At 34.9% G+C, this 121,896-nt stretch overlaps 11 protein-coding genes across 16 annotated transcripts; 6 read left to right on the forward strand and 5 right to left on the reverse strand.

The window, feature by feature from the left end:
• The first annotated feature begins 16,287 nt into the window (after positions 1-16,287).
• On the forward strand, positions 16,288-19,204 carry LOC132173377 (putative pentatricopeptide repeat-containing protein At1g64310). Its single transcript, XM_059584866.2, has one exon. It carries the CDS (start codon positions 16,507-16,509, stop codon positions 18,166-18,168), a length of 1,662 nt encoding a protein of 553 aa, XP_059440849.2. The 5' UTR covers positions 16,288-16,506; the 3' UTR covers positions 18,169-19,204.
• Positions 19,205-31,413: 12,209 nt separating this feature from the next.
• Positions 31,414-33,423, forward strand: LOB (Lateral organ boundaries (LOB) domain family protein). 2 transcript variants are annotated; one of them, XM_059587418.2, is made up of 2 exons: positions 31,414-31,668; positions 32,561-33,423. In XM_059587418.2, the coding sequence occupies exon 2, from the start codon at positions 32,567-32,569 to the stop codon at positions 33,089-33,091; it is 525 nt and encodes a 174-aa protein (XP_059443401.2). In that variant the 5' UTR covers positions 31,414-31,668; positions 32,561-32,566; the 3' UTR covers positions 33,092-33,423. The 2 variants fall into 2 exon arrangements, with proteins under 2 accessions (XP_059443401.2, XP_059443400.2); XM_059587417.2 differs by having other exon boundaries at positions 31,414-31,620.
• Positions 33,424-43,594: 10,171 nt separating this feature from the next.
• Positions 43,595-44,530, forward strand: LOC132175908 (oleosin Cor a 15-like). Its single transcript, XM_059587998.2, has one exon. It carries the CDS (start codon positions 43,704-43,706, stop codon positions 44,211-44,213), a length of 510 nt encoding a protein of 169 aa, XP_059443981.2. The 5' UTR covers positions 43,595-43,703; the 3' UTR covers positions 44,214-44,530.
• A 1,803-nt stretch (positions 44,531-46,333) lies between these two features.
• LOC132176229 (AP-1 complex subunit mu-2-like) lies at positions 46,334-53,081 on the forward strand. Its single transcript, NM_001427881.1, is given in 11 exon segments — positions 46,334-46,677; positions 46,974-47,120; positions 47,247-47,309; positions 47,439-47,615; positions 47,701-47,804; positions 48,539-48,646; positions 48,774-48,870; positions 49,078-49,175; positions 50,408-50,549; positions 50,674-50,796; positions 52,729-53,081. Coding segments are annotated over 11 exon segments (1,287 nt in total). The 5' UTR covers positions 46,334-46,548; the 3' UTR covers positions 52,828-53,081.
• Positions 53,082-54,647: 1,566 nt separating this feature from the next.
• Positions 54,648-60,408, reverse strand: TAR2 (tryptophan aminotransferase related 2). 5 transcript variants are annotated; one of them, XM_059587578.2, is made up of 5 exons: positions 59,318-60,408; positions 57,298-57,601; positions 55,816-56,096; positions 55,008-55,312; positions 54,648-54,920 (listed from the first exon to the last, which is right to left on the reverse strand). In XM_059587578.2, the coding sequence occupies exons 1-5, from the start codon at positions 59,563-59,565 to the stop codon at positions 54,736-54,738; spliced, it is 1,323 nt and encodes a 440-aa protein (XP_059443561.1). In that variant the 5' UTR covers positions 59,566-60,408; the 3' UTR covers positions 54,648-54,735. The 5 variants fall into 5 exon arrangements, with proteins under 5 accessions (XP_059443561.1, XP_059443563.1, XP_059443564.1 ...); XM_059587580.2 differs by lacking the exon at positions 59,318-60,408 and adding an exon at positions 58,909-59,214; XM_059587581.2 differs by lacking the exon at positions 59,318-60,408 and adding an exon at positions 58,744-58,845.
• A 13,909-nt stretch (positions 60,409-74,317) lies between these two features.
• On the reverse strand, positions 74,318-76,614 carry LOC132176457 (uncharacterized). The gene is made up of 2 exons (XM_059588670.2): positions 76,098-76,614; positions 74,318-75,563 (listed from the first exon to the last, which is right to left on the reverse strand). Exons 1-2 carry the CDS (start codon positions 76,497-76,499, stop codon positions 74,532-74,534), a joined length of 1,434 nt encoding a protein of 477 aa, XP_059444653.1. The 5' UTR covers positions 76,500-76,614; the 3' UTR covers positions 74,318-74,531.
• A 1,186-nt stretch (positions 76,615-77,800) lies between these two features.
• Positions 77,801-82,995, reverse strand: LOC132176550 (galactinol--sucrose galactosyltransferase). The gene is made up of 4 exons (XM_059588790.2): positions 81,656-82,995; positions 79,965-80,142; positions 79,486-79,853; positions 77,801-78,541 (listed from the first exon to the last, which is right to left on the reverse strand). Exons 1-4 carry the CDS (start codon positions 82,874-82,876, stop codon positions 77,978-77,980), a joined length of 2,331 nt encoding a protein of 776 aa, XP_059444773.2. The 5' UTR covers positions 82,877-82,995; the 3' UTR covers positions 77,801-77,977.
• Positions 82,996-85,361: 2,366 nt separating this feature from the next.
• On the forward strand, positions 85,362-90,205 carry LOC132175221 (D111/G-patch domain-containing protein). The gene is made up of 10 exons (XM_059587091.2): positions 85,362-85,538; positions 85,784-85,889; positions 85,983-86,097; positions 87,165-87,219; positions 87,311-87,435; positions 87,519-87,608; positions 88,023-88,295; positions 88,485-88,711; positions 89,234-89,455; positions 90,007-90,205. The coding sequence occupies exons 1-10, from the start codon at positions 85,387-85,389 to the stop codon at positions 90,124-90,126; spliced, it is 1,485 nt and encodes a 494-aa protein (XP_059443074.2). The 5' UTR covers positions 85,362-85,386; the 3' UTR covers positions 90,127-90,205.
• Positions 90,206-91,055: 850 nt separating this feature from the next.
• On the reverse strand, positions 91,056-100,189 carry FIP37 (FKBP12 interacting protein 37). The gene is made up of 14 exons (XM_059586463.2): positions 100,062-100,189; positions 99,913-99,964; positions 99,753-99,814; positions 98,594-98,661; positions 98,447-98,483; positions 96,549-96,636; positions 96,319-96,383; positions 96,146-96,223; positions 94,938-94,985; positions 93,576-93,629; positions 92,789-92,950; positions 92,399-92,468; positions 91,767-91,822; positions 91,056-91,358 (listed from the first exon to the last, which is right to left on the reverse strand). The coding sequence occupies exons 1-14, from the start codon at positions 100,086-100,088 to the stop codon at positions 91,197-91,199; spliced, it is 1,029 nt and encodes a 342-aa protein (XP_059442446.1). The 5' UTR covers positions 100,089-100,189; the 3' UTR covers positions 91,056-91,196.
• Positions 100,190-108,174: 7,985 nt separating this feature from the next.
• LOC132175166 (NAD(P)-binding Rossmann-fold superfamily protein) lies at positions 108,175-111,520 on the forward strand. Its single transcript, XM_059587014.2, has 8 exons — positions 108,175-108,368; positions 108,781-109,012; positions 109,104-109,183; positions 109,949-110,099; positions 110,243-110,321; positions 110,533-110,620; positions 110,936-110,982; positions 111,115-111,520. Exons 1-8 carry the CDS (start codon positions 108,239-108,241, stop codon positions 111,325-111,327), a joined length of 1,020 nt encoding a protein of 339 aa, XP_059442997.1. The 5' UTR covers positions 108,175-108,238; the 3' UTR covers positions 111,328-111,520.
• Positions 111,521-111,702: 182 nt separating this feature from the next.
• On the reverse strand, positions 111,703-116,738 carry LOC132175590 (kinetochore protein). Its single transcript, XM_059587572.2, has 8 exons — positions 116,461-116,738; positions 116,198-116,263; positions 115,823-115,969; positions 114,553-114,666; positions 114,382-114,471; positions 114,167-114,289; positions 113,656-113,888; positions 111,703-112,246 (listed from the first exon to the last, which is right to left on the reverse strand). The coding sequence occupies exons 1-8, from the start codon at positions 116,627-116,629 to the stop codon at positions 112,235-112,237; spliced, it is 954 nt and encodes a 317-aa protein (XP_059443555.2). The 5' UTR covers positions 116,630-116,738; the 3' UTR covers positions 111,703-112,234.
• Positions 116,739-121,896: the final 5,158 nt, after the last annotated feature.

Raw genomic sequence — 121,896 nt, forward strand, 5'->3', positions numbered from 1 at the left:
TGCTTTAATAACTGGATATTCGCAATCTGGAGATTATGAGAGAGAGGGCTCTGTCTTTCTTCAAGAAACTGAACATGGAAAGTAAGAAGGCAGATCCCATTTTGATTGTGAGATACATGTTTATGCCGCCTTTTAATATTTTTTTTAAAAGTAATATTATTTTTTTGAGTGATACAAGAAATACTTTTAGCATTACTAATTAATTATCATACAAACTAGAATAAGGACCAATATTTCTCTCGTCTATCCATATTTTTTAATGAAAAAAATGTTTTAATTTAAATATCAGTCTCATCTATATCTTATTTAACATAAATGAGGGGTGTTTTATCCGACTCTTGAAAAAAAAAAACCTGTCCATTCAGTTCTCAAGAACCGTTCAATATAAGGAATCCATATTGACGGGGGCTAGGTGGCTAAGAGTCTTTTCACTTGAATTGCATATCCTGTACCACCCGTTTTGTTGGAGGATAAATCTAGCTATAGCTGGTCGGTATAGTCAAGACTACCTTTCCAATGCGGTATAGTCAAGACTACCTTTCCAATGTTTTGGACCTGTCAAGCCGTTTGATGGAAAATGATTTTTAAAAAATATTTTCATAAGTTTTAGTATTTGATGTAACCGAAAATAATAATCAACAAGAAATATTTTTTATTTAATTGAAAATTTTCATTAATTTTTGGAAAATGGTCTCAAATTTTTAAAATCGTAAACTATTTTTCGAGTTTGAGTATCTCATTCTCAAATCCATAGACATAGCCGAGATGTTGTCAAGACCTCGCCGGGACTTCATCAGGTCACCGTCGGGACCTGGTTGGGATCATGCCAGGACCCGAGACACTGCTGAAACCCAGACAGAACCTAGTCGGAACCCCTCCGGGACCGGCCAGTCAGGACACTGCTAGGACCTAGATGGAGCCCAAGCAGAACATCGTCGAAACCCGGTTGAGACATCGCCAGGACCCGGAAGGGACTCACCAAAACCCCGTCGGGCCATCACCAGGACCCGACCGAGACACCGCTAGGATGCGAACGGGACCCAATCAAGACTCGTTAGGACCCAATTAAAACATTATTGTAATTTAAAATTTCATATAATTGAATGAAATATATATATATATATATATAATGATAATGTGATTTTCGGTACGCACCAAACGTTGAAAAATGGTTTCAAGAAAATCATTTTTCTGAAAAATATTTTCTGTTAAAAATATTTTTTGACGAAAAACATTTTATGTTAAAACAAACAGAACCTAATTAAGTGAAATATCAGCCTATACAACATCATTTGATTATCTACTGCCATGGATAATTCTTTCATCTCAGGGATCCTCTCCAAGTTTGTGAAATAAATTGCTGCAAAAATTCGTATTTTTTTTTTAAAAAAATCTTTGTTTTAATTATCTGTAATTTTCTTCTTGTTGTTATAATTTAATTTTCATTATATATATATATATATATATATATATCTCCTCTAGTAGTTGGCCAGTTGCAGGCTAGGCCAGCACCACTTTCAACAAAAGCCAAAAGGAGTTTACCTTCAATTATCAAAGTCAAGCTTGTAGAATTTTAAACCATGACCATTGTTCCTCTACCTTAACCATCAAGACTGGAGTCAAGAGTGCTTAAGGATTACGTCTCTCCCTGAATTCCTCCGTCCTGCTATTCATAACAACGGTGATCTGACAGGCCGGCTTCTACAAGTTTGTGTTTTCAGCTTTACAAGTACGATGAGTTGTTTTCCGGCAAAGGTGATCATAACAACAATATTAATAGTAGTGTTCCTGGAATACATCTTCTTCCAACTTCTGCATCACTTTCTTATGGTAATTAACATGACCCCTTTTCATTCTATATATATATATATATATATATATATATATATAAAGCTCATTTCTCACCTACTATGATCTTTCTTTGGCCTCAAAGGTGGTCAGAAGAATTTGTCGCTTGATGGCTCGACAGCCTCGACGATGATAGTACAAAAATTACAAGACAGCTCTTAAGGTCTCAACATTACTAGTAAGAAGATAATTTATTTCCGGAGCCTATGAGAAGGTGTACCGGCTCCACCTTCACCCGTCCGGAACCCAACACCACACAACAGTCATGGCTAGACGGGGTGTGGGGGACGAAATTAAAATATAAGAAGAAAAAAAAAAATGGAGGTAAAAAAATTTGATTATAAAAATATTTTAACATAATTTTGAAAAGTATTTTGAAGTTTTGGGGCTGCGCCCAAACGAAAGCATGTTTTTATATAAATATTTAAAAGCTTAGTCATAAATTGATCGTGAAAAAGTACTCTTTTTTTTTTTTTTTTTTTTTTTTATATATATTTTATTTTAGAATTATACATTCCCCTTCCAGTCCTGACCAAGAACATGGAATAATTAAGCCCGAACCTCCGTCTTTCGATTCTATGATTATCTATATATATATGTTTCTGGCTTTGTTCTTTAGAGACGTGATTCCCAAAAGGCAAGTCATGTTCAAACTTGTAAGAGTTATGTTTTTTTTTTGGTTGTGTTGTTGTTGTTGTTGATGAGGTGCTTGTTAATAAGATGAAATTTGAGGTATTTCATGATCATTCTATGTACGTACTTGATTGATTTAGATATGTGCATGATTCTTTTTTATTGGGATCCACGTTATTTACTTGTTATTGGTTTATTGATAGCTAAAAGCATTTTAAATAGAGGAGCCAAATTTTTATGTAAAATGGTTTTTCAAAACGTACTATATCTAATTTAGTTAATGAATTTTTAAAGGTTTCCTGCATCCAATTAGCTATATTTTTATCTATATCATTTAAATATTATTAAAAGTGAGAAAATTTTTGGAAAAAAGAAAACATGTGAGAGGAAAAATGAAAAAAAAGTTTTGGGAAAAAGAGAACATGCGAAAGAAAAAGTAGGAAAAGATTTGGGAAAAAGAGAAAACAGGTGAGAAACAATAAAAAATAAAATGGCTCTCTTGAAAAGTACTACTACATTTAGCTTCTTCTTTTTTTTTAGCTCTTTCAGTCAAATATCCATTTTACTTTTTTTTTTTTTTTTGCCAATCCAATGTAGGCAGTTTTTAAACATTTGAAGAGTTATTTTGGATAAAAGTAACATTTTGGCTCTTCTATTGAGAATGCTCTAAATAAAAATAAAAAAAAAATTTACATTTTCATTTAGCTACAACGAAAGGCACCGAGTAGATTAATGACACAAACACAAAAGTAAAAAAAAAAAAAAAAAAAAAAAAAAAAACTATAATCTTCGTTTAACCCACTAAAAATTCAAAATAATTATTATCTTAGTTTTGAAGTAATAATTTTTATCAAAGAAAAAACATACACACATGGTACAAAATATATATATATATATATATATATATAACTGCAAAAACCGTCATTACCTAATCATAATATTTTGCATAGGGTTGTACCTGTACGTGTACTATTCTTATCAAAATAGCAACAGAACATTAGTTTCGTATTAATTTATATTGGTAGCTAAATACAATATATATATATATATATATATATATATATATATATATGGGAATATCTTCCGTTCGGTCGGGGCGTAAATGACCCAATTTACGCCCACCAACCAGAAGGTGACAAGTCAGCTTATTTCAACTTACAAAATGTACTTATTCACACCAGAATATAACACCCCACCTGCTCTTAAAATGAAACCCAAAAGTTCTCTTACAAAAAACCCTTGCCCACCGGCTCTCTTACAAAAAAATGTCTACATCATCAATTACAGACCAATCGAAGGATGGTTTTACAGCCCTACAAAACAAATTTTTTACATTTCACTAACATTAAAACACAGTTACAGCCCCAACTCAAAACACATGTAGTAATCACAAAATTTCTCAGAACTCACCGGTGGATGAATGGTTTTTTCTAATTCCCTCGGCTGGAGCAGCGGTGGTGAATCGTCGGAGTAGCCTGGCAGCGTGGGCTTGGCGGAGCTGGGCTGCATGGGCTTCGCGGGAGGTGGCAGCGTCTCTACCGGGGAGGGGGCGGCATGGTCTGGGCAGTGGAGTTTGAGAAATTTTTCTGGTTTAGACTATTTGGTAAGCTTTTGTTAGGGAATTATCGGGTGAAGTTTGCTGTTTGAGTTATTATCCTGTGAAACCAAGCTATTTTGTATGTTGAAATAATATGAGGTAGCAGCATTTGAGTAGAAGGCAAAAAATATGATGTTTTCTGCCTTGACAGTATAGCAGCAGTACTCTATATATATATCGTTTTCGTTAAGCTACAACAAAAGGCATGGAGTATCAAGAGTATTTCTAATCCAGCTTAAAAATATAAACAAAAAAGTCAAACAAAAACACTATAATATTCTATTAACCCTCTAAAAATCCAAAAAAATAAATTATTATCTTAATTCTAAAGTTGCCATTTTTATTATAAAATATATATATACAGTGTACAAATTGAGAAAAAGAAAAATATATTAACTTGCAAGTACAGTTGGTACAATTGTTTGCAGATGGTTATGATATTTTTATAAAGTAGCAGAAAAACATTAGTTTCATATCCATATATTAATAGCTAAATACAAAAAATGTTATTATTTTGGTTAAACTACAACAAACGGCACAAAATAAGAGTATTGAACAAAAGTCAAACAAAAACATACTATAATTTTCATATCTATGATTTTTTATTTTTTTTTAAAATATGGAATTTCCATTGATGAAATTTTTACAAGCATAAAGTTCTTACATCACATAGCATAAAGCTCTGAAAAATTATAGTCAAAAGCTATGACAGTTACAAAGTTATAAAATGACTCAAATTTTTCACTAACCCATGTACAATTATACTTACATTACAGATATGCATCATGCAGACTAAATATAGAACATGAGTAGCAAATACAAAAATAAAAATAAAAACAAACTAAACCGATTTACTTCTTTCTCGACCCGAAGGCCAGGAGAACATTTTCCTCCTCAACCCGAAGGCCAAGAGAATAGGAAAAAAAAAACTCCACAAGCAACAACGGAGGAGCACGGCATCATAGACATCCCTGGAAGACGCACCTTAGCTGATAAAGACCATCACATCTAAGGTTGAGAAAACTAGATTTAGATCTAAATCTATAACTTAGATCTAAAAAATACACCTACCATAAACGGAGCTCGGATGAGACCAGAGATGACACTAACCATTGCTGGCAGTGAAGGAGAGGATGGAAGATCTAGATCCCTTAAGATTTTTTTTTTTTTTTTTTTTTAATTTTTATTTTGGTTGTTGAAGGGGGAGAAGAAGAAAGTTTTCCAGAGAGAAGGTAGAGCCGCTCCTAATCCTTGCTTAAAGTCGTTTTCATGTCTATGATTCTATATATTGGAAAAACATTTGGTGAGTTAAATAATGCTCATCAAACTCACCTGATGTAAAAACAAAACTTTTTTTTTTCTTTTTTATCTCTAACATTATCTCCTCTCTCAATATGAAGAATAAAAAAAAATTAAATTAAATAGAATAGTATATATATATAAAGTAGAGTCGAATTAATATAAGTCTTTTGGAAAAGTTGGTAACTAAAGGCTGAAATGCCAAAAATTCATTGTCCACGTGGTAGGCTGAAAAAAAAAGGAGGGTCTCATATTCCACAGAGAGAGAAAGAAAGAAAAGAAAGTTCCTAGAGGAGAAAGAAACTGTAATGGAGAAAAAGAGGAAAAGTCGTTGTTGACCCTGTCAACAACAAAGGTACCCTGTGACGTCCCACTTAGATAAGGAGTGTTACATACTCGGAGAAGAATCTCTCCATTTCATAAATGACAAATGTACCCCCTTAAAAATAACTAAATGAATCCCTCCATTTCAAATGTTTGGAGAGGATCCAGGTCCCCAATGTTTAGCACTATCAAGCTGTAATTGTCTTAATTAAGTAAAATATCAGCCTATACGACATCATCACTTGACTTGATTATCTGCACCCAACCATAATCCTTCCGATTAAATCTTTGTTTTAGAGGAAATTTCACTTATCCTTTTAAGTTGTAACTATTTTACAATATCTTTTTTTAAAGTTTAAAACCTTTTAATTTAGTGTATTAAATTTTTAATTATTTTCGAATTTTCGGTTAAATTCAAACAAAATTTCCAAAATACCTTTCTATTTTTTTGAAAAAATATTTAAATTTTTTTTACAAAGATTGAGATATGGACATTTTTGCAAATACTGTTAAATTCGGACTAACGCCTTAATTTTTGCAATTTTTTTTTTTCCAAAAACAAATGGGGGTATTTCACTATATTGGAAAATAGTTAACGAAGTGGTCATGAGATTATAAACAATTGAAAGATTGATACACTAAATTAAGAAAAATTAAACTTTAAAGATGATATTGCAAAAGTGAGGACAATTCGAAGGAGTTAAAGTAAAATTTTCCTTTGTTTTAATTATATATAATTTTCTTCTTCTTGTTATATGTTGGTGCACAGTTTTTTGAGGAGTAACATGGCAGACTTTCGGGGTGATATCGCGGTGTTTGAGGATGTGTCGGGCCTTCACACAAGAGCAAACAATAGGATTAGAGTCCCCGGTGGTGTTCCGGCGGAGATACTCCAATGCCCAAGTCAGTAATATGGGAGAGAGTGTATAAGCAACAGGAAAGCTAGAAAGCAAGAGTTGCCCTTACCTTTGGTTTAAGTTATGACTTGTATTTATAGCATGGAGAAGAGTTTGTTCCCCTTTACGTCTCGGATCCCTTATCCCTCAATATTTGTTGTGCAGTTATTTGAGAAGGATATGGTTTGTTAGCCACTCTGTGATCTTAGTAGCCTAAGATCGTGGGATAAGCGATATGGCTTTTGTTTGACGTTAGATGAGGATGCCTGAGTAGTCCTCGGTCAGACGTGTACAGCTTAGGCGCTGACAGCTAATATGCATCCTGAAAATGTAGATAACCTTTTGAATTTGAATGATTTCAACTATCTCGTTTGTATAGGGATAGTTGATATGTTGATAGCTTGTCTACGTTGTAGATAGCCTTTTCAAATGTGGGATAAAATCACTTTTTTAAATAGAATATGAATATATCCTTGTTGTAGAATGACTGACCTACTCTCGGCTTTTGACTATTTCACCCCTGATGAGTTGAGTCTCGGACTAGGCGTCTGAGACCTCATCAGGCAAAGCTATCCGAGGCCTTGTCGGGTCTATCGACTTGCTAAAATCGGGTTCGGGATCCGTTGGGCCTTATGAAGTTGATCCATGACCCAACCCCCCAATTTCCTTGTCTGAATGACTATGGAAATTTTGTGTTCTTCATAAATGGATCAGTCTTCCGAGGTGTGACTCTTTTGAAGTGACATGTCAGAGGCTTCCGAGGCGGGAAATTTGAAATTTGGACTTCAAGTTTCGGAGGGAATTTTCCCTCCGGTTTTTTGCCGAGACGGTTGATATGACTGAGGACCAGTCGGTTCGTTTACTTGTCAATTTGCATGGTTAAGTATGCATCCACGTGTCGGCATTGATATGGTCGTACTTTCGGTTACCACGCGTCATCATTTGGAAGGTGATAAGACACATCTGCTGCGGCATTTATTGCGTGTGTTTCCGAGGCGTCGTCTAGGGTTTCAAGTGTCGATGCCCCTTCGTCTTCCCAGACACACTATAAAAGGGGTTTCTTCCTCTTTATTTTATTTTCTACTTCCAACTTTTTCTCGAGACGCCATGGTTGCTTGCTAAAGCTCTGCAAGTTTTCCTGCTCTCCACTGGCTTGCTTCCCTTCCAATGTCTTTCCTCAATACTACTTTTTGAGAGTAGTATTCTTCAGGGTTTCAGTCAATCGAGCTCTTCGTCTTCCTTTCTGTGAGCAATTCATCCATCTCGACAATCCCGAAATCTACCATAATAGTTGACTGCCTGGGGGTTATTCCTGCTGTAACAGGGAGAGAGATAAGCCCGATGGGTTAGACTTGCTCTCCCACAAATCTGACCAAGGGAGAACCAAACAATTTGATTTTGTCACGATTAATGCCCATTTGTTTAAAAACCGGCTAGTAGAGGATATCAGCCGAGCTTTCGTTGTCCACCAAAATCCGATTGAGCGCATGGTTAGCCACCATCACTGTTACCACCAGTGCATCATCATGGGGCATCATCATGGGACTCGACCGAGACCCAGCAAGGACACTGTTGAGACTCGGTCGGGACACCGTTGGAACCCGGTCAGGACACCTGTAACATCCCGATATTTTTCTTCTTTTATCTTGTAAATAAATTCGAATGTTACGCTGAAATAATTTCATATAGCGGAAAAACTGAAATTTTGAATACAAAACAATATCGTTAAAATACTTTTCTTTATACAAAAATACTCAAAGCTATGTTGTACAAGGTATTTATACAAATCTATCCGACAGTCTAAATTCTAAACAAAACTTAACAAACTTGGAATCCCTGTACATCTCAATACGAATCTCTAATCACAACTGCATAATTACCTTGATTTTCTATTCTTGCAAGCACTACAAAAACTGTGAAGTAGTGAGTCAATTGATTTCTGACAATATAAATCATTGTTGAATCATATATATCAAAATGACAAACAAGTTATAAAACCACAAGAATCCGTATTATTGGATATCAATATCATGCTCAGTAAATAAGAATACTTATTGTGATTGTAGGAATGGATCATCAAAGATAATTATTTGTTGAAACCCATTCTGTTGCAATTGATTTTTATCCAGAAATTTCCCATTCACTAACTCTTTTTCTCTCTCTCTCTCTCGCCCAAACTCTCATTCTCTCAAGCCTGCCTCTCTCGTTTGCTTTGGTTAAAAGGGATGAGAATAAATAAGTAAAGAAACAAAAAAGGGAGAAGCATTGTCGGTATAGTGGGAAAGCAAGAGAAATAATAAAATTGAAAGAATACTTAGGGGTGCTAGGGAAAGTTGGCGTGAAAGTGGTTTAGGCCAATCACTCAAATTCATTAAAATAAACCAAAAAGATCTCCAATACCTAATTTCCATTAATAATCCCACGATTTCCTCAACTGATAAAATCTCATTAAATCAATCACCAATTATTACAATCATACTCCAAATTATATTAATCAATCATCAATTATCAAATCTCTTAAATCTCCCAATAAAATAATCAAGATATAATCTCTCATATAAAATCAACATCATGATATAATAACCTCAAATCAATATTCATTCCTATAATATTCATATGATTTAATCAATTCCTCAAGAATAAATATCATTACCTAATATGAATAATATATCATCAAATAAATATCTCTAAAATAAGACTTTAAAAATCTGGGACGCTACAACACCGCTGAGACCTGGACGGAACCCGGCCAAAGTTCGCTGGAACTAAGTTGGAACATGGACGGAGCCCGGCTAGGACACCACCGAGACTCGGCCGAGACATCGTCAGGACCTGGAAGGGACCCACTAGGACCCCATCGGGCCATCATTAGGACCTAGCCGAGACACCGCCAGGATGCGAACGGGACCCAATCAAGACTTGTTGGGACCCGATTAAGACATTATCGTAATTAAAAATTTAATATAATTGAATGAAAAAAAAAATATATATATATATATATATATATATATATATATATATATATATATATATATATATATATATTTTTTTTAAAAAAAAAAAAAAAAAAGTGATTTTCGGTACCCACCAAAAGCCCAAAAAATGGTTTAAGAAAAGTATTTTCCGTTAAAAACAATTTCTGACGAAAAATATTTTACAATAAAAAAAAAAAATAAAAAAAAAAACAAAAAACAAAACAAAACAAAACTTAATTAAGTGAAATATCAGCCTATACGACATTCATTTAATTATCTACTACCATGGATAATCCTTTCATCTTGAGGATCCTCTCCAAGTTTGTGAAATAAATTGCTGCAAATTTTTTTTTTTTTAAAAAAAATCCTTTGTTTTAATTATCTGTAATTTTCTTCTTGTTGTTATAATTTAATTTTCATTAAAAATAAAAAAAAAAAATAAAAAAAAAAAAAAAAACCCTCCTCTAGTAGTTTCAGGTCTTGTACTCAAAGTGGGGGTACCAGCACCACTTTCTACAAAAGCCCAAAAGGACTTTACCTCAAAGTCAAGCTTGTAGAATTTTAAACCATGGCCAGTTGTGCCTTTCTACCTAACCATAGATACAATAATATGCATAAAAGCAGGAGTCAGGAAGGCTTAAGGCTTACGTCTCTCCGTCTGAGACTCCTCCGTCCTATTATTGATCATAACAAAGGTGATCTCACCGGCCGGCTTCTACAAGCTTGTGTTTTCAGCTTTACAAGTAGGATGAGTTGTTTTCCGGCAAAGGCGATCATGGCAACATTAGTAGCAGTGTTCCTGCTTGTGGGTGGAATACATATTCCACCAACTTCTGCATCACTTTCTCATGGTAATTAACATGACCCCTTTTATTTCTCTCTCTCTATATATATAAAGCTCATTTCTCACCTGCTATGATCTTTCTTTGGCCTCAAAGGTGGTCGGAAGAGTTTGTCGCTTGATGGCTCAATGATAACAGTACAAAAATTACAAGGCAGCTCTGAAGGTCTCAACATTACTAGTAAGAAGATAGTTTACTTCCGGAGCCTACGAGGAGGAGGTATATTGGAGCCACGTTCACCCGTCCGAAACCCAGGCCATGTACCACACCATGGCTAGAGGTGTGGGCTGAAGCCTCCCCACCTCTTAATTAGTAGTTTCAGCGAATAAACCTGAGTCCGAGCCTGCATCTCCGCCTCAGATTCTATGATTATCTATGATTGTATTAAATTTATATAAAGCTTCTTTTTATATAAATATTTAAAAGTTTAGCCATAAATTGATTGTAAAAACTATTTTATTTCAGAATTATAAATGCCCCTTCTATTAAGTATAAATTAAACCGTTCCTGACCAAGAGCATGGAATAAGCCCGAACCTCTTCTATTCTATTATGCTTGATGTCTTCCTTTTTTTTTTTTGGTGGGATCCACATCATTTTCTTGTTAGAATCGCTAGCAATTAATAGTTAAATATCTTCTTCTATTTATCGATAAAGTAGCACAAAATATTAATTTCATATTTATATATTTAAATACAAAAAAAACAATTTATATTTTCATTAAGCTACAACAAAAGGCATGGAGTATGAGTATTGCTGACTATATATATATATATATATATATATATATATATATATATATATATATATTTGAAATGAATTGGAAAAAAGTACTAGTCACATTTGGGCTATCACCCCAATAAGATTAATTAATTTGGAGCTTTCCTATAATCACTTATAAAGTCAGTTTCACCTAATAAGTAAACAATGTGGGACTTAAGACACATCTGACCTCCTCGTTAGGCAACGTCATGCGATGCTGACAGTATCACATAACATTAAATATGAGCTATCACTCCAAAATGGCATGTGTGATGACTTAGAAAAAAAAAAAACGCTAGCTACATCTACGCTATCGCCTCAAAATGACTAATCAATTTAAAGTTTCTTTAGAATTACTTATAAAACATAATTTCACATATTAAGTAAGGTATGTGGGACTTAGCACTCATTCTCTTTATAATGAAAACAAGGGTTAAACTCTTAGTTATGAAGTTGCAATTTTTATCAAAAGAAAAAACACACACCAACTACAAATTGAAAAACAAAAAATATATACCAACCTGCAAATATAGTTAGTACCCAATTACAATTTTTTTTTTCTAGAGAGCTATAGTATTCCTAGCAAAGTAGCACAAAACTTTAGTTTCATATCTATATATTGATAACAAAATACAAATTTTTTATCTTTCTAGTTAAACCACAACAAACAGCACAAATCATGAGTATTGCACAAAAGTAAAACAAAAACACACTATATAATTTTCATAGCTATATATTGGACAAACATTTGGTAAGTTGAACAGTGCTCACCGAACTCACCAAATGTAAAAATAAATTATTTTTTTAATCTCTAACATTCTCAACAACATGTTACTATAGCAAAATGTTGCTTTATTTTATAAAATCTCAACAACACTTTTTGGTTATTTTAATGTTTCTCTTTTCAACACCCACAATTAATTGAAAAATATGACTTTTTGGAAAAATGACAATTGAGAAAATATAACTGTTAGAAAATGTAACCGTTAGAAATATAAGATGGCCGGTTAGAAGATATGAATGTTTACGAATACGAGTGTCGACAAGAATATAATAATAATAAGGACAAATTTAACTAAATCTTTCTAAATTTTCATCACTTTTGCAATTATCTCCCTAAACTTAAAAAAATTCTCAATTAATGTATCCAACAATAAAAAGTTTCCAATGTCACCAATTCGTTAAAATTTTCTGTTAAATTCTAATGGAGGACATCAAAAAACCCAAAATATCCTATTTTTTAAAATTAAAAAAAAAAAAAAAAAAAAAAAAAATTGTTGTCGGGACCCATGGTCAAGCAGTGGCCGGGTACGTAATTTCTTTTTTTTTATAAAAAAAATAATAATAATAATAATTTTTAAATATAGAGGTATAGAGGACATTTCACTTAATACTCAATCTAATTTATCCCCAAATCCTAATGGTAGGAGTGACATTGCAAAATTTTTAAAAGTAGATATACTAAATTGATAGTTTTTAAAGTTTAGAAAAATGCTTACGAAGCGCTATAAAGTTCATAAATGTTAAAGTGAAGTTTTTCCTAATAATAATAAAAAGAAAAAGAAAAAACGAAACTTTACAAAACCCTAATAAACTTTCTTGTGTTTTGAAATTACTCTCCAATATTTTAACTCAATTTTTTTTGCAATATTACACCTGTTTGGATTTCTCAACACCCAACAACCCATTTAATAGACATAAATTTCTTCCAAATCAGTATGAATGAAATATCTCTCAACCCATTTAAAATAGTATCGTGTCTATAAACATTTGAAAGCTAGACACATTAAATTTAGTCTAAATTAGTAAATTGTTATTAATGACGTTAAGAATTTAATGTATTTTTAAATATTTATAAACAATTGACATTATTTTAAATAAATTTGAGAATATTTCTTACAGAAAGATTTAGAGAAAAATTATGTCCCTGTTTAATTGAGCAATGGATTAAGAAAAAAAGTATGACAACATGTGGAATACCCAAAATGCCAACTACCCTGTACTCATGAAGCAAGTACTCATGTACCAGTCGCAGGTCTTCTAGTCAAAGCGCGTCCCTGAGTGGTAGCAGCACCACCTTCAACAAAAGTCAAAAGGAGTACTGTACCCTCAAAGAGTCAAAGTAAAGCTTGTAGAATTTTAAACCATGGCCACTGTTCCTCCGCCAACCACGGATAAAATCATGTGCATAAAAACAGGAGTCCGGATGGCTTAATTAAGGCTCAAGGTCTCTCCGTCGACTGAGACTCTACATCTTGCTCCAAACACGATGAGTTGTTTTCCAGCAAAGGTGATGGCAACACTAGTAGCACTACTCCTTGTTGGTGGAATACATCTTCCACCAACTTTGCATCACTTCCTTATGGTAATTAACATTATTTTTTAAAAAAATACAAACTTCTACGTTTGTTTAAATTATCATATAAAATATATATCTCAAATTTTGAACTATAAAAATCTCATATTTTAAGAAATTTGAGAAGATCCAAATCCATATATATAACCGTTTTTTCTATTCATTTCTCACGTGCTATGATTTTTCTTTTGCCTCAAAAGGCGGTTGGAAGAGTTTGTCGCTGGATGGCTCCATGATGACAGTACAAAGATTACAAGGCAGCTCTAAAGGTCTCAACATTACTATTAAGAAGATAGTTTCCTTTCGGAGCCTACGAGAAGGAGGTGTACCGGCGCCACCTTCACCCTTCCCAAACCGAAAACCATCACCAGGCAATGATCACTAGCTAGCTATACGGGATGCGGGGGACAAAATTAAAATATAAGAAAAAGTAATTATACATGCCACTTCTATAAGACTATTAACTATAAACAATATTCTAGTTTCGTTTCAGACCATGAGCATGGAATAAGCCCGAACTTCCGTCTTAGATTCTATGATTATCTGTGTTTCTGACTTTGTTCTCTAGAGATGTGATTCCCAAAAGAAAAATCATGTTCAAACTCGTGAAAGTTATTTTATTTATTTTTTATTTTTTAAAGGTGCTTGTTAAAATAATAAGAGGAAATTCGAGGTCTTTCGGTCTATGTACGTGCTCGATTGATTTAGATATGTGCATGCTTCTTGTTTTATTGGGATCCATGTTATTTAGTTGTTATTAGTTTTAAATATGAGTGTTGGCAATAATAATAATAATAATAATAATATTGAAGAGAGTCGAAAAAGACAATAGAAAATGTGTTAGAGCATGTAAAAAAAAGGACAAGCCGGCTTGATAAATTTTGAAGCCTAAGGCAACAAATTTAGGTGAAGCCTTTTTATATATTTAAATATTTAATTAATTAATTAATTTTAATTTTAAATATTCCTCTCAATTTTTCCCCTTAATGTTTTCCAAACAACATTACTAAATTAAAAAGTTATGAGTTTACTGCTTCAAAGGTGCCATTAATAATCTAAGTAATAAATGTAAAATTGGTCCATGTGGTTTGCCTAATTTATAAATCACTTTCTGTGGTTTAAAAAATAATTTATAGGTCTTAGGGTAGGACAAAATAACATTTTATTCCCTGAACTCATTTTTCGTTAAATGACTTAACGGAAACCGTTACATTGCCACTCACACCCAATAAAAATAAGACACGTGTTCTTTTTTATTTATGCTTTTAAAAAATGACAAATAAACTCAACGTCATTTTGAGGCTCCAACACACACTACACGTCAAATTAAATAAACATAATCCCTTTATATCCCTTGTGCCGCCGTCGTCTTCATCTTCCCAAACGATTCTTGCCGTCGTCTTCATATGCGTTTTTCGTTAAGACTTACATACACATGAATATTCCTATAAGCACAAGCATCATCTTACACATGCACACTAAGGGACAAAACAAGCCCCACAAAAGAGAAAAAACAATTGCATATCTCAAAAAAGAGATAACTTTTTAAAAGATGAACCTACGAATTGGTTTTTTAAAGCTACTATCTTCCAACATCTATTTAACACAAACTAGAAAGCACTTGCCATAGAACAAAAACAAAAAAACCAGACACACAAAGAGGGATAGATTGTTTCCATAGAAAGCACTGCCAAAAAATGTAGATGCCCAAATCTCAGACGCAGATGAAGACGACGGCAAAAATCGTTGGAGAAGATGAAGACGACGGCAAGAATCGTTGGGAAAGATGAAGACGACGGCAGCACAAGGGATATAAAAGGATTATGTTTATTTAATTTGATGTGTAGTGGGTGTTGGAGCCTCAAAATGACGTGGAAATGCTTATTTGTCATTTTTTAAAAGCATAAAGAAAAAAGAACACATGTCTTATTTTTATTGGGTGTGATGTGGCAATATAACGGTTTCCGTTAAGTCATTTAACGGAAAATGAGTTCAATTAAGGAGTAAAATGTTATTTTGGCCTACCCTAGAAACTTATAAATTATTTTTTAAATCACAGGGAGTGATTTGTAAATCAGGCCAACCACATAGACCAATTTTGCATTTATCCCATAATTTAATGACTTAATTGAGGCCTTAATTTTTTTAAAAGGAAATTTAATTATATTTTTATTATTTGGAGCCTTATTTTATTGGCTGCCATAGCCAATTGCATAATCGCCTAAATATTTACTTATTTAGAGCATTCCTAATGGAAGAGCCAAATGTTACTTTTATCTAAAATGACTCTTCAAATGTTTAAAAAACCTCTACATTGGATTAGCTAAAAGAAAATGTAAAATAAACATTTGATTGGAAGAGCTAAAAAAGAAGCTAAATGTAGCAGCACTTTTCAAGAGAGTTATTTTATTTTTCATTGTTTCTCTCACCTGTTTTCTCTTTTTTCCAAATCTTTTCCTACTTTTTCTCTGCATGTTCTTTTTTTCCCAAAACTTTTCTTACTTTTAAAAATATTTTAATAGAATAGATAGAAATATATCTAATTGAATGTAGAGATATTTAAAAATAGCTTAGCTAAACTAGATAAAAGTAAATTTTGAGAAGTCATTTTACGTAAAAATATGGCTCCTCCATTTAAAATGCTCTTAATCGGTTAAAAAAATAATAACTAAAATAGAGAATACTTTTTTATTAGATATTTTACCGAGCGAGCTTGCTAAAATCTTGTCATGGCATCTCATAGACTCGGTCAAACACCTACTCGGCTACCATCTTCTACGGCTTCCCCTCCAAATAACTGCGAGTCTGCTATCAACGGCCTTACACCATTAATCATGGGAGTGAATCCATGGGGATCGATCGTAATTACATTCCTCTCCTTTTCATATTTGTCCAAACTAATTCTTCTTCTCCCCCAATTCCACTTCCTGGTAGAATTATCACAGCCTATATAGCAAAATATTGACCCATTTCCAATGTTCTTTCACCACCATTTTCTTCGCTTAGAACTCTCCAAGATTTACCAATCACTGTCAAGAACCAAACAACTGCATGCTTTTATCATAAAGACACACCTCCTTGACCCATTTTATGCAACCAGAATAGTAAGATTTTATGCCGTCAATAACGACATTTGCGCTGCGCGCAACCTGTTCGACAAAACGCCCCACCGGAGTGTGTTTCTTTGGAATTCAATAATTCGAGCATATGCGCAAGTCCACAACTTTGGTGAAGCATTATCTCTCTTTAACACGATGCTTAAAACTGAAACTAAACCTGATAGTTTTTCTTATGCTTGTATTATACGAGCGTGCTCTGAGGATTTAAATTTAGATGCACTGAGAATTGTTCATGGAGGAGTAATACTCTCTGGGTTGGGATTGGATCCCATTTGTAGTAGTGCATTGGTGACGGCTTATTCCAAACTGGGTCTGGTTGATGAAGCCAGTAGGGTATTTCATGGGATAGTTGAACCGGATTTGGTGATGTGGAATTCAATGATTTCTGGTTATGGATGTTGTGGATTTTGGGATAAAGGGCTAGAGCTGTTCAGTAGAATGAGAAGTGAGGGGAGGCGGCCAGATGGATATACAGTAGTCGGGTTGCTCTCAGGTTTAGCATATTCCAGCTTGCTGAGTGTTGGCCAAGGAATACATGGATTTAGTCTGAAAACTGCCTTTGATTCTAATGCTCATGTAGGCAGTGTACTTGTGAGCATGTACTCGAGATGTAAGTGCATGAATTCTGCATTTAGAGTTTTCTGTAATTTGTTCCAACCTGATTTAGTTACATGGTCTGCTTTAATAACTGGATATTCGCAATCTGGAGATTATGAGAGGGCTCTGTCTTTCTTCAAGAAACTGAACATGGAAAGTAAGAAGGCAGATCCCATTTTAATTGCCAGTGTACTGGCAGCTGCTACTCAATTAGCAAATGTAGGGCCTGGTTGTGAGATACACGGTTATGTACTTAGACATGGATTTGAATCGGATCTAATGGTATCCTCTTCCCTCATAGACATGTATTCCAAGTGTGGTTTTGTTGGCTTGGGAATTCGTGTCTTTGAGATTACGCCAAAAAGGAATATAGTTTCTTACAATTCAGTAATTTCAGGCCTTGGTTTGCATGGACTTGCCTCTCAGGCATTCAAAGTGTTTGAAGAGATACTGGAGAAAGGGCTAGTACCTGATGAATCGACTTTCTCTGCACTCCTTTGTGCTTGCTGCCACGCTGGCCTTGTGCAAGATGGCCAGGAAATTTTCAGAAAAATGAAAGATGAATTTCAAATTCAAGCTAGAACTGAGCATTATGTTTACATGGTAAAACTCTTCGGGATGGCTGGTAAGTTGGAAGAGGCTTACAATCTTATCCAGTCTTTGCGAGAACCAGTGGATTGTGGCATCTGGGGAGCCCTTTTATCATGCTGTGATGCATGTGGAAATTCCAACCTAGCAGAAATTGTAGCTCAGCGACTTTTTGAAGATAATCCTGAGAAAAATGCTTACAGAATCATGCTTTCTAACATATATGCAGCTGATGGGAGGTGGGATGGCGTGCAGAAGCTGAGGAATGATATGACAGGAGGAGAACTGAGGAAAATTCCTGGGGTTAGCTGGATTGCAGGCAGTAGTATTTAACTGTTGAATAAATATCTACATGCTTGATCATATCTTCTTCATATCATCTTGTGCCGACATTTTTGGATAAACAAGATGAGAAGCTCTGGGAGCACAGGGAACAAGTCTCGTTAAGTCCCAAGAAAACAGAAACGAGAACCATTCAGAGAAAAAAGAAACATAGAGAGCCAAAGACATGAAAATGGTGGGAACATGGCTCTCTTCATCTTGGGCGGCTTTGCTGGGTCTTATCACTGGTCACGAAGCTCAATGTGTGTTTCTCGTTGCCTCTTTTCAAGAAAACGGGTCTGTTTCGTTTTATCTTTTTGATGGAGTTTCCCTAGTTTTTGGTGTGTGACGTCCCACATTGCCTGGGTATGGAAAAGATGATGTGTTTATATGGAATATACTCTCTCTAAATGGTATGAGGCCTTTTGGGGGTAAACCCAATAATAAAACGTGCGGGCTTGGTCCAAAGCGGACAATATCATACCACTTGGAGCAGGGATGTTACATATGGTATCAGAGCTATTGCCCAGCTTGAGATGGGGGGAGCGTGCACAAACCCATGAAGGTCGCTAGCGGGCGCTCGCTGGGGCGGCCGCTAAGAATGGGCTAATCCCATGAGGGTCGCCAGCAAGGACACTGGGTCCTCTTAAGAGGGGGTGATTGTGACGTTCCACATTGCCTGGGTATGGAAAATATGATGTGTTTATATGGAATATACTCTCTCTAAATGGTATGAGGCCTTTTGGGGGTAAACCCAATAATAAAATCATCCGGCCTTGGCCCAAAGCGGACAATATCATACCACTTGGAACAGGGATGTTACATATATTCTGTATACTACATTTCACTATATGATTTCATGTGCATGGGGTTTTCAGCTTGTTAACTCGTGGTTCAATGTGTGAAAAGGCTTTTTGGCTATAGATTCCAGAGCTTTGTGGAATTTGTGAGGCATGAGCGTGTGGATTTGTTAAAAAATTGAGGCCTGCCCTGCTTTTGAGTGCAATAGTAACATTTATTTGCAAATAAATACATAAATAAAAATATGGTGCATTTTGAAAGGTTCCCTGGGAAATGCCTGTATGATATTATTTCTTGATTTTGCTATGGTTCTTACTTGAATGAATTTGGCATATCCCAACTGGGTTTCATTTTAGGCTTTTTTCCTTTTCCTTTGGAAGGAAATGGATATTTTCGGTCCATTCTAGCTTCCCATGTCCCGAAGTGTGAATGCATGAAAACTACTAAAATTCTTTAGTGGGGTTTCTGGACATCCATTTTGCTAAAATTTTGTTGTTGTCGAAGAAAGCATTAACCTTGACAGGTCCCACTCACATATTTTCGTAAATGTACAGTTTTATGTGCTTAACTGTTATCCTTATGGCAAGATAAGGATAACAGTTAAGCACATAAAACTGCTTAACTGTTATCCTTATGGCAAGATGGTTTTAAAATCCGGTCCCGCCATACTTTTGGCAGTGAAAGCATTCCATCTTTGATATGATGGGTGGGGTTTGGCTTGAGGTTATATCTGTAATATTCTAGCGTTGTAAAATTTCCTTTTAAGGTTCTGATAATTGCTTTATTACTTACTGGATTTCTTCTGTCTTGTTATTTTAGGGAATTTTCTTTTGAAAAACAGCACTATACCTTTGGTTTGTTTTAATTTTGAGGTCAACTATGTTCCTTGGTAAAGTACTTTTTATATAATGGACCACATGCTTAAATCTACGAGTACAGATGACAAAATCATTATTTTCTTGCCACAATACCATTGATCATACTGAAATTTGCGAGTACAGAAGGCAAAGACCATTATTTTCTGAGTTTCTAGTAGTTTTATATGCATGACTATTTGAATTTCTGGGGAAAGGCATGGTGATCTGCTTGATATTCCCAAAATTTGTCGAGGACATCAATTAAGATTTACTGGAATGCAGATTCTTTACATTGGCATCCCTCTAAGAGCTTTCTTTCCATTTAAGTTTTTGCAAATTTACATTCTTATTTATAGATCTTTTGTAAATTATATCCATGGGAGAATATTTTCTTATTATATTCAGCTTTTGTTGACATATACTTCTCCTATAGTACTCAGGTGCTTCCCTCAGTCTCTGAATCTTTCAGATTGTCTAGTGCTTGATATAGCTTTTATGCAATGCTTTTCTTCATTGTGTGCACCCACAAGGTCTAGATGAATGGTCATCCTGTGTCTATGTTGCAAACCTACGAGATGGAACATATATATGCACGTGTTTGATTGTGTCTTCATTTGTTTATGCAGAAGTAATAGGAGACTTGAATTCTGATCAAGTGAAATACACTTGTATTTTAAACTGTATACCATGCATCCTTGAGCATCCACCCATTTTAAACAAAGAAAGTAAGGGCTCTACAATTCGTTCTGTATGAAAAGAAAGATTGCATAAGATTTGCATTCTTCTAATCTTCTCGAGTAAGTAAATCTTGGCTAGCTTTTGAGTGCCCAAAATGTTGTTGTACATATAGAAAAAGTTGGGTTTGAAAGTATCCCGCATGAATTGCCAACAGGGAGATTTGTCCATTATCTTAAAATCTTTTTAAATTTCAATAATTTTGAGGTGGTGCAGTCATATAATAGCTCAAATGCTGAATTTCTTTCTTTTACTTAGTTTTATGGTTTTGCAGGAAAAACACTATTTCCAAGTTTCATTTCTCCTGGCCCCAGGTATCACGTCTGGCTGAGTGCCCTATTACAGGTAGCAGAGTTGTATTTGCAAGTTACAGAGATTCTGTAGGCCAGGCAAGCTTCTTAACGGTAACTAGGATTCAAAGTTTATTTATCTTAATTAATTTGAATTTTAAACAAAAATTTGTACTGTGCACCAAAGTTTCCAAGTGACTGAATGCACTGGTTTTATTTTTTATTGATTCATTTTTTTAATGATTTATTTTGAATCATTATGCTATATCCTGCATCCACATTATTGTCAAGGTGTAATAGATAATCCTCTATTCTTCCTCTTTTTTTTTTCCTTTTTTTTTTTTTTTTTTTTCTTTTTCTTTAGGTGATTGGTGATACAACTGACCTTTGCACTTGTCCATATAGTTTCCAATTGAAGTGGAGTGGAAAGAATGTATTATTTTGGATTTAATCATGCATTTTTTGCCGTCATTATGCATAATTCATTTGTGCCCTGTTAGATTTTCTAAAATGGTTTTTGTGTTCTATAGCTTTTGTTACTCATTGTCTCACTGGGTTCCTGACTGTGATCTGTTTTCTCATTTCTCATAATCAAGATTAACTGCGTGTATTTGAAGCCAAAATATTATCATATGGAAATACTTATACTGCTGTTTTAATGGGACAGCAAAGGTATTATAAATTATACTCTGTGGTTGGAGTCTGAAAATAAAAATGAGAGTCCTCTCTCTCTCTCTCTCTAGACTTCTCCTGTCAACAAACAAGCAAATGGATACTTTCTCTCATAATAACAATGGATTCATATCCTGAACCTCGATTAGCCAGTTGTAAGCATGCTGTTTTGTACCTTATGGATGTTTTACACATATATTACAGTAAGTTATCCTCGCGAACACAAACCAAGCACTGACTTAGGAAAACATGGAATCATATTTAATCAATGTCATGGTTGTAGTTGTTCAATCTGGTCTAATAAGCTTAATTATCTGACTATAGCTGTTCTCTGGCATCAACTTCCATTTTGTATAATTACATCTTAAAGTTTATCCAACATGACTGCAGTTGTATTGGATATTTATTGTGTGAGTCTGCAGGTTCAAAAGTTTTCCCTGCTGCACAACCATTCATATATTCTCTAAAGGTGGACTAGCTTTACTGAAAAATTACCCCATGTCACGGAAACAATATCAATATAAGTGATGTAACCATGCTGGACATGAATCAACATTGGTTCAGGTGATGCCTGTTCTTAGACATGTAGAAGAGTCCAACAGAGGAAGAGAAAATGGATTCCAACTTCACCAAAAGCGTACACGGGCACCTCTTTTGATGTGATCCTTTATTTTGTCATTTGTTTAAGATGACTGAAGTAAAACTAGATAAATTACATACATAAGACCTTTAAGGGAGACATGAAAATCGGGAGCTATGATATATCACACCATCCTATGATATGGGGATTTGACAAATTTGACATCAAAATACTTAGTTGCACTCTACAAGCACCAAGTCCTTGAAACATAAATTTTAACATATGATATCATAATTTTTAACAGCATTTTTAAATCATGGGCTTATGGCAATTAGTTTGAGGAAATGTCCGTGATTTATGTCTTATGCCTTGTTAGATCCTTGTTGTTGGGTTGGGGATATGGAAGAATATTAGGAGGGGTTGGGAGCAGTTTTTAAGTCATACTAGATTTAAGGTGGGAGAAGGCGACAAGGTTAGATTTTAGTATGATCTGTGGTGTGGGGATAAAGCCCTAAAGGAAGCCTTTCCAGATTTATATAGTATTACTTGTGCGAAGGATGCTTGCATAGCAATTCACTGGAGCCCTCTGGTAGCTCCAATCAGTGAAACACAAGCTTTGTTAGAGCAGCTTAGATTGGGAGGTGGATGTCTTTACCTCGTTATCTAGTGTGTGTATTAAGATAAAGTGAGACGGAAAGATGAAGACAAGTTTTGGTTGGCCCATTCCAAAAGATGGTTGCTCGATGTTAGATCCTTTTACAATGTCCTAGTTCGTAATGATGGCTTTCTTTCCTTTGAAAAGGTGTTTGGTGGATTAAGGTTCCTCTGATGACGGTCTTTTTTGCTTGGTCGGTGACCCTAGAAAAGATCCTTACTATGGACAATCTTAGGAAGCAACATGTCATTGTGATCGATAAGTGTTAAATGTGTAAGAGGAATGGGAAGTCCGTGGACCATCTTCTTCTCCATTGTGAGGTTTCTTGTGCCTTATAGAATTTGTTTAAAAAAAAAATTTGGGATGTCTTGGGTTTTGCCTAGACGAGTGGTTGACTTGTTTGCTTGTTGATGGATTGCTGGAAGCACTCGGAGTGCTGTTGTGTTGAAGATGATGCCTTCTTATCTTTTGTGGTGTCTATGGAGGAAAATGAATGATAAAAGTTTTGAGGACCGTAAGAGGACATTAGAGGAGCATAAGTCTTTTTTTTTTAATATTCTTTATTTTTGGACAGCTGCATTTGTTTCTCTTTTGGTGCTTAGTTATCATGATTTTCTAGTTCTTTTTTCTCCTTCTAGCTAGATATTTTCTCTTTTATACTTCCTATATACTTTCATGTGCTTTTCGCTTTTAAAGATATTTCGTTTACTTTTATATATATCCTTGTCATGTTTCTACCTTGAAAGATGTATAAAATAGTGGGCTTCCATATAGTGATCTCAGTTCAGAAATTTCATCTCCGAGTTAGAGAGCTTGAAAGACATGAGAAATTCTGGGGTTCCATGGTGTGATTTAGGATCAGAAATTTCATCTCCATTTAAGTTCATCTCTTCTGATGGAGCCATAATAGGTGAAAAAATGAAATGTTTCTTTCTATACAGTGGCTGACATATATTTGGAGAATTCCAAGTTGCAACAAACCACAAGTTAGAAGAGAGTAACTGATGCTTAAGTATGATCAGTACAGGAATGGTGAAGAATTGAGCTCTGAGAATCCTGTTGGAATTTATGGTCTTCAGTTGCCTCTCCCTTGAACTATGAAGGCATGCAATACACATATCCTGAGGTAAAAATACATGCTAGTGACTCAGAAGCCAGTTCTTCAACTTTGCCTCCCAGCTTGACTGCATTCCTTTCCGGCTGTTGCAACAAAGCTGCAGAAGGTACCCTGTTTGTTAAGTATGAAAATATAGAACATGCATGGTTCACCATTTAAAACCCTATTTTGTCTCATGGAGAGTATGTAGGAATGCTGCAGAAGCACCAAAGTTAACTGAGCAAGTTGATCTCAAGTTCCAAAAGGTGATACTTTCTGAACACCAATGGATTTGCTCAGCATCACACTGTCATTTACTAACTTTTCTGGAAACTCTTTTTAACTGTACATTTCGTATCAAGTGCAATTGAAGCACAGTAGTCACATTTCATTATCTGACTTTTACACTTAGAATACCATAGTGTTTTTTTTTTTTTTTAGTAAAAAAAATGCTTTTTTTCAATTTAACTTCTGCGTTTCTGTTTGAAGTTCCAACTTTTACTATAAATACCTACAAACAGTTTCACTTTGGAGCCATTTCCTTGTTTTGGTTCTTTTAATCTTTGTACTCGAGTTGCTCTCATATAAATCGCATATGCCGAAGGCATTGGGCATTGCTATTTGATGGTACTTTCAAGTGCTTACTCCCAAAAATTATCATTAAATTTTGGATTGGTTAATCCTTATAATAATGTTGTGCTTGGATGTTCTAGTTGCCTTCCATTTCATTACATTGCAGTTCTTGGGCCTAACTAACAAGCTAGGCTTTGGTTTGAGCCCATTTAAGATGTCTTTCCAACAAAATAAATATTAACCATAGTGAATTACTCCTTTAAAAAATTGACATATACTCTTTAGTTGTTTTAAAATGAAAACGAAAGGAGAGGATTTTATAATCTCACCCGTGCTACTGGTCTGAGTCGAATTGCAGGTTGCTTTTTCCTTCTTAAATGGTATCCTGAAAAGGCCTAGGGCTGTGGCGAATATAGGCATGATTTATGAGGTTCCTCTTTGAAAAAGAATCAGAATCTTGTACGAGTAAGGGGGTGAAGATTGCACCTCGTCAGCCTAGAAAGCAACCTTTGACAGATTTTCTGATTTTGTAGACGTGTAGGGGGTTGTGTCATCTAGCCAAATTAAGTAAACCGTGTTGACTCACTCGTCTTTGTATGTGCAAGCAATGTTATCTTAGCTGCCTAAATTTTGCAATAACTTACCCCCTTCCCCTATCCAACCCTTCCTTGATGTTGTCCTCAAAGAGAGTAGGAATAATAATAAGAAAATAACGAGAGAGGCTTCTCTGCCCGAGCGGGGGAGAGTTCTTACCCGAGCAGAGGAGCCTCTACTTGTGCAAGAGGCTCTCTACTCAAGCAGCGCTCTCCATATAAGAGAGCCTCTCTCACATACTTCTGTCTAAAAAGAAGGCAATATAAATAAGAGAATGAATTTCTCTATTTGTACAGTTGTTATACAAAGGGCCCTCGCTATTTCCCAATTACGGAAGAGGCAGGGATGGAATAGAACGGGAATCTCTGTCTTTCCTTAATTTGGACAAAGTTATGTACGAACATTAAACTCTTTTGCTTTGGAAGATTTAGGATGCAGATTGATCCTCAGCATGAAAAAACATATACCCTCAACCCCAACTCACTTTATCATATCTCAGATGAATTAATCAGCAAAAAGTCAGCACATTGTTAGATCCAAGTTCATGTCAACCAAATCTATCAGCCCTCAAAACCCAAATCCAAAAAAAAATATAAAATAAAATAAAAACAAAATAAAAGAGAGAAGAGAGAAGAGAAAAAAACAAAACCAAAAAAGAAACAGGAAACGTCAAAATGATATGATCATGTGGGTTGTTGGACGTTGATGTGTGTGTGTCTCGCCATGTCCTTGTCTCTCTTTCATTTTTTTTTCTTTTTTTAAATGCTTAAATCTCTTCTGGCGTGTAATGTACAGCATGTACAACATATATATATATGTATATAAACGTCTAAACCTAATATATTAATATATCCAACTAATGATAACAAATCAAGTATGAGCCACCTTCCAATCATTAGGCCATTTGATTTTAATTTAATTAATCATATACTGGTCTTAGCTATTTGCCCATTTCCCCCGTCAGTGACCCCATGAACAACATGGGATGTGTTTGGAAACTCCATCAGGCGTGAGAAAAAATGGCAGTCTCTCTTGGGTTTATCGTAAGCCAAAAAGAGGCTCAAAAAAAAAAAAAAAAAAAAAAAAAAAGGAAAAAGTAGGCATTAAAAAACTCCCCGGCTGAATCATATTTTGTTGACTGAGATCGATCGACCAGAGCCCGTCGAGCCGGAAAGGGTGGTGTCTTGCCTTCCTTGTACTTGACCCTAATATAGAACTAAATAGTAATCCCATGATTAGCGGGCGGAGATAGTGCTTATATGATAGCATTCTTTGCCTTTAATTTTGAATACAATTTTTGCATGCTATATTCATAATTCACTCCCACAGAAAATGCTCAAGTAGTATTACAAGTTTCTTTCAAAACTTACTTGACAATCCATATTTTAGTGATTGAAGTCGTAATCAAGCATCATGTGAACTGTGCCAGAAGTGGGGGTGGCATGACATGGCACCCACCAAGGCATGCCGTGGCATGGGTGTGCGGGTGCATAGGCAGGTCCAAGCATGTCGTGGACGCACAAAGCACCAGGTCCAAGCATGTCGTGGACGCACAAAGCAGTGCCACTGACCTCGGTTTGCAGTGCCACTAACTTCAGTTTTTCTAGTTGAACAAGATGTAATTTTATTTTCGGTCAATTTGACCCTACTCATTACAATTTTTTTGGCCCCTATCCAATTTTTTTTTTTTTTAATGATTTGGCCCCTATATGAACTATTTTTGTCTTATTCACCTATTTAAGAAAAAAAAAATGATTTAAAAAAAAAACTAAAAAAACTAAGAATAATGTTTAATGCCTCACATTCTTGGTATTAATAAGCATCTTCAGAGCAAAAAAAAAAAAAAAGTCTTCTCATATAATGTATTTGGATTCCAAAAAATTACAATTTAGATATGAATGAGTTAAATTAATTATACATTATAATGAACAGGGAAAAAACTGAATTCAAAAAAAAAAAAAAAAATCTTGTGCTTCTGTGGGTCGCTTCAATTTTTCAAAAAACTGGCCGGAGATCGAAGGGGATTTTCCTACAAAAGATGAAAAGTGCTTGGCTTTAAATGGGATAAATTTGTACTTCCTTTGGCTTTAAATGGGAAAATTTGTACAAAGTATGATGAACTATCTTCGTAGGGATTGTGAAAAATACATATTCAGCTTTTGAAAAAGGAAAAATTTAGGAAATATTCCTATTGATGATGGCAACTTTTCTGACTACTAAATAAGAGCATGAAAAAGACAACCTACCTCGAATGATATATATATATATATATGATCGTCATCCCAACATGAAAGGGACAATTTATCAATTTAATTAGTTAATTATATATCAACTATCGGACCAATTTGCAAAAGAATTATAATAAAAATGGTAGTATAGTACTCCAATTATTTGTCTTAGAAACGTGAAGATAAAAGCCTATTAATTACATGAATCCTATATATCTCTCTCTAGTAGGGTACGTTCTATGTCCCTCTTCCACAGTACTAACCCTTATCCTTGGGGTGTAAGGGCATAGAGTAGAGGACAGGGAGCAACAAAGATTGGTCGGAGTGATAGGGACTAACAACAACGATGGTGGGACAACATATAGTCCTTTGTCAAGGTTCCACTGACGAGGTCTATTATCCCACCCAAAATGCCTTGTTATTAATTGTATCTCTAGGATACCCCTAATTATTTTCGTTAAATTGCATTATACATTGGAAGAAATTTTCAACAATTTTGTTATTGTTTGAATTACTAGCAATTTGAATCGTAAATATATAAAAAATAAAAAAATAAAATAATTTATGACTCACCTGTACAAGCAAATTTTAGACCATCCGTCCACCTGCCCATAAAAACTTCACTTGTTTTAGTCCTCATGCCGAAGTGTGAGCCCTTATGGGTCTCTAGACTTTATTTTAAGGACATAAATTTCCTCCAAACCGGTTTGAGAAATATATCATCCAACCTATTTAAAATAGTGACAAGTATCTATAAACATTTAAAACGCACATTAAATTTAGTTTAAGTTAATAAACTGTTATTAATGATGTTAAGAATTTAATGTGAGTTTTAAATGTTTATAAACACTTGTCACTATTTTAAATGGGTTAGAGGATATTTCCTTCAAACTAATTTGGAGGAAATTTATGTTCTTATTTTAATGATATTTTGCATTAGAAGACAATTACATCATATCAATTAATTAAAAGCTATATATCTATGTAGTGTTGTGGGGCACAATTATGTGTTGCTATTAAGCCACCACATAACCTATATAGCTATTGCCTTTTTCCCTTTCTTGAACTTCTTGTTTGGTTTAAATGAAACCAAAAAGCGCTGCTTTCTTGTTTTACAAATTATCAATTCCTTGCCAAACCTAGCTTGTAAATTAACCTTTTCTGTAGAGTTTTAGTAACAACATAAAACCACTTTTTAACATGATAATTCATTGTTTGCCTACATTAATAGACTCCATATTAGCAAGCAATGAAACTTTTTTCCTTTTAATTATAACATACAATAAGATTCACCAAGAAAAATGTTTATAAGAAATTTACAATGTGACCAAAATTAAGCAGTTAGCATATAGTAAGTGTTGCGTGAACTGAGACGTACCTCAATTAACGTACCTCAATTAATTTAGAATCTATTTATAATAAAAAAACTGTAATACCTGACGCTCGGTTCACTGACTGCCAAGACTAGGACATAGAGATGCAACTTTACCAAATCAATTACAGCAGCTAACTACCATTATAACCTGCCAAAACTGGCACTGCAGTAATTAATTGGTCTAGGTTAACCTTTCTTAGCCTACCAATTGCATTGCCAATATTGTACATGTCACAATCACGTTGTCATCTCCATCATCATCATAAAGCTGGATCACCCGTGATAAGGAAGCCTGCAAACTATGGATCCGTGTCGAAATAGAGTTGTAAACCATCGGTGCAGAATTGAAGCCTACTGGCCGGGAGAAAAAAAATCTTAAAGGAAATCACCCTTGTTTGAAAAAGGTTGTAACAATTTCGAAGTGGGTCTGGTGGAATCATCCATGGCAGAACCTTGTGTCCTTTTATATGATCAGCACCGACTCTTATGATATTTTATCAATTTCTAAACATGCCACATCTATGATAAATCCAAGTGGATCTTCAAATCAACGGCTCAATGGCCAATAAGTACACTTGATTTTGATAGGAATATATTGGTGCCTGTTGATGATCACTTGAAATGAAAAATAGACTACACTACCCCAGCTTAAATATCGAGAATGAGAACAAAGTTAGATCTCTATGAATTCATATTTCTGCTTTAATTGGTGATTCCTAAGTTATTTTAAATATTGTGTTATGATTTTGAGTATCTCACATGACTTAATTAGTACAATTTTAATCATATGTATATAAGTTTTCGGTCACCCTCTTCTTGGAAACGGATTTTTAAATGTGAGTTCTACTAAAAATTTATATCATTAATTTGGTATTAATTAATTAAAGCCACCACCACGTCGAATATGGGATCGGATGCAAATCTTTGAGCGTGGGATTGAATAGGTTGCGACTTGTAGACCTTTTTTTGTAAAGTTTTAGTAACAACATAAAATCACTTTTTAATAGGATTCATTGTTTGCCTACAAAAAATGTTTGGAACTTCTTTACAAAGTTACCTAATAGTCTATATGAGTGTCACGTGGCAAAACATGAATGAAAGCAACTAAAGTATATGTAGTAAGTCCTGTCGCGTAACCTAACACGTCAATTTATAAGAAATTTGTAATAAGTCATTGAATACTACCATCGATATTGATAGAGTGGGCACTTCATTAAATATGGAATTGAATGAGTTGCGGCTATATTGTCGAGTTACGGATGAGATGACTTATAGGCTGAATTAAATTTTTTGTTACTATGCATGAGCATAGTCATGGAATACGACTATTAAGCTAATGTCGATAGAGTGGGCTATCGTAGATGCATTGGCTATAGAGAGTTGCAAGCCGGTTTTTAAATGCTGGGTTTACGTATCATACTATGTCTAAAAGGAGAAGGTGTGGCTTTGCTCAACCAATGCTTGATAGCTATACTTGCATTATACTTTCATTATAAGTATAATTTTTTAATTCAGTCATTAAAAAAGAAAGTACATAAAAAAGTCCCTGTTTTCATTATAAGTTCATGTCCCTGAAGCAACAATATTTTAGAAAAAGCGACATGTCCATATTTTATGAGATTTTTTGTGTTCATATCTTCTTCACTCCAGGTCTTGGTCTTCTTTATGGTGCTACCATTGTTTCTTTATATGCTTTGTGGTTTGTTGATTATCAAGGCTTGCTTTATATATATATAGTTTTTCCCCATGAGGAAAACGATACGGTTGCATGATGTAATTAGCTATAGGGTTCTAGCTTATCTAAAAACCATTTTAGTGGTTGAGAAAATGTACTGATCACTAGATTCATGCTCTGAATGATGCAATTTCTTCATTGCTTCTCAAAAAATTGAACCCAATATCTATTATCCTAACCTCATCCCACCTAATTCAACTAACTTTTATTAATAATTAATTAATTCATATATTAATCCACACCTCTTTAATTTCCATCAAAAAGTTGTTTATATGAAAACGAGATGGTTTTTTCTAATAAAAGCTGCGTATGTGAAAATGAGTTTGGTTTTAAATATAACATATTTGAAATTCTTTCTCCATGCATGCACCAGTAAGTACTATGATAGACTGCCCCCACCTCTGGAATTATGAGGGATCTGATTCATATGAACATGATCTCTTATGGGGAATTGCTTGATTGATCCTATTAAGTACTTGTTCTCCCTTTTGAAACAATAAATGGAAAAACTTGGTGTCGTGGAATATTGCCTATGATCCAGCTATGTTTAATTTGAGCAACTATACATAAATATGAAATAATTGACAGGAAACTTCTACTCCTTTCTTTATCTTTCTATTAGTCCTACTATATTATCAGTACATGCGAAGAAAGTAATTAAAACAGTTGTAAAAGATTAAAAGAAATAAGTAAAGTTTTCTTAAAATGGTAACTAAAATCTGAAATTATATATATATATATATATATATATATATATATATATATACCTTTTCTTTTTAATTTCTAGTGGGGTTATATAATACAAAAGTGCATATTGCAACAAAAAGTCCCATTAGCTTGATGCTGATGTTAATTTTTATCTTTAATCAGTTTTATATTTCTTAATATGTTGTCTCAATGCATGAGAAATGCAAAGGAATGAGAATGGGAGACATCCCCACATCCCTGAAATTATTATTAGATGCAGGGTCATAGTCATTCTTTTTTAGTGTACCTCCCATTTATTACCTTTGTCTTTTGCCTCCATTCCTTCTCCATCCCACTAAATGCTCTTTGCCTAGCTTGCTCCTCCATCCCCCATTAGCTTTTTGTCACTGAATTTGCAGCTCTTTCTCTCTCTTTCTATATACCACCCTCATATAATTAGGGTTTCCCCATGGATGGAGGATCAACAAACAAGTCTTCAATGCTCAAACCTTTGATTTGCTAAGGCTACTTTATGTGTTGGAAGGACACAGAACAGCTTTTGAAGTAGATCTTGCAAGGGAAAAAGGTACTTCCCTTTTTATTCGTTTGATCAAGAAACCTAGATCGCAAACAGGTAAACATATGTAGCTTCTCTGTTCCCTTTGTATGCTACTAATTCTTTTCCTGTTTTGGTTTTTTTGTGTAAGCTAGAGGCTAAAGAGAGACTAGATCCCTCTTGTTGAGGGCTTTGCTATGTTTGCATACACTAATAGAGCTGTGTGAGCATAATTATACTGGGTTGCACCAGTCAGATCCTATGTTCGATTGATTTAAAAGGAGCTCAGAAATAAAAAATAAAAAAAGAAGAAAGATTTTGAAAGAATATATATAACTCTCTAAAATAACTGCTCATGCTAGCTAGCTAGTGACCAGTTCTTCCGGAGAGAGAGAGAGAGAGAGAGAGAGAGAGAGAGGGACTTGAGAGAAGCAAAATTGGAAACCAAAAATTAAGGAACCATGTTGATGGTTGTGTGTATAGAGTGCTTAAGAACTAAAATTCTTTAAAATTAAACGAGAGAAGAAAGAAAGATGCGGTGTTTGTGTGTTTCTGTGTGTGTGTGTGTGTGAGAGACAGAGAGAGAGAGAAAGAGAGAGAGAGAGAGAGAGAGGAGGTGGTGGTTTGTTGTGGCAATTTCTTCAAGATCAGTGTTGCAAAGATAGAAAGCATGTAGAATTTCCAGGTTGTTTAATTTTGCTGATTTTTCACTCACTAATCTAAATCATCCTGGATAACCCTAATACAGGAGCTGTTTATGATCACTCCAACCAAATAAAATAATATTAGGGAAAGAAGAAGAGCTAGCTGCTACTGAATTCTACTTGAAATCTTTTCTTTTTTTTCTTTTTATTTTTTTTTTTTAAAAAAGTAGAAAATAAAAAATTAATGGAATCTATTACTCTAAAGTGAAAAAAAAAAAAAAAAAAAATGGTTACTGGGTTTAGTGTAATTATGTATCTTGGTGCAGTGAAAAATGGCTTCATCCAGCTCCTACAATTCTCCTTGTGCTGCCTGCAAGTTCTTGAGGAGAAAATGCACTCCAGGCTGCATCTTTGCACCCTACTTCCCACCAGAGGAGCCCCAAAAATTCGCCAATGTGCACAAAATATTTGGTGCAAGCAATGTGACAAAGCTCCTGAATGAGCTTCTCCCCCACCAGAGAGAGGATGCAGTGAACTCTCTGGCCTATGAGGCTGAGGCACGTGTAAGAGACCCCGTTTATGGCTGTGTTGGTGCCATCTCATTCCTCCAGAGACAAGTTCAAAGGCTCCAGAAGGAACTTGAATCAGCCAATGCTGATTTGATCAGGTTTGCTTGCAATGAGATTAATCCAACGGCTAATTTGCCTCCACCCCCATCAATCACTCCTCGCCCAAGATCATCATCACTTGGGTTTTATCAGCAGCCTCCTGCTTTCCCTCTCCCTTACCCTCTTCCATGGAATGAAACTTCTGATCCTTCTGGGAACATCAACGATGGAGGCGAAGGCAATATGTGAAGAAGAAGAAGAAGAAGAGAAGAAACTTCCTTGGTATGGCAATATATAATTCTGATTTTCCCCGTAATTTATTTGGTGGGTTTAATTAGTGCTTAATTGTTGTGTTAAAACCAACAACTTATAATTAATTTCAGTGTGGAACTTGGGACCTAAATAAGGCTGTGTAAAACATAGAGTACAGTAGATCTCTTGTTGTGTCATTAGTGCAACTCAAGGCATGCGCATGCTGCCGAGTTGACATGTTTATGTTTATTTATATATTTATATATAACATTTATTTATTAATTAGTTGATCTTAAAAGAGGATTCTCTAGCCTAAGTCTATGGCTTAGTCCTCTTTTACCGGCCTATATATTCTCTCTCTCACCTTTGTTCTTGAGGACCACTGTTTCATTTTCTTATTTATCATGTTTTATTATGCTGATTGATAGCCAGTACTGTTTTCAAGATCAGACCCCTTGAAAAGATGTCATGTTTAATTCAAAGTTGCTCACTTCTCCAATAAAGCTTTTGTTTTAATGTCATAGTGTGAACTTGGTTTTTCTCGAAGAGATTATAGTCCTTTATTTTTTTTTTTTTCTTTTTGTGAAACTCAGCTCCACCTCTTGTTCTCATAGATGCAAATATCTAAAACAGTGAGTCACAGTTGGTGCTATCATTGGATCCGATCAATAAAGTAGTTTCTCTACCATGAAGGGGTTTTTCAGCTTTTCTTTCCCTCAAGCCCCCCTTATCACTATTGTCATATATGCTCCAACACTCCGCAGACAAAACAGTGAAACCTTAGACAAAAAGTTACTCTCACTCACAGACTAACACACAAACATTTGTGTGTTATACTTTTATCTGTAATCTTTTGAGTACTCTAATGCATGCATGTGTCAACCTATTGTGAAACTCCATAAAGGCATTGTATTACCTTTCTTAACTTGTAATTGCACACCTTTCTTTCCACGTCTCTCTGTCTCTTCCCCTCTCCCTCTCTCTCTCTTTCCCTATTACCCCCACCCACAAAAAAAAAAAAAAAAAAAAAAAAAGGTTAATTAGGGTTATTCATAAAAAATAAAAAAACAAAATAAAAAAACCCAGGTTAGGGTTTTATTCTGGATAAGTAGGGTTAGGGTTTGAGATGGTAGCTATGTAAAATAAGCTTATATATTGATTAAAATAAATAAATAAGTAGGGTTAGGGTTTCATATATATTAAAACAAAAAACATTCTGTGCAAGATTATAGCAGCATATTCGCTTGTTTTCTCCAGGAAAAAAGGTTGCAACCATACCTCAGAAGCCGTCATTCTATCACTAAACTTTCAGCTAAAGAGAAAGTATCTGATTAGATTGAGATGAACTGAAAAATGATGATAAATTCAAACTCCTCTCTCTCTCTGTCTCTCTCTCTTTCTCATTTATCGTTACAATGATCTGTAGCAGTACAAATCTTTCATCATCACAAACCACAGACCAAGTCTTCTGTTTCTCCCTTCACTTTTGTCAGTCTCTCTCTCAGTCGGACATGCACACACGCACTGTTTCACTTACAATAATATCCAGAAAAAATTTATTGAAACTGTTGGCTCCCTTTCTTTTCCTCTCACAAGGATGGCTCTCTGGATCTGAGTCTGCCAGAAGTTTTCAGTGATTGTCACGTCTGTTGTCCTCCAATTCATCGCCTTCTCTCCTCGAGATCACCAAAACCCTCCCCCTTATTCTTTCTTGGAAATTTTGGTCTACCAAATCTAATCATCTGCTCCCCTTTCCCCACCATATCTACCCCAATCTCCCATTTTTGTTTTACTTCTCCAAAAATAAGTGATGGGAGAAACATTTTTCTGCTGGGTTTAATAGAGGCAAAAGAATTCAAGAAGAGTGAAAATAACAAATAAGAAAAAGAAAGATTATGAGATGAGTCTAAATAAGTAAACATAGAAATAACTCTGAAATACTTTAATTTAATTGATGCTTATTTGAGATTGTGTTTGAAGGGCCTAAAAATGCTTTTAATACTCAAAAAGTTTATTTAAAGAAAAAATTATTCGTTTGGTAAAAAAATTAAAAGTTTTTAAGGATTCAAAAAGTTTAAAAATTGTCAAAACACACTTTTGTCAAAAGCTTAAAATGAAACTTTTGCTTAAAAGTGTTTTTTGACTTAAAAACTCTATTTCTCAAATTCAATTCTAAACAAGTTCTAAATATTTTTATAAGCTAGATACTCTCGAAAATGAAAACTAAACATAATTGAAAAAGTTACTTAGAAACGCTACACACTTTCAAATGTACACTCTTTTGAATTCGACAATAAATTTTAGTACGATATATTTAAGAATGTGAAAGCGAAAGTGTCTGTAACATTATTAACTGGGAATCCCTCAAACCCATCAATCTTGGTCACTGCAGAGACGTGGAAAATAAGCAAGGAGCAGGTGAAAAATGGCAGGAGGTTTACTGCAAAGGACAAGAGAACAGGATGTGGGGGCCTGGTCCTATTTATTAATGCCCCACAAGAAATTCTTTTTGGCCCTCGTGGGGGTTTTAATTAGCAAATCAGAAGAAAGGACTCCGTATTTGTTCCTTTCAGGTTGGATGTTTTTGATGTTCAGGGACTCAAATGTATATAAAGTATGAAGAACAACAGTTTCACTGACCACTCGTGGGGTTTTGTATATATTTGGAGCTTTTTATAACCTAGCTTCTATTCACCAAGAAATATAATCAACTTGTTTGTTTAGGTTTTAAAAAGTGTTTTCTGCTTAAAATATTTATCAAAAGTTTATTTATAAATCCATCTAAAAATTTGTCTTGATAAATAAACTTGAAATATATGTTTGAAAGAACCAAAAAAAAAAAATATTAAAGGTGTTGGGATGTATTTGAAATAATTGTTCAAAGCAATAAAGAAACAAAACAAAAAAGAAATTATTGAATGTATCTTTACCTTCTAACTCTTTGAATCTGTCCCTTTATATAATCGATCATTCCATCCAATTCCGTATAGATTCTGTCAAAAAAAAAAAAAAATCTTTTTTGTGCAGCTCGTAATTAAGAGTTAATTAAATAATAAAAATTATATGGAGGATCGATGGCTAGCTATTCAAAACAATATTGTTTTAATCCAAAACTGTCAGGATGTTTGGATTTGCAAGGGTGTTCGAATGTCAATTATTCAAGACTTTAAAAGCTCGATCAAGATAGTACGAGAAGTGCTTGAGAGCTAAAGAGTATGAGCAAAAATTCTTTTCAAATTGACGTGGCAAGAATTTTAAAATGAAAAAAAAAAAAAAAAATTATAAATAGCCGGTGGGGTGTTTAAAATTCTTGTCACGTCAGCTTGAAAAGAATTTTGTCTCTTATTCTTTGGCTCTCTAGCACTTTTCAGATAGTAGTAATGAAAAGTTCACCAATTAATTAGGCATTTTAGTTCTATAGTCAAGTACTTAAACACAAGGTAATTAGGAAGTCATGCCTTCAATTAGATATATTATGAAAATCAAATTTGTTTTCAATCTTTTATAGTTGTATGTTTTATATATAACAAATAATTTGAATACAAAACATTCTTAAAAATACAAAAATTAACTTTCACATTTATATCACATCGGAACACTTTTTCTAATTGGAAATAAAATAAAAACCTCCAAAGCACATAAATTAACAAAAGAACCATATCTTGCAAGAAATATATATATATATATGCAGCAGTGTAAAAGTGAAATAGAACTGAACCCATGATTGTCGTCCAATGTTTGTTGTCGAATGTCACTAGCTGCATGCTATTGGGCCATGGTTTCTGCGGTGCTATCACCGATATAAGCAGGCTTCTTTTTACCTCGTGGCCTCTAAAATGGGATAAAACCACAGTGCATGCATGTTAATTTTTTAGTATTTTCTGAAAAAAAGACAAAAGAATAAAAATATATTGGATATTGTGATTGAATAAGGAGATATTCCCGCCGTGATATCTCCTTATAGTGGTAGAAGATGCACACAAATGAGATGCTTCAAGGCAATAAAAAAGAAAAAAGGGAAAGAAAGGTGAAGTGATGTAGGGTATATAGGACTTCTCTAATTCTTCATTCAAAATAAATTAAATTATCTTTCAAAGAAATTTTCATTTAGACTTTTCAAACCTAATCATAGGGTCACATAAATTATCATTCACACCTCCCAAATCATGATGCAAATTAATGAACTCGTAAAGTTTTGTTCTTTGCCACATTTGAATTAAGTCACTCGTTGTTTCTGGGATTTGGAATCAATTTTCTTTATGTTTCTCTATCCATACAAAATATTGTGGGGAACACCAACAGAAAATACGATGGTTTCCAAACAGCCCTATATATGCTTCTTGCCCTCCCAATTTTTTTTGAACCCTAATGGGCCCAAGAAATTGTATTCCCACATTCACTTCTAAGAGTCTGTTTGATTTAGCGGTTTAAACACGTCCGGTTTGAAAAGAATTGGTAATTACAAAACACAGTTAATTAAAATTGCAAAAATGTGATTTTTTTCAAACTCGCTTTGGAATTGAATACTTTTCCAAAATTTTTTTTTTTAAGAAATACACTTTTATCTTGCGAAATCTCATACGAATCGAACTTTAAATTTAATAAGAATATTCCAAAGGGGGAATATATATATATCTCGCTAGAGAGAACAAGATCCAACAAACAATATTTATGCATAGGATAATGCAACAAATCTACAAAATGATCTAATTAAACTAAATGAAACGTCAGATCCAATGAACAAATGTACAATCAATAATGTTTATCATTGTTGTCATTATATATACATATATATATCCAAGAGTTTTGGTTCCGCCGAATGCATGCATCATGACTCAATCTATCCTAAATACCTTTTTTGTTTGAATTAGTGATATAATATGAAGAGCTGTTGAGAGACTTGACAACCTCTGAGGATTCATGCACATAGGAGTGATGAACATAGATGGGCACATGTTAATCTATCATCAGCACTAATTTATGTTAGTACTGGAACCTACCATCTAGGGCTTTGAATCACGCCACATCTATATATGCGTTCTAGAAAAAAGGTTTATGTGGCTAATAACCACTGATTTTCATATATTTTTCTTTAATTATTTTATTCTTTATCATGCCTTTAGCTTTTATGCATAAAGTAGTTTTTTTATGTCAGATTACCAATGATGATTGCCATGATGGTTGCCATCAATGCGACTATAAACAAATACAAGATTATGGGTTAAAGAATGCTCTTTTATTATAATTATATATATATTCTGCCTTCGAGGAATATATCATTCATGAAGTCAAATACCTTTTCTTATAAGAAGATATTAAACAAGGATCTTGATAGATCGGGAGAATATGAGAATATGTTTTATTCCAATATCTATTTATTCTAGATTAGTGATGGACCCTTTTATTTTGGAATAGGATCCTCGATCTCCATTTTCACTTGAAGTGGAGAGTAGTTATTTTTGTGGTCCAGATTAATATTGTTGTACATAATGTGTAAATGATGCCATATATATGATAAATATGTTAACATGTCATTCAAAAAATTTAAATGATATGACATAAATTAGGGTGCATTTGACATTGTGATTTCATAGATAAATAGTGTGATTTTAAACCAAATTGAAAAATATAGATTGTTTGGAATTGCGTTTAAAAAAAATTGCAATTCTAGGTTTTCAAATCGCATTTAAATAGGTTTTTTTTTTAAAAAAAAAAAAAAAAAACACGCAATTTAAAAGGTTAAACTTCCATTCTTCCCTCCTCATCAACTTTTTCCTTCTTTTGAAAAACATAATGGTGAGTCTAGTGACGCCCAGGTTACTGTAGTGGTTAATGTAGCGATTACTGTAGCGGTTACTGTTTTGTCTTCTCTCTATATTTGCTTTTTGTAGCAATCTACAAGGTGAAGGTTTTTTTTGCTATTTGGGGTTTCAATTATATGTAGTCAGTTTTTAAGATTTTACTTACACAAAACCCTCAAAGTAATTGTCTTAGATTTCTGATTTCTCTTTCGTTTTTATCTCTAATTCTTTTCTGAGAACAAATAACTAACAAATAGCAGAGGAATTATCAAACATGTGGAAGAATTTATCATTGAAGTTAAAGCAAGCGAATGAGATTGTGATTGAAAATGCGTTGTGTTGCAAAGATAGAAAAAAGAGGAAATCATTGTCTAGTTGGGAAAGTTCTGATGGATCAAGCAGTGGACAGGGACATGATTTGCCAAAATATGCTGCGAATATGAAAACTGATTGAGCCAGTGATATTCAAAGAGTTAGATATGAACTTGTTTCTCATGTAGTTAGATATGATTGGGTCTAATTACATCATCTTCCCTTGACTTGTATGACCCATAATGTGGGATCGATCTAGTAAAAAAAAAAAAAAAACTGTTCAACAAAGCATAGATCTATTGCTCTAGCTAATTATGGGTGCACGAGTGTTGGCTAGCTCTAGCTAATTATGGGTGCACGAGTGTCAAAATGGCATGGTTATTCGCTCATGACTCTTTTTTTTTTTTTTTTTTTTTTTTTTTTTTTTTCTAATAGAAAGAGGGGAAAAGGGCTACATGGGAGGATCTTTCCCACTTCTGATCCGCAAGGAAGAGAGAATAGGAGATCCCTTGGGAATGCTTAAAAATAAACATGATTTGTTTTGAGAAAATGTCTCAATTCATAATGAATTTGACTCTTCTAAGGATACAACCTTTCTTCTACCTATAATATCCTAGCACTCGAAGAGAATTGGGAAGCTGAAAGTGAAAAGCACGTGGTACGTACACGTACGCTACCATCTTTCTTGATTCCCTCAAGCATTTTGTATCAAACAACCAAATGGAGTTAGAAATTTTTTTGGGAATTGTAGAAAGTATGATTGATGAATATATTAAAATTAAAAATAAAATTAATGTATAAAAATAAAATTAGTATAGAAATAAACAAAAAGTGAAAGAAACAAAATAATTGTTTTTAATATATTTCAATTTTCAATTCAAACACTTATCAAAATGGAACATAATGTTTTGTCATAGTTGTGCCGCTTTAGCTTTTATGTTGCTACCCATAATGCGTTAAACTCTTTTACATTGCTCCCGGAGGTTGTTAATTACTCTTTTCTAATTTGCTTATTGACATATTTGGGTTGTTGCTCACAATAGATTTGTGTTGTTGAAGGTTTGGGTATAAAATTATTTTTGTTATAATAGGGTCAAGTGCGAAGCCTTTTTTTTTTTTTTTTAATCTGGGTAAGGGCCAAGCTTAATTATTTTGGCCCAAATATATAGATTTAACTATATATTTATATAGTATACTATATAAAATTTTCAAAAGAGGGGGAGGACCATGGCCAATACTAGCCATCCCCTCCCAATGTCTTTGCATACAAGTTACAACTACAAACTGTTAAAGTATTCATTGATTTACATATTCTGATCAACTTAAGTTTTTGAGATAAATTGTGAATTAACATGGTATTGGAGGCAAAAGTTATAAATTCAAACCCCAACTCGGCAATTAATTACCCCATTCAATTAATATTTCATGTGTTGGATTTTACTTATTAAAATGGAGTTTGAGCCTACACGTATGTGAGAAGAAGTGTTAAAGTATCATTAAATAATTAAATTTACTTGTTTGTATCAACTTAAGCACTAGGGATAAGTGATGATTTAACACAAACTAGCTACATTTTGGAATAAGATCCTCTCCATTTCAAGTGAAATTGAAAAGCATCATTTCATGATCAAAATTAAATTTAATAAACCTAATAGTATAAATATTAGCACATTGATGATCAACATGTTGCCACATCTCACATTAAGACACCGAAGGCATGTTAAATCTCGTTCACAAGGAAACATCAGCCTCACCATAAGCCAACTCAATACAGAAGGCAAATCTTATATGTAAAATGTCTGTAATCCCATAGTTCATCCAAAACTTAAAAATTAAATTTTAAATTTAACTTAGTTTAGGGTTGACAATTTAACCTGTAACCCGCGAACTCAATACAAACACGACAAGTAGTTTTAGGGTTAGGGTTTAGGTTAAATGAGTTCATGTCATAAACAAGTTTATAAACATGTCGTGTTTGAGTTGGCGGGCTAATCGGGTTGACATGAACCTGACACGTGAACCCGTTTTGCTAGCCCTAACTAGCTAGAAAGGTGATTAGGTGTCTAAATTAATCCTAATGCATTAATTAGCATTGCAAACTGTACTTCCTGGCATGCCTCAATTGTTTTGATTAAAATTGGGCTACTACATTTACATTCTATACCCAAACACAGCCCACATTTACATGTAAGGATCAGCTTTGGAATGGGCGAGCACCCAAGGTTCACTGTCCTATAACACCAAGGTTCACTTTGGCCATTGGCCACTTATATTCCCCAAAGCTAACCCAACACACTACTATTCTGGATTGAAGTCAATTCAAGTCAAGCCCACACACAGATTTTATAAAATTAAGGATTGGATCACTTCTTTTTCTTAATGAATTCAATTTTGCCTGACCAAAAAAGATTTAAAAGAAAAAAAAAATCAAATTTTTAATAGAAAATATGTATTAGAATAAATGACAAAATTTGATTTTCTACATACTCCAAAAAAAGAAAATTTTATAAAAGAGTTTAAATTCAATAAAAATCTAGTAGTGTAAATTTGGTTTTTTACACCTTTTAATAAAGAGATGTCTCGAAACCACCCTCACTCTTTTTTTAACATCATTTATGATGAGTGCGTCACCATCTCTATTGGCAGTCCCCCACTCAGTCGCCTCTCTCTCTGTCTTTTAGACGGGTTGGAGTTTTTTATTTTGAAAGTGACCAAAAAAAAAAGATTTAAAGTACTGCTTTTGATTGTGTAGAGAGGCTAGCTTGCTTATTTGCTATTCTGTAGAATTTTATTAGAAGATTTAATTATTTAATCAATGTTTAAACACTTTTGATCACATGTGAGTTTAAACTCTCAATCTTTTAATAAGTAAAGCTCAATAAGTAGAATATTTAATTAAAATAAAGGGTAAATTGCAGAGCCAGGGTTCGAACTCATGACCTCTAACTCTAATACCATGTTAACTCATCACTTATATATCGTAAAAGCTTACTCACTCCAATCAGTTTAAGCTTTTAGAATAAGTGATATCTAACATATGTAAGCAACTGAATTTACATTATGTCCTTATTGAACGGACAAGGATCATTTTCATTTTATTTTAAATGGATAGTATTCATTTTATGGTCAGATTTAAGTTGATGCATCTAACGGTATATATGATAACACATTATTTAATTTAAAAAAAAAAAAACATGTAACATATTGGCATCATGTATACGGTTAGATTCACTTTAAACTATGAACATGCATGAAATGGAGATTTAACGTTGCCAAATGCTAAAGCTCAAATCATGAAGGGGTCAATTTTTGTTCTTTTACCAATCAAGCTGATCTAGCTCAACTTTAAGCTTCTATACAAAATGCTTATAAACAAGGGGTCGATCGACCATAACAAGCCAAGCTTAATTGAGCCTCACGAGGATATTTGTTTAGGCTCATAATTAACAAGTCGAGGGCAAACACACTGAACAAGCTTCACATCAAATAATTAATTAAAGAGTTCGAATATTGCAGCTTAATTAAACTAGAATCTCAACTTCATTAATTCTTACCTGTAAATAAAATAAAGGCAAAAAAAAAAAAAAAAGCAATATGTGAATGTGATGACAGAGATGTTGTTTTAATCTCATTAAAAATGAAACATCTATTACTTTTGACCAATTGACCGTAATACTTCATTTGTAGGGGCAAATAGCCTTGAAGTTGGACCAAACAAATATGTCCTGTTATAAAGAACCGGCTCCTCGCCGGTTTTTTTAACTAGAGAGGATTATATTTTCTTCAAAACCCACTTTTATGGCCTCGTAGAGCAACTAAATTAGCTTTCAGTTTGTTGAATATGCCGCTTCCCTTCAATTTATTGCATGCACCAAGCTTACTTATTTATTATTATTATAGAAATTCCTTTAAGGTAGCGTTATTTCATATTCTCAATTTTGTCGAGTAAATGCCGGATCTGTGCAAAGCATTCCCTCCGCAAGAATTGAGTATGATTTGACTCTGCCAGTGGACGTAGTCCTAAGAAATTCTTTGTACCAAAATTTTTTTTTAACTTCAAACTTGAAAGAAATGACACCGACAACAAGATCGTTACCACTTGAGCTGAGCCGTTGGGTTCACCAAACCTACTATTGGAGTCTTTATTGGATTCCACCATTTGACCCAAGCTGTACAATTCCCCAAGCGGTAACCATACCCACAACCACAAAGCTCCAAAATTGCACCAAAACCATCATATACCAAACAATAAGAGGATGACAACAACAGACTTCCTACAAAGGCTTCTCAAACGACATGTTTCCCATGCAACACTTCATCTATCGAACAGGTGTACTCCCCATCCTCCACTTGTCCATCACACCCCCTCATTAAAACCAGAGCCCCTCCCTTTCCTCCACCCTCACCTCTTCATCTCTAGCTCTTTCCAAAATCAACCCAGAAAAGAAAACCAAGAAAAAGAAAAAAAAATAAATAAAGAAAAGAGAAAAACCTCCATGGCTGATTACCAACACCAGCAGCAGCACCAACGCCCCACTGATGCCTTCAAAGGCATGTTCCCTGAAAAGGGTCAGGCTCAGGCTCAGGGCCCCTCTGCATCAAAAGTTATAGCAGTTGTCACACTCTTGCCCCTCGGTGGCTTCCTTCTCCTCCTCGCCGGCCTGACATTTGCCGGAACGCTCATCGGCCTAGCGCTGTCGATGCCGCTGTTCGTGCTCTGCAGCCCCGTTTTGGTCCCTGCAGCAATCGTCATCGGCTTGGCTGTCACCGGGTTTTTAACATCGGGAGCTTTCGGGATCACCGGGATTTCGTCACTCTCGTGGATACTGAAATATCTGCGCGGAACGAGCGTGCCGGAGCAAATGGAGCATGCGAAGCGGCGCGCGCAGGATACGGCGGGTCATCTGGGGCAGAAGGCGAGGGAGACAGGCCAAACGGTGACGGGCAAGGGCCAGGAAGCTGGAAAGACTCTTGAAGGTGGGAGGGGCGAGGAAAAGAAGACATGAAAATGACAAGAAGTATAATTGATGAGGGCCTTTTTGGGTGCTGTGAAACTGTTGTTTCTCTTTTGCTTAAATGTACGTCTGCTTCGTTTACCTTTGTAGCTGCGTGTTAGGGTACAGTGTGTAGTGGGGTGAGCAATAAATTAAACTGGTGTTGGGAGAATTGAAAAGGGTGGTCTCTGCTAGCTGTTTGTTTATAGCCTTTTGCTGTTAAATAAATCAATGTTATTCGTGATGTATCTTTTATTCTACTGTTATCTTTTATTCTCCCGAAGATGTATCTTTTTTTTTTAATTTTAAATAAAGTGAGTGCTTGGCCACCTTCGGGATACGTAGCCACCTTAGATTTGCTTCAAGGGTGGCTTGATTGGGGTAGTCGGAGGTTGGGGTGGTCGCACCACCCCCAGCCGTCTCAACTTGATGGTCACATTTTATTTCAATTCTAATTTTTGCATGTTAATAACTATTTTATTCTACACTTTTCTATTCACTTTTCTATTCTTGGTAATAGTTATTTCTTTTTTTTAATGGACTAGACATTTTACGAACCTTATTTTGTTACAATTTTGTATGCGTTTAGCTAAAGAATAGCTATAAATCTGAATAGCTATAAATCTTGTTATTTGGGAATTGGATTGTCACCAAGAAATCATAATCCTATTGAAAATGACTAAATGGATAGTCATGATTAAAATTTAATCTTTAGTACAAATTTTCGGGATTGCGAAGATTTTGTTTTGGCTTAGGTATCACAAAGAAGATTTCTTTGGCCACCAGTGGATTTTAGCGGAGAGGTGGGGTTTTATATATAATTTTGGAAGGTGATTCTCTACAAATTGTTACTGCAGCCAACAATGAGGCCCCAAACTGAAGTAGATACAGACATGTCGTGGAGGACATCAAAGAAGGGATGCTCCCCTTCTGTTTGGCGAGTGTCGTTCATAGAAACATGTAGCATGCCTTCCTTCTGTTCGGCGAGTGTCGTTCATAGATACATGTATCTTTGATATTGAAATCAAAGAGCAAGCTCTTCCGGTTGTCGATAATTGCTCGGTGATTTTAGCAATAAGATTTGAAATTTGTTAAAAAAAAAAAAAAAAAAAAAATCCTATTCCTTTCACGGCAAGGCAAGTTTCATGAATAGGATACATTAATTGGGCAAGCTGAGATATGCAGGCCATATAATTTTCTCATAAGGTTAATAACTCTAATTATTGTTAATTTCTATGGGTCGTCTCCATCGTAAGGTCAAATTGGGCCGGAAATATGGGGTCGTGGCCTAAGCACAGATGGCCATTGGTTCTGTATTGTTCTTGTTACTCATGTGTATATTCCAAAGCAAGCCGCATTTTGGCCCAAAATTTTGCTAGATGGGCCGAATGGGTTAAGTGGTAGGCCCACTCTAGAATAATTCTCTTGACTTGGGGATTTGAATTTAATATAAAATTAAGGAGTCAAAGTTAAAGAATTTGATTCGTTTAATTAAAATAGATCGACTTAAGATATCTATATATTCCTATACTTGACGCGACTTGAATCCGATACGCAAACACGGATTAAATTATCATCCCAAAATGACACTATATAAAAATAAACAAACAAAGAAGAGTCCAAGCCTTGGGAGAGTACTCCATAAAAGGGACATTAAGGGCATGTTTGAATTTGCGTTTGAGATGATTAAAAGTATGTTTAACACTCAAAAATTTTGTTAAAAAAAAAGTACAAATTTTGTAAAAAAGAAAATTGAAAGCGCTTTTAAGGGTCCAAAAATAGACAAAACGCTCTTTTAGCAAAATCTTAAAAATAAAACTTTTACTAAAAAACGTTTTTTTGACTTAAAAACTCTATTTTTCAAACACAATCACATCACAAACATGCTCTAATTCAAGGTGGCATCATAACAATCACTCGTTGGTTTTTTTTTTTACAAAAAAATCCTATTAATTTTAAATTTTAAAGTGTGCTAAAGTGATACATCAAACTATCAACTGAGCTAAATATGCCACTTTTTTTTATTATTATTATATTCCTATAAAACCCTTATAAAAAGCTAGACCAAGCCATTACTGGGCTTCCCAAGGCATGTGGACCTTGAAGCCCAATTCTCAGCTCAAACAAACCTTCCACGTCCGACACAATCGCACGCCAATTTTGACAAACGAAGGACGAAATTCCATTTCCGTTCCCCTGAATAACAACAAAATCACACTCTCTCAATCAGGATTTGCCAAACAAAAAGCACTGAAAATCATCATATCATACTTCCATTCACCAAAGTAGAGATTGATAACAGCGACTCTGGATCAAAATTCTGAATCAATCTCCCTCTTCCACACAAATGGCCGGCGCGGCCTCGGCGCTTTTCCTCTTAGACATAAAAGGCCACGTCTTGATTTGGCGCGACTACCGCGGCGATGTCACCGCAGCTCAGGCCGAGCGCTTCTTCATCAAGCACCTCGAGAAAGAGGTACATGTAGATGCACATATGACATGTGTGTGTGTGAATGCGGTGTATCTTTTTGCGTTTATATTTGTATTTCAATTCGAATTTCAGAATAGATTAGTGTTTTGTGCGAGAATTACAATTCCGCTGTCTGACTAATTGATTTGGTGTAGAAGCTCCGCAAGTTTGAGTTTTTGATTAAGGAACTGTAAGGGAAAAAAGTGCTGTGGCTATGGCTTTGATATTCATCGTAGTTTCTGTTTGGTTTGGTGGAAAAAAAAAAAATTGGTGAATCTGATAACGTTTGATCTCGATCTCAGGGTGATCCGCAATCTCAAGATCCAGTGGTGTATGACAATGGCATAACGTACATGTTTATACAACACAATAATGTTTATTTGATGACTGCCTCGAGGCAGAATTGCAATGCCACGAGCCTTTTGCTCTTTCTGCACCGTTTAGTTGATGTAAGCCCTTTTGTCGATTCAAATTCATACTCTTTCCATTCAAAATGAGAAATATGTATATTGGATGTAGAATAGGGAGTAAAGTTTTTTGGGGGTTTATTGTTGTAAAGCTATATTTATTTGCAGGTGTTTAATCATTATTTTGAAGTGTTAGAAGAGGAATCCCTCAGAGATAATTTTGTAGTTGTGGTAAGAGCACTTCTCTATTTTTATGCTTAGTGACTATAGATAATTCTGATTTTCCATGAATCAGAAGACTTTCTTAGTCCAAACAATTAAACGGGTTTATGTTGATGATGTTTTTTTTGGTTTTGGAAGTATGAATTGCTTGATGAAATAATGGACTTTGGCTTTCCGCAATACACCGAAGCAAAGATTCTTAGCGAGTTTATCAAGACCGATGCTTATAGGATGGAAGTCACACAGCGACCACCCATGGCTGTGACTAATGCAGTGTCTTGGCGTAGTGAAGGGATACGATACAAGAAGAACGAAGTATGTTGATCTTCTGTACGTGTTATTGTTATTTAAATAAGCTGCCATGTGAAATGTTATGGAAGCTTTGTTCATTGTTAATCAGGTTTTCTTGGATGTGGTGGAGAGTGTAAATATTCTTGTCAACAGCAATGGGCAAATTATACGTTCAGACGTTGTCGGGGCACTAAAAATGAGAACATATTTAACGTACGTTGACTTATTATCATCTTAGTAATTTGTTTAAACTTGTGAAAAGGTCATCGAGGATGAGATTTAGAAAGCATTAGTTTTTTTTTCAAAATAAATAGCTGATCTCATGCTCTCAAAGGGTTTATTTCTTACCTTATTTAATCCAAGATTTCTTGTCCATGACTCTTAAACTCTCTCTTTATGCAGGCTATTGTAACCCATTATTACATACATTAATTTACAATATCGTTTCTTTCTCCACTTTCGCTCTCTTTCGTATTCCCATCATATATTTCTACAGAATTTTGGATGAATTATTATTAAATTTTGGATTCAATGGTGATTTCTTTTGTCACATTAAGGAATGCGCACTTAAAAGTAGGAGTGTATACGCGGGCGGATAATATATTAATTGCTCGCATCCGCTATCCATTATCCGCAAACATGGATGCGGATGCGGTTAGAAAACACCACTATCCACATATGCGGACGCGGATGCTTAATTTAATTCTATATATTGAAAGAAAAATTGTTGTGAGCTCCAATTTAAATTTGATACTTGATTATTTTGTTTCTCTAAAAGAGGCTGCAATTTTATACACTTTATTTTTTGTGTTTTTGTTTCTTTTTATACTAGTGCCTATATGTTACGTTATTGACATATCAATTATTAGTAATTATTATCAATCTAATGCTTTATTTTGAAAAATTAATAATCGAAAATGCACTAACCATGCTTTATTTTGTTGTAGTGGTATGCCTGAGTGTAAACTTGGCCTAAATGATAGAGTACTACTGGAGGCTCAAGGTCGAGCAGCAAAAGGAAAAGCCATTGATCTGGATGATATTAAGTTCCATCAGTATGTATGCTTATCTTGCTAGTTCTGTTTCTCTGTTGGTTTATGAAAATTTGTTCTTAGTTGAATGCTTCCCAAGTTTTTTTTTTTTATTGTTGCTGCTTCATGCATATTAATTTCCTTTTGTCAGGTGTGTGCGTTTGGCTCGATTTGAAAATGACCGGACAATATCCTTCATTCCCCCGGATGGAGCTTTTGACCTGATGACTTATAGGCTCAGTACTCAGGTTCGGTTGATGTTGTTTGGCTCATTTAAAGTTTAACAATACTTTTTATTGCTGTGTCCATTAATTTTTTCCCTGTTGCATATTAAGATGAACTTGAACTCGTTTGATCAAATTGCAATTGGTCAATCGGTTAAGCTTCAGTCTATTTTCATCTGTAACTACTTTGCATAATTTACTGTGTATAACATCATATCTTTATGGTTTCAGGTGAAACCTCTCATTTGGGTAGAAGCACAAGTTGAAAAGCATTCTAGAAGTCGTATTGAAATCATGGTGAAAGCTCGGAGCCAGTTCAAGGAGCGGAGGTAAAACTTTTAACATGTTATCCAAAAGAACTTTAGTACCTGTCCTTGGTGGTAGAAATGAAAGTGGAATTCCACTTCAGAATCTGATTTTGGCGTGGTCTTAAATTTAATATTCATAACTCATTTTTGGTTGTTTTCAATGGTTAATGGGCCTGCATATTTAAAAAGGAAGAAACCGAACTTTTGATGCTTCCTGAAATACACAAATTGCCCTTGCTCTTAAATTTTCTGAAAGTAGTTTTTGAAGACACATGGAAAATGCTGTTTGTCATTTTCATTTTTACTGTTCTTGAGAACAGAAAATTACAAGCAGGTGCTTACATCTTAGAATCTTTGAGGCATATGGATTTTGGACAACTGATAGCAGTAAAGTAATAGGACTTATGTCGTTTGTCTTATTATTTTGTTTATTCATAGTAATTGAAGTGAGCTTTATGCGTCTTTTCTAGCATTTGGAATGATTTTGTACTCTATTTTTGTAGAAAGTTCTATAATTTCTTAAGATTGGAATGGGTACATATTATCATTTTTGAGTTTTCTTTTACAGCATTTGAAATGATTTTATGCTCTGTATTCTGTAGAAATTCGTTTTTAGGACTTCTTGAGATTGCAACAGCCACATTTTTTTGTCATTATATCAGTGCTGAATTCTTTCGTCTTTGTTGGTGGTATCCTCAGTTCTGTTTGTGTCAAATCCCTTTACAAAAAGTGTACAGCGAAGTTGGGTCTTTATATGCTCTGTGAAAAGGCCTAACAGCTTTATGCCTGTGGGACAATGAAGTGCTCCATTAACATTCACTTTGTTGCTCTGAGAGCATTCACAATGGACTTCTCAAATAAAAGCTAAATTGGAGGAGAAAAATTCACTTTATCAAATTTAGAGAGCTACTTTTAAAATGAGTCAAACATCAAATTCTCTATATATCTTTCTCTACTTTAATTAAATATTATTATTTTATTAGTTTTAAACCAATCAAAAAAGAGAAGGGTAAAAAATAAGCTTAAAAAATTATATAACTTTAGCTTTTTGGCTCTTGGAATGTAAGGAGCATCTATGACACGAGCTAAATATAAAGTAGAGAAAGGAGCTTGTTAAATGGGTATTTTCGTGAGTTTTGTTAGATTTTTAGAGAAAAGCTAAATATAAAGAGTCCATTATGAATGCTCTGAAGCGTTCTTCATGGCCATTACCAAAGTTTCTGATTTTGATTCCTGGTTACTGTCTTATACAGCACTGCCACAAATGTTGAAATCGAGTTGCCTGTGCCATCTGATTCTACAAATCCTAATGTCCGAACATCAATGGGATCTGCTGCATATGCTCCCGAGCGTGATGCTTTGGTTTGGAAAATTAAGTCTTTTCCTGGTAATAAGGTAGGAATTGGTTTAAGGCTCAAATTCATTTTATATGCAAGTCATTAACAATTGGCTAACAATGTTAAATGGTGCAATGTGGCTTTTCTATTCTTAACCTTGTTTGCAACCTGGAACTTTTCAGGAGTATATGTTGAGGGCAGAGTTCAGCCTTCCTAGTATAACTGCTGAAGAAGCAGCTCCAGAAAGGAAGGCTCCTATCCGTGTGAAGTTTGAGATACCGTACTTTACTGTCTCAGGGATTCAGGTATGTGTTTCTATATGTCTCTAATTGCTTGAAAGGGCCATGAAATTGTTCTCTTGCCTCATCTTGGTGAATGGACACCTAAAGAAGAGTAGTAGTGTTTTATTTGATGAAACTAAAGTAGGCTAACCTTATAAGTCAGAACTGAGCAGAGATGCTTCAGAATAATTAGGTTTAAAATAGCAGGATGGACTAATCATATGGAATGTAAATTTAATAAAGAGAAATTGTTCCAAAAGTCCCTAAGCTTTTCCTCTATGAAAGAGGAAGACCTAAGTTTCAAATTTTGATAATTGAATTCTTGAATTTTGCTCGAATGACAAATGGGTCCGTGTGTCAAATTTTTTTGTCCAGTCTTTAACGGAAAACTTGACACTTGTCATATTGTTCATGTTAGATCAATGAAAACGTCACACATGAATCCAGATACACATCGGCTTGCCACATAGGCAATTACGCCAATTTTTTTTTTTAAAAAAAAGAGAAGTAGAGATCCACTCTCACAAAGAGAGGTGGTGGAGGGTGGCTCCACCCTGCTCACCCAACAAAGGGGGTGGTGGGGGTGGAGATGCACCCTATAGAGGGGTCGATGGGGTGGCTCCACCCCTATCCATCTCTGGAAGGGTGGAGAACCACCTCCACAGAGGGGGTGGTGGGGGCGACTTCACGAGATCCACCCTCACAAAGGGGGCAATGGGAGTAGAGCTACCCCTGCTCACCCCCATAGAGGCCAGAGGTGGAGAGATCCACTTGTGCAGAGGTATGCAGGGGTGGAGCTCTCCAGCCCCCTCTCTATGGAGGTGGATCTCCACCCCCGTTGCCCCCTCTGTAGGGGTGGATCTCCACCCCTGTAGTGGTGGCAGGTGAGGCTACTCCCATTGCTCCTATGTGGGAGTGGGTCTCCAGTAGGGGTGGAGCTCTCCACCCCCTCTCTATGGAGGTGGATCTCCACCCCTGTAGTGATGGCAGATGAAGCTACCCCCACCGCTCCTCTATGGGGGTGGTTCTCCACCTCTGCAGAGGTTGGTAGGGGTGGAGCCAACCCCATTGACCCCTTTGTGGGGGTGGATCTCAACCCTCACAGAGGTGTGCGAGGGTGGAGAGACACCCTTCTAGGGTTAGAGCTCTCCACCCCCGCCTCTCTGTGAGGTGGATCTCCACTCCAACCACCCCCTTTGTGAGGTTGGCTTTAATTGTTATAGACTGTACGATGGGGTGGCAAGTTTTCCGTTATAGACTGGACGGAAAATCCAACGGAGGGACATATTCGTCACTCAAGCAAAACTCATGACTTCAATTGTCAATTTTATTATTATTTTTTTTTTTGGTGTCAAAATTAGAAACTTGAGTCCTTATCTGTCATAAAGGCAAAACTCGGGGACTTTTGGGACAGTTCCCCCTTTAATAAAACTAGGGTAAAATTGAAGAACTAGCAAGGATTGTTTCTTTTATTCGGGGTTGCCCCTTTTGTACTTTGGTTTCACCCACTTTTTGCCACTTTTCAATATATTCTTATAAGGACAAAAACTTATCAAAAAAAAATTCTTATAAGGACAAAAGAACTAGCTAATATGATTTATGAAGGGGGATCGCCATACTGTGATTGTTTGTGCCTTCTATGTTAGCCTCTTTTTAAGACAAGGAGGTTGTCCAACAGATTAAGGGTGGTGTGGAGCACTCTTGAGTGTCGGGCAACACTTGCATGTATTCCAAGTTGAAAAAAAAAAACTCATGAACAGCTACTAAATAGCTTTATTTTAGGATGATTTAAAGTAATCTTTCTTGTGGAAGGTAGAGTTCGCACAAATTGGGGCAAATGAGATTTTAGATGAGGCATGCTGTCGTTTGTGGTTTTGCTAAATAAAAATAAGTGCAATGATGAAATAATAATTGATTGTAATCAATGTGCTTATATTATGAATTGGGTTTTTGCAGGTTCGTTACCTTAAAATCATTGAAAAAAGTGGATACCAGTCTCTTCCATGGGTGAGATACATAACAATGGCTGGTGAATATGAACTAAGGCTAATGTAAAATGTGTTGCCGCTTTAAATGAAACGTAAATATAGTGTATGTCCTGGAAACCACGTGCCTAATATGCGGTTCCTCTTGGGAACAAGTTTCTTCCCAAAATTTTGGTGTTATATGGGGGGTTTTGTTCTGTGGTGTTGTTTCTTCGTATTCTGCTTTTGTCATTGTTCAAATGTAAAATTTCTTCTTGGGCAAAATGTTTATTCAATCAAATTTTGCGGAAATCAATCATTTTTGTTGTGAAATTCAATGGCGGGATTTCATTTTAACGTTTGTGTATGATTTGGCACTTTCCTTGCTATCATCCTGTTACACAAAAACTTGACTCCTAGGGGAGATTCTTGTTGCTTTCGTTGGCTGTGAATGTGAGCTTTCATTAGGAGAGTTGTGTTTGAGAGTCACAAGCGATGGCTTAGTTAGGGGAAGCAAAAAGGATTTGAAATTACACGACTGCTCTCTCCCTCTCCTCTGTGAGGTGAGAGAGTCCCTTTTGACCCCTGAGATTTTTCATTCTCCCAATAAGAACCTCCCTTTCTCACCGTAAGATTTTATCAACTCTATTTATGAACTCAGAAAGTACGAAAAAAGATTTAGCGGAAACTTCAAAAAATCATGTTGAACTTCTATACGTTTTGAAATTTTCTCCTTGAAGTTTAAAAATTTTTAAATAAGGGTATCAAACTTTTAATTTCTTTGAATTACCCTACTCTATTCTGTTAGGATTTTTCGTTAAATTTTGTTAAAATTTTTAAAATACCTATTTTTTTATTATTATAAAAATTGTAAGGCTTCGTGTGTTAGTGTGTGTGTTTTTTTTATTTTTTTATTTTATTTTATAAAATATATTTTTAATATTTTTGCAACATCTTTGCAATATTTTTTATTTTTTTATTAAAAAAAAACGGTTATTTTGAGGATTTTGACAAGATTTAATGAAAAATCTCTAACATTATTGAGTAATTGAAAGTTCGATATTTTTAATTTAATTGAGAGTTTTAAACTTTGAGAAGTAGCGTCAAAACGAGTGAAAGTTCATGGAGGTGTCCACTATTTTATATATAAATAAAGGTGAAAAAAATAGAGAGCACATGAGACACATATATGAATGCTAGGGTCTATTTGAAGAACATTCAAAAAAAAAAAAAAAAAAATCAAATGCCACATAAATGGATAAGGATTCAAGTGAATTGAGACTATCACGTCAGCATTTTATGTTGATAATATAAAAAATAAGAATCAGTTCTAAAATTGATGAGATTATCACGTCAGCATTATTATATGTTGATAATATAAAAAATAAATATTAGTTCCAGAATAGATTGAGATTATCACGTCAACATTATATGTCGATAATATTATCATCACCGTTCCTCTCAACTCTCAAGTAACCATCTGTCAATTATTTCATTTTAAAAAAAAAAATAAAAAATCTCTCAATTCATCAGAAACTTATGCACTGAGTTTGCAATTAAAGACCTTGGGCCACCCCATTATTTTGATGGGCAAACCATTGCCGTCCGTCAAGGCCTTTCATTATCACAGCACGGGTATATCATTAATCTTCTTAAACGGGCTCACATGCTCACTACCAATCCCGTTTCCACACCCATGTCTGCTGCTAACAGGTTACCTTCTTTTATGGATCGAAATTCAAGAGGAATAATATTACCAGCGACTTCATTTTCGTTTGATTACCTTCTTTTATGGATCGAAATTCATTTGCATAATACAATTGAAAAGGGAAAAATTTTGATGAAATATATATGAACTGGGATAACATTTTATTTATATTCTCTCCTTTTCTTTCGCTTTGATAAACAACAGGAAATAAAATAGAGAGAAATCATATAAATAGATCAACAAAATTGCATTGCTTTCTTTTTGTAATGTACATTAGTTGGTCAACGGAGGTTATAAGTGGATAGTTGACAGCCTTTTCACAAATAAATTGAAATTGTTGTCACGATCCAGCATGCTGACCCTCACATACTTTGGGCTAACACCGAAGTGTTTTCCCCCTCTAGCCAAAATCTTGTGCCCTCGAAGGAAGCTTTCGCAGTCATCTATATCTCTCTCACACTTCAACCAAGCAAAAGCTGCAAAAAAGAGTCGAATCTTAATCATCTGTAAAATATATGAAACTCGTGCATCTAAATCAGTTGGTGGGTGATTGATTAGTTTACCAGGTTGAGGCTCGAAGACCCGGTTTAAAAAGTTGCAATGTGCGGGAGGAAATTCCGGCAGGCTGAATATTCTGCTGCTGTTCACCGCTTCCCTCAACAGCTTCCACCTCTCTGCCATTACGCGATAGCTGAACTTGAAGAAGGATTCGACTCCTTCCCAGGTGCCGCCATGTTCGGAGCTGTCAGAAACAGCTTTCAGAACCTTGGCGGCCCGGAGTTGTGAATCCTTGGACACGCCTATCGTGTTGAGCTCAATGAATTTGATCATTCTTCTTGCGACCTCTTGGTCCTTCACAAGAGCCCAGCTGGAAAAGGTACAAGTGAACTTTAGAAATAGAAACCATTCATTACATGCTTTCATATGACCATCACCCCCTTAGGAATTAAGAGAGCTTTAAACAACCACTGCAAAATAAAATTACATGTAGAAAGTTCATACAGTGATAGTGCTAAACCATCTAATGCAATTGTTAGGAATAGTTTGTTACCACACAAAGTGTTTTTTTCTTTTTTTTGTTACCACACAGTGTTGCATTGTTAAAATATCAATTAAATTATTAAAATTCACCAATTCTTAAGAGTTTAAGCTTTTGGGACAAGTACTGTTTTGAGATAATATCATAACATGCGTTATAAGTTTGAACCCTATAATATACTCTTCATTTTAGTTAAATATTCTACTTATTAGGCCTTTTAACCACTTTCTATTAGTTTAAGTTTTTTCCGCTAACTAGCATTTAGACAATAGAGCCAGCAGAAACCAAATACAGCTTCTAATATGATTGTTATCTTGATATAATCAACTTACCCAATGCGCATCCCAGCATGGCCAGTGCTCTTTGAGACGGTGAACAGCATCAGCTCATGGTCTGCAGGGGAAGATATTGGAGTATACTGTGGCCAGTAGTATGCAAGGTCATGAACCAATGTCCCTTCACTTCTATTGACGACAGATCGCCTGACATTGCCGTCAGGGTTATTGGGGGAAGTGACCAGTTCGATGTACGGGCCCTCTTTACTATAGCTCTGCGCATCTCCTGCCCATTTGTAGAGGCCTGACTTGAGGCAGTCCGTCATGGATGGGTAGGACTGCAAGTAATTTGCAAGTCAATAGCAAACTAACATATCTTAAAATGTAATTTTCACCCACCAAATCAAGCCAAAAATCTAGTATCTTTAGCAAACTACAAAAGAGTAATGACTCTTCACACCATTTTATCACACCCATTTCGATAGCCCCTGAAGAGACTCGTTATTAGTGTCAGTGTCAATAAATTTAAATCTCGAAAAAATAAGATCATGTAGAAGCATATAAGAGTGTCGTATGTTGTCCTAGGTCCATAGGTCAGGAGTTCAAGACAGTCTTAAGTAAGACTATTGTTTAATGTTTACACTAAAATCTAAGAGCTTCTTGTTTCTTAGGAATCAAACAAAATCTGAAAAAGATATGGACTTGATTCTTGTCATATCATGTACTTCTGTGTACATGCAAAAGAATCTTTAGAATCATCAAACAAATTGGTATCAATGCCATGTTCCTAATGGTATTAAACTAGAGAGTAGAGTGCACATGAAGCTCTAAAGGCTTTCTTTTAAACAAAAGAGTTGGTTTCTTTCTAATAATTAATTAGGGGTAGTTTGACTTTTTAAAGTTCAAGTACAATCAATGAATTCCTTTTTTTTAAATGGGTTTTATGGATCTGAAAATACAATTAAAGAATATTTCGACAACCATTGAAAACAAAAATTTCAGCAGTATTCATCCTATCCAGTTAGGCGCATGTATATGCAGTCTCCATGTATTGGGTTGAGTCGGGTTCTGTGTCAAAGGTGTCGGCACGCGTTGCTTAAAGCATGAGAAGGAGAGAATAAAAGACAGGGGAAGCATTCTTATAAAGAAAGAAAGAAAGAAAAAGGCAGGGAAGCATAAATGAAGTGCGTCAGAAAGTGCAGAAAATAATTGAGATGCCAAAGTCTAGTATCAGAGTATTAATTAAGCCCTGAAAATGTTACTAGTGCAGGAGTTTTTCTAATATTTCCGGGAATATATTGGGCATTATTATACAGCCAGTCCATAAATGTAAAGAAGTTTGAAAAGGAAATATAAGCATGCCCAGTTGCCCACCTTGCAAACTCATTAAATTAATCACATCTATATATCTATATGTATACAAAGACATTAGAATATACATATACCTTGTTCATTGGGAATACCCTTCTGTTTGCTTATATTCTCCAACAAGCATATAAAAATAATAATAATAATAATAATATATTATAGAACACTCACCGAGTAGAATGGGGCCTGAGACACCACACTGACTGGTTCAGGGCCATCGCGTGGAGAAAGAGCAAAAAGAGCAGCTAAAAACAGCTGCGAGGAACCTGTACCAACAATGATGTGACGCCCTTCCGTCACAGCATTGCCGACCACCCGATGGACTCGTGCAATCTCTTCGGCTAACTCCGGCTCCAAAAACCAGCAGATGTTGCTCACATCCGAGAAGTAGCTCATATGCTGCCACCCTCTGATCACAACCGTCGTTTTCTCCCCCACTTGTTGCCAATAATGTTCGTACATAGTGGGATCACCCCTGGAATGAAAACATTATAAAATAACATGTCAAAAATGCACTGATGCCCCTCATATTTACTATGTCACCATGGTTTTTGAAGTAATAGTAAATGATTAAAATATTCTCAAATCTATCCAGTATTTGTTGTACTTGGTGTTCTCCAGTCCACCACCCATATGTTCTACTCATAAATTGGTCATCAAGAAGAAAACAAAACAAGTGAAAAGGGGTCACTCAGCAGGAAAAATAAAATGTAAAAACTGTCACTCTATGTAGAAGTGGGAAAAGACTCAAAGCAAATTTGCATGGAAGTAGGTATGGAGATTGGTAGCATTGTAGGTCCCTGTCTGACAGGCTGATTGATTAGAAGTGAGCAAATCTAACATAAGATCAATATGCTGTAATAAAGTGCTAACAGGCAAAGACCCAGAGAAAGGTTTATATCTACATAGAACCCACAAAAATGGGTAGATCCAGGCAATCCCACTTTTCCATTTAGGTCTAATAAATGGACCAAAAAGTTTGGGCGGCCAAAAGTCCTCTAGATCTCAAACATGCCACGGAGAACTTTAAACTCTTTTACCTCATTCCAAAGGCCAAAAGGGTGTCCGAATGCTGTGTGCGCAAAGCCACATGGCTCCCACAGGCCACAGGTCACAAGCATGCATCTACTTATATATAAGCCTCTATCGTGCACAGTGCTTTGACATCCACCTTGGGGCCTCTAACCTTTTTATTTTTTAGCAAAAGAAAATGAGTAAAAGAAACCCAACAGCAGAACAACACAAAAAAACTAATAAATAAAGCTACAAACTAAATCAAACACCAAGAAGATAACACTAGTAATGCTAGTTCTAGCGACTCATGATAAAAATTTACGAATGCTGTAAACAGCACCCGGAAAGATTCTTGGGATCTCCAACTTGCTAGAGAGAGAGGTCCACAGCTTAGGTACACAATGATGGTATTGGTCAAATGTGATGGAGCACCACCACCTATGGTGCATGTTAGAATCTTGCAATAGCACTAACAGCAGCAGGCCCCCTCAACTTGGGAACACAGAAATGACAAAAAAAGGAGTCATCGAGTACCAAGGGCCTCCCGACTCTCCCCCCCACTCTAACATCCACCATGGAAAATCTAAACCAACAACACAGGACCTGTCTTTGTCGACGCTGGCAAATTCCAAAGCCAGCAGAGTACTCTTTTACTGGACAACGTAAGCCCCCCTTTGCACGTTAATCCCAGCAGAAGCATCAGCCTTACAGTTACAAAGGCAGCAAAGCTAAAAAAAAAAAATGAAGATAATAATAAAAAATAATTACCCCCACGATAATTTGAGAAATATCACTGACATGACCTCAGGTTTCTGACATTTCAAGGACCCCCTTGGATTTGAGATGCCATCATTGCTTACCTAATACTTCTCCATCGCAAAAGCTGGCCATTTTGGTTGACAAGTATGCCCCTGGCCTAAAATATGACTCAACAAAAAAAAAAAAGAGAACTTGACTGGTAAATAGCCTTGAAATCTGCCAGGGTGGTAAGTGATAATACCAAGAACCACAAGGGGGGTCAGTGCTACATTTAGAAGCTTCACCGTAAGTATTTGATATTATGATACGAACTCAACAAACACAAAAATAGATATGAACTTGATTTTTTCCGAGCAATACAAAGGATCACAGGGAAGGGGAAGATATTAACTTGAAACAAAAACGCTCTTGCACTTACTGGTCGAGATTGATAACTCTCTCCACGCCATCTTGAGCCTCAGTCCGAGTAGTAGCGGCCGAGGAAGAGGAAGAAGAAGACGAGGACAAACGCATCCTCTGGGTAGTTTGGCCTTTCTGAGTTTTGGAACGGTAGCAAAGAAAGCCCTGTTCCGTCTCGTACATAGTCCTCAAGATTAAACTGACATTCAATGCCAGAGAGAGCACGAAGAAGTGCCTCATTGAGAAAACACTCGTGATTTTAGCCATAGTATTAGAAGAAACAGAGTTGGAAAACAGAGTATTGAAAGAAACAGAAGAGGAAAACAGAGTATTGCACTGCAATGAGCTTGAGTGAAATGCAGGGCAGTGAACTGGGAATTTATAGCAAAACCCAGAAGATGGAAACAAAAAAGTTGAAGTGACAAATGGATGGTGAAAGTTAATGCATGCAGAACTTGCTGTTGGTGAGCGTTACAGATTCCAGTCAATGGTGCGAATTCAAGTAAATGAAAGCAATTCAGACAAAATTGAGAAACAGAAAATTTTGGAAAAATTCAGAGGTAGTTTTGGGACTTTGGAAGGACTCTGAAACCCTCAATAAATCTCTCAGATTCCGTGGGTCTCTAGAGCCTCTGTGCATGCAAATCCCTCAAGATGACTTTGAAACTTGGTCTACCCTGTAACGATTTCCATATAAATCTTCAACTTTTACTAATAATATTTAGCAAAAATAGAGAAAAACGTGCAATCCCAAAACACGCTAATACAATATCAATCACCAGCATGATGTTTCAAAGCTTTCCTGTGGGATTCAAAGAAAATTCACAATTTTTAGAAGAACAAAAAAAAAAAAAAAGTTCAATCCTAAATCCTAATAATAATACGTTGGCATTTTTTACTAGGAAAGAAAACCCAGAACTGATATGGTGGGAAGGCTAAAATGCGCCTGGAAGGGGGGGTACGGAGCACCCTTGGCAGACTCCCCGACAGGAGATTTTCTCAGAATCAAGAAATCTCAAGACGATTTTCCGGCAAAAATTGCAGCTTTCCGATGCTTACTTCAATAGATCTCGAAACAATAAACTCCCCCACACCCGCTCACTCAGCGCGTAGATTCAATGTTCCATTTTTTTTTTTATGTACAAAAATAAAATACACAACATGTATCTGCTAATATAGGACTACGAGAAAAAGGCAGGGTAACATAAAAAGCTGCTCTCTCACTACATGCTCTGCATTTTGCAGTGTGCTTTTCTTTTTCCTTTTCTTTTCTTCTTTTTTTTTTTTTTTTTTCTTTTCTTTTCTTTTCTTTTCTTTTTAATTTTAATTTTCTGTTTCCTTTTGGGTAATTGATTTCCGATCTCTTTCGATAAACCTTATCGTTTTTCAGTTGTATACATGTTGGAGATTTGATTTGGACTGGGAACTAAACAAGAAAGGGATAATAGTGATTAGATGAGTTTATGATGTTGTTGCTTTATTTCCTTTTGGTTTCTCATAAAATGGAGTTTCACGTTTCTTGTCAGCATTTCTTCTAAATAACATTTATCTCCGTCTTTTATGGATTAATTCCTTATGTGCCCTCATTCTTTATGGTTAATAAGAGAAATTGCTTCTTTTGGATGAGTTCCACTCAAGGAAATGCTCTTAACTCTTGATTTCATTCTGTTCTAATAATTGGAGAGCAATAATAACATTCTTACAACTAACTAACTATAAGGATCATAACAATTAAATAATTTGATATAAATGATTTAGGCAGATGCAAGGATGGAACTATAAATTTAGAAGAGGGGACGAAACTAAAAATAAATATTTTCAAAGTAAATATTAATTTTGTGAGGTCCATTTTATAAAAATCTTCAAACTTTATAGACAATTTTTAAAATTTTGGGGGGAATGCCAAGGCAAGGTGGTTCTACCCCTGGGCAAATGAATTTGTTACGTTGATTCTCTCAAAAATAAGAAAAATTGTTATGACGTTTTATTCTGTTGTCATTCATACAACTAATTTTAACGACCGTACCGTTATGTGTTTTTGTGTCGGTAATGATTGAAAAGTAGCAATACTAATAACTTTCTTATAATTAACTTTAACGACCATATCAGTCTAACCATTTAATGTAAATATTTTAGGCCTGCTACGTTGATTCTCTCAGAAATTAAGGAAAAATGTTATGTTTGTTTCAACTGTCATTCATACAACTAACTTTAACGACCATACCGTTATGTTTTCCTGTGTCGATAATAATTGGAAAATAGTAATAACATTCTTACAACTAACATACTATTATCTTTTCGTGCATTAGAAATACATTCTTACAACTAACTTTAACGACCATATTAGTCTAATAATTTGATATAAATATCTTAGGCAGATGAATATATTATGTTGATTCTCTCAAAAATTAGGAAAACCCATTATGTTTTTTTGTGTTTTTATTCATACAACTAACTTTCTAAAGAAACTTCTTCCCAATAAAAAAATAAGAGCATTCAAACTTTTCCCTCTCTGACACACCCATGCCAATCTCTCTCTCTCTCTCATCCACCGCATGGGGTAGCTGAGAAGCCAACCATCGTGGTAGTGAGGTACTCGACCCTCCACGATGGCTAGGTGCTCGCCTAGCCACTGCGATGGGTGCCTAAGATGGCAGCCATCGTAGTGGCGAGGTGTAACACCTTGGACTAATAAATAATATGAATTAATATTGGGTGCACTACTCTCTTATTTTTTTACCTTTAAGTATATTACTTTTGTCATCAAGTAGCATTTTTCTCACTTATTCTAAAACTAGGGTTAGAGCTCTACCAATAGCAAGATAAACTAAAACAAGTTAATTAGCAATATGTCAATGTCAAATTCTCGATCATGGACCGGATATCAAATCTAGGTCTACAAAATATTACATATAAAGTCTAAAAGAAACATCAAAACATAGAAATAACTTAGGTCCATAATATAAGTCATTAAGGGTCCCAAATAAAGCTTATGTACTACCACCACACAAGCACTAGAAAGGAAATGACCTTTTGAGCCTCCATATAGGCCACCATCTCTAAGTTAGCCACAAAGATTAGCCTAGCCAAATCATCCATTGAAATCCACATGTACCATCTTCTAAAAACCATTTGGCTATAAAATAGTGATGTTTTACAAGTGGAAAGATAAAATCGTAAATCCATGACTTAGTGAGTTAAGTACACTTGAAACACATCAATATGCAAGGAACTCAGTATTTATTAAACTATGATCAACTGCACACAACATCATGCAATAGGGTTTTTGACTAGTAAGGCATAAAAGCATAATGATATATTATAATAATAAGTTAATAACATATAACAATACATGTATATCAAGTCATAACTATCTTTCATATGGTCTATCTGTACCCATAACCCTCTTATAGTGAGGTTTGTGTGTCTCCTGAGATTTCAAGTACAACACCATGCCCTAGTGAGGTATAATAGGCAACCACTACCAATTGTCCAACCAAGTCCGACTCCGAATGATCCACACAAATAGTGAAACCGCAAAGCATGACCATTGTGCGTGCTTGTTTGTTATTCTTCATAACAGTTGGTTCTTTAGTTGTTCCGACAACGAAACTTTACCTTTGGTTATCGCCCTTGTTGGTGGCTTCAATTCTCCTTATGGATTGGGTCATTTATTTAACTCATTCCGAGTAGTTTTTAGGTTTGTTTTATTAATTGTCGGTTGTTCAGGGTTATTTGGGTTACCCACCACTTATTTTTACTTTTGATGTAATTTCCACTTTTCCTTTCCCTTATTTGATTTAGGAAAAAAGAAGAAGCAATTAACAGTTATAAAGAAAATTCTTACGAGTAATTTGACATTGAAGATTATAATTTTGATTCTATTATATAGGGACAAAATTAGGACTTTAATTTTAGGGAATAAGGGTGGATTAAACTAAGGGTTTGTTTGGATTTGTGATTTAAAAATAGCGATTTTAAAATATACAATTTGAAAACACCGTTTTTAAAAACTACTCCATTGGTTGCTATTTGAAAACACATATTTTTTACGTTTTCAAATCGTAATTTTTTAAAAACACACTCACAAACCATACATTTTTTGGTATTTAGTTTAAAATTGCACTTTTGACCTAAAAAATTGCAATGTCAAACACCCTCTAAGCTGGACCATCATTAACAAATTTTGAGGCTAAATGTTTGTGACAAAATTTAAGAAAGGACCCCGGGTCCATAACTACTCCTGGATGTGTTATGTTTTAGTGAAAACAATAATCTAGATAATAATTATATTTCTAATGCAAATTCTAAATTAAATAATGCATATCATACATGCACGTGAATTTGTTTCAACCTAATTAATAATTTGAAGATCCTATTTAGTTGTCTATTTTATATTAATATGGGTAATCTAATATTTAGTTGAGTTTGTGAGTTAACATCATATTTGATCTAGTAAATAATTCTCAGCCAAGATTACGACAATGATTATTACATTTTTGCAGTAGCCTCTCTTGACTATGAGTCTATGATGATGATTTTTTTTTTTTTTTAATGAATTTAAAGCATATTAAAAACTAAAGCTAACATAGTGTATTTTTGCATTTGGTGACATTGAGAGTAATTTAACCATTTATCAATCTTTTAAGGCTCCGTGAAAAGTCTCTAAGGGCCAGTTTAATCAACTCGAGACTAAATTCACCTCTAAATATAAGCTAAGGTCTTTTTTGGTGCTTTTGTATGATTATTGTACTTTCTCCACCGACACCATCCACGCACCTCTCCTCTATAATTGCAGGTTCTCGGGCGATGCTCGTAGAATTCTTTTGTGAAGTCCTCAGGATCTTTTTTAGTTCAAATGAATTCGAGAGTATCCAGTTAGTTATGCTTTAAAGGAATTTTTGTCTTTTTACTTTTTGAATGTACAAAAATATTCATACACTATAACTAACTGAATATTCTCCAGCTCAATTAATGGTTCCCTAATTCCCTCTTCTAGCTCCCTTCATGTGGAACCCTTTTGGTGCATAGAAAATGAAAAAAATTCAAAATCAAATGGAAAAAAACACAACCCAAACAATGGAGCGTATCATGTCACTGACTTTGAGGGTGAGAATTGGGATGGTAGGTAAGAAAATGGACTCTTACATATCCTTTTGTCCTCTAGTACCGTTTGAAAATAGCACGTTTAAAATTTTGATGAAAATTGTTAGGATGTCACGTCAGTATTAATTAAATGAGATTTGATATGGATATAACACAAACTTAATCTATGACTAACTTCTCCTCTACGTGTAAAAAAATTTTGAATTTTAAATTAAATAAATTATCTTCTTTCCCAAATTTTCAGAATTCCAAAATCATATCTCTCAATTTCCTTCTTTTTTTTTAGATGACGCGTAAAAGAGAAGTTGGTCATAAGTTGGATTTGTGTTGTGACCTTAACATTTTCTTAATTAAATTGAGACACATGTCATTTACAATAAAAGTAAATAAAAAATAATAATAATAAAAGCATAAGAAGAAAATATATAAATATAAACATGAAACAAAAAACAAAAAAACAAAACAAAACAAAAAAAATCGAGCCACTCCTTGATTTTTTTTCTTCATTTTTTATATTATTTTATTTATAATAGTAAATGACACATGTCGCAATATAATTTGAGTTAATTTTACATTCTAATGATTTTTGTCAAAAATTTAGGTAATATTGAGTTCAAGAACTTATTTGTATTTTTTTGCTTACTATATATTTTAAAATTTTCTCGTGAAGAAAATACATGGAGAGTAATTTGGTTAAATAATTGCACATGTTATGCACATTAATTTTTTACTGTAGAAGAAAAGATGGAACAGGATTTTTTCGGTTCAAATAAACTAAAGAATACGATGTATTTTTGTCTTTTTATTTTTTGAAAAGACAAAATTGCTCATTCATTATAACTAACTGGATATTTTCCACTAATGCAGAAAATATATGGGTTGATTGCAAATTTATTGGATCATTGAAGAGAACATTGAGCCCTCATTTGGACTGGAATTGAGATTCTTTTTCATTTCATTTGAATTGGATAGTATCTAGGTATTTTTATCCCCTCAAAAGGTAAAAAGATAAAAATACTTCTCCACTATAACTAACTGAATATTATCCAGTTCATTTGAACTAGAGAGGATCCGATCCATTTGAAGTCAAACTATATACAGGTTAGTCCTCGTACTTTCATAATTACAGTTACTGGCCTAATTATTACTGTTGAAGCAACCGCAAAACTAGGAAAAAGTCTTCACAAGAATCCTGTGATGATAACAATGAGTTAAAAATATTGAGCTCTCCAATGAAAGATTTGAATTTAAGATAAACGGATAAGGATTAAGAGCATTAGTAACGGCTTTTTAGCATTTTTAAAAAATAATAATAATAATTAAGGGCTTTTTAGATTTTTCTTTAAATTTAGAAATGTTATTTATTTTTTACATTTCGGCTCAAAGAGAAATATTCTTTTGCATTTCTCATTAAATAAACTCCACTATAAATTCTCTTGTCATTTATCTTTAAATAAACTCCACAATAGTTAATAGCTTCTCTTATCATTTTTTTTATACAATAAATGCTAAGAGAAGGAAGAGAAATGCAAGGTTTTTCATATGAAATGCTGACACCTTATTTTAGAACTAAATTTTTTGAAATAAAATAAAATAAAATTGAAAGGCCTCTAGCATTTATCGAGAAAAAAAAATCAAGAGAGAGAAAAGAAAAAGTATTTTTTTCATTAAAATAATGGTAAATGAAGAAAAAGTATTACCCTAGATAAGATAATACTTTTGGTTATTTAATTGAATTTGAATTTTAAACTAAACAAATTGTTTTTTTTCTCAAATTTTCAAAATTTCAAAATCCTCTTTATTAATTTTTTTTTTTTTTATATGACACATTAGAGAGAAGTTGGCCATAAATTAGATTTATGTTGTGACCTTAATATTTTCCTATTTAATTTGTGTTTCCCTTAGTTTAAGGAACACCAAGTGTGTTAATTGAGACTTCTTTAAAAGTTTTTTTCTACATTTAAAGAAGATAAATGATGTTCAGCATTCTCAAATATCATTTTTTTTTGGATATTATTGTCTATGTGGCATATCCATTCATTTTTTTATATATATATAAAATAAAAAGACACAGAAAACTACTTAAGAATGCTTAATTAGTTGCATTTATCTTGTAAAAAAATAAGATTTAAGAAGCCGGTCTCTAGTGTTCTAAAATAGGGAAGAAGGATGAGAAATTACACTTACCTAATTCAAACTATTACCCAATTTATATTGCTGAGTAATGCTAGGTATCATCTTTTTATCATCTTAAAATCCTCATAAAGTTGATGTGGCTTTCAAAATCACCATTGGATCAAAATTCAAGTATGATTCATCTAAAATTTAATCATGATTTTAAAAGCCACATCAGCTTTAAAAGAATTTTAAGAGGATAAAAAGATAGTACCTAGCATTACTCTACAATGTTATTTAAACTTTTAAAAGTTGCACTTAATCTCCAAATTATCTAACATTTTCACTTATGGTTAGGATTTTTTACTAAATCCAACAAAAAATGATGCGGTACACAAAAAGTAAAATTTCAATTATACCCCTTACTATATATGTGAAATTACAATTATACTTTTAGACCAGGCTGTAAATCTCTTGCCATGGAGCTATGGGAAGACCCACGTTTTTTTTTTTTTTTTTTTTTAAGCATTAGGGTATAATTACTATTTTGAGTCACTTGTATCACACATGATTCATTTCCCATTAGACTTAATAGAGAGTTTTGGAACTAAACGGCATGCAAACTAACTGTAATTATTCTACTTAGGTGTGATCATGATCATGCACATGCTTATTGAGAGCCGTATAGAAAATAACTAAATGATAAGAACAACCGATTAGCACAAAGAGTTCAGTAGTTTGAAATGTCAATTGTAATTTTTTAAAGTTTAGTGGATGATTGTTAATGATAACTAGATGCATAATAAGAAAATGGGAGGACGCACGGGGATGGCTTTGTCAAAGGCATTTGGGAGAACTTGTTGCAAAATATAATAAAAAACAAGGTTGTAGTGGGATTATAGGTAATCAACAACATAATTATATGTTTTAGTCAACAACTCATGCACACAACAAATGCATAATAGTGCTGGTTTTGAGATGATGCAGTGAGTGGCCAAGTCAAATGCATTTAGAAAAGGTTTTGTTCAAATGTTCATGCTAAAAACATTTTGTACTAAAAGCATGATTGTTTGTTTAAATGGTCAATATTAGTGGAGTTAAGTTGCCGAGTAATTTTAATCATTACAAATTGTTGTTTCTTCATTCCTAGCACCACATGGATCCCACTTATTTACCTTTGCCTCTCGAGCCAAGAAAATGAGAACTTCTAGATACATATTAGGCAAGTTATACTTGCCCCCTCGGTCTATTACTTAATTTGTAATTCTTTTAATTTTTTTAATCTGATTAATATATATACTTTATTGATTTATTATTGATGTTGATGAAGAAAATCAAACAATGACTACTCACACCTAGTCCTTGATCCAGGATCCCCGCAAAACAACTAAACATTAGAGTGGTGGATTGCGTAAGGGGGAGGGGAGGCAACGGCACCACCTCTGATGTTTAAGTCAGTAAAGTATAAAGGTAAAATTAAAAAAGATAGTTAAAAATTAGGAGATAAGAGCACATGGGTCTAATCTCCTTCTAATCTTGCATAGGCTACATATCATTTACATTGTTTGCTTTTATAAGGAAATTGTCGTCAAATAGCCATTAATTTGGCATTCAATATTGCGGGTGAGTTTGATTCACCTTCCTTTAGTGAGTTAGCCTTCTATTCCCTTGGGTTACTTTTGTACACTAATGTGAATTAAGTGTTAGATGGACCTAGTGGGCTGTTGGATAGGCCTTTGGTCCTGGCGAACTAAGCCTCATACTTTTATTCCAGTAGTCCTCATTCCCTTTGGCTATTTGTGTATGCCAACGTGAATTAACTATTAGATGAGCCAATGAGCATAGGGGGCCGTTGGATGAGCCTTTGGTTACGGCGAACTGAGCCATATACTTCTATTCTAATAGTCCCTTATTTCCTTAGGTTACTCGTGTAGGCAAATAAGAATTAAGTTTAGATGAACATGTGGACTGTGGGATGGCCTTTAGTCTTGGCAGGCTGAGCCTTGTACTTCCATTCCAATTGATATTGTAATGTATTCCTTTTACAAGCAAATATAACAATAATAGGCTCCATAACATAAAAAATTTCAAACAAAATAAAAAAATAGAAAACAAAACTCATGACGTGGTCGTAGGTCATCTGCAACGGGTTATTTTTTCGTACTTTTTTTTTTTTTTTTAGTTTGCTTATGCATAATATTTTTGTCATTTGAGGGTGAAAGGGAGACACTATAACCCCAATAATATGGAATCACGTTGGAGCTCCAATTGATCCCATAAAAATTCATACAAATTCTTCCAAAATTAACCTTTTACCTCTCAATTTTTTTATTTATTTATTTATTTTTTTTAGTTTTGTTCCCCGCAAACCTAAAATTTTAGTTCCGTCTTTGGGTAGATTAGTAAGATATATTAAAAAAATTAAAGGGAAAAGTCCACATACTCCCCTCAAACTACCACCCAATTGACAATGACCCCCCCAAACTTTAAATTACGACAATGTACTCCCCAAACTACCAAAATATTGTCAATGTCTCCCTCATTGACGAAACTACCCTTAGTAAAATTTAAAAAAAAAAAAAAACCAAAATTTTTGGAAAAACCTAAAATAAAATAAAAAATCTTTTTATTAGAAAAAAAAATTAAAAAATTTCGTTTTTTTTTTTAATAAAAATTGAAAATTTTTCGTTTGTTTTTTTGTTTTTTTTTTGTTTTAAAATGTTTTCTTTTATAATTTTTAAATAAAAATTTCCGTTTTTTAAAAAAAATAAAAATTATTTTCGTTTAAAAAAAATAAATTTTTCGTTTTTTAAAACATTTTTTTTAAAAAAAAAAAATCTAAAAAAAAAAAAATTGATTTTTTTTTTTAAATAAAAAGTTCGGTTTTAAAAAAAAATCGTTTAAAAATTAAAATAATTTTTTTATAAAAAAAAATTAAAATTTTCGTTTTAATTTTTAATTTTTTTTTTTTATGAATTTTAGGGATATTTTTGTCATATTGATAAATATATAATGGGCATTTTGATCTTTTTGCTAGCTTTGGAGGGGATATTGACAATGTTTTAGTAGTTGAGGAGTACATTGTCGCAATTGAAAGTTTGGGGGGACATTGTCAATTGAGTGGTAGTTTGAAGGGAGTATGTGGACTTTACCCAAAATTAAAAGATTGGAAGACATTGCAACAATAGTGTAAATTGAAGGGAGTAAATATAATTTTCCTACATATTGATTATATGGTGCAATTAGTTGCTTTTTTTTTTGTCATAAATTTGAATTATGTGCAATTAGTTGCTTTTTTTTTAATATGTCCATACAAGGGAAGGGGGAGAGGGAGTTTAAACTAGTAATCTCTGTTTTATTAGGTATGGTCTACGGCTGATTGAGCTACTTTTTGAAACCAATTACTTGTTGATATTGCATGCAAATACAATACAGGCAGATAATGAGAAAGGACATCTCACCAAATACACGTTCACATTAGTTGTCCCGTATTGCATATAATATAAACAGCTAACTAGTCTATATCCTAGGTCCATACGATGAGATACAAGAGAGATCATAAAAATAAATAAATTAATTAAAAAAAAAAAAATCTAGTGGTGAGTATTTGTGGGAGTCCTATCTTCTTTCCAATTATTTTGCTTTTTTAATGAAATAAACTTTTATTTTTTCTTTAAATGAAATGAAATGATGTCATTTTTTTAATAGACACTTTTTTTTTGGTTTCTTTTTATTTGGGTACCACAAGAAAGAAAAAAAAGAAAAAGAAATAAATACTTGAAAGGGATGACACATATAAATTCCTAGAGTACGAATAGCCTGGACATCCTATTGGTTTAGGGTCCACAAAATCAACACTCCCAAAAAAGCAAATTTGTGCATTCAAAACCCGGGACCATATAAGTATGTTTTTGAGAGGTCAGTCATGGTAATCTCTACACAATTTAAGAACAAAGCATAAAATTCTTTTATATATATATATATATATATATATATATATGGTTCACCTAGTCAGCCTGCTGCATTCAAGCCACGTCATTTTCTTCCCCGTGCAAGCAAAAGTGGTCCTTCTCCTTCATCTACCAAGGAAACACGGTTAATAAGGTGCATGTACACATTGAGGAGATGGTCCTTATCAACTTGCCCAATTACACCCATTGAACTGCCCATTTGTCAGATGAGAAAGGTCCCCTACTATGTGACTGGCACGTGGCTACTAATATGTGTAATAACTTTGGTGGATGAAATTTGCAATACATCAATTCTTACGATCGTAGTGTCTCAAATGGTTTGAATCTAATTTTAACTATGTGTATATAAGTTTTTTGGCACCATTCCCTTTTAAACCAGTTTTCAAAGATGAGTTCTACTCAAGGTTTATAACATTTTGTATTAGAACTAGCAACTATGTCGAGGGGTTTGAGTCACGAAGGGAGCGACTTATGGACTAGATTAAAATACTGATAGGTGAGTAGAACCGCCAAAAGAGAAATGGCTACCATCGGGTCAGTCTCAATAGAGTGGGCCGCCGTGGACCTCGGCCACGGAAGTATAGTGGTATGTTACGATCCTAGTATCTCACATGACTTAAGTCTAATCTTTAACCATATGTATATAAGCTCTTGAGCACCCTTTCTTTGCAAGCCAATTTTCAAGGGTGAGTTCTACCCAAGATTTATAACATCAATTTGAGAAAGTGAAGAATAATAGTCAAAGAGAAAAGTTAGATTTTTTTTTTCTTTTCTTTTTTGTCTTACAGTTATTATTATTATTATTTTAACAATAACTAATTTAATGGTTGGTTGATACACCCACATTAACATTGTAAGATAATTACTCATACAATGCAATTTTTTATTATTACTTATGGACATAAAAATATTGATTGTCGCTTCCCCAAAAGAACTCGAACAAAAATATAACTTTTTTTAGGTGAATTGTGTTGTCGTCTAGAAAAATCTTAAAACTATTCTGGGTAAACAACACTTTTCTGTGATAACTATTCTACCGCCGAAAGGCACAATAGACAATACCTTATACGAGATTAGAGTTATTTTTATAGGTACGCTTCTTATATATTCTCAAGCCTTCTTTAAAATTGCCCCCTTTCAAGCTTACCCTACTAACTTAAGCATCAAAGTAATTTTTTTGTTGGAACACCGACAAGAATCTTCGTGCTTGATTGCAACACTTCTTCTAGGTTCTTGGGATATAGGGCTTGAGTGTGATCAATTGATTCTTCAAATTTCACTAATTCAAACGAATGGGATAAACCCAAATTTCAAAGTAGGGTTCAAGTTTCACCAAGTTTAACTTTATGGAGATAGGTAATATAAAGGTGGTAATTTGTACAAAAGTATGATTTAATTTTATCCAATTATTTTCTAATCCCTTAACTTTGAAATGTTATAAGTTTTAACTTTATCAGTTTGAGGTGTTTTTCTCTTTAATTTCATGATGAAAAACTAACGAAGGTAGTTTTCTATTCTAATAAAGGTAGTTTACTTACTCTATTTACATCATATTAAAAATTATAATGTTTTTGTTTTATATAACAAATCCAATGGTTGGTTTACAAAATATGAAGAACTAAATGATGTATATCTCAACTATAAATGCCCCAAGAAGCAATATATTTATTTTTAATCTGTTAATATATATATATATATATTTTTTTTCTGTTTTTGTTTTTTATGCTCAAAATAAAAATATTAACTTGAAAAGTAATAATAGTTTTTGTCACATCAGAACACATTAATAACGATGAAAAGACTTCCAACAAACATGTCTCTTCACCTTTAAAAAAAATTAAGAAAGTAATTGTACTACCTGTTAAATAGTTACACCACAAACAAAACTAACAACTTAACTATTTCTAAATAGTTACAATACAAAATACCTTTCAAAGGTAATTTTCTTAATGATTTTATCCACAACATGCTCAATTTTATCTTGTTGTCTAGCTATAGAAAGAAGGCAGCTTATTTATTCCCTTTATGAAAGCTACAAAATTGGACCTTTTTGCCATCTTTGTATGCGATCTAAATGGTACTCCAAAAGAGAAACATTTATCTTTCTTTAAGAGTACTATATTTTCCATTGCTATAAGAAAATTATGTGTTATTCCACTTATCCCTTAATAATTTGTTCCAGACTTTATAAACTAAAAAACCCTTAAGAGCATTAGCATCTAGTTCTTCAAACTGCTTCTACATTCGGTTTTGTTGAGTATACATGTGTCAATGAAAAATGATTAAGTTCTACATTGAAAAGATGTAAGGAGTGTAGATAGTTAATATCATATAGTTGTGCTCAAACCCATAAGCTTAGGATTTTAAGTTGCGCGGTGTCTCCCTCAGATTCTTTACCAATCAACGTCTTTCTCTTTCTTTGAATGAAAAACATTCTCTAGACTGTTTTGCCTCTTTGTTTGGTGATCTCTCCTTTCTTACCATCTTACCATCGTTGGCCTTTTTCACCTAATCGTTTTTGTCGTCACCTCTAATCGATAAGTTTCATACGTTATTCATCGTTAAAAGAACATGATTGTTGGAAAAAGAATTATATGACCTTGACCAATATGAGAGTGAAAAATAAAAGAAAAAATAAAACTAATTATCCATATTTGATGACTAATTTTGGTAACTAGAGTCCAAGGAGGATAATCAATCTCTCTCTCTCTCTCTTTAATTATGCTTAACTGAAGCATTTCCAAACAAGGCCAAGCTTTATTCAAGTCAAGCTCATCCATGACTGCTTAAATACCACTGGGATGTTGTCCCTACAACATCAATGCATAAAAAATGACATACGAAAGAATGACTCCTTAAATTATTTTGTTTGGAGTAAAAAGAGTAAAAGACCCACTCAATTATTAACATCTTCGGCACTTGTCATGCATTGGACATGGGCTTTCATGTCATGAATCATGATGTGCATGAATTTGATCCTTGGAAGGAAACACAGATTTTGCCATTCTTCTTTTGCCTTTACGAGGGATAATTTCCTCCTCTCATTGCCACCTTTTCCTTTTAATCACCCATATGTAATTGCAAGCTTTATGTATAGGAGACAAACCGTCCAAGTATTCATTGCCACATAGAAAAAGGGGCAGGTGAATTAACCACATTTTACATTCACATATGCTTAATATGTAATTTTTCACACCAATAGAAGATAACGATTTGATCTAATCTTGTTTATCACTGTTATAATATAAATTAAATTATTAAATTCATCATATTTAATAGTCATGGCACCCTCCATGAACGCACCTGTATTGAAACTCCTCAACATAATGGAGTTGTGGAATGGAAACATTGTCATCATATGTGGCCCACATAATCTCCACTGCTCATCACTTGTCCATATTTCCACCAAGGCATTGGGCCGTGAGCATTTTCACGGGTTGTATTGACAAAGTTTGGTGGGTTGGAGATCAGACGGCTCTCCAAGAAGAAAAATACAAGTTGAAGAATATGCTATGAATACCCAGCCCAATCGACTCCTTTGGGCTATATACCCACTTATCATCTAACTACCCTGAAGCTGGATTCTAATAAACTAACTGCTATATGGCGCCTATTTCAACCCAACAAAACGCAGTGTCTATTACAGAATACAACACAAAACGCATCGCTTTACAATTACAACCAAACGCAACACTTTACACATAACGCATCACTCCACTTAAGAGAATATCACTCCACTTAAGAGAATACCAGTGGACAGTTATTACCCGCTAATAACTGTAACCAGCGTGATTACTGTTCAATCACACCGGTGTGGTCAACAGCACTAATCCTCCAATTGATAATGCGACCTTTGTATTTACAGTCACATAAAACAAAACCAATTATAAATGTCTGTTGACAAATTTAATTTACATAGAAACCAACAAGGAAATGGTGTAAAGTACCCATCAGTGAAACAGCATTGATACACAAGACACGGTTCACTATAATTTACAGAACTAAATCAAACCAGGCATTGCAGACAATAAGGGTGTTATTTTATCTGCCAAACCTGCCACTCTGTGGCTCTACTTCCCCATTATTCATCAGCCTATCAAGAACCACATTAAGGTCCACTGGTTGCCCAGTCTCCGTCAATTTCCTCACTGTTGCTCTCACCAAGTCCCTCCGAAATCCCATTGCTACAACCTTGTCAACAACATCATCAGTTCTTGGTGTGCCATCTCCAGTCCCACCAGAACCTGATCCACCATCCACACTAGAGGCCATAGGTAGTGCGTGCGGTAATACCTGGGTGGTTGGTAGCCGTGAGTTGCTGCTTCCACCACTGAGAACCGAAGGAGACAGGGAGGGTTGCGACGGTTTCACTGTCGAACTGCTGTAGCGGGAAGGAGATCCGCTATAAGAATGCTCATAAAAACTTGAATGCCCAGGTGGTTGTTGTGAGTGCCTGGATGGTAACCCTGAATAAGGATTGCTGGAGGGTTGATCATACACCTGATGGGCAGAACCCAGGTAAAAATTTTGGGAGGGTGGTGGAGCAGTGGCAGGTGCACGATGGCTAGGTGGACAATGTGCTTGGGGGTTGCCAAAGCTGACAGGTGGGTGTAGGTGTGGTGGCTGCTGGGTTAACTGTGTGATTGGGGGAAGTTGAGGTGCTGGGTGATAATGATTGTGTGGTGCTGGAGATGGTTGCTGAGAGTAGTGCTGCGTTGGAGGCATGTGGTATTGCTGATGTGTAGATTCAGGCGGTGAATAGTAAGACTCAGGGTGAGGAAGAGAGGGAATTTGGTTCTGGGATAACATGGTAGGAAGCCTTATAGGTGTTGCTGAAGCTGCTGTTGATGCAGTTTGAAGAGGTACGTTTGCAGGAACATTAGAGGGCTGTGGACAAGCAACAGGAATTGGAAGAGGTTGGTGGCTTTGCTGAGGGACAGATGACAGCATCCCTTTAGCTGAATTACTCTGAACAGTGCTATTATGGTTTTTCAACATTTGAAGCTTCGCAAGCTGCAGCTGAGCGTCTGCAATCTCTTGCTTATCCCTTAAATCTTGAATACCACCATGGACCTGTAACAAATTATTCACAAAGAGCATGTAAAGCAGCTCAATTTCCCTGCTGTATTTGACAAGCCTTAAGTAATTACCAGCTAACCCTGATTAGGACCATATTTTGCAAGAGACTTACATGTAGTCATGTACAAGAGAGTTGTCATTTATGGCAGGAGAAATAGACACAAACTCCAAAGTTTACACTTTCAAACGCTTATTCCAAGAAAATTACTATTAATTTTTGGATGAATACAATTAAATTTTGGATCCGAAAGGTGAGTTTCACTGCAACGCCTAGAGTAAGCATTTGAGAGTGTAATTTTTTTGTGCAACATTTATCTTATATCTGACATATCTACAGTTTGTGTCATTTAACATTGAAACAAGTACTGTAAGTGTGCAGGCCTTATAGATAGGCATATGCTAAGTGCTAGGTGAATCTGAGCTGTAGTAGCAATGGATAATTCTACCATAATCCTACTGGGTGTTGATTGTGTGCCCCTTTTTGGTTAGGAAATTCTTCAAATTTAGAAAGGAGTTGATTTTAACTACCTCTCTCAGAACAATTTCCAGCTCTCTCAGCTTCCCATCAGACCTGCCGTGGTTGAATTCAACCGAGTCCTTCAAATCATCGATGGAACACTCCAGCCTGCGCGTCCTGGTCTCCAGCTGCGAGAGCCGCGCGCTCAGACCCTCCACGGCGTGCACCAGAATCTCGCCGAGCTCGTTCATCTTCCTATCTATCAGTGCCACAACATGAGAATCAACAGCTTCCGCAGAATCAACGCTCTTGGCGAAAAAGACGGGTCGTATAGGGTGGAATCGAAATACCGGAGAGAGGTCGTCGTCGTTCTCATCGTCGTCTTGAAGATTTGAGAACAGAGGCGAAGAATTTTCGGATCGGGATCCAGAGAGTTCCATAATCTGCTTGTCCGTGAACTCGGACGTCCTCATTCTTTTTGTGTTTTTCTTTTTACATTTTCCCTCTAATTTTCCGACACGCCAAACGGAGGGTTACACAGGAACAGTAATTAATGAGTAAGTAATCGGAAAATCGGTTTATCCTTCTCACCCGCAAGTCAACAACCGAAGAGTTGTAATTGATACACATTTACACGTGTTGCCCCCGAGGCATTAGTAGCATGGCAATTCTATCAAAAAGAGATTTTATAAATTACAAATTTACTGTCAAATAACAAAGTAAAAAGAAAATATAAAAATATATTGTTCGGGGCAGAGCCACGGTAGTCTTTGGGGGTGTCACCGCAACACCAACTACTACGGGTAGCTAAATCACTCCATTTCTATGAGGTGATTAAATAAATTTGAGATTTAAGTCAATAATTTGGAATAATTTTACTCACCCCTTGATGTTTGGGCACTTTCGCAATTGTATACAACTATACTCTATAAATTTTAAAAGTATTGATATTAGGTCGTCATGTTTTAAAATTTTGCAATAACATTCTTAACCTTAAGGTTTAAGGTTATATCAGATGGTTTATGGTTATACCTATTAACTCTTAAATAGCCTATACATGCCAATTGTAGCTTTGTTGAGACAAGAAGACACATCATTACATTTGAAGTTACGAACAAAATAAGTGAGTTTGTTCCATATTCTCCGGTGTTGAAATATAGGAAAAAGTTTATTTATTATTTTAGATTTTTTGTTGCTTTTATAATCATACTCTTAAACTTTAAAAAATGTTAATTTAATGTTACCATCTTTCATAAGTTTGTAATGTCAACCATCCCGTCAAAATTCAGCGTTAAATCAAACGGTTGATGAATAAAATCCCCAAAATACTCTCAAGATATTTATAAAATCACAAAAAAACCTTGAATTTAAACGGGAGTATATTTTGGAGATTTCACTTTCTCTGTTAGAATTTAACGCTAAATTTGAACGGAAAGGTCGACATTGCAAATTTTTGAAAGATAGTAACCCTAAATTAAAAATTTTTAAAGTTAAGACTAAATTGCAAAAATGATGACAGATCATAGGCGACAAGTAGAATTTTTCCTGAAATATATGACCTGATTTGATTGTATTTAAATCTAATTTGATATTATTTTCACTTACCATTTTATATTCTCTCCACCCACTACAATATTCTACAAATAAACATCATTTGTATTGTAATCAATTATCAAGATCTTTTGGACTTTTCCTTGGTGGTAAAGGTAGGTGTCTACCTTAATCGAATTTAATACAAATCTAATTTGATATCATCTCCACCTACGTATAAGAATTTGCAAATAACTAAATGGTAGTATAAATTGAAGGGGTAATACCATTTTCACAAGTTCTTGTTTACAAGGCCTTCGAAGATCAACACAAGCCCTTGCTTTTTCTAGATAAAAGAGAGTTAAAAAGGAAGAATAAGCACAATTAAAGTTAGCTTCAAATTACACCTCCATTGTTGAACTCAGAAAGAGTACTCAACTATGGATAAATTTGAGGAATTTGGCCAGGGAACTTGCACCACAACCATCTGATCATTATAACTAAATTCAACACCCACTCCATCAATCTTGCAACTCATAGGTTTCTCCGATGCAAACACTCTCATTTCTCCACTCCCCTTCACTCCAATCCTCACCAAATTCTCATCATCATCAAACTCAAGTGACTGGATTGCGCCACCGGAGTTTAGCATCTTTACGAGCCCAATCGGAGCAACTTGGACTAGTTTGTTCGACAGGGTTGTCACCGGAGAAACAGTGAGAAGCTCATAAGTAAATGGCTCAAGTGAAATCTCCATTTTCTCCGATGACTTCAAGAGCTTTAGTTTCTCTTCCTTGAACATATATATAGCAAATATATTCACCCCTTTTGTGGGAATTGGGTGCTTCCCATTGTTCCACTCGATATCTTTAGGACTTGCAGAGCAGGCCAGACAGTGTGAACATTCTGAGGCACTCTTGTTTCGCCTGGTTTGGGGGCACCACCCTCCTCCTTGACAGTTGAAGGTCCCTACAACTCCGGTGTACTGTAGCACATCAAATGACAAACATTAAACTATAAGAACAAAAGGAGAAAACAAAAAATTAAATGCTTCTAAGGTGTGTTATTAAATCGATTTTTTGAAGAAATTATTTTTCCCGAATTGAAATGCATTAGGTTACACAATTAATTTAACAATCATTAACCGCTAACCATCATATATTAATAGATATTCCTTATCACTCTGAGCTAAGTGCGTCATCAAAGTGCCATTAACGCCCTACAGTTCACTGTTATTCAAATGCCCGCGTGCACATAAGTAGTTTGAACTAAGATCCCCAACAATTTTGAAGAAATTATAGATTCTCAAATTACATCATTTAGGTTGTTTTTAGGCATAGAAACGTTTGAAAAATTCAACCTATTAAGAATGTGGCATGTTACATTTGAGAATTAAGAATATTTTCATTAGATTCTTGCTCTTTATGTTTGTAAAACAACTTTAAGCCAAAACTATATTTTGGTTATATGAAGAAGAAACGTCTTTGCAAAAGTAAAGAACAAGTCTTTTGAGAGGAGAATTATTTATGGTTATCTTGATAAGGTGTCATATTTTTAATATGTGACATTTTTCGAGCGTTTCAATGCCTAAAAATTATAGAGGATCTTAATCCCACAAGTGCATACACCTAAGCATTGCTTGTTTTAAAGTAATAGCTTTGTGTGTTGAATCTTATATATGCCGGCTTAACTTTCTTTTTGTTGCACATGAGACTCTTCTTTCAAGAAATTTTAAATCTTTCCACTTAAAACATTCAGCATTAATCCACAAATTGGTGTATATACATATTAATTTTTCAAAATTCTTTAACAAAAACTAATTAAGTTGACTAGATAAGAAGCTGTACAATATCCATCATGTACACTAGGATATATGTTTTTGGGCAAAATTTTGACAGAATTTCTAGGACTTGGAAACAGATGTCTTACCTTGTTAAGGTTCCAAATCTTGAGCAGTGTTTTCCCATCATGTAATGGGTCTTCAAACAGGCAATCTCTAGCAGGAAGTGCATAGTATTGGCATCTCAAAACAGACCCATCTGGCAACACAAGGCTCTTGAGCAACTCAAAGTTGTGTTTTCCAACAGAGTCGCTTACATAAATTGGTCCCCCAGAAATAGCCCGAGATGCTGCATGGAACTCAGCACAAGGATGAGTGGATTGGAACATGTCCCAATCTGGATGTATAAAATTCCCCATCCACAAGCTGTTGTAGGCACAATGCACCATGTGACATCCTTGTAGCCAAAATGTCCCATTTGGATCCCCCGACGGGTCCGTGCACCAAAAGTCGTCACCTGTATAAATTTCAGGAAAAAGCTTTAACAAAACTTAACGTATAAATTCTCTCAGTTTGAGTATTTTGTAAACTTCTTAACGTAATCTTAAACGGGCTCTTAGAGATGTACCGACGCGTCCTAATGCTATGGCCTCGGTTCCGAGGAACATGAAGTCATTGCAGTGCTCCATGCTAGCAATGACACCATTTCCTTTGAAGTGTTTTCTGATTGAAGCAGTGAGGGCCTTGTAATAAGCTTTGGCCAGCTCAACTCGACCTCCAAATTCCTCTGATAGCATCTCAAGTAACTGCAAACGCCAAATATGAACATTAAAATCTCTCAATGCAGCTGGAACTTCATTTGTTTTTCAGTCGAGCAAAGCAAGAGTTCATCAACTCCATTGGCCCATCCACAATGGTTTAATAATGCCAGATTGGCCCAACTGGTATCTGGCAGCTTACCAAAAGCCCAGCACTGAAAACACATCAATTTAATCGTTCAAAATTAAAATATAAGGGAGAGAGAATTGAAATCACACCGTTCGTTTGCTAAAATTTCAGTTTTTGTCTTTTGGTTTATATTTTTCAAAACAAAAACATTAGGAAAATTTTTATTACGAAAATGCTAAGTACTTTTCTGCTGTTTTATTAGTGTCCTTTTGGTCTTAGGTGAATAGTATTTTCTAAAAAAAATATATAAAATAATCTATATTTCTCTTACATGATTTTTAGAAAATAATATCCCCTATGACTACGAGGACACTAAGAGAAACACCATGAGAGCACCTAACAGTCCCAAAATTTTAAACTTTTAAAAGTGTCAATTTAGTGTATTCATCTTTCAATTTTTATTTAATTCACTCATCTGTTAGGATTTTCTATTAAATTCAGTCAAAATTTTCAAAATATCCATTTATTTTTTCTTAACAAAATACTAGTTTTTTTTTTTTCAAATATTTAGGCTTGGATATTTTTGCATCTTCCATTAAATCCTGACGAGGACCTAAATCCTTGAATTTTTTTTTTTTCCCTAAAAAAAAGAGAACTAATTTGGGAACTTTAACACCCTTCCCTTAGAATTTAACGAAAAATTTTAACAGATGATTGAAATTAATAATAATAAAAAAAAAAAGCCGCTAAACTGACACTTTTTAAAATTAAGGATATAATTACAAAAACAATAAAAACAAAAGTGATAAATGAAGTTTTCCAAAACATTAATATACAATCCAAACATAAAACTCTTAAAAAAAAAAAAAAACCAAACATACAAACAATTTTTTTTATTATGCAACTTCATAACACCTTTTCAAAAGAAAAAAAATAAAGAATATGTCCAAAAGAATTAACAAATAAATATGTGGTTTCACATGATAGACTTTTTTTTTTTTTTTTTTTTTTTTTGTGTGCAACATGAATGAATCAATGAAAGATGGGCTGTAATTTGTTTAATTTTATGCTAAATGATACCGACATGATGATAATGATAAGACTCACCTGTGGATACCGGCAGACGACACGTGCCAAGACAAGGAGATGACAAAAGACATCTGGATGAGACAAGTGGCTTTACCTCCTGCAATTGCAATATTACCATCGCAATTGTACATAGTTGGCTTGTCCTCTTCGATTCAAATAATTGGTAATAACGACAACTTTTTTTTTTTTTATACCAGCTCGAAGAGTAACGTAGAAGAAGGAGGGTTAGACTTTTTTTTTTTTTTTTTTCCGTGATTTTTAAAATTTAATAATAATATTTGTGCATTAATATATTGTTTTCTATATTTTTTCAGAAGAAGAAGTGGGGTTTCGAGAACTTACGTGTATTACGTCAACCTTGACGCCGTCGATCCCCGCCGATGCAAGATGCGAGTGAAGCCCCTCGTACATCTTGTGGGCCAGCTCCGGCGGGACTAACCCCACCCCATTGTTAACGATCTTGTCGACGGCGAGATCTTCCATTGTCATCAGCAATCCCTCTGACAGCTTAGGAGTAATCACCCTCGACTCCGGCATTCCAGGGACATTGGGTCTAATCCCACCCCAATACCCGCAAAGTGCATGCCAAACGTACACGTGATCTACGGTCCTAAATTCATCCTTAAGGTCCCTGACAAAGGCACCTAGCCCTTCATGACTTCGATAGTCCCTGAATTTGTAATTTTCCTCGAACTTTATGAGCCTACATGGCATTTGCTCACCAGCAGCCGTCCGATTCATGCCCTCTTGAGAAATGGGGTCGTCATCGTGAGAAATGGACTGCCACCCGTCATCAATCAGGACCATTCCTGGAGGACACCCACCCTCCACAAGCCCCTTCACACCTTCCCAAACCCCCTGCGGGTGCACCTTAAGATAGAATGCATCCCACGTACACCAACCGAATTTGTCGACTATAGCTGGCGGGTTTTTCTCTTCAAGAAGCCTGAAGGTTCCCAGGTGGGCCCTCATCACCTTCATGGCCTCCTTGACGAGAATATAAGGGTCGTCACCGACATGCATGTAAACGCAGCTCCTGAAGCTGGACCCACAGACACGTGTGGACCCACTCTCCACGCACACGTGGAGATTGTCGTCGTCGTCAGCAACCCCAGGCTGGAGAGAAGCTCTGAATGGTCCTTCGAGGAGGGGAAGCAAGAGAACGTACGGACGCCCCGGCCCGGCGTCGTTTTTGTCCAAGATCATCATCTGGGTCTCATGCTCAACGTCTCTTCCGCTGCTTCCAACCCAGTGGGTGGTCCACCAGACCTTGAACCGAAATATGCTCATGAACCTTATTCCCCTCAGCTTGCCGATTGGAATCACGTGCCGGCTCGACGGGTCGTCGGCGTCGAACCCCACAAAGCAGCCGACCAAGTTCTTGGTCTTGTCTGAAGAGATAAAGGGTGATGGCGTGGCTATGATGTTCACGGGGACGTCAGTGAGAAACGGATGGCCGTTGGCAAGAAAGTTTGATCCCTCCAACGTTATTGACAATGGTACTATACTGTCGTCAGGGAGCCCCATTACGTCAGGGGCATTTTTGCTTAAGCTTGGAGCCATTGGGAGAACTTGGGAAGGAAGAGTGAGAGAGGGGGGGTTGGTAATTTGGCTAGTTGGGTTAGTGCTAAGAGCAAGCACATAGGTGGCGTTTATATAGAGTTTGAGAAATATATTGTGGAATGTAGAAGAGTGTAATGTTGGAGGAAAACTTGGTCGTGAGTTGCTCAAGTATGGGAACAAAATATTATACAAGTGGGGGAGTAAATTTTGCTGTCGTGGGTCATTCTAGTGACTAACTGACAATAATCTATGGGTTATAAGGGTCATTTGGGTGGCTGTACGTTTTCAGACAACTTGGACATATGAAAATGAAAATCAATTTTTAAATATTTGAAAAAAAAAAAAAAAAAATTATAGACTATCACATCATTCTAATTATATAAAAATTATATAGTGTAATTTTCTGAATAGCAAAAAAATTATCGTTTAAGAGTGTTTTAAAAAAGTTGTAGAAACCTGTAGTTTGAAATTGCGGCCAAAGAGTATGTTTTTAAAAACTATACTGTAATTTTAAAAGATAAACATTTATCAAAAAATTTAAAAACAGTAGTTAATTTTAATAATTGTATTTTCAATTGCACGTTTTTATAGTGGCGCTTTGAGAAAAGCAAATTCAAACTGACTATAGATGGGGTTACTCATATATATCGAGTGCATGTAAGGGGGGCAATATTGTGAGGCTTTGCCTTCATATTGTCTACAACTATTCCTCTTTAGGGTTGTACTTACAAAGGCTAAAGGAGTTTGGCTGTTGAATTCAGAGGGCAATTGAGGATGGATGTACAAGTAGCAAGCTATTGAATCAAAGAATATGTATGGAGAATAAGTCGAAGATGTGACAGCCTCACAGGGAGGAAGAATGTATGGAGAATAAGCTCAATGGGGACCAACTTTCTCCAAGTGGAGTCAATTGGAAGTTACTTCAAAGGGGTCTAGCATCTACGTTCTCTGAGAGGGCATTGGAAAATCTTTTTCTCACAGGGAGGAAGATTATGGGGACCCATTTTTCTCAAAGTGGGGTCAATTGGAAGCTACCCCATGGGGTCTACCATGTACTTTGAGAGGACACTGCCAAATCTTCTTCTTTATTCTGATATCTCCAGAGTTCGTTGCTTTTCTAGATGCTTCTTGGGCTTTTCTCACCACGATCAACCTGTTGTTTCGGCCAAGACTCGCGGCGCTTTACTTGTAATTATGCTTCTTTCTTCATGGGTTTTCTCCAATTAATATATCTTCCCACTTTAATTGAGTAGTTTGAGGACTCTATCCATCAAACAGGCAATATCTACATCTCTTGTGTCACTCACTCCTGTTTAATGAATGAAAACTTTTAAATCAGCAATCAACGAACAACAGTGGTTTGTGTTCTCTAGATAGCCAACATCTATTATCTTTTTGGTGTTTTTTTTTTTTTTTTTTTTTTTCTCTTTTATTTAATTAGTGGCATGGATTGCATTCAATAACTACAGAAAAAAGTAGACAGTATATATGATATGATATGCATGACGGTGAGTTTTCTTTTTGTGTAGGGACGTCATTGAATTCGAAGGCGACCGCTAGAAACTTCCAAGGAGCTGGGGACAAATAAATTGACATTCCAACTGAAGATTATGGTCCTACTCGAATCCGGATCAATCTCGACCATTCATAGACCCAATTGACGAATCTACCCTTGCATGTCCATATATAAGATACTTTGGGTATAATATATATATATAAGCCAATATTTCTCTCGTGTTCAAATATATGTACCTTATCTACCATTAGATTCAGATGCATCGATTACGTCTATAACATCATTGCCAGTGCCAAATGGTCCAGGATTTTGATCCCGGAGAGGGGCCAATTTCTTATAACACGACAGGAGTGGATCAATTTATTATGGGTGCAAATTAGAAGTTTTTAAAAGTCACATCAATTTTAAGAAGGCACAATAATGACGTAAGATGTCCTTTAAGGATGGTATGAATATGTTATGAAATGAATATGAATATATTATGAACCTATGTCTAACGGGATAAATTAAGTTCTTAGAAGAAACTTAGGCCTTATAACCTAAAGTGTTGATTTTTATTGAACAATTCTCTATCAAACTTTATTCTAAGCTACTCTTGAATAGAGATTACAAGACTACGTAGACTAGGACTCTTGCTTGCACCGAAAGAAAGACTAGTATGGAAAGAAGACTAACATAGACCTATGAACCTTAAAAGGATGTTTTTCTCTCTTTTCAAAGGGCACCTCCCATGTGAGAGCCTATCATCCATAAGAGATTATATATTGAGCATTTTTAAGGGTCACTTGTGACAATACTCTCCATTCTTACAAACAGGCCGGGCTATAGAAAGCCCAGATCCGGCCCAATTCAACATCATAGTTAAGAAGTTTAGGGCCTAACCCAATCGTACATACATCTCTTTGGACTTTTAGCCCAATAGAAATTTTGGTCTTTGTGGCAAAGCCTCAGCCCGCCCACTGGCTCGCTTCCATTACAGGGAAGAACTTCGACCATGGCTGTGGCTTCGTCTAATACTAATATTGAGTTTTGCGTATCTGAGACTCAAACAGAGAGAAACAGGGCAAAACGAATGGTGGGTACAACTGAAGCAGATAATTGCTCATTTGTATGGGACGAGAATTCTCAGCTCTACTTCCATGCCAGGTTTTCTTTAATACTACATGTTTTGTTTCTCTAAATTTGGATTTTCTATTTGTCATAAGCTCCCAAACTATAATTCAGGCTTCTTCGTTGGTTAAACCAAAATTTTCTCACTTTTATGCATCCCTAAGTCTATTGGCTCACAAGAACGGATGGTTAAAACCTAAGCACGTAGCCTAAGTTTTGGATGAAGGTGATGCCTAACATGTTATGGCAATAACTTGTTTTTGGGTTTCGATTTGATGCAGTAGTGGGTTTTACCATGACCCAGTTGCCGGATGGTACTATAGTAGTAGAGATGGCCTTTACTACAAATTTGAGAAAGGAAATTATATGCTTCTGGAGTCTGACAAGGTACCAGCTTTCCCCTTATCTGGTTGTTTTTCACGGAGGATTATGTTATATAAGTATAATATTCTTGTTGCTCATTATCTTTGTTTGTTTCAGAGTGATGAAGGGGAAGTTAATCAGAGCAAGGAAACTGGTAATGATAATCCCCTTCAGGATGATGAAGCTGAGGCTTCCCAGTGTATGGAAAATGCTCCTGACGGGCAAGCGCTAGGTGAGCCGAGTATGCATGCCAGCTGTTATATTGAAGTTTGTATATTATGTTGGTTCCATTCCAAAGAAATGAAAGAATGATGATTTATCAGTATATGACCTGACAAGACCATAATGGTTCTACCTAGGGTTTGTGGTTGGACCTGTATTAAATATCAACTGGGTGAATTTGCCATAGCCATCCATTTAATACCATCTTGACAACAGAAACTATGTTGATGTTGTAAATGTCATGGGTTTGCTTTAGTCCTGTGTGGGCCAGATCAGTTTATGTTCCTTGTCGCTAGTGTTTGATGAGTCTGGATTGAAATCTCTTCACCATGCTACTACCTCTCTATATTGCACTTTGATTTTTATTAACACTTCACGGCAGTAATTAGTGCCATACTGTCTTTATATGCTTCTGTATGATGTGCTCAATTTTTTGTATACTAAATATATATAATCAAATACTTTTTCTACATAGAGAGTGGTCATTTTTTTTTTTGATGTCGGGGAATCTCTCCAAGGCAGGGCCCTTTGGACCCAATCCTGTAGAGTAAACTCCGGTCCCGTGCACCACACCCTTGGAAGTTTCCCTACACAAAACTGGTTAAATCGCTGATTTTTCACCAGGGGGTGTGGCCCCAAGGGATTGTTTGCACCCATGAGGTGTTGAACCTTGAACCTTGAACCTTGAAAAGAGCAAACCCTCAAGACCAAGGCCTTCACCACTTGGGCCAACCCCTTGGGGTTTACATAGAGAGTGGTCATTATCATCGATATCATTGCTAAATATAACAAGTTGCATAGCAATTATACATTCATGGTCTAAACACTATGGCTATTTTCAACGATCAACCCCACAGCCTATGCCGTTGTTATGCCACCTAAATCAATACCTTCACTACAATCTGCACATACATTTGGTGTCATGTCCTGTCTTAATTTAACGGATAGAAAGAGACTAATAAACTGTACTTCATTGCAGTTTAATGAAAGTAGTATTGATTTTTTAGAGGTTCACAAATAAAGTATTCTCCTTCAATGCAATGAATTTGATCAATTAATTGACGCTTTTACTACCAGGCGCCACAGATTGCTCCAGTGGTCATTCACCTGATAATCCACCTCCATCGGAATGGTATGCTACTTTAGGCATCTCATTTCCTCATTTTCATCAGTGTATCACTTCATGACCTCTTTTTTTAACAATAGTTATTTACTGTTTCTAGGTTAGAAGATACGCTTATTGAACTTTATTTGTCTGGTTATTCCAAGCCAGTAGTCACTGCTGCAGATGATGTGATGATACCCTTGGAAACGAATGATGTGGATAACTTCCAGTTGTCAGCCAAAGGTTAGTCACAAATTCTCCTCTATTTGATAAAGACTACTATAACTGGAACAGGACCTAAATGAGTTTGTTTAGTGGAATCGCAGGGAGTAGCGATACTTATGAACGTGAAGGAGAATGGCTTCTGGAGGACCATTACGGTGTAACTAATTCTGGCGGAAGCTTCCCTGATGATGGTATGGCCACCATAATGCCGCTAACAATCAAGTTCTTGATATCCATTTTTTTGTTACAATCATAGCGTTGGGTATTGTTCCCTCTCTTCAGTGGCTTGTTTATCCAAAGATTAATACCATTCGCATGTATACATGAAGACTCACCTGTGTTATCCTAGCAAGTATCAGCCAATTGTCTCTCTAGAAAGCCAATAACCTAACATTTGCATTGTTAGAACAATTTCCGGGATTATTCCCAACATGCATGAACATGAAAACCATTGGAATCCTAATAATACCTTTTCTAAAAGTTCTCAGTTGTCTGTTAAACCAGTCCTAAGTTGTCACAATTTTTTGGCCAAGAACCTTTATTATTTGGAGTTGGTGATCCACAATAAGCACACATATGGATTGACACTAGCATTTTTCCCACAGGTGTTTCATGGGATGAAGAAAACTGGCGAGCACAGTACGGTCAAGTCATTCAATCTGGGGAAGAGCCAATGCCAGAGTTCCCAATTGTTGATTTATGGGACTGGGCATTGGTTACAGGGTCCAGAAAGGATGGAAAAGGTGACACGGTGAGGCTGGTTGGGAGATTGGTGAGGAAGTCTGTTAAGCTTCATCCATCTATGCCTTCTGGTGGTGGTCTTCTAAAAACTGCTCCAATATGTGAAGTACATCTTGATCTGGTACGAGTCACATCAGGTTTGCATTTGCCTCTTTCATTCAACAACATATGCAGTCCTTCTGCATAATATGCCATGTCATTCTCTATCGGCTTGTATTCGTTTGATTGCTAAGAAGGATTGGATATTTTGGAGGTTGTTGAAAACAGTTGTGTGCGTGTGTGTGATTTTGAGCTTATATGTATGGCTGAATGAAATTTCCTCTCAGGTCAAGTGTACAAGTTGCGGACTCCTAATGTGGGATACTTAGCTTCATTGTCAACTTATGATTCTTCCAACCCAACAAAAGATTGGGGATTCCCTGAATTATCAGTTGATAGGCATTCTCTTCCTCTCTCTAAATCCAGTGGAAAGCATGTATCAAAAACTGCATCTGGAGTAACCGTCAGCAAGGATTTGTCTATGTTGCCAGATAATCTTTCTGCATCTGAGAAGGTAACTTGTTTATTTTAGAAGCTTGGATTTGCATTGATGTGCTGAAACAGTGCCAAATCCTGTTCTAGTCAATTGACAGAGGTATATCAATAGTGTAGGAAGGTGGTTTTGAGGTTTGATAAAGGAATGGCCTTGCTGAGAGTAATTTGATGCTATCAGTGATGCCTTAATGCTTTTATCCGATGCTTGGCATTGTATTTATGCAAGTTTTAGGTGTGCATCAGGGAGGTACCAAACCTACACTAACTAGAAGAACAATTAGAAGTTTGGGGAGTTGGCATATTCGTTTTATAAACTGCCAGCATTACCGGCTGAATGAATAGTGCACCACTAACGCTATCATGATTTTGAGTCATCATAAGTTGATTTTGGACTCAGCAATTTTCTATTTATCGGAAATGTTCTGTATGTTGTAACCCATCTACAGATGTATACTGTATATGATCTTCTTCTGGATTGTATGCATCTTTTTTCACAATCTGCTTTGTTTAACTCATAATCTGTCTCCTGTTGCAATTCCAGAGTAGAAACCATGTGTATAGGGACAGAGCTGCCGAGAGACGGACATTACATGGCGGTTTTGGAGTGGGTCCTGGACAAAAGAATTCAATAGTCGGTGAAAATGATCTTCCATCATCACCAGCTTCTTCAGGTAGAGAAGAAGCAGCAGCTGAGGCCTTGAATATGTCATTTGGAGCTGATAGTTACGCCAGAAAACTTTTAGAAAGCATGGGCTGGAAGGAGGTAAATTCTAATCGCACTCCAGGTCTTTCAGAATATCTGTTTAGAAGAGAACTGTAACAAGAGATGCAGTTAGCTGGTTATATCATTTGTTCTAGACCAATAGGTTCACTTGGCTCACATTAATGGCTGTGTTACATGACACGGGCTTTTCAAAAACTTTTTAAGGCCTCGTTATTTCTTGAAAAGTTTAAAGTATTAACAAACAACTTCAAATGCCAAACATTCACAGAACACTCAAAACAATTTTCGCCTTTATGCAACATTAAAAAAAGTTTTCAACCGAAAAGCAAAAAGTACCCTCTAAAAAGTGTTGTCAAACGAACTATAAATCTTCGCAAAAATTCCTATGAAAGACTGGGTTTTTATTTTTATTTTTTATTAATGATTAGGGCATTGGAGTTTGGGCTTATTATAACTGAAGTCTGAGGATAAGACGAGTTGGATGGGTCACGGATGGAAATGTTCCAATTTGACAGCTTATTTGAACTATGGGGTGTGCTTTTGTAAACTCGCTTCTTTTATTGAGCTTTGCCTTTGCCTAATGCGTGCAGGGGGAGGGCCTCGGCAACACCACAAAGGGATTGGTTGAACCAATACAAGCAGTTGGAAACATTGGTAATGCTGGGTTGGGTTGGCCTCGGGGAATAGCAAAGCACCACCGAGATATATGACTTTTATGTACATAGTTTTCTTCCAAATTAGGTTGGAGAAATTTTTTATAATCCAGTCTATCAAATTAAGCTTGTTTAACATACATTTTTAATAAAGTAAGTGATTCTCAATTATCAAATTCAAAATCCAAAAGGAACAACCTAATACACATTTACTTGCGTAACGAGATTTCTCGTAGTGGAATTAATTGAACTTTAGAGTGTCTTTAGTTTGGTTGCACTAGCATAATTCCAGAATAGACTGTCGCACAGTTTCGCCCTTGTTGTAAACATGTTCTTGAAACATTAGTGTTAGCATTAAGGCTTCAATTGAGTTTAGATTTTAAGGCCTAATGTTTTGGAACGTGTTACTGCCTGCAATGGACAATTCTTATATGTGAATCATACAAAAGATCCAATTTGAAGTGACTTAAGCCTTCACATGTTGGATGAATTTTGGGGGTAAAAATTACAAGCGATATTATTAACCCATTGGATGAAAAAAATAAATCTCATTTTATTAGACAAATTAATATTAATATTAATTCTACGCCATAAAATTGCTAAGCCCAATATTATAAAATTTACATAAATTAATACATATATTTTTCTACAACTAACGTATATATACAATTTTCATTACATATATTATCTATGTATTATTAACACATTTAACATTATATACACACACACGCCAACCAGATTGAGAGGGTCGTTCAACAATTGCTCGCTTTATGCACATAAAATCAGAAATCTAGTGGTGAAGGCTTTCAATGGACTCCTATATGTACATAGTTTAAATCTTCCAAGTTCCAAGAATGCCGATTTTAACCATATCTGTTTATTGGGGTGTGATCGGATCTGAATTTGAGAGCAATCGCCGGTTCAACCAATCCGACTGACCGATCTGATCCCATTTAGAACCTCCATATATAAAGATATATGCCCTCTCAAAGAAACACTGGAAGAGAATTCAGGATTAGCTTACCCTCATCCTCTAAGCCAAATTTTTTTGATTAGTTATAATGTACAGATCACAAGGAGAAGGGGGGGACAAATTGATTAAGTCATACAAAATTGCCAAGAATATCTCAGTTGCCAGATTCCCCAGAAATCATCACCTCATCTTGAGCTTTCTTGTCAGCAGCTGAATTGGTATTTTCCTCCTCAATTACGCTCTTCTGATGCAGCTCATCCTTCAGGCTTTCAACCTCTCGATCCTTTTCTTGTAGCTTCTCTTGCAAAATAAGCACCTGGAATAGAGGATGCATTAAATATGGAAGGGAACTTTTTAACTAATCATTATCAGCAATAACAGTAAGAAACCCAATATGATGTAAAAGGGGTTTAAGTTCGTCTGTATCTCATTCAACACTTAATATTTGATGACTTTATTGCGCATTTACACTTTAAATCAGCTTTACAAAATCTCTGATTCTGGCCATAAATCATTAGTGTATTAATATCCAATAAAGACAATCATACAGCACTGATCATCAAATACAAGTTATCATTTTTCCCAGAAAATTGGTATAATACATAAATAAATAAGAAATGAAAGATGAAAACATAAATAAATTGGTATCATCATATATAAGCATAAATAAACAAACAGCACAATACACCCCACGTAAATTAAGAAAGGAAAGAAAGATGAAAACCATTTCATTTGATCTTTCCACATCATTTGTCAGCCCCTCCATATGTTTGTGCAGACCTGTATGCAATGGAGCAAAGAGGATCAATACAGCATGACTTTTACAAACCATTGGTAGAACAACGTTACTTCAATTTCATGTACAAAATTATTTCAATTGAAGTATACCCTCAACAATCACCCTTGTTTCCCTTTGACATAAATGAGCACAAAGGCTAATAAATTGTGTGATGCTAAAGAAACTGGAACTGGAGATTAATTATGACGGCAATTCCAGTTCAGTCTGGATTGCAATTGGGGTGGGTTCATAACTCTAGCAATTGGCTACAAAGAAAACGGATATTTGGGATGCATCTTATTCATTAGAAATGAATATTCTAAAGGTCTAAATTAAAAACTGATTGCCTTCTCCCTAAAAGAGGATTGATAATGTTAAAACATTCTCAAGAAAGCTTCAATCAATTAAACATTGTTTAGTAACTAATTACTAAGTTGGTTTAATTTCAAAAAGTGGTACAAAGGTATTATTATGTTCATGTAACCATAAATGACTAGTCTATTAATTCACTTTGGCATGCATCCTAAGTGAAACCAAGCCAAAGTGATAAATATACATGCAATTGATATATTACTGACCTTCAAATTGATTTCTGAGTTCGGCATTTTGAGATTTCTGCAATGCAAGTTGCATTGCTAATTCATGCATCTGTAGACAAAAAAAAAAACAGAGAAAAGAAAAATTATTCAAGAGTTTAGCATAATATGAAAATCAATCAATCAATCAATTCTGGAAACATAAAATATTTTGCTCAGCATCATATTACAGACTGCATCAAATTGGTTTTACTTAGGTGGGTGCCTATCATTGCGTTCAAGTAATTTCTGTAATCACATTTCTTATTATCGATACAAAATCAGCAGCAAAACTGTTTCTTAGGATATACCATATATCAACCCAAAAACAGAAAATTAATAGAAATGAGAAGTACAATAACATGTACTATAATGCAAATACGATTGCAACACCTTTCCTTCAGAAGCCAGATTTCCAATCTCCTCATTTTCCTCTTGCAGGGTCCTACATTTAGCCATAAGCATCTTGCCCATCTTGCTTTGTGGAGTAAAACTGAGAGCAGAAATAGTATCCTGCTTCTCCTTCAACTCTTTCTCCTTCTCCTCCACCAAATTCTAGCATAATGGCATCACAAGAAAACGTAAACAGACTTGTCAAAATGCAAAACGCACATTTATGTAGCCACTTTGGGGCGGTCTAAAGTAACAGCATACGACACAATTATAACTTCAAATCAGAAATCTTAAAACCATTAACTGCAATCATAATCACATATGGGAGAAAACAGTAGGGGATATATATTTTTTGACATGAATAAAATGACAGAAGATATAATGTACATAATATATTCAGAGTAATGTGACATCTTTTTCCACTCATAGGTGAGCAAGTGAAGGTCATTTGTGATAGAAGTATACATGATTTTCTCCCATAGAGTGCTTTTCTTTTACAATTCGTTTGTCAACCTCCTTATCAATTCCTTCCTTCTTGCAGTAAGAGATATCTTCCTTCGCATGCATTTCTCTTTTTGCAATGAAGTTTTTGCTGTTTATAACCAAAAAGAAAAGGAGCACATGCATACCCAGGGGTAATAACAACCGTATCTTATGGGAGAGTTTCAAATAATGGCTCATACAATATAAACTATTAGACTCAACAAGATCAAAAGGAAAAAAAGATATCCATGTAAAGCATCAAGTGAAGCAAAAGATTACTTTCAACTGGCTTTCAGACACAAACCTTTAAGCGAGTAAACTCTTCATGAATTGCTGGATCTAGAAATAATCTCCTAGCCTGTCAAATTAACCACCATTTGAAATTAGCACATTTAGTTAGTTAATTAAAATAACTAAAAAAAAAGAGCATGTTTCTTTTTCCAAAGAAACCAAACAATGAAACATTATAGCAGGTTTGAAGTTTTCTATTGATAAATAATAAAAATTTCTAGAATAAAGAAATAAAAACAAAGCAAGAAATACATTGATGCTTTCATAAACAATACTACAATAGCAGTAAGGTAATCACATAAAGCATTCAGCACTACAACAGGGAGTTTGGGAAACAGGAGCAATAAGCCATCCAAGATCAAGCATGTGCATTTAAACCAAAGCAACAAAACATCTTGTATATTTCATAGGATGATCAAATATAAATATGGCGCAGATAAAAAATGCCAGTCCACAAACCTAGATAGGAATAACTAACTCAGAAATTCCTCACTGATGCTCACCTTTTCTCATGTGCTTTCAAAGAAGCACTTAGGACAGGTTATGCTTCTGATAAAACAGTAGCTGACCCTCAATAAATAAATGAATTCATTTCTCAGAATGCCCACCACCCCAGCAATCTCAAATGTGGACACCACTTGTCCAAAGCTGAAAAGCATGGACAGGCTGCTTGTAAATGTCTCTCATGAAGAGTAACGATAATGACAACATAAGAGAGACATGAGAGCCAGCCGCAAATCCTTATCCAGCCAAATAGATGTCTAGGAAGCAGGTTAATTCATTGATTTTATGTTGAAAGTGATATTTATTAGGGTTTGGTAACAAGAAGTTCTCCTTTATGCCAGGATATGCATACAAAAAAAATCAAAATTTCAAAATCTTGTGAACATTTACAAAGAGGAACTTTACCTATAGCCACATATGCATTTGACAAGGATATGCATATTGTTGATCTATAAGAACCTCAAATCTGAAGTTTAAAAATCACTGATAACAGTTCACAAAACTGACATGAAAAAGGGTTCCCTAATGACGTAGATGTACCACGACATATATGTTACTTTGAGGCATAGAGCTTTTGGATTCTTGGCAATCTGTTTTGGTGAGTGAGTACTCTACACTTATACAAGGAGAAGAAAACAAGCTAAATGTGACAACGCAAGTAATATATGGCTCACAAAGGAAGTTGAAATTAAATTCCTTCCCAATAAAAATCAGCGACACAGATCCCAAAGATGATAAACTGGCAACAATAAAAGAAAGATACTGAACAAACAATTATAGTAACTCCTGATCCGCTAATTTCACGAATATTATATACCCCAATAACAAATTCTTTCCCCAAGAAAAGCAAATCACAATATATTTATGTTACCTGCATTGATGGTGGCTTGAGTTGCGCCTTTAATTCCCTAACAGCGGACTGGAAATTGAAGAATGAATTTGATCTTAGATAGCCATCAAATCAGAAAATTACACACAAGTAATCAACATAGCAGAAAACCAAGCAGTGTACAAAGTGCATAGAGTAATAAGATTCAGGATAATTTAATAAAGGAAGTTAGGGGAGAAGGTGAAGTCACAAATTTCTTTCTTCACATCAATTAGAGAAACCTTTAAGGGAAACCACTCAACTGTATAATTTGATATCATACAGCACATACATTTTCTAAGTCTTTAACACAAGCCATAATGGCACAGTTACTACTTGGCATCCCTTGTTGTAACACCCCACCCCATTGATACACAATATTGTCCGCTTTTGGCTCCCCCGAACCAGACTTCCCAAGAGGTTACCCATCATGGTACTGCTCTAGCATAAGTTCGCTTAACTATGTTATTATGATGGGATCATGATCATCATTGCTTTAAAACGCGTTGTTGTCATAAAGGATGTAAGTATACATATAAACACATCTCCATCTCCATACCCAAGTGATGTGGGACGCCACACTTGTAAATACTGTTTTGTGTTTAATTGTGGTGATGTCTTGTCCAGGAATCTGGGCTAATTCCATGCAGTCTCTTTTATGGCTAATTCCAAGCACTTTTAATGAAGAAATGCCATGCCATAAAAGCTAATCTCAAGGTTAATTACTGGGCTTAAAGCACTTTGTCCTAAGTTGAAGGAGATTAAACAAGTAGTTTATCACTCTCAATCAGGTCAAAGGAAGCTAGCACGAGAATTTATCTCCGGATTGTGGAGAAGCAGTTCTTATTTCAATAAATAGGCTAGCCACAATCCTAGAAGCTTACTGAAATTATGCGACTTCATCTAAAAACCTTAGGACATTGCTACAAAAAAATATGGTAGATCTTCTTAAGACTTGCATGTGTTCTAACAGACCTTCATGCCAAGGGAGCCATTTTGCAAGAGAACTATATGAAAGTTATAATTCGTCCTATGTTCCTTTAATTTCATCAATGACTATTATTTCTGTTATTTGTTTTAAATTCTCTTCAAATTGTTCCTCTTCTCTTTAGAATGAGTTCTGTTATGATTAAAAAAAGAAATTCGTAGATGCAAAATGACACTACATACTTCAAGAAATAGTATAAAAAATATAAGAAAAAATTTCTTACCTTTAACTCTGCTATTTCCTGCTCCCGTTTTGCAAATGTTACAATGAATGCAGCTTCCTTTCTCTTTGCTTTTTCTAGCTGATAACAAGAAGATAACATGAATGAAATCGTAGATAATCAATAGTGGCTTTTCATGAGGAAAAAAATGAAAAAGGTAGCATTAAATACCAAACCTGTTCCCTCAATGACTCGTCAGAGGATTTCAGAGTCTGAAGATAATCGATCACTGATTTAGGTTCTACAAAGGAAGGGAAAATCAATTGTTTATAATAACAAAAGGACTTAAATCTTAGAACCGCACATTTACACATACACTGTATAATAAATAAATAAATAAATAAATAATTTTTTCTTGATAAGTAAAATAAATAAATAATAGATGAACTATTTAAGGAAATCTAACCAGGAGAAGTCCCAGCAGGTATGAACGATTCATTCTGAAATGAAGAATGCCACATTTGAATCTCAGATTTTGAAGCTTCAAGTTCGGCCTGAATTGACAAAATCATACTTTAGTGACCGAGTAATTGTTTGGAGGGAAGGCAGAATCATATATTAAGTATAATCACCATTCACTTTTGCGGGCAGCATGAAACTCTTCAACTTTAAATTCGAAAGGAGTAGCACTTATAAAATTTGCACGATAACATCCCAAGTGATGCAAGTGCAAGTGTGGCCTTGAGAAAACTATCTAAGTGTCCCTCTCTACTACTGTTGAAGTTTATTGATCTGAATTTACAAAGTTGAAGAAGTTAATATTTTGTAAGTTGCAAAAACCCAGTCATTATAGATTATACTCAAAGAGCTTAATGTATTTTAACCCTATTTGCTTTTTGACATTCCAAGTGCAAGAAGACTTGCCCTTCAGGATATGTATAACTTAAAAGGATGCACTAATCACTGCTATATGAAGACATTTTAACAGAAGTTAACAATCAGGGTTACGAATGTAAGTGAAGCAATCAATATTAAGGTGACTATTGATTCTTATACATTATGAAGATGTTGAGGATATTAAAGACAATAAATTTGTAACAATGTGTTCAAAATTAGTTAAACAATTAAATATACTATTTCCTATCAGCTTCAGCTCTTGAGTCAATTGGTAATTTAACATGGTAGCAAAATAAATAAATTTGAAGCCTAACTCTATAGTTTATCCCCATTTTAATTAAATATTCCACATGTTAGGTATCACTTATTGAGAGAGGGTTTGAGCCTATTGGCAAGGAAGGGTATTAAAATATTAATTTAAATTATTAATTTCATCATTTTCTATCAACTTAAGATTTTCGGACAACTGATGATTTATCACACTATTCGATACAAAATGAAATTTGGACTTCTATAACAACCTAACATTTTTTTTCTTAATATTATGGATCTACTACCAGAAACTCAATGTCTAATCTTAGCAATCAATGTGCAATCCTGAATAACCTCATTTCAATTATTCAACAATTTCATGTTACTGAGTTTAACGTTGGTCAGATTAATCAACATTCGTAGGCTTCAATGCAACAACAAAGATATTATTTGTAACAAATAGATATGTTGGTTTGTTAATTGGCTCATGAAATGGGTTGGATAGGTATTAGCCTTGATATAACATAATTTGTTACAAATTAGGTAGAAATTGCCTCCCTTTTATTGGTAAACAAAGAGAAAGAACCTTGAAAAAGCAAAATATACGAATTAGCATACTCAACAGTTTTAATTGATGTCAGAATCCCTGAAATGCTAGAAATCACCATACTTAAAATTTGAATTCTTACAGTATAACCAAAATTTTCAATTTTTCAGTATGACATACATTAAAATTTAAAAGATCATAGTTAGAAAATAAAAATAATAATAATAATTTTTTTTAAAAAAAAAAAAAATCAACATTAGCCAATGAGCTTTAGCTCAAATGGTACTTCCTCCCTTTGTTGCAAGGTGAAGGGTGAGGTCATGGGTTCAAGTCCCACTGGGTGCGTGTGTAGCTTACCAATAAAAAAAAAAATCAACATTATTCGTAAATAAAAAGATTTAAAAAAACACTTGTCTACTGGCCAAGGGGCTTCTTGTTCCTCTAAAAAGTACCTTACTCATATAAAACTGAGAAACAAGATAACTACCCTGCACAACGTGTACAGATTAAATTTCTATGTGAAATTTCCTCCCTAATGTTGTGGTAGCAATCATTTCCCTTAAGATCAACATTTAACATATAACAGCACCTAAACTGATAGATGCTACCTACAGAATGACAATGAAGGAACAAAGAGATGATATCAATTGAGAGGTATGAATACATACTTGGCATGTTGCAAGGTTATCCTGACAGTTTTGAAGACTGCAAAAGAAAATAAAGATTAGACTTAAACAAGGATCGATGCAATCTAACAATTGAAGGCATAGAATTACATTCATAAGATAGAAATCATTACATATTTCTTGCAATACCTTTCACGAAGAGACAAAATCATCCCCGTTGCTACACCAGGAGCAGTTTCATCTAATTTTGTTTTACTCTGCATGTTGAACAAAGAAATGACGATCCTCAAAATATGCAAATGACATTCATCCGCTACAAGAATACCATACGGAGAAGTAGTGTAATACGAGAAAGATCAGCATCCGGGGTAGGTAAAGACTTGAAAACATATAAGGTGTGCAAAATATTAATTTATACAATGAAATTATGTGGAAAAAAGAAGAATCCAAATGTTGAATTATAGAGAAATACTAGAAAGCATAGAGCCTGAAAAAGATGATGCATCACTAATGCAAGTTTATCAGATGCAATGCATCCCTGTGTCTAACATAGAGCTTCTTGATTTCTCCCAATCTCAAGTAATTGGTGACAGATCTCCACAAATCATAGGAATAACTACCCTATAATCCTTTTCTTTTCTTTTTTCAGTCATTTCTAGTTTTTTTTAGTTCAAAAAATAAGAATTAGGCATGCATGGGAGGGACAGAGTCGTAACTAATGAAAGATTGATGGGGCAGACTCACACCATTCATCTCCCAGTAAAATTTTCAAGAATTGAATAGGCGAGTCCAAGAATTAGGCTTGCAACTCAGAAAAAGATGTTTCCTAAATCAGTTAAGTCCAAAACAATACTTAAACCAGTATTTTCAAGATCTAGTCCAAGCAACATGCAAACTACATTTAGAGATATAGTCAGTCCTCTTTTTTTTATAAGTATAGTCAGTCCCTAGTCATATACCAATCTTCTAAATAAACATTACAAAAGAGGAAGCATACAAAAGTATCATGGTCCAATTCAAATTTGAGGCCCCAAAATAGTGCCACTCCTTCGGATAAAAGATTCATGATTTGGAACCATTGAAGATCAACAATATACAGGAATCTATGAGTTCCCTGCGAATAAAAAATTCACTTCACCAATCTCAACCTTCTCAAATTTTCAGCAAAACACGTATCAACACTTTATAATCACGATTCGACATGACACTTCTCAGTTACACTCCCTACTATCTCCCATTGCTTCATTAACATTTACTAGCTCATTCCTAATCTCTCTCTCACAATTACACCGACAACCTACACACATGCATACATACAGACATGTAAATCATAGAAGCTGAACAATACCTTCTTTGAACCAAAGATATCATCTTCATCGTCCTCGAGATCCCCAAAGCTTCTCTTATCCACTAAATTATTTTGTACCAAAAAAAGAAATTAAACAATTTTAAACTAAGAAAACCACATTTCAAGAATCAGCGTTTGGATACAGAGAAATCGAACTAACCTGAACGCCTGGCATTGTGAGTCCCAGGAAAATCGCCTCCGAAATCATCGTCCTGAGTTTCACAGAACACATTCAAGTTAAAAAAAAAAATAAGAGAAGCTAACATAAACGAAAATAAATAGCTAAAGGATTGTAGGAATTATTACTACCTCTTCGAGATGGGAATGGGAAGCCATGGAATTCGAAAACCCTAGGGCTTGTTTTCCCGGAGAATCGGACGATTGCCGTGAAAACGAAACGAAGTCTGTGAAAGGATCCGAAGGACTACCCTCTCGACGCGCCGTTTTGGTCCTCTTTCTATTTCTCGTCTTTTTTTGGGGGGTCAAGGCCCAGGATCTTCTTCTTTTCTGGGCCGAAGGCCCATGGTCTGCTTGCATGACATGTTTAGCACCTGCCCACGACCCAAGTTTTGGATTTACATCCCTAAAAATTAAGCAGCCTGAAATTTATTAAAATTACTTATTAAAAAAAAATTTATTAAAATTTAGACGGTTTAAGAAAGAGCTTCTAGAACTCACTTGCCCCCACCGAATAACTTCAACAGCTTAAGACTCTACCCAATCACTACAAAACAAAACTTTTTTAATTTTTTTCATATAAAAAATTTAAAACTTTATATCACATCAATCATTTTCTATTACAGTAACAAATGTAAAATCATTTGCCAAACAAGGCTCTAATTGTAGTAAATCTTTCCTTATTTACATGGAATGAATCTTGTCTAAGATAAACACCAAATCTTGGATAACGACTCTCTACAATTTTAAATAAATTGTAAATTCTAAAATTAAGTGAACTAGTGTCATTTTTTTTGCATCGAACAGCTTGAAAATGCTTCATATTACCAATGAGAATTGATTATATTTTCATCGGGTTCTTGTATTTTATGCTATAGAAAAGTTTTGAGCAAAAACTTGTCTTTTGTTTTTTTTTTTTTTGAATGTCTCTTTAAAAGTGAAGAATAATTCTTTTGCGAGTTAATTTTTTTGGCTGCCTCGGAACATGGTACCCATTTTCAACATGTAGCATTTTCTAAGTTGTTTGGTGCAAGAAACGACCTAAATTCACGTAATTTTAAAATCTATCATAGGAAATCATGATCCCCTAATTTTCTGTGAAAGTCACACATACTAATTGTAATAGATCCTTTATCTTAATGGAATGAGTCTTGGATCACATAAACAGAAGATAAGATTTAAACTGCTTAATGACTTTTGTTTTATTATAAGAGAAAAAATGAAAAAGAAAAATTGCTTAATAAAATGTGACACCTAATTGGTTGTACTATCTTGAGTAATTATTTTGTTTAGATTATAGTTCGAGTAAAGTTAATAATTCTCTGTTTTTCTGTTCTCCTCATTTCCCACCAATTAAATCATAGATCTTTACCATTGATTTTAATGGTGTTCCTCTTGTGCAAGAAGAAAAGACAAAGGTGATGATTTTGAAACCAGAAAAGCATGGGGAACTCGAGCTGGATCCCAAACACAACAGTGGTGGCTCTAACTCTTTGACCTACTATTAGTTGTCTAGTTCAGGCCCATTGCCCAATAGAGGCAAAGAGGGCCATGGGTTTTCATTTTGCCTTTTTTCAACCACTAAATGATTGGACTCTGGACTGGAACCCAAAATCAAGCTGGAGGTCAATTGGCATTGAGGAGCTTCAATTATGCTTTTACAGCACAAAAGTTTTAGCTTTGAGTCACAAGAGAATGGTATTCAATGAGCTTCTTCATTTTGATACACATGATTCACACCATATTGATAGTATCTCCCAAATTTACTTCAAGGTGAAATTAAGTTTAGTTGCATTTTCATGATTGGTATTCGGACCAGAAGGCTCTGTTGTCTTGTGGGGTTGTTTGAATTGCATGTTATAAGAGATTCTGATCCATGGTTATCAAACAGGTAGGCTTTGCATTTCCTTTATCTGTGGAGCTGCCTGAATTGCGTGTAATTTGGACAGTCAATTGTAAGAGATCCCGATCCATGGTTATTAGGCAGGTAGTGATGCAGGAAAAAATTGACCAAACTGTTATTTTACAGATGGTAAATTTATGACAATCAATCCATAGCTTGTGGATTGACTGGGGCAATCAAGATTTTTCTTTTCCCTATTTGTTATTTTCTTTATTCCTAGATTCACTTTTCAATCTTCAATTTTTAGTTTCTGCTGTTATCATACGCTGTCAGAATAATCTTAGCTTTGCCTGGAGTCAAGTAGGCTCCACAATCCCTCTCTTTGTGAGATTGCTTGAATTGCCTGTAATTCAAACCAATTTATAAAAGATCTGATATGCAGTTATGAATCATGTTCTTATGAGGACCAACTTATTTGCTTCTTTTTTAAAAAAATAATAATAATTTATTGGGTATTCTAGATATGGAAAGGGGTCATTGAATAATCAAATTAAAGAAACAGAAAATGAACATGGTATTAGGCTATCTCCTTGTTAGGCTTAACCGCTTAAAGTCCAATTCTCCAAACTCCCAAACACCCAAGTATAAAACCACTTAGTGCAATGTGGGAAACACATGATGTTGTCTTTGATTAAGATTGTGGTGATGATTTCAAGTGTCTCCTTTTCCACCACCCTAATTTTCAACAAGCAATTCATGTAACCACATTTATTTGGTTGTTTGTGTTTTTCAATGTCGGTTAGGAGGCAGATATGTTGATGTTTTAAAACAAACCTTTTATATAAGCCAATCTTTCTTGAATTGAGATCTCCTCCAATTGAGGAGAAATTGGAGATTCTCGTGACCTTTCATTTTAAATCAAATAGTTTATAAAATGCGAGCTGTTTTTGTATAACCGAGACATTAAATGCTGACTTTTGTTTTATCGAAGTTTAAATGATTTTATAAACCATTGAATTTAAAATAAATGTCCATGATTAACAATTGGAGAATCTCCAATTTATCCGCAATTGGAAGGGATCCTGATCCATCTTTCTCATCTACATTTTCTTCTGTTCCTTGGACATTGATTAATTATAAATTAAAATCTCTCTTCTTTTTGGTTATATTTGTTAATTGCATGGAGATAAAGACAAACAAACTTTTCATCAAATCTTCCCATTCAAGGGACCAAGCAAACAATAGTTTATTGCTTAACATGGATCATCTAATTATGATTATCTCGTTAATAATTTATAACTAATCATCTATTTTAAAAGCCATACTAATCAAAGGGGGACACTAGCCTCAGCAGCTATGGCCCACCCCCACTTCCTTTCCGTGATTGGCTCGTGCGGGCGTGGGGCCTTCCCACTTGTCCTCGTCTGATTGGCATGTGGCACGTGGGGCTTGCACTCATCAAAATTGTGCTGGACCTTTTTTTTTCTCCAAGTAACCTTTTGTTAATCTTCATGGATGACAAAAAGATATGTTGACATGATCGATCTAGAGAAAAATTTTAGGGTTTGTCGGCAGATTGGTTTTTTAGCTTTGTTGAATGCATCAATTCAGGTAGGAAAAATTTTGTGTTAGAGGGAGACATTGTAACATCTGGGCCCTCCTATAATCTTAAGGCCATTACAATTTTCTTAACTTTATTTTTTTTTTAAAACAAAAAAAAAAAATTCTAATTGGCTTGTTCAAACAATAGTAGAAAATGTTGACACGGGTTTTTATTGCATATTGGCTTTGTTGAAAAAATGCAAAAATTTAATGACGGACAGTCGTCGTCACATCAACCTATTGAAATGATAATTGAATATACTCTTTTTATAAACTAACGTGGTGGTTTATGTGATACTTAATTACCATGTCAACTACTTGATAAATTTTGTTGCCAAAATCTTTCATGCGAGATTCATGTAAACTGTCACGTAAGTTTTGTAAAAAAATTTGTGGTGAAAGTTATAATATTCCAAGCATTTTTTTTAAAGAAATAAAAAGACTCGCTTTCTTTGGTTAGGTGGCTAATGGTTATGCTTAACCTCTAACACATGCATTTTCTTTAGATTGATTTGGTGGAGTTGTTGGTGAAGATTATTAAGATCATTAGGATTTAACTATGACCAAGAGTTTTTTAATTGACAAGTGCATGATGGAAGAAGACAAGACGAGAAAATGGTGGGTTTGAAAATAGGTACCCATTTGGAATCCAATTTGAGAACTTTTCTTATTTATTTTATTTTATTTGCTGAGCAATTGATAACTTTGTTTAAAACCCACGTTCTGTGTGATTGAATGGTTTCCACTGACCCTCCTATTGGTCCATCAGTTTCATTGAAGAGCCACCGTCATTCCAAACAAAACCAATAAGATTTTACGGAGATAAAAAGAAAAGGAAGGCACAAAAGCAAAGTGGGATAAATGAACAGATCGAGCCACACTTTCAAAGGAACTTTCCTCTTTATCTAATTTGTCAATGGACTTTTGCCGCACCATGTTTGTGGCGGCAGTTCGGCCATCGATGGTGTTTTCCACTTCTTTTTTTCAGTTATTTTTTTAATTATTTTTTAATTTTTATAATAGCGTAAAGGGTATGTTAAAAAAAAAAAAAATGGAAAAGAGATCACGTCCATATATTTTGACAATAAGTACTAGTGGAGTGTATAATTGGGAAGGGTTCGAGGGGAGGTCTTAAATTAGAAATCACACCCTGTAAAACATGTTCTAAGAATCATCCTCGTAAGCAAAGCATCAATATTTCACTTACCGTGATGTTCTTGCGATTCAAACCCATTACCCGAGTTCTAATACCTTTAGATGAATTGGATTTTTGAACATCTCATTTAAAAAGTTAATTGGTATTCATTGAGGAGAGTCAAAGTCTTTTTATTATATTCGAAACCGCACTTCGTAAAACATTTTTTTAAGAGTTGTTCACGTGATCAAAACAACATTATTACACCTCAACATGATGTATTTTTTTCAACCAAATTCAAAGGAAAACACAATGCTTAGTTTATCGTGCTAATTATATATCTTTAATCAAGGCTAATCCTCTTTAGCTTTTTAGCTTTTGAGACATGAAAAAATGGCTTTTGTATCCAACAAGCATGTATGTAGATCAGGAGAGTGCAAATGGGTACATGATGTACATCCAATCAATCTTTTACCTTTTACACTTTTTGGAGCATATATATGAAAATATATATGAAAGAATGAAGAAGATCGATGGCATGTGAAACTAAAAGAGAGAGATGGAAGAGGAGGTTGATGAGAGGTGTATGCAAATTGGGAAACACAATGGGGCCCTCGTGCAATGCCACTTCACAACTCCATTGTTGAGGAGTCAACCTCATTGCCTCTCTTTTAGCCCGTCAACCTCCAACACCGGCCATCATTTCTCAACGGCAACGGATGAAATTTTTGGGCATAGGGACAAAAGGAGACGTGAGTGGCACGGTGGCACGCAGCAAAAGCACTTTTGTCTCCAATATATATATATATATATAGGCTTCTGCTGCATGATTCTTTTTTTCGCGATAAATATTCAAATGTTCACGATTTGCATGAATTCTCCGTGAGATTTTCTAGATGTCCACGTGTGAGAGGTACTCAACCCATCATTTTTGGGTGCATGCATGTACCCCATAATTCATAAAAACTCATGTGAAGTAGACTCTTTCTTTCTCTCTCTCTCTCTTCTTTTTTTTTTTTTTTTTTTTTTTTCAAATTTTATGTGAAATGACTTGACGTCAATTCACAGTAATAGAAGTATAATTAAAACTGATGTTTTTTGTTTTCTCAAGTTTTTGAGTTTGAGTGCACACCCTTAAAATATGTACCATACTTTTCTGGTTTTGAGGTTCAAGGTTGGTGGTGCTCATACCACTATATATAGTAACTTCAAGCCGCTTTTTAGAAACGAGTTTCATTTTTTATCTGTAGAAAACATCATAAGCTTATTTCCTTTGGTGAATTGTAGGAATTCCAACACTCAAGTTAGCAGGAAACAGAGGGAGAGCACTCTCTAATAAAAAGTGTTATATGTGTTGGGTCTGACCTATTAAAAAAAAGTTTAAGCCTACACGTGAGAAGAGTTAAAGTAATTATTAAGTGATTAAATTTACTTATTCTTATCAACTTAAGTTTTTTGGATAACTGATAGTTTAACATGGTATCAGACCTAGAGGTCTAAAAATCGAATCTCGAACTCCATAATATACTCTAACAATTACATGTTACCTTTTAGAAATGAGCTTTATGGTAAAAGACATTAGAAGTCCACCGACCTCGATGGTATGAAGGAATTCCGACCTTCATATCCACCATGATTGTTGGCCTCTCAACTTCCCAACACGGCCTTCTCCGGCCCGATCCGATCACCACGCGTTGGCACGTGGATCTCATTTGCAGGTGCGTGTTTCGCACGCTCCGGCCAGTGACTGCCCACTCCGTTTCCCGACCGTTGCTACTGTTTTCTGGTCTTTTGTTGCTTTCCTATTGTATTTTCGTAGTTTTATTTGTATATATTTTGGTATTTTTTGTGTTTTGTGGGTTACTGTCTCAATGATTTATATTGGATTGAATATTTAGTGGAGACTTTTGTAACTAATTTGGTGTTGGTGCCTCTCTTTTCAACAGTCTTGGATTCATACTCTAACAATGCTTCTACCGCTTTAGCCTCTTCGCAATGGTTAATGCTATTTACAAGTGGGGGTTCAGATAGGCTTGCCTTAATCTGTGCCCCTTTTGCTTCTGTAACCGCCTTACACGGCCCCTTGAGAGGACCGAATCACTTGTTTAACCTATTTCCTATCCTTTATAATTATTTTCGCACTGTTTTAGTTTGTTTTAGGTCTATCATTGGGGAGTCCAATCCTTTTTGTTTTTAGGATCATCTACTTCTTCTTCTTTTCACATCGGGAGTAAAAATGATCATTCTCTATAACCTTTTCCTTATTCAATTAAAAAAAAAAACTAGAGGTGAGAGAAAGAGAGCACTATACTCTCTGTAAAGAAAACATTAGTGATAGATTGGATCTGGGCTGCTCTGTCGAGGTCCTAGTGTCCTACAAAGGTTATAAGCACAACGGTTGATCAAACCCAAAATTCTAAATCATAAACTTTATAAGTTCATATCTAGCTCGACCAATAACTTTTAAATTATGTAATTAATATTTAAATACATATAATAAAAAAGTCTCATTAATTTAAATTAATATTTGGAGCAGCCCCTGCATGCAGCACGAGTAGAATTTTAAATTTAGTAAGAGATATTTATTGTCAACCAAAAGATCTTGAATTACGAGCTGTCCGTACGTGAAGACAAAAAAAATTCTCACCAAACCAATCAGAAAACAAACAAATTTGGAGAATGATTTTTAAATAAAAATATATAATTTAAAAAAAATAAGAATAATCCATATAGAACTCCATATGCTATCAAAATAAACTTAAAAATCTTTGAAATATATTAAAAGAATAATTTAGTTTTTATAGTCAAATTTTGTCTACTAATTTAATAAATTTTGTTAGTGTTGACATCACACTAACTTAAATATTACACATGTAACAATTTGGTTGGATTGAAATCTGTATGAGTCAGCGGAAAGAATTTGATTATGAAGATTAAATTATTTTTTAAAATATTATTTTAAATATATATAAAATAAGAGATATTCTCATATTCATTGTCAACCAAAAGATCTGTATTAAGGTGTCCTTATGTGAAGACTAAAAAAAAAATTGTCACCAAACCAATGAGAAAACAAAAGAGATTTGGGTATCGATGAATCTTTTCCACTATTCACCAAATCTTTTCCTCTATTTCGATTGACCACCTACTCCTACAGTCCTACCACCAACCTATAATAAACCCACGTTAATTTCTCTTTCACCATTATCAGCCTTAATTTCTCATGAGATTTATCCCTTCACAACAAAGTTACCTAATTAACCAACCCTTTTGGTTCCAATAAAAAAAATATATTACTACTTCATTCATAAATTATGGGAAATAGCAAAAAGCATGCCTGGAAATAACAATTTGTAAAACCCACCACAAAATAAGGACAGACAGTAATTATGAGAAACAAAGACAAAAATAATGGTGCGTTTTTTGCAGCCACAGTACTTCTACTTCCGCCCTATGTTTCCGGTGGTTCTAGGACCACCTAAAATAGGTGGACCATCGAATTATTCGTTCACAAGCTTCTGACTTGTTATGAAAGGACAATTTTCATTGGTTGAGACCACCTAGTTAGGGTGGTCCTTAAACTAGCTGAAAACTGTCACTGGTGATCTCTGTGTCCTATATGTACGTATGTAGGTGGCCTCCAACGAAAACCCTCTCTATCTTTTTCTCTCTCTCTCTCTCTCTCTCTTGCTGTGCAAAAGACCCAAAAAGTTGGCAGCTGGTGCCCTCATGAAGGAAACGCTGAGATACCTTGCAGGAATTGCAGGCCCAAGTGGCTATGGCTCCAACTCCACCGCCGAAGAAGTCACAGAGGATTGCTCCTCCTTTCTCCCTTCCCAACTCACTGCTATTGTCACTGGTTTGTCTCCTATAACAATATTCTCTCTTTCTATACACACACACACGTTGTCTTTTTGGTGATGGTTGCATGTAAGAGAAGTCGTTTTGGCGATAGGTTGAATTCCATAATATATTCAGACAAAGTGTTTGGTTTTTATGAGATAGGTAGGTTCATATTTTTCTGAAATATTCTGCTACAAGGAAAAGGAATATACTATAAGATGGATCTCTATATCAGTGGTTCTTTTTGGCTGTAGCAAGATATGGGATTTTTGTCTCTATTGAATACCCGCCTCTCATTGGTCCTAACTAGATCACTGCTTTCTGGATTATTTATTTATTGTGCTAGCTATGAATTAAAAGTAAATAAATAAATTCTCTCATGCATATATATAATTAAGGTTTGGTGGGTTTTGTTTATTTTGTAAAAGGGGCGACGTCCGGGATCGGAGCTGAGACGGCGAGAGTGTTAGCGAAGAGAGGAGTGAGGATTGTGATTCCGGCGAGGGATCTGAGGAGGGCAGGTGCAGTGAAGGAGGCAATTCAGAAGGAGAGTCCAGAGGCTGAGATTATTTTGTTGGAGACTGATTTGAGTTGTTTGACTTCTGTCAAGAGATTTTGTGCTGACTTCTTATCACTAGGATTACCCCTTAACATTCTCATGTGAGTATTAATTGTTTAATTATTTCATTAATTATTAATTGCTTCTTTTCATATGATACTAATTATCAAATAAAATAATATTAATTTGCAGAAACAATGCTGGAATATTCTCTCAGAATTTGGAGTTCTCTGAAGACAAAATTGAGATGACATTTGCTACAAATTACTTAGGTAATTAATCTACTAATTAGCCCTTATGTAAAGAGATAGTGGTCAAGATTAATAAAAAATACAGTGATTACTTCTTTTTGCTACCTTAATTAATCCAAAAATAATTTGCCTTTATTTTCAAGTGGAGTACTCGTGTTTCAGACACCATCATTTGAACAAAAATAACACCTTTTTTTTTTTTTTTTGGTCCCAAAAATTACGGACTTGAAATTCCGGACCGGGTTTAGTCCACATAGCCCACTCTACTGTGGGCTGTGTCATGTTGGGTGTGCAGGGTGTAAGAAGCGGTCAGCACCATAATGGGGGATGGCTCTTCATCCAAAAAATAAATAAATAAAAAGAAAATTCATAAGGGTTTGGCTTTTCATTAACAATAAATAAATAATGGGTAGTTTTGTCCTAAGCCCAAGTAGGGGGACAAATTTCTATTCAAATTGGGTCCGAAGAAATTAACATATGTCCTTAGAGTTGTTCTCTTATGGTGCCTTTTAAAGTGTGTTGAAAAAATCACATGTTCTGATCATTCTATTAAAAATGTATGTAAGAATCATGTGTTCTAAAGACAAATGACAATTTAAGGGTTCCCCTTGGAAGAAAAATTGTCCAAGTGGGGTGCTGATTAAATGTTATAGATTTGCATTTTCCATTTGTAAATTTATAATACCCTTAGATAGATTTCAGTTATTACCCTAAAAAAATAAAATAAATAAAAACCCTTGAAAATATAATAGGGGTTTTAACATGTTCTTTCAATTCTTTTGGCAGGACATTTTTTGTTAACAGAAATGCTGTTAGAGAGAATGGTAGAAACAGCAGCCAATACAGGCATCCAAGGAAGAATAATAAATGTTACTTCTGTGATTCACAGCTGGGTCAAGAATGCATTATCCTTCAATCAAATGCTCAATCCAAAGAAGTATAATTTCTCACTTTTCTCTTCTCCTTCAATCAAATGCCATAATTTCTGTTATAATCACCCTCCAAAGAATTGTCGATTGTCGAGTGCATTGCTGAATAATTATGTAAAACAAATACATGACTATTTTCCAACTTGTGCAGTTACAATGGCACTCGAGCATATGCTCAATCAAAGTTGGCAAACATATTACATGTCAAGGAAATGGCAAGACAGTTGAAGGTAAAAAAGAGTCAAGATTAATCCTTCATGTTTCATTTTCCCCAATATTTTTTAGCATGATCATGCCCCATTGTCCTTAGCAACCAAATCTAGAATGAATAATGAATTTATGACAAAGCCTCATGATGATGATGATGATGATGATGATGATAATGCCATAAACAATTGTCTGCATGTCCATTGATGAAGTGTTGCTTGGAATATGTTGCAGGCAAGGAATGCAAGAGTGACTATCAATGCAGTACATCCAGGCATTGTGAAGACCGGAATTATTAGAGCTCATAAGGGCTTTGTAACAGGCATGAATTTATTATCCCCTGACCACTTTAATTCCATTTCCATTTGATATGTTAGCTAGGGGTGATAATTCGTGTTTACGTGTTGAGTTTAAGCTTTATAGAGGCATAGATATAAAATTATATAAATAAACTCTAACTTAAACTATTTAATTAAATAGGTCAGATCCATCAACCCTAACCCACTAATTTTGTCACATTTGTGGGATGTGTCAAAAATGGGCAATTCTAATGTTCTAACATTGTTTGCTATAACATTCAGTCTTAGGTTACTCTTCAAAGTGAAATCATATTCTAATATTTTAAATTTATATACAGATTCTTTGTTCTTCATTGCATCCAAATTACTGAAGTCAACATCTCAGGTTTGTCCACATGAATCCCTGTCAGTTAAGTTCAATAGATTTAATGAGAGGCAGAGAGAGAGAGAGAGAGAAAGAGAGTAATTTGATCCATTGGAGTATTAATATTTTATGGTACATGAATTGTTTCTGCAGGGTGCATCTACCACATGCCTTGTTGCTCTCAGCCCACAAATGGAAGGGGTGACAGGGAGATACTTTGCAGACTGTAATGAGAGCAACTGCTCAAATCTAGCAAATGATGAATCTGAAGCACAAAACCTATTTAAACGCACTTGTGCTCTGATTTACAAGCGATTAGGTCAACCATCTAAAGATGTATCTTCTTTTGTAAATATAGAGACTTAGGACTCATGTATGGTGTATATAGGCTTATGTAATTAGAAGTGCAGAAGGCATCAGAGAAGCCAACTCTATGGCGACCTAAAAATACATGACAATAAAGGGGCTTGAGAACTATTCCTTTCTCAGCACCTCTACAGGCTGTATGTAGCCCTCCAGTTCTAGGCTAATTTAATAACAAAACATCATGATTTCACAAGTCTCTCTCTCTCTCTCTCTCTCCCAAATGCTTGGAAGAAAGATCTGATAAGTGCATGAAAAAAGTAAAAGCTAATTGTCAGCTCAAAAGCATGGTAGAATTCAAAGTAAAAAAATAGCATTTATTTAGCATAGAAAGGAGATTAAAATTCAAGGTACAAATTCGAAGGAGCCCATTTGAACCCTAGAGCCCCTAACTGATGAAAAGGAGATGCAGGTAGTCTGAAGTACAAGATGGCAAACCATCTGACTATCAGGTTATAGAAAATAGAATTTTCAAGGTTGAACCCAACTCATTCCATTTGTCCATGTACTCTCCACTTCAAATGGTAAATAAAGCTCATTATGCCAAATGATACAAACTGAAAAGTTATGTTTATCAGAAAACAAAAAAAAAAAAATTGTAAGAGTTATGTCAAACAGTTGAAATTTCATACTTGGATAAAAACGAAGGAAAATCATAGTACAGAGTTCTGGGATCATCACGCCTACATTCCACCAGCTGTACTTCATTCTCATATGAAACTGCATAGTTTTGCATCAAACATTACATGGTGAGGCCGTGTGTGTTGTTAATCCGCAACACTCGCCCGTGGTTCTTTACATGTCAATTGTTAAGCAACCTGAGTCATTAATTATGACTAGCTGAGAAGGTTAGGGCATCTCGTGCATGTTGAATGAACTTTGAGGTGATAAATTAAACTCCACACCATCTTCATTTCTTAACCTGCAATAAGTACCATAAGAATATTATCAAATAATCATATGTATGATTCTATCAGCTACAGAACTCATGATTCCTGTAAGCGTTACTTATTATCTTATCTCTAAGTTGTGGGTCCAGTTACTAAATTCAAAGAAGGTAGTAAAGTATTTAAAACAAGTACAAGATCCTAGGCAAAAGATTTTGTGAAGTAACCACTCATAATGATTGTGTGAGTAACGTTTTTATATGTGCTATGAATATTTCTATTGAAAAAGAGAAATCCCAAGAATACAAGCGGTCTGCAAAGATTTCTCTAAAGAATTACAATATGAGACTTTCAAAAAAAAAAATCAATAGAAACATTACAAAAGCCATAGACCACACTCAAACAGGGAAAGTAGGAATAATACTGGTTTAGGCTCAATAATAGGCAACAGCATCCCATTAAAGGTTGATTATTTTTTCTCTCCAAATCGTCCACATAAGACAAAGAGGGAGCGCATTCCAAATAAAACTGCTTCTGCACCTTCCAAGAACAATCCTTTCCAAAAAAAGAATAACTCAACTACTTTCTAAGGCATCTCTAATGTAACTTCAAAAGTTGCAAAAATGGAAGACCATAACTCTCTAGCGACCTTGCAGTGGAGCAACAGGTGGTCAATAGCCTCACCTTTGCATTTACATATGAAACACCAATCAACTATTATAATATTCGCTTTGATCAGACCATCAACAGTTAATACCATCCATAAGGCTGTTATCTAAACAAAAAAAGTCACTTTTATGGGGACTTTACTTCCCAAAATACTGTTATAAACGAATTGCATGTCATTCAACCTCTTAAGAATTATAGTAGGATGTACATGAAATTGACATCCACATTTAAGTTTCAAATGTCAACCTCTTCTTTCACTGGCATATTAGAAGATAAATAGATCAAGAAGCAAATCAACTGATTCTAACTTCCAATCATGAAAAGCACGAATATATATGAGGTTCCAAGAATGGGTCCTCTCGTCATCTGATGTCCCCAAAAAAGAAAATACAAAAGCATCCTTGTCTTATACAATCATGAATAAATTATGAAACACCTCTTAAAGGGCACTATCCACTCACCACTCAACTATGCCAAAAACGGACCCTTCTACCATCTTTTATCATGAATCTACTTTAACCCAAGAATCTCTCCAAACCCACCCTACTGCTTTTCCAAAGACTACAAATTCATGAGGTCTCCTTACTACATTGGAAATCCACTCCCCCCAAGATATTAGTCGGAATATTTTGATGATTACAATCATATGCAACTCTAATATGGTTAAGAAACTTGTCATTGGTGTGATGTGTGAAAGTTGGTTTACCATTTTGACAACTTCTAAAAGTGCAGAAAAGGGAATGTATCACACAGAATCCAGTCATTTTGATGATACCTTGAAACGAGGAGACCGCCGAAGAGATGATGCTGATCCCGGGGATAGAACATCCGGTATAACTCTTGCATGGTGAGCTTTCTTCGAATGTCTATTGCCTTCTCCCCGTTTAACTTGATGGTCATTTTCTACGACTGAAGATTCTCTTTTGTCAGTTGAGACTGACAAAGATGGAGCAGACGTGGAGATTGTGGAAGACTCTTGATAATGAGTTGTCAACTGGGGCAAAAATCCTGTTGAATCATATATGCCACAATAATTTTAATCAGATATAATAAGTTGCACATCAATGAAAGAAAAAGGAAACCTAACCATAAAAATTCTCTAAAATTTCATAGTAGTGTACAAAATGTGTGAGGTAAACCACATGTATGTTGGGTAAAATAATTTGTTTTTGGCTCTTGGTTACTAGAATGGGTATCCCTTAAGTGGAGCCAGACCTCATTGTTAATTGGATATCATTTTTCAGGCATGCCATATGCTTGGTAGGATGCAAGAGGTAAGATTGTACCTTGTGCCACAGCTTCTTGAAACTTTTCTCTCATGATTCTAACAAATTTGAATAAACCATTGGTTTTGTTCAACTCATGGATCAACTCTTTGGTGTCATTCAAGTGTGGATCACAATTTAACACTGATATGACAGAAAACATATAATATCTTAAAATGCACATCATTGAAATATATTTGGCATTACAGCATCAATGATGGGACTTTATTACTTACAGGTATAAGTATCATATGCATAGCGAATGGTGAAAGAGTACTCCTCATCTGGATTTTTCAAATTAATGTTCTTGAAGGTGAATTTTACCCCTAGAAAACAAAAAACTTGTAAGAAAATCAATCTTGAAAAAACAGAATAAATGTTTCACAATTTTAAACAAGTTCAATTACCAGGTCCGCCTTCAACATGGAAACCAAGAACCCTATTGTACCACGAAATTGCTTCTTGTGTTTCACCTTTACATTCAACTTCTTCATTACTTTTTTCTTCCGATGCTGCCAAAGCTGTTGATGGTACAAAATGGAAATAAGCAGAGAAAAAGTTGTAAACTATAACATCCTTTCCTTCACAATATAGCTTCAGATTCATAAACAAAGACACTACATATCAATGTTGACAAATGGATTTGACCAACAGAAAAAGGAAACCAATACAGAACAAATGCCAACACTTGCACAAACCCAAGATATATTGAACTACAGTAGTTAACCTCTTTCAATTTTTCTCCTTTTGGATTAGGGAAAAAATCACAAATAAGACTTTCAACTGGCCACTAGCTAGTTCGTAAAACCCAACATGGACAACTTAACATGAACAATGTAACTGGCAGTATCTCTACATGACCAACTAAAAAGTGATTGTGATTGGATTCTTACTTATATGGTTAGTAAATTATAAGTCCATACATTTTACCTGCAATGCCTCATTGGAACACAATGTAATAGGCCATGAACGGATGTTAAAAAAATATTACAAGTCATCTAACATAGTCATCAAGGTGCAATATTCACACACTTATAGCTACTCATTAGATAAATGAGAAGACAATTACTGTCACTATTAATAATTTACAACCAATAAATATGGCCATTTTGCTGGATAAGCAATGATGGCATACATTAGAAAGGAAAACCAATGCAGGTAATGAAGTCAATTTTTTTGTACTCTTTTAGCTTCTAGGATTCCTAGCTCCAATCAATAGCCAGCAAGGGTTAGCTCGAATGGCCGCTCGTTTGATGTAATACTACAAGGTCAGATGTTTGAGTCTCCTCAATTACCTGATACACGGTTCTTGCGGGTGGGTCGTGTATCCGGGGTTTAACCAACATATTGTAGAAGAACTTATAGAGAAAAACCTCTTCCTTTCTCTCTTTTCTCTTCTATGCTCTCACATATACAACATCATACACACTGTCTAATGGACCACACTAATGCTCTTATCAAATTCAAACCCATTTCCATATTTCCAAAAGTGCCTTTTCACAAAAAGAAAATGCCTAACCCAAATTTAGGTACTAACATGGATTTTTTTTTTTTTTTTTTTTTTTTATCAGATATCTAACAACCTCCATACACATTATAAAACATTGGATATTACACATAAACTTATAAAATACATGGACAGAGTACAAGCCAACTAACATGATGAGAGGAAAATACCTAGAGTATGTTGAGATATAGTGGCGGCATGTTGATTCCTCCTAGCCTTCTGCTCTTGCACGCTTCTTTTAAGCTCTTCTACTCTACCTTTTTGAGCAGAAATAGAGTCCATTATCGCCATCCGCTTGGCCTCTTTACGGGTCTTCACTACATGACAAATAGTAAGAAATTAAAAAAAAAAAAAAAAAAAAAAACATAAACAAAGTTTAAACCTTGAAGGAAAACATTTCTAATTTCAAAAAACATATAAGCCAGCTATTCACAAAAGAGAATAATCCGAAAAAATTCACAACCAAACTTCAAATTCAAAGTTACCAAACAACACAGATTTCAAATTTCCAATTGGCATTGAACTCAACAAGCAGAGACATGTACCTGCTAGGGCTTTCACCATCTCATCCTCCGCCTCTCTCAGCTTAGCTTTAAGCTCCCCCAGTTTCCCTAAACGGAAATATATACATATCAAATCAAATTCAAAATTAACCCGAAATTTAACATTTTTGTTCCTCAAATGTGAACGAAACCTGATAGGAACCCAACTCCAACTCAAAAACCCTAATTTTGGCAGAAATCCCAAGGAAACACTCACCAACCCTCGAATTTCATCAACTAATAAAGAAATCCATGCGATCTCTCACCTTGATTTTGGACGGTTTCCTGTGCTCTGGCCCTGATCGACTCCAGGGACTTCCGAAACGACGCCAACAAAGCGTCCATCTTCTGCTGCTGAATCGGTATTTCTCTGTCACAGATCAATCGCAGCGACTCCATATTCGTCCGTACAGTGCCCTCCGCTTGGGTCCCCATTTGCGCTCACACGCACAAACGCTCACAGGTATTTGAATCAAAATTTGCTTTGGCCCGCCATTTTGTTTTCAAGTGTTTTCTTCTTTTTTTCAAAAACTTTTCCCGGAGCGCTCGGACACTCACTGAGGTAGTGATAAGATGACGAGTAAGGTGACGGAGATTCGGTGCTTTTCTGGGGAACCAAGCTGGCAGGCCCAGTTTGGATAGTGGGCAGCTTGGGCATGGCTTACAAGATTGTTCTGAGCCCAACTAAATCAGTGATGGGGCGAGCCCATTAGTTGGAACAAGAATGTAGATACTGTAAATAGTAAATTTAATCTTTAATAATGATTTAAGTGAATACTAACACGTAAAATATTTAATTAAAATTGAAAGTGTATTATGAAAATAGGGTTCGAATTCAATAACACCTTTGTTAAAAATTATGATACTATATAAAAATTACAATTTATCTAAACAAATTTAAGCCGATAAAAAATAAACAAAATTTAATTATTTAATTAATATTCATTTATAAGTGCGTTTAAGAGAAAATGGTTGTGGATGGGCTATAGAGTATAGGAGTGGATTTAAAGTTGGAAGTTATATGTGCTATGCTTATGGTCTATGAGCCCTTCATTTTTTGGGTTTATTTTTTTTATTAACCAACAAATGAAGGGGAAGATTGTTCAAGGAGAAAAAGAGGGAGGGCAACTATTGGTTACCAATGCTAAATTGCTGTTCTTTTTGTTTTGTTTTGTTTTTTTTTTTAAAAAAAAAAAAAAAAAAAAAAAAAAACCACTCTTGTTTTAACCTAAATTGCAAACCTAAAACAGAAATAAACACATAATTGATATTAGTATTATTATTGAAGGTTTGAGTCGAGAGCGATCACACTATAATAATGTGCACCCTCATACACCATAATTGCTAACAGGTGATAAGTTCTCATGTGAGGTTTCTATTTATGATGAATAGACAAAGCGGAACCACCTTATGCTTCCGCTAGGGGGGAGAGGGGGGGGGGGGAGGGGGGGTTTGAAGCATAAGGTGGTCTCAAAAAAATAATATTTTTTAAAAATATTTTATAACCTTTAAAAATTAATTTTTTGCTCCTCTAAATTTTGGTTTTAAAAATTTTGCCCCCCAAATTAGAAGTTCTAGTTCCGCTCCTATGAATAGACTTAATTGTTTCAAGTATGGAGCTCTACATCTTTTTAACAAAAACGTCTCACTCGCAAAAAATATCAAGGGTTTCACAATCCTTTTGCGCTCGACAAAAATTATTCCAAGTGATAAATACCCTAACAAAAAATTATCACCATTTCTGTCCCTTCAACTATTGGGACATCAACAACAAAAGAAGAAGCAAATTAAAGAATTAATGCAGGGAATAATATATATATAATCATTATATACGATTATTGTGAGTAATAGGGGAAAAAGAACACATTAACCATATTTCGTGAGACCAAAGTTATGTTTTAACTTGTACTATGATGTAGTTCCGAGTTACAACCCAACCACTGTTCACCGCGTTTGGTTTGGCACGTGCTTAATCTTAATTTTAATATTTTTGGTTGACCATTTTAAATACCGAGGTCCATTGAACCTCTCTCTCTCTCCCCATCAAAAAGTCAATGAAAGCATATAAAGTCCACTTCTCATGCACTTTCCTGGATTTTCTTCCATTACTTTTCCTTTCCCAAAATCTTTTTGCTGACAAGGACAATAGATGGAAACGCAACTTGTAATGGCCGTCCAGAATTTCCTGCAAAAGCTTTTTTTTTTTTTTTTTTTTAAAGCCTGTGAATTAGGCATTTAGATGACTTGTATTGACTTTATATTCAAAGAGAAAATAATAAAATAGTTTTGGGTATTGCAATTTCAAATATAAATTCTTTTACAAATTTATTCCTTGGTATTTTAATGGTGAAATTATTAAAGTAATAAAGTTTAGCAGAATTGTTACGGTGAGTGACATGGCTAATGTCACATGAACCGACACATCAATTTATATAAAGATTTATAATAACAATTGTTGCAATTTATGAATCCTAATGAATGATTTCACTCAATACTATGATTCAAAAGTATTCAAAGGTAACAATTTTTTTTTTTTTTTTAATAAAAAAACGCCTCTCCCGAGTCCTGACCAAGACCCACTATCAAGCCAGTCATGGCCTGGCCATGGAGTTTTTTTACAATGTTTTTTTTTCTCTCTCTCTTTTCCATTTTTGAGAAGCTTCCCGGAGAGCCTATTCTCAGGGCGCCATTATTGCATGCCTTTTGGAGGAGTGAAATTCAACAAAGGTGGTCCATGCAGTCTTAAAGAAGGAAAGCAAATACTCCATTAACAATACTTAATTAGGCTTGTTATTGTTAATCACCCTCTTTGTAGCCGAAAGAGGAAAAGCCAAATCGGCCATTATTCTTGAAAGAAGGGAAACACATAATAATAATAATAATAATAATAATAATTAATTTGATCACAAACCCACAAATGCAGTGTAGGCAAAAGAAGTTGCCCGCCCACCAAGACAAAGCACACAAAGGAAAAGAGATGGCAAACCATGAAGGAAAGAATAATGGCTTTTCATAAAGTGATTAAACGCATCCATACAAATTACAATTCACAAATATTAAATAATAATCACCTCAATCATCCGTGCGGTGGAGCCAAATGGGCCATTGTGGGATGAGTTTCCTGGTCAAAATGATGTAATAGTTGACTAGCCGTTGATGAGTAGAGAAGCTTCTTTCTTTATTGGGATATATTGTTTCTCATACTACTTGCTTCAATTATTGCTCAAAAGTAATCGAGTAATATAGACACTATGATTTCCCCATTTCTTTAAATGGGCAAGGCAATATATTATATATGTGCTTGTGTTTCACTAAGCACTCATAACATTGCTTTTTTTTAGCCCAAACATGGGCAATATTGTGCATGATTGAGAAAGAGAGAGAGAGATCTAGAGAGCGATTTGGATTCAAAATCCCATCGAGTTGATGTTGATTGATACCCGAATACGCCATCAAAAAACAAAAATGATAAAAATTATTCTTCATTTCATCTTTCACCCATTTTCACGCAGTTGATAAGTGAATCCACCGTTGTATTTGTAAAATCAACAAATCCAACAGTGAACTTGCAAGTAAAATCAACAAATCCAATTGTAAACGATATGATTGAGAGAATGATGTGTAACATGTCTAAAAAAAAAAAACATAAAGGACTGAAAATAATTGAAATGTTATTTTAGCTAATTACGACGTTAAAATAGAACCAAAATGAATTGCATCTGGTTTAATAAATTTGTTGAGTTAAATGGGAATGCTCTTATGTATAAATTATAATAAACTCTTTCTAGGCCAAAACCTTTTCTTTTTTGTTTCCCTCTTTTCTCCTTTATGCCATGCCACTATTTACACTTTTCATTCATACTTCCTTTTGTTTCTAGGCAATAGATCTAATTTAGAAATTAACCATCTTTGTTCTCCTTTTTGATAGGTAAATGTACGAAAAAATATATATTTTAAATCTTTAATAATTCCTAAACCTTTTTTTAAAGGAACACGTCGTACTTTTAACTCGTTAAGTTTACTTGAATCAAAATAGTCAGGGACGGAGTCACAATTTTGATTCACACCAGACAAGTTTTTAAATCTTTTGAATGCATTTTTTGCAGTCAATTAAGTATAACAAGAAAATCTTTAATAGCAAAAGATCTCATCTCACTTGGTGGATTAATGCTCAAATCGTTCAAAGAATTGTATTAATGTTTCTTTCTAATATGCTTTCAGCTTGTCACTAACACAAATGGAATACTTGTGGAAGTCAAAAACCTAATATTCTATTACTTTTTGTTTTCGAGATATTCAGCATAAGAGTTTTATTGGTGTAAAATAAAAATGACATGATAAATGGAGGAAGATCTGTGGTAATGATTTTCAATGTAACTTTTTATCCTGATCTTGTAAGATCCTCCTACGTATACAGCATAATCTAAATCCCATTTTGCGTTTAATCACCCCCACTACACCCCCCACTCACAAGTCACAATAACAGAGAGGGAAAACAGCAATGTTGACAAGGATTGCAACAAAATCTGGCTCCATTTACCAAGTTCTTTTAAGAAATGATAATAGTTATGATGAAAATAATCCATTAAGTAAGGAAAATAAAGCCAGATGATTAAATCAAAAGGCAAAACGGAATAGAAAAAAGAAAAAAAAAATCAAAAATCAAAAGACAAATCCAAGGGATATATATATATATATTTATTAACCTTATATTTTTGTGTTTGGTTTAAGTTCAAAAAATAGAATTGGGAGCATAACAATTTAACCATCATTTAACACGTTGGGGTAGTCAATCACCCCAACCTATTTTGGGGTGGTCGGCCATCTAAGAGAGTGGTGTACTTTCAAAAGATTAGGATCTTCATATTCTCAAATTATATCAATTAAGGCCGTTTCTTGCATTGAACGGAGTGAAAAATGTTACCATTAAGAAGGTATAACATGTTAACAATGAGAATTGAGTATATATTTATTGGATTCTTGCACTTTATGTCATAGAAAAGTTAAACAAAAAATTATGGGAGTGTTTGTTAAACCTCACGGCACTGTTCATTTTCCACTGCACTGTTCATGGATAAAAAGAATAATAAAAAGAATAATGATTGGTATGGGAAAATAAAAAAGTGGTATTGAAAAGTAAAAAATTTTGTTTTGTAGTGATTTTTTTATTTGAATAGTAATAAAAAGTAGATGATGTGATATAAAAAGTAAATGATTTGATATAAAAGTAAAAATGTTTTTTTTTTTTTTGAAAAAATGAAGTGAATAGTATAGTGGAGTAATGAACAGTGCCGTGGGGTTTAACAAACACCCCCATATTTTGATTTATTAAAGAAAAAGCATCTCTTTAAAAGTAAAGAAAAAATCTTTTGAAACGAAATTTTTTTATTGGTTGTTTTAATAATATCTCTTTAAAATTGTAGAAAATCTTAATCCACTCACCATAAAAAGTTTTTATGGATGATATGGCTACCCCAAAAGGGTAGTTGGCACAATTGTTTACTAGCCCAAAATTACTCCCTTCTTTTTTGCTTTTTTTGCTCTTTGACATAGCTCATTGTTAGCCGTTCATTACAAACCAACGGTTAAGATTGAGAAAATTATAGGGTCGGAAGACCACCTCCCTAAAAAAAAAAGGGGGGTTATGATAGTATTTTAAAAAAAAAAAAAAAAAAACAATGAGAATGTCGAGTATTTAAAAC

Source organism: Corylus avellana, chromosome 3, assembly GCF_965113065.1.
Source record: "Corylus avellana chromosome 3, dhCorAvel1.hap1.2, whole genome shotgun sequence".
Taxonomy (NCBI): Eukaryota; Viridiplantae; Streptophyta; class Magnoliopsida; order Fagales; family Betulaceae; genus Corylus; species Corylus avellana.

What these genes read in the sequence shown, in the direction of transcription:
- LOC132173377 (XM_059584866.2), top strand. Translation starts at nt 16,507, where the DNA reads ATGTTCTTTCACCACCATTTTCTTCGCTTAGAACTCTCCAAGATTTAC.
- LOB (XM_059587418.2), top strand. Translation starts at nt 32,567, where the DNA reads ATGGCTTCATCCAGCTCCTACAATTCTCCTTGTGCTGCCTGCAAGTTC.
- LOC132175908 (XM_059587998.2), top strand. Translation starts at nt 43,704, where the DNA reads ATGGCTGATTACCAACACCAGCAGCAGCACCAACGCCCCACTGATGCC.
- TAR2 (XM_059587578.2), bottom strand. Translation starts at nt 59,565, where the DNA reads ATGGCTAAAATCACGAGTGTTTTCTCAATGAGGCACTTCTTCGTGCTC. An exon ending in CATGCTGGGATGCGCATTGG is followed by an intron (nt 55,313 to 55,815) that starts GTAAGTTGATTA and finishes TACCTTTTCCAG; the next exon opens with CTGGGCTCTTGTGAAGGACC. An exon ending in GGTCTTCGAGCCTCAACCTG is followed by an intron (nt 54,921 to 55,007) that starts GTAAACTAATCA and finishes TCTTTTTTGCAG; the next exon opens with CTTTTGCTTGGTTGAAGTGT.
- LOC132176457 (XM_059588670.2), bottom strand. Translation starts at nt 76,499, where the DNA reads ATGAGGACGTCCGAGTTCACGGACAAGCAGATTATGGAACTCTCTGGA. An exon ending in TGGAAATTGTTCTGAGAGAG is followed by an intron (nt 75,564 to 76,097) that starts GTAGTTAAAATC and finishes AATTTGTTACAG; the next exon opens with GTCCATGGTGGTATTCAAGA.
- LOC132176550 (XM_059588790.2), bottom strand. Translation starts at nt 82,876, where the DNA reads ATGGCTCCAAGCTTAAGCAAAAATGCCCCTGACGTAATGGGGCTCCCT. An exon ending in TCAAGGTTGACGTAATACAC is followed by an intron (nt 80,143 to 81,655) that starts GTAAGTTCTCGA and finishes TGGCGTTTGCAG; the next exon opens with TTACTTGAGATGCTATCAGA. An exon ending in CATAGCATTAGGACGCGTCG is followed by an intron (nt 79,854 to 79,964) that starts GTACATCTCTAA and finishes AAATTTATACAG; the next exon opens with GTGACGACTTTTGGTGCACG.
- LOC132175221 (XM_059587091.2), top strand. Translation starts at nt 85,387, where the DNA reads ATGGCTGTGGCTTCGTCTAATACTAATATTGAGTTTTGCGTATCTGAG. An exon ending in CGGAAGCTTCCCTGATGATG is followed by an intron (nt 87,609 to 88,022) that starts GTATGGCCACCA and finishes TTTTTCCCACAG; the next exon opens with GTGTTTCATGGGATGAAGAA. An exon ending in AAAGCATGGGCTGGAAGGAG is followed by an intron (nt 89,456 to 90,006) that starts GTAAATTCTAAT and finishes TAATGCGTGCAG; the next exon opens with GGGGAGGGCCTCGGCAACAC.
- FIP37 (XM_059586463.2), bottom strand. Translation starts at nt 100,088, where the DNA reads ATGGCTTCCCATTCCCATCTCGAAGAG. An exon ending in ATAACCTTGCAACATGCCAA is followed by an intron (nt 96,637 to 98,446) that starts GTATGTATTCAT and finishes TTGTCAATTCAG; the next exon opens with GCCGAACTTGAAGCTTCAAA. An exon ending in ACCTGCTGGGACTTCTCCTG is followed by an intron (nt 96,384 to 96,548) that starts GTTAGATTTCCT and finishes CTTCCTTTGTAG; the next exon opens with AACCTAAATCAGTGATCGAT.
- LOC132175166 (XM_059587014.2), top strand. Translation starts at nt 108,239, where the DNA reads ATGAAGGAAACGCTGAGATACCTTGCAGGAATTGCAGGCCCAAGTGGC. An exon ending in TTACCCCTTAACATTCTCAT is followed by an intron (nt 109,013 to 109,103) that starts GTGAGTATTAAT and finishes ATTAATTTGCAG; the next exon opens with AAACAATGCTGGAATATTCT. An exon ending in ATTTGCTACAAATTACTTAG is followed by an intron (nt 109,184 to 109,948) that starts GTAATTAATCTA and finishes TTCTTTTGGCAG; the next exon opens with GACATTTTTTGTTAACAGAA.
- LOC132175590 (XM_059587572.2), bottom strand. Translation starts at nt 116,629, where the DNA reads ATGGGGACCCAAGCGGAGGGCACTGTACGGACGAATATGGAGTCGCTG. An exon ending in TGCATATGATACTTATACCT is followed by an intron (nt 114,290 to 114,381) that starts GTAAGTAATAAA and finishes CTGTCATATCAG; the next exon opens with TGTTAAATTGTGATCCACAC. An exon ending in TCAAGAAGCTGTGGCACAAG is followed by an intron (nt 113,889 to 114,166) that starts GTACAATCTTAC and finishes ATGATTCAACAG; the next exon opens with GATTTTTGCCCCAGTTGACA.